Source organism: Strongylocentrotus purpuratus, unplaced genomic scaffold (assembly GCF_000002235.5).
Source record: "Strongylocentrotus purpuratus isolate Spur 01 unplaced genomic scaffold, Spur_5.0 spur5_scaffold_3, whole genome shotgun sequence".
Taxonomy (NCBI): domain Eukaryota; kingdom Metazoa; phylum Echinodermata; class Echinoidea; order Camarodonta; family Strongylocentrotidae; genus Strongylocentrotus; species Strongylocentrotus purpuratus.
In genome coordinates, this window is record NW_022145609.1 from 19,349,876 (window position 1) to 19,494,054 (window position 144,179).

The following is a 144,179-nucleotide window of genomic DNA, read 5'->3' on the forward strand; positions in this document are numbered from 1 at the left end:
TTTTCTCTCTCTTTATATCCCCTCTCTCAGTCTCTCTATCATCTCATTCCCTCTTTATCTCACTACCCTTCTCTCTCTCTTCATTTCGCATAATTATATTCTCTCACTTATCTCTCATCTATTATCTCTCTCTCCCTCTCTCTCTTTTTTTTATTTATCATCCTCTCCTTCTCTCAATCTCTCTCTCTCTCTCTCTCTCTCTCTTTATTTTTCATCTATTCTCTTTCTTTATCTCTCATCTATTATCTCTCTCTCCCTCTCTCTCAATTTCTAATCTACCATCCTCTCCTTCTCTCAATCTCTCTCTCACCCTCTCTCTCTCCCTCTCTCTCCCTCTCTCTCTCTCTCTATGTTTCTATTGGTACTTCCTGTAGTGTTTATTACATAAGACTTCCTCATTGATTAGTGTAAGTTAAACATGTAAAGAGTTTAAAGACAATTAACCTTGAGCGCTGTATATATGAAGGTAACTTACAAATGTATTTATTAGCTTTTCTGTTATATGCACATTCATGATTATTGAGTATACTTTAACGATAAACTTGGGTCTCCTTTTTCAGGGACACCATGAACAGTGAATTTTATGCTTAAACAAAATTGGTAACAAATATAAGAAGAATAATCTACAATAAAGTACATTTTTCTGAGTAAAATATGGTGATATCAATGTTGATTAAGAATGATATTAGATTAAGAAGCACATAACACTATATACTCATGGAACAACAAGGTAACTTCAAGAACTGCATGTATTTTTTTGTTAATTGACAAAGGTTTAAAGTAAGAAAAAATAATACATTTTGTATCTCCTACAGTTTTTACATTATATCTTATTCACTTATTTTTCGTTTACCACCAAAGGAGTAAATACATTTCCCATATGATTTTCCAAATCTGTCGGTCAATTAAATCTGGTGTCGCCAAAGCCACTGGCCCGTCTCTGGGGTCTAGTGGTTAAGGCACTGGAATTCTCAGCCAGTAACACGGATCGATTCCAGACGGAGACAATTTTTGTTCAACCTTTGCAAAGACATTTTAAAAGAGAACACAGCAATGGGGAACTTTGCTTCAAGCTACACAAATATCATTATCTAATTCCTTTCACATTATGAATATATAGGCCTAGGCTATATACCATGTCATAGCTAAAAATGACTAAAATAAATTGAAAATAAATCATCGTACCATTAGCATCATCATAATACTTTTTCAAAAATGAAAAGACCTCTTCTCTGAGTATATTATACACCACAAAGTATCCCCAAACAAAATCTTCTAATCTAAAACATATATACTTCGATAAGGTACATACAACTTGTACAGATATAATTTCGTCATTGAAATATAATAAAGATGATAACAAATAACATTCACCTGGCTGCCCAAATATGTGAAGACGGAATATATCAATTGATATAATTTACATATATCGGTTTACATATTATACATACCGTCTCAATACATTCTTAATACCTATACTCGATCCTATTATACGCATGCCTGCTCCCGGCTAACATTGAAATGAGATTAGGAAAGCGTCAAAGCAAAATCATTAACATTACAAGTCATGTACTCCAAAAATGTTCGAAATGAATATTTGATCTACGAAGTTGATAGAATATATATAATATCGGTATATATAAACCTATGTAACCTGTTTATGAACCTCGTCACATCACCCCTACATTAATAATAATAATAATAATATTCCACTTTTATTAAGCGCTAAAAACATCTACGACGTCTCTAAGCGCTTTACAAATATGCTATTGCCCCGGTCATTACTAAGCAAGTAATAAAATCATGACAGTTTCTCTTCTTTTCTTCTCGTTCTTCTTCCCCTCTTCCTCCTTCTCCTTTCTTTCATAAACTGTACATCGTTGATAGTAGTTCTCAACCCAACCGCCAGCTAGCTGCATGGTTCAAACAGAATTGATAGCGAAGATTACTGTTTACGATATAATTTTATACAAGGGGGGGTACTTAAATTTGCATGATTATTTAATAAATTCAAAAAATGCATCTCCTTCATATCTTTTGTAACTGTTCTTCGATAAAAAGCTACCAACTAAACTCGAAGATACAACGACCAGAGAATAATTACATATTCTGTCTCCTTTGTATTACATGCATTAATACAATTTGTCTTCTTCGATAAGCTCACAGTCCTGCTCCACAGGTACTCTGTAATAAAAGTCTGGCAGATGTTACTGGGTAAATCGAAGTTGGGCAAATTTTGTCCCATAATTGGGTTATATTCTCCCAACCATTTACTATATGAAGTTACCTATTAAAGGTAAAAATAGGTTGGGTAGATGTTACTTGGCAAATAGATGTTGGGCGAATGTCGTCTAATAATTGGGTTATGTCCTACCAACCATGAAATAATGTTATTGGGCAAATTCAAGTTGGGCCATTTTTGTCCAACATTTGGGTTATTTTCTCCCGAACATTTACTACAATAATTGTATACACTGTCGCTCATAACGTTGGAATATTAGTTTTTTACCCCAATTTATGAAATTATTTTGACAATGACTTATTCCTAATAGATCTAGATAATAGTACACATTCTCAGATTTTATTGAATATGAATTTGCCAGTATTTGTTCAGTGTGACTGCTAAAGCATGTGTATGCTAATATGCTTATCAACTAGGGGACCTACGCCCTTAAGTCATAAATGACAGTAATGAGGATTAATGCCCCACAAAAGGGCACTAATATAGCTCATCGACACGGTTTTGATCCTGGGGCCTCACAGTTACGAGGCCATTGCTTTGTCACTGAACCACGACTGTACGCAGCGGGGGCTAGGGTAGGGGGCAGTTCCCACAAATAAAAAAAAGAAAAAGAAAATGCAATCAATTATCAATAATAATAATAATTCATTGCATTTTACCCTGGTCCCCAACAGAAAAAAATCTTCTATGTGCCCATGCCTTGAGCCATAATGCATGGTCGTACAGAGGATTTTTTTTTGAAAAAGTATGTAAAACTATAGAACAATGGAAATCACTACAAATATTGCCAATTTGGTTATCAGTTTGTGACGCCATGTCCTCACTATATTGCTTTATATAGTTTAATCCCATTAATTTATCTTTTTATCCCCCAAAACTTGATTTCGCCCATTCCTTTGCCCAGGTTATATGATTTGTATCATAATGCGTGCATGACATTGTACAAAATCTTTTATAAACTTTGAAGAATTAATGCTATTTTCTGAATATTGTATATTCATATTTATTGATTTTTATCTAAGTAGTTTATCAAAAGTCACATTTTTCATGATTTAACTGAAAAAAATTACTCTACATTAGTGCATCCACACAAAAACATGTTAATATTACTCTAACTTGGATGCTGGTGTGAAGAAATAAGATTCTCAGGGGGGAAATAGGAATTTTATATTATCAATATAAATAAAATAATTAGTGGATAGTGAGGACATGACGTCACAGACTCATGAGTGAATTTCTAATTTGTCTTGTGATTTTCATTGTTCCATGGTTTTACAGACTTATTCTTAAATTCATATCTTTCTTATTAGTTATCCGATTTTGCTCAAACTTTTTTTGATTGGTTTGTCTGATTTTTCTGCTTCTATTGAAAGTAAGTTATTTTTGGAGTGGACTCCCTTGGCGACTTTAACAACTCGCTTTCTCGCCTTCTTGGCCCCAACAAGGCGCCTTGGCGAGTTAAACAAGTCGGCTTCTCTCTGCACGTTGAAGCTTCCGTATAATGCAGATATTTAAATCACTATAGATATTTTTAAAAAGATTATAATTAAGAAGTACTTTATTATTAAAATGAAGGGCCAACAGAAACTGCTTAAATAGTGGACATTGTGTATCGTCATGTAACATGCTTGTCGTATTGTCTCAAACCAAATCCATATCACCAAGTGAATTGCCAATACACTTACACTTTAGCCGGGCTATTGGGGACAATCATGACGATGTATTTATTATGTTCGATCCAAATAAGGGAAATGGAGTATAATCACACACTTACCTGATAGGTTGATGGAAATGAACTCAACATCAATTGTTGTAGTTCTAGGCCTGGTGTAAGCCTTCGACCCTATAACAGCAAACCACATCTCATTGGTATCTAAATAGAAAGCACCACCGTCATCCCTATATCCGTAGATATTTGCGATGACAGACTGCAGGTCAGACGGGTCGTTACCTATCCCTATTTGGACTTTATCATTATGATGGTTATACCAATCTCGGAAAACAACTCGAAATCCCAGCATAGCGTTTGTTTGTAGCAAGATTGCATTGTACAGCCGGCTGGTGGGGAAGGACGTTTTATTAATGAAATATGATTCGTCCTCCTCCAGATATGTTGATGAAAAATCTATAAGAAAAGATTTTGAAAAGACAACAAAAAGATAAATTAATTTAAAAAAACCCAGAAAAGAACAGGAAAACAAGTGATTTTCACATCCGTATACAGATGATTCACATCGGTTCTTCAACTGAGATTGGTAGGATAAGCTTCATCACCTTGCACTGACGCCACATCGCCACAACTATAGGCGTTATGGCGTGCGCCTGTAATCAAGCTAACAGTGGAAGTTACAAACTGATTCAGCCGAGGACGTAAGTTCGAAACTGAGTCACGTCTTTCGGATGGTGACGTTTAAAAGAAAAGTCCACTCGAAAAACAACTCACTTTCAGTAAAAGCAGAAAAATCAAACAAACCAATCAAAAAAAGTTTGGGCAAAATCGGATAACTAATCAAAAAGTTATGAATTTTTGAAAAAGTATGTACAACTATGGAACAATGAGAATCACAACACAAATTGCCAGGATGGTTATCAGTTTGTGACGCCATGTCCTCACTATTTATCAATTGCTCTAAATGGTTTAATCCCATTAATTTCCCTTTTTATTCCCCAAAACTTGTTTCCCCATGCTTTTGCCCAGGTTATATGATTCGTATCATATTGCGTGCATGACATTTCATAAAATCTTTTATGAACTTTGAAGAATTTATTCATTTTTTAAATATTGTATATTCATAATTATTGATTTTTATATAAATACTTTATCAAAATTCACATTTTTCATGATTTAACTTTAAAAAAATTACTTTATATTAGTGCATCCACACAAAACATATTACTATTAATCTAACTTGGATTCTGGTGTGAAGAATTAAGATTCTTAAGGAGAAAATAGGAAATTTATATCATCAATATAATTTTAAAAATCAGTGGAAAATGTGGACATGACGTCACAGACTCATGAGTGAGTTGCCAATTTGTCTAGTGATGTAGTGAATCACAGTGATGTAATTACTTATTCCTCTAAAAGATTTGTATCAATACATGTTGTGTGCATCCTCTTACACAGGTAGTCATACTGCGAGAGTATTTTGATATTTTGGTTTACACAACAAATGCTTTTAACCCTAATAAGGCTGGGGTCCATTATGCCCCCCCCCCCCCACGATTTCTCTGATTGTTCGTGAACGCATCCGGATGGCGCCCCGCCGATCGCAGACTTTTTTCTTTCCAGTCTTGTGCATCTTTTAAAACAATTTTTTTGAAAATCGTACCTACGGTTACAAAGTCACGTGACCTTTTGTCTCTGCATGTCAGCCCGAAAATCGCTCATTTTCGTGATTTGTGTACAAAACATATGGAAATGTCATTTTTTTCCTAAAAAAAAAATAAAACATTGGTTATTGGGTCTTGTTTAAAGTTTAGGTGTTTGTTTTGGGATTCAAAACAGTTAAGTTGTAGTTAGAAATGAATTAAAACAACAAAAACAACAAAAACAATGAAATACATAAGTTAAAAAACAATGAAATACATAAGAAATTATCAAAACAAGAGATAACATAAGGAATAACCTAACTCTTCCAATTTTTGTTGTATTATTGTTTCAAATGGTCTAACGAATACGTGTAGTGGAAACGAATGCTTGAATATAAAGAATATATGAATTATGGGTAAGAAGATGAATTTTATGACCTTATTTGCATAAATTACCATAAATATGAAAATTAGTGAATTTTTCTAAAAATAAATTTATCATAGTATTTTATAAACTTCACTTGACATGCGTGCAAATTTTCGCGGCGATCGGCCGTTTAACGGCCGAGATCTTAAGGCCCCCCCCCCCCCCGGCCATGTTAAGACCTCAAATACCCTGGCCTTTATAGGTTTAAAGAAAATGCAACCCCATATTACAAATGAATGCAGTTAAGTTCAGGCTAATTATATTACATAATGAATGTAGCAATATTATTAATTTCAATACATTTACTTAATATTCAACATCTATTAAAAAAAATATTACATTACTTTATACATTATATATGCAATATATGTCCTTTCCCCTATCCTTGTATTAGTTGAAATTATCATTATTTTAAAAGATCAAGTTAGGCCAGGCATATTCTATGATACATGATAAACCATGAACATTTTTTAATAGTGGACCCCTTTTAGTTGTTTTGGTTAAAGTCATTTAAAAGTATTACATTGTACATAAGAATTGCTCCTCAATTCTTACTTTTTATCGAAATTTTCCATACTAAACAGATAAAGTTATGTCAGGCATACATTATCATTTCCTGTGGTTCATGATGTTGTCTAATAAATAGTTACCCCCCCCCCCCCACCCTCTTTACTTTATTTATATTGTTTCATACTCATGTAAAAGTCACAAAATGCAATTTTTTAATAACGAAATTTTAACGGATAGGATTTCCGGTTGTTTAGGTTTGGGAAGCTGTAATTCATTTAGGCAACCAAGCTGGACCCTTGTGACATTTTAATTAATGTTAAAGGATATGTCATATAATTATGTTCGCTGTTAATTTTAGTATATGATTCGATGTAATCAATTTAAGCTAATTTTAATAGGGGCATTTCCCCCCTTGGATGGATGAAAAAATGGACAAAGTTTGTATAGAAAACTGGCCTTTCCCGATACATATTATACAGACATGTTTATACGACTACATAATAATTACAAAATCTACCCCTGGAATTACCCCCCCCCCCCCCTCCCTAAAGGGGACAAAAAACACCCCTGTTCGTTAAAGGGGAATTCTACCCTAATAATAAGTTGGTTTTAATCAAGAATATTTTTTTACGGGGGGTAATCGTCCTCGAGGGGGGGGGGTTATTGTACAAGGGGTTAATATTCAAGGGAGGGGGGGGTAATTGTCCTCGAAGGGTAAATGTGTCATAGGAGGGTATAATAGGGGGAGATTGACCTGGGGGTGCTTGTCCTCGGGGGGGGGGATAATTTTCCGGAGGTAATTTTCCGGGAGGTTATTGTCTTGGGGGTAATTTTCCCGCTGGTAATTGGCCGGGGGTGATCGCCCAGGGAGTAATTGTCCTAGAACCATAAATATCAGTTGTTCTTTGACTTACTGCATGCTGATTCATCCTCGTAATGATCGCATTGGTAATATCCATCGCAAATGACAGTCGGTGACACGCTCATGTTGGAGCTTGAACATGCAAATAAGGCTGGTAGAAGATAGAAGATGGGGAGAATAAATAACATATGTGTAGCTCGTAATGCTTGGACATTTTACAATTTAATTTATTAGGTTTTCTTTGATTATTATTAGTAATTAGGCTCGTTTAGAAATTACCTTCTTTATATTATTATTTCCGATAAATCTGGAAACATGTTTTATCTTCATCAGTCGACCGGTGTTGAATGATTCTCGTTTTACAACTAGTAAGATACCAGTTATCATTGCTTCTTTACACCGAGCTTTAGATTTCCCCGATATATTAAAAGAAAATTAATTCAACACTCACTTGATAGGTCAATGGAAATGATTGTAACGTTCATTTCAAGCTTGGAGTATCTCGTCCCTCCTATGACAGCTAACCACATCACATCGGAATCTACATAGACATCATCTGGACTATGGTAAATGTCTCTATCGATAGTTTTGATAACAGACTGTATGTCAGACGGATCGTAACCTGTTCCTATTTGGACTCCAAAATCATGATCGCCATCATCATATTGAAACACAACTCGAAATCCATTTGATGCGTTTGTTTGTAGAATGCTTGCGTTATACAATCGTACTGCGGTGGTTCGTGAAAAGGAGATGAAATGTGATTCGCCTTCCTCAAGATATGTTGCTGAATAATCTGCAAGGCAAAACGAGACAAGAAAGAAAGAAATTGATTCTAAAAATCAAGAAAAGAAAAGAAAAACAAGTAACTTTTGCATCTGAAGATGATTCTTATCAGTTCTTCATTTAGAGATTGGTAGATAAGCTTCATCATCTTGCACTGACTACGGTAGGGGAGTTTCTCCCAAAATAAAATCCACTGTATTGTCCATACGATTTGACCCCTCTAAGTTACTCAAAACATCTGGGTCATTACTCAAAAAAAGTTGCCGATCTGACTGTATGTGTCAGAGCTCCCAAAACAGAGTTTCCTCCCATCTACCTCATTCACGAAAATTTGTTGGACAAAGAATGCACAAAGAAGACGAAAGACTTGATGAATGGCTGGTCGTCAACGAAACGGAGTTAAGTCTTTTGTCAACTGTTTGTTGCTACGGCCGGCAGCCAGTGAAAACGAATTTGTTTAATCAAATTGTGGAAATGCAAGCATTACTTTAAACAAGCAGAACTTTGTTTTTCCTGGCTCATTTTTCCGGATTGAGGTGTCATATAAAAGGGCAGAAAATGAACGTTCTAGAAATGTGATTTTCACTTTGAAGTTCAGATACCGCTCGCCAAATGACTGTCTGATACCCTCTTCTCAAAATGTTTTTAATCACTCATGAAATATGCATTATATGAGTTACATCAAATGAAAGAGGAGGATCTAACCTTTGCAGATATGTGTCATTTATTAGTTATAATTTGATTAAGTTATGAAAAACATCGATTATTCTCGGTTTCGTTTTTTCTGGGACGCACTTTATATGGCTTCATAGATCAACACCCTCTTTCCAACAATTCCTTGTTCGTGAACCTGTGACCTGTTTCATAAAACCTGTTATCAATAACAAGTTACAACAACTGTTATAAGCTATTGTAATCGTGGCATTTGATTGGCTGAGAGCAAATTTGTTATCAATAACATGTTTTATGAAACAAGCTAGCCCCTGTTGTAACTATTTATTAAAGGGGATTCGTTAAGTGGGATTTCTGCAAATTTGCCTAAGTTGTTGTCTATTTCAATATGGTAGTAGGCAGCGCAACATAATGCGTCAGAACCCGGGGATGTAGCCAAAGAGAATATAAGTTTAAAAACTAAGGAGGTATTATGTTACTTACTACATGATGATTCATCCTTATAATTGTCACAATTGTAAAATCCATCACAAACCAACGTCACTGACACGCTCATGTTCGATCCCGGACAAGGATATAAATCTAAAATAGAAAAGGACGATGCATATATGTTTTAGGGGTATTTACTTAGTTCTGATTATAAACATAATCTCTAAAACAATAAGACCATTGTAACACCATAATCTGTGTTCCTTTATAATGACCATTGATATCAACTGATTCATCTTCTGTTGTATTTGATCTTAAACATAGACTATTGCATAATAATTATTATGCTCTTTTGTATTAATAGCTTTAATACTTGTTAATGGAAGGGAGCCCGACTTAATAGTTATGTTACAAAAGGATGTTAATATTGGTGAGAGGTAGGACACCCATGTTTATTAGAGATTCATGTCCGCAAATCTTGAATCGTAGTTTTTTAACCTACGACGGAGTACAGGCACTTCTTCAGCTTGTTGGGTAGTTTTTGTCAAAAGTTGGTGGAAAATCGGACAGCCTCCCCACGTCATATTTTACATCTAGTGATATAACTGTATAACAATAAAGCCAAAATCTAAATGAATACAGTTTGATCATTTATACGTCACTTCTGTTACCTCGAGTAATAATTGTATTATCACAAGGAATTGAACAGTAAATCCGATTGATGCAATTATACTCACTCAGCAAATCAATGGCAGTAACACTAATACCCATACGGATAAGACTGTCTGGCCACCCTCCTATGGCAGCAAACCACATCTCATTGGTATCTACATAGATATCATCAGGAAGGTAGGGTGGATATCCATGGAAAGTTGTGATGACAGACTGTGAGTCAGACGGATCGTTACCTGTGCCTATCAGAAGTTCATCATTATCCCGACGGAGCTCCATATCTTGAAACCCAACTCGAAATCCTTTGGTAGCGTTTGTTTGTAGCAAGGTTGCGTTATACAATCGAATGATAGCGGCGTATGCAGGGCGATGTCTCATCTCCCTGATGTATGGTACAGAGATGAAATGTGATTCGCCTTCCGGAAGATAAGTTGCTGAATAATCTGTTAGAAATTTGTGTTCAATAAATTTGAAATAATCAAGAAATGAAAATTTTAAAAAAAGTAATTTTCGCATCTGTAGATGATTCTTATCAGTTCTTCAACTAGAGATGAATAGATAAGCTTCATCATGTAGCACTGACTAGTTTTGGAGCCTCTCCCGGAAAACCTATATTATACATACGATTTGACTCACTTAAAGCCACACTTGTAGCTACTTGCTCCCTCTACCGTGTGAGTCAAAAAAAGGTTTACACTTAGAAAATTGCTAATTATTAAAAAAATCATCTATGAACAGTAGATTATTATGCATCTCATGAAAGAGTGTGTTATCCCAAATCACTTGGTACCATTTTTGTGTGGTATGTGTTCACGCTTGGATGAACAGGTGGCATTGTTTGCGAGAGTGCAAAAATCGACTTGCGCCAAAGTGATGCCTTCAGTATGTATTATGTTGGGATTAGCGGGAGAGAATGGATTGAATGTATCAAATGAAATGCATTGCATTTTTTTTTTTTGCAAAGGGCAAAGTCACACACACCCACACACACGCGCACACATGTTCGTTGATATTTGATATTCGATATGTGTGGCATGATTAATTTTGTTAGGGGTGTTATTTGGATCTGCAAAGACCGAATTAAAACCCAAATCCCAATTGTTTTATTCAAACATCACATAGGCAACTTTGGCGCAAGTCGATTTTTGCACTCTCGCAAACAATGTCTCCTGTTCATCCAAGCGTGAACACATACCACACAAAAATGGTACCAAATGATTTGGGATAAAACACTCTTTCATAAGACATATAACAGTTTAATGTAATAATTAGCAATCTTCTAAGTGTAAACTTTTTTTTGACTCACACTGTATATAGAAAACAATAGCTAAGCGGTGCCTATTGGTCTCCTTGTCCATGACCCCCTTTTTCTTATGTTAATTGCGAGCTGAGTTGATGAGATAACCACCTGTTAGTGACCTCGCTCGGTGGTCTAATCCCTCATAGCCAAACTAGTCCAGGTGGCCTTTAAAGTTAACTAGACTAATAGTTGGTGACCTGAACGTATCTGTCAGAGCTCAGTGCCAAAACCGAGCATGAAATCGAGTCGATTTCAACCCATCTACCTTACGCACGAAATTTCGTTGGTAGAAATTATGACTGGATATTACGAACACGAGAAAGATCAAAAATTATACAGGGACTGGTTTGTATCGGACGCACCTTAAAGAATGAGAGCATTTCTCTCTAAAAATCATATTGACATAATTTATATAGGAAACATTCTCTTTTCATTACAATATATAAATCCTGGTATGCAGACATACGACTTCAGTTTGACAAATTTGTTTGCTTAGACCCGACTTCATGAGGTCTGTTGAGGTACTTTAGTGGGGGGGGGGGGGGGGTTACCCGACAGCTTCACAAAGTCTGCCACATATTTTATCAATGACTTAGATGATCTAAATAACGTTGAGGGGTCGAATAATTATTGTGAAATGATTGACTATTCAGTCTTTGGCTTAATTCCACCAAGTCGTGAAAAGTCGTTGGAACAAAATGATTGGGTACCCTAATAGGCCGCGGGAGCACAAAAGTCCCCGAGACAGACGAACAAGTTTGTTTTTAAAAGAATTAAGAGCATTTACCGTAAAAATGCAAGACACTGACGAATTTCACAATTTCATAAAATTGTAGAATGTGAAAGAATGCGAAATAAACGGCTCCATATTTCCGCGCCCGCATTTCAACCGTATTCGGACACCTACCCCCTGGACATCCACCCCCGGATAACCACCCCAGATAACTAACCCCTAGGACAACTACCCCCTATATATAAGACAACTTCCCCTAGGGCAACCACCCTCTAGGACGACTACCCCCAGGACAACTACCCCCGGACGACTACCCTCAGACAACCATTTCAACAATTACGTATTTCTGTACATGGGCCATGTTGCATACAACTTGTTAGGGGTTTCAGGTTACTTGTATAGCTACTAAAATCGTTGCATTTGATTTGCTGAGAAACAATCAGCCTTTTCACACACAGCTAAAATTCATCGTTTCTAGAGATGATTAGAATCACTCAACAGTTTTAAACATGTTTATAGACAAAATTTCCCAGTGTGAACATCGTTTATACGATGTTGGGATAGATACGAAGTCGCGATCCTAAAAGCAGGCTGCAGATACGAAGTTCGTATCTAGAGAGCTTGACATTTTGTGTGTGAAAGGAAATTCGTGTTTAAACGTGTTTAAACTGGATGGAGCGTGCGCTTTGATTGATATGACATGACCTTCAATGCGCAATGGCACTACTGCGCATTTTACGAGCAGTAGTTAATCACGAAACTATTAACGATCGCAACGAAATTTCTGTGTGTGAAAGGCTCGTGATTAGTTTAAACACGTTTCAAACACGTTTATACTAATCATGTTTATAGAATTTTAGCTGTGTGTGAAAAGGCTGATTGTTTCATAAAACGTTAGAATTAGATATTACAGACCCTGATGTAACTAATAAGGTATATGCTAATTGGGATTTCTGCAAATTTGCCTGAGTTGTAGTCTATATCATGTATAAGTTATTGGACAATGGAACATAATGCGCCAGCACACAGGGATGTAGCCAAAAAGAATATCAGTATAAAAAACTAAAGAGGTATTCCGTTACTTACTACATATTGATTCATCCTTATAATTGTCACAGTTGTAAGATCCATCGCAAACCAACGTCACTGACACGCTCATGTTCGATCCCGGACAAGGATATAAATCTAAAACAGAAAAGGACGATGTGTGTTTTAGTAGTATTCACTTAGTTCTGATTATAAACATAATCTCTAACATAATAAGACCACAGTTTGCGCTCCTTTATAATGACCATTGATATCAATTGATCCATTTTTTGTTATAATTGATCTTACACATAGACTATTGCATAATGCTCTTTTGTGTTAATAGTCTTAATACTTTTAAATGGAAGGGAGCCCGACTAATAGTAACGTTACAAAAGGCTGTTAATATTGGGGGAGGTAAGACACCCGTTTTTATTAGAGATTGATGTCCGCAAATCTTAAATTGTAGTTTTAACATACAGCGGAGTATGGGCTTTTGTTAAGCTTGGTGGGAAATTTCTTTTCGGGCAGCATCCCCACGTCATATTCTACATCTAGTGATGTCACTGTCTAACAATATAGCCAGAATCGAAATAAATACAGTTTTATCACCGCATTTATGTCACTTCTGTTACATCGAGTAATTTTATTTGGAAAAAAGCCACAAGAAATTGAACAGTAAATCCGATAGATGCAATTATACTCACTCAGCAAATCAATCGCAGTAACACTAATACCCATAAGGATACGACTGTTTTGACGCCCTCCTATGACAGCAACCCACATCTCATTGGTATCTAGTACATAGATATCATCACGATTGTCGTATGTATCTCCAGGGATAGTTGTGATGACAGACTGTATGTCAGATGGGTCGTTGCCTGTCCCTATTAGGACTTCATCATCATGATTAAAGAGCAACATATGATAAAACTGAACTCGAAATCCACTCGTAGCGTTTGTTTGTAGCAAGGTTGCGTTATACAATCGTATTTTTGTGGAGTCTGGTAAGAAGATGAGATGTGATTCGCCGTCCGGAAGATAAGTTGCTGAATAACCTGTCAGACAATTTTTTTTTCAACGAATTAAAAAAAAAATAGAAATGAAAATAAAATCAAGTCGATTTCAACCCATCTACCTTACGCACGAAATTTCGTTGGTAGAAAGTATCACTGGACATTATACAAACACGAGAAAGTTCAACAATTAAACAGGGATTGATTAATATCGGGTGCACCTTACAGAATGAAAGCAATTACCCCTAAAAATCATATTGACACAACTCATATCGGAAACATATTCTCTTTTCATTACAAAATATAAGTCTTGCATATGCAGACATATGGCTTCATAATTATTAACAAAAATGTTTGCTAAGAACCGACTTCACGAGGTTAAGTACGGTAATTTAAATCGATGGTTACACTCAGACTGCCACATGTTGTATCAATGACTTACACGTTGAGGAGAAGAACTGGATGAGTGAAATGATTGACTATCCAGGTCTTTGGCTTAATTTTACCAAGTTGTGAAAAGTCGTTGGAACAAAATAATGGGATACCCTAATAGGCCGGGAGCACAAAAGTCCCCGAGACAGACAAAACAACTATGTCTTCAACAATAAAACTTGTTATCAGTAACAAGTTACAATATCTTTTATGATATACTGAAATAGCGACATTTGATTGGGTGATAGCAAATCTTTTTTAAAAAAACCGTTAGAATTAGTTTTAATTAACAAATTGTTCTGAAACAGACACCTGATGTAACTAATGAGGGGTATGCTAATTGGGATTTCTGCAAATTTCTGCAATGTAGTCCTTATCACGTTTATGGTAGAACATAATGCGTTGTAACACGGGGATGTAGCCGAAAAGAGTATCAGTATAAAAACTAAGGGGATATTCTGTTACTTACGACATGTTGATTCATCCTCGTAGTTGTCGCAGTTGTAAAATCCATCGCAAACCTTCGTTATTGGCACCGTCATATTTGATCTCGAACAAGGAAAGACATCTAAAACCATAAAGAATTATGAAATTAGACGTCCAACACTCTTTCTACTTTAAAATTGGGCTCAAAGATAAAGGTGAGTTTTGGTAATGCGATTGTATTGTGAAGGAAAAGGTGTGGAATGGATCAGAAAAAGTTGATCATGTAGCATGTAAGTATTTGTGTGCGCTGTAAGGTTCTGGAGTCAGCAAAATCATAATAAATTTGGCCCAGTCTTGGTAAAGTAACAAGCACTGTACAAAGAAAGATGTTTATGGGACTGTCGGGGATAGTACTACCCAGGCGCGGATCCAGGGGGGGCCGAGCGGGCCTTGGCCCCCCCCCCCCCCGCAAAAAAAAAAAAAAAAAAAAAAGAGAGAAAAAAGGAAAAGAAGGGAAAGGGAAAGAAAGAAGAGGAAGAAGAAAAGAAAAGGGGGAAGAAGGAGATCGGGGGGCCGAAAGGGCCTTGCCTCCAAAGCTGTTGACCCCCCCCCCCCCCTCCCCCAATCAAAAAAAATAAGAGAGAAGGAAGGAAAGGGAAAGAAAAATGGAAAAGAGGAGATACTGGCGTACTGATACTGATTGCTCATCTGACCGTGATTAAATGCCTAAAACCCCAAAGCTTTCGGGGGCTCTGCCCCCTGGATTCCACCTGGGGCCCTACGGCGGGCCCTTAGATACTCATCTGACGGTAATTCAATGCCTAAAACCCCTCTTTTGGAGGGCTCCGCCCCCTGGACCCTACGCCAAATAGTGACCTTCCAGTGTAACAAAATTATTTTCGAGAACGGTACAACGAATCGTCTTCTTTCTCTAATGATTTAATGAAAATTAAAAGCTTCCGAGCTTCGCGCGGGAGGGGGAAACCTGAATTCAGACGAGGATTTAGAGTCGAGAACTGTACAGCCAACCGTCTTATTTCTCTCATAATCTTATGAAACTTAAAAACTTCCGCGCTTCGCGCGGGAGGGGGGGGGGAGACCTGAATTCAGACGAGGATTAAGAGTCGAGAACTGTACAGCCAATCGTCTTCTTTCTCTCATAATCTTATGAAACTTAAAAGCTTCCGCGCTTCGCGTGGGAGGGGGGGGGGGACCTGAATTCAGACGAGGATTAAGAGTCGAGAACTGTACAGCCAATCGTCTTCTTTCTCTCATAATCTTATGAAACTTAAAAGCTTCCGCCCTTCGCGTGGGAGGGGGGGACCTGAATTCAGACGAGGATTAAGAGTCGAGAACTGTACAGCCAATCGTCTTCTTTCTCTCACAATCTTATGAAACTTAAAAGCTTCCGCGCTTCGCACGGGAGGAGAGGGGGGGGACCTGAATTCAGACAAGGATTAAGAGTCGAGAACTCTACAACGAATCGTCTTCTTTCTTTAATAGTTTAATGAAACGTCAAAGCTTCCGCGCTTCGCGCAGGAGGGAGAGGGGGTGACTGAATTTAGACGAGGATTAAGAGTCGAGAACTTTACAACGAATCGTCTTCTTTCTCTAATAATTTAATAAATCGTAAAATTTTCCGCGCTTCGCCCTGGAGGGGAAAAACTAAATTCATACGAGGATTAAGAGTCGAGAACGGTACAACGAATCGTCTTCTTTCTTCAATAGTTTAATGAAACGTCAAAGCTTCCGTGCTTCAAGCAGGAGGGGGAGGGGGGGGCTGAATTTAGACAGGGATTAAGAGTCACCATTACGTACCAATATTTGGCTCGCATAATTTGAAATTTGGGCCCCCCCCCCCCTAAGAAATCCTGGATCCGCGCCTGGTACTACCTGATTTTCTTATCTTTCTATGCTCATTACTCAGCCAATATACATTTCTTCCAAAATTGTTTGGCACATGACATTTATTTGTAATCTTTTTTTTACAAATCATGCCAAACAAATAATCAAACTGTGCCACATTATAATGTACCATGGCACCATGAAATTGTGTGATCTAATGTAAGTTAACATTTAATATTTATTTAATCTTAAGTATGTTTAAGTACTTTATCTATAGATGGATATGTTGTGCTTTATAAATATTGTTATTATTATCGATATGTTATTATTATTTACTCGCTTCTATTTATAACTATACACTTTTTCTTCATATTATATTAGTGGATTATATAGTAGACAGTGATAGATGAACAGTTATATCTCCCTCCCAAAACAAAAAATTAATAAAAAAATCTAGGCCTAGAAACATTGATCAACAAATAAATTCGTAACCGGTATACATTTGTTCAATGTTACTTACCCCCAACTGCAATGTGGATGAGGGATGTCATCCAAAGAATGAGGAGAAGCTGGACAACTGAGTGGGTTTTTCCGAAACACTTCTTCATTTTCATTCCGTTCATGCCACTGGGATTAAAATAGAAGACTGATATTGTAATACGATGCAAATATATCTAATAGAATAGTGATAATGACAATAAAAATAGTATTAATAATTATAATGATAATGATATAATGATAATGATGATAACAATTAGATTTATAAATATACCCGGGGGTCTCAGTCATGTAGAAACACTGTAAGCATGCGTGACCACAGGTTTTCCACACACCGCCTAAACGAGGATCTTTTATGAAGCCAAAGTGCACCCTAAATGAGGATGTGTCAAAATGTAATAATGTAATGTAAACTAATTTGATGGAGAAATTTGTAAACATAAATGTTTGTCAAGTACCTAAAAAGCTCTTTGTTCGATTCAGTATATAAACTTCACTCACTATATTTACAATGCCATACCCATTAATCATAATGAGAAATTAAATGGCAAGATAATAACACTAAACCAAATTAATTATTTCTTATGCTCCTTATTTTAGTCTGGAGAAAATTGTTTACATGTAAGACTATACATAACTTTTGTAGTTGAATACTGCCGATTAATTAATGGGCAAAAATTAAGTGGGAAGAAAAATTGTAAGCATGCTATGTTCAATTTGGAATGAAATGTCACAAAGCAGTTTCCTAGAAGAAAATAAATCGGTATGGACGACAAAAAAAAAAAACTCCTCAAAATGTTTAAAGATAAAGTTGAGTTCTGGTCATGTGATTGCATTGCGAAAGAAACGGTGTGGAATCTATCAGAAAAGGTTGATCATCAGTATTCGTGTGAATTGCAAGGTTCTGGAATCATCAAAATGATAAGAAATTTGGCCAAATCTTGGCAAAGTTACAAGCACTGTACGCAAAATGATGTATATGGGACTACACGAATACATGGCGAAAAAAATCCTACCCGGAATTTTACGATGTTTCATGTCATATTTAGAATATGAAGGCATTTGAAGAGCCATGCTTTTCAGGGAACATGTTTAATCTGATGTTCTTCCACCCTTGCATAATAACAATGATAACGCTCACAAATTATTTGTTACCTCTTCCCAGAACTCAACTTTCTCTTTAAGAGGGGATAGCACACAAATCGAAATTAAACTAAACTAGAGGGTTGCATGAGCGGCGCGGGACTTGAGGTCGGGTATCTGATATAAAGCACGCATGAATAAAAGGAACGGAACTAGAGGTTACATGAGCGGAATTATACAAGTAGGTCAGGTCTGTGATATAAATCATGCACACATAGCATAAATAAAAGGAGCTGAACTAGGGGTTGCATGAGCGGAAATAGAGGTCGGGTACCTGATATAAAGCACACATAAAATTAATGAAAGGAGCGGAACTGTAGGTTGCATGAGCGGAGCTATATAGGTCAGGTCTATGATATAAAGCATGCACACACAGCCTAAATAAAAGGAGCGGAACTTGAAGTTGCATGAGCGGAAATAGAGGTCGGGTATCTGATATAAAACACACATAAATTAAAAGAGCGGAACTAGAGGTTGCATGAGCGGAACTATAGTCGGGTTTGAAATATGAAGCACACATAAATCAGGCCCCGTGGAGTTTTTTTTTTAAGTGGGGGGGGGGGGCTAAAGTATTTTCGATCAAGTACAGCGTAGCGGCATGAGGCTCCGCCCGGCGCCCCCTGAACCTCAGGGGTTTGGGGCATTTAATTACGGTCAGATGAGCATATTTTGTTACCTTATTTATGACACTGACGAATCAGTCTATTAATGTCTTAATGTCAAATGGAATTGTAAGAAAATATTGGCAAGATCGAGTTAAACAGATATGAAAAGGAAAACCCATTTCTTCTTGTTTCCCCTTTCATTCTATTTCTTTTCTTTCTTTCCTATCTTTTTTTCGGGTCTTTCTTTTCATTCTCTTTCTTTTTTTTCTCTCCACTTTTGGGCGTGTAACTTTCCCCAACCCTCCCCCTTATCCCCACCACCACTGGTACGCCAGTGGGTCCCCCCCCCCAACTCCGGGGTCGAAAGGACCGCATGCGTGTTCCCTAAATCTCCGGTAAAGGGGTACTTTTTCGCGCGAAAAAGTCCGGCCCGCCATTGACTTTCACACCGGAGATAGGGGAGTGCTTTCAAATAGAGGGAACATGCATACGCGTACCCTAAATGGGGGGGGGGGTACAATGACATTCGGTTTTGGGTCTGTGAAACAGTGCAACGGTACCTTTTGGGCGGATGTTGCCCTCCCATCGACGGAAATGTTTATGTCAGCCATCGCTCATGTGACGAGAAAATGTTGGCCTTTGAAATAAATTCATTGCCCTATATTAACATTTTTTAAAGCGCAGGGTCACATTTTGTCATTGAACTTAATCCATTTACGCCTAAGCCTTCTTAACACTGAGAAACTTTAATTAAATTATATTCTATACTTTTTTTTATTAAGTGTGTGTGTGTGTGGGGGGTGAGGGGGGGGGGGGCTCGAGTTAGAATCTGTAGTGTTACTTAAGAAACTCTTAGAGTTATAGGCTACTAGATTCATGTCTCCCTTATTCGGTCTTGGGTATTATTATTTGAGGTAGACATTCTAGACATCAATGTTTCTCCTAGTAATCTTTTTTTTTTTTTTTTAATCCTTTTTTGTTTCAAATTACTCTTTTTGGCCATCTGGGTTCCCCTTTTCTGTATTGCTAGGTTGCCCCCCGCACCTTACCATGGGGCCCTAAAGAGAACCTCTGGATGCTCAGCTGACCGTTATAAAATGCCTAAAACCCCTGAGCTTCACGGGGATCAGCCCCTGGACCCCACGCCAATAAGTGACCTGCCAGTGTCACAAATAAGGTTTCTCAATATGCCTATATGACAGTAATTTAATGCCTAAAGTCCCTAAGCTTCCAGAGGCTCCCCCCCCCCCTTGACCCCCGCCGGGGCAAAGCCCATGTACCCCCACGCCAATAAATGCTCCACTTGCTTCGCTCGCCTACGCTCTACCTGATCGTTAATACTCTACTTTGAAAAACGTTCCGCGGGGCTTGCATGTAACATCTAAGAGTGGTGGTGATGCAGATTTTTCCTCCCCCCCCCCCAAAGTTTTTGCTCATTACGCCACTGCCACTGAATTTGAGCCCCCTGAAATTTTCTCCCCCCCCCCCCCCCCATCTCAAACTGCTTTCGGCGCGTCTGGTAATAATAAATCATAATATCAATAATGATGATAATAATAATAATATTGATAATGATGATAATAATAACAATTTTGATACTGATAACAATAATGTTAATATCAATAACAATAATAATAGTAGCTACGTTAATAGTTTCACACGAGATTCGTCCTGATGGTAAAGCTTGGAAGACCAAAGTGGCTGTTGTTACTTTCATACAGTAACTTGAAATCCATTGTTTTTTCACAAAAACATCAACATTGATTATGGCAAGGAAACTTGTCAATGAAAACAGTATCATATCATGTTAATTTTCAATGTCCGATCTTCAACTAACCTTAAGTATTACATTATTTCTTATATACATTTCAAATAAACTTGGAGCATTGGATTCTCTAAGTATATGATTATAAAACAATGAAAACATCAGTGGTTGTTTCATAACATAAGAATATATTTTGAAATACTAGAAGTGATCATTTTGCAGTAAAATGAATGAAATGATAATATAACTAATTTAAATCTGACGACATACCTTAATACCTTTGGTCTGCAAGTGGATTTGTAACGAATCGTAAAGATGAGTTCCCCTTTCAACACCACAGCTTGTGACTGGCAGGTGCAGTAGCAAGAGATGCAATATATTATGAATATTGGGAAATTGCTGAATGCGTACTGCATGAACGGACCTTTACTTTTGCACAACTACCGGTACAGCAACGCTTAGCTGTTTAAGATGGCAGTGGCGTACCCGTGGAAGAGGTGGCCGGGGGAGTGGGGGGGGGGGGGGGCAGCTCCCATTACAAGCAACGTTGGGGAAACTCAGAAAGAAAGGGGGTATTTGAGAAAAAAAAGTGACAAACCTGACAAAATGGGAACACAAATTTGGCAAAATCAAGAAGGAAATAAAAAGAATCACGAAGGGACATTAAACAAAAAGGAATTCCGTGGCATGCCCGGCTAAAAGGTAGGGTTGCCTACTTATGGTACGCCATTGGATAATGGGCAGCGCGGTATGAAAACTCTAACCCATACCTTGCAATATTTGTTTTCCCCTTTTCTCTGTCTTTTTCTTTATTTTCTCTTTTTCCCTTTTTTGTTGGTAGCCGCCAAGGGGGGGGGGGCACGGGCCCGCTGTGCCCCCCCCCCCCCGCAAGAATCCGCACCTGGGCTTCCATTACCTTTTCTATTTCATCCGACACACACACACACTCTCTCTCTCTCTTTCTCTCTTCTCTCTTCTCTCTCTTTCTCCCGACCCCACTCTTTTCTCTCTCTTCCCTCTCTCTAGCTATCTAAATTTCTCTTCCCCCCCCCCCTCCCTCTCTCTCACACTCCCCCTTCGCTCCTCTCATTTATTCCTCTCTTTCTTCCTGATGACTCATATAAAAGGGAGCATACTAAACAAAGATTATCCTTGCTTTTATAATAACAAAATGTTATTTTTGGGACAATTAACACAATAATGACAATAAAGTTTTGACTGTAGTACAGACAAAATAGTCATAAAATGACTTGTTTTAATAAAAAAGTATCAAACTTTCAATTTCTTCAATAATATGTGCATCAAAGGATACATGTACTTCCAACTATGGTGTGCTAAAAGAAAGTCATTCATATGTTTAAACCTGTTCCATAAGTAATTTGATGTCTTAAAGCAGTTGGTCTGCACGTTGCTCCAAATGTTTTGGCAGCATCACAGTCTAAAAAGAACAAATCATTTTGAATGACAACCATTTGATGGCATAAAGTTTTATTTATACATGTTTATTTCTGTTTGCAATTTACTTGCAATTACATTAAAATCATGAGTACATAACTGCATCAGAGCAAATATATCAAGACAACAGAGTTTATTATAAGACTCTACAAAGAAATGTATGTTGATATCGTAGTCTAGTGGATAAGTCACTAGGCTTTTGATCACATGGTTTGTGTTTTGAGTCCCGCCACAGTATAAGCCTCAGATTACTGGCATGTATGCTATGTATAAAATAATACCAAAGGATATGAAAGACTTTTAAAAGAAGGGCACTAGTCACACAAAAAAAATATTCGCCCCGAGCCCCCGTGTATTTTTATCCCTATATTGCACACATAAACATAATTTGGTAGCAAAAATGGAATGCTAGAGATGTACCAGTATTATATCAACAAAATAGGATACTAAAAATATATACTTTGTCCAAATAAAGCACTGAAAACAACTTTAAAATCTTGAGAATCTACACAATTCCCTAATCTAGCATAGATTCTAGAATGAATGTTTTCTTCCTCCCAACATATATAGGCAGTTTTTGTAGAAAGTTTTGCTATTTCTGCTCATGTATCATGGTTTATCTTTATGACTATGAATCAAAGGGTATTGAGCCAAAACAGAAAATATTGATTTTTTTCCCCTCTCCTCAATGAAAAATGAGAACAAGGAAATTCATTCAGCCTTTAACCTTAGCTAGCCCTAAACAAGGGGGGAGGGGGGGGGGGGTTAAATACCTATTTTCAAGAGAATCTGTGTACATCACAGGACAATTCACATACCGGTATGCTCAAAATGTTATCAAACTTGGGAGACCGTATTTTTATTCCTGAGTGGAAAAGAAGGCAACATTTGAACGTGATAGCAATCTGAATAAGTATGACAAGACTGCTGTATGTGAAAGGTATGGATTAATACCCTGCCCCCCCCCCCACTCAGTGTTATTAGGGTACGCATATGTGTGTTCCCAGCGACCCCCCCCCCCCCCCCCCTTTTCAGCAAAAGTCCGGTGTGTAAAGTCAATACGGCTAGATATTTTTCTTTTGTTACGAGCCGGAGAGTTTGGGATCACGCATGGTATCCCTCCGTTCGGAGTGGGGGGGGGGGGGAGGGGGGAGGGGGGGATTAATACTAACACACATATGATACTATGGACCCCCATATTAAAGCCCACTGCACTTCTTATAGGTACTTGCGCCCTCTATATAGCAAATAATGCCTAACAGTGACCATTGGTCCCCCATTTCTTATGTGAATTGAGAGCTGATTTGATGAGATAACCACCTGACAGTGACCATGCAGGGAGGTCTTATCCTTCTGGTCAAACTAGTGCAGATAGGCTTTTAAAGCATATAAAAAAATACATATATTTCTTTTACTTTACAACAGAACGCCCACGCATACAGACCCAACACATTTAAATCCGTACCCCTCTGAACAAAAATTTAGTGTAAGGCCCTTTTTAAGGGTTGATATATCTATCACAAGACTGCCACAATAACGAGTAATTAACATGATCCATAGATTGGCACTTTGGTATAGATAAGAAGCATTAATTTTGTAAACAGTTTACAAAATACCTCTTATGACAGTACAAAACTATTAAGATTCTTTCAAACTGTATCAAAGTTAATCTCTAAGTATTACATCATTCCGTGATCCACTTATTGGCACTCTAATAAGACAGATATATTAGGTAGAATTGATTGCATTGATTTTTCATTACAAAAATATCTCATTAGAAAATATAAAACTATGGTATACTCTTATAAATGATAATATCATCAATCTCAATCAAGATCTCAATTTAAAACATCAATAATTCATCACATATTTTCTTTATACTATAGATCATATCTCACATATTTTCTTTATAATATACATCATATTCTTCATGATATACATCATATATCACATAAATTCTGTATAATATACATCATTTATCACATATATTCTTTATAATATACATCATATATCACATAAATTCTGTATAATATACATCATTTATCACATATATTCTTCATAATATACATCATATATCACATATATTCTTCATAATATACATCATTTATCACATATATTCTTTATAATATACATCATATATCACATAAATTCTGTATAATATACATCATTTATCACATATATTCTTGATAATATACATCATATATCACATATATTCTTTATAATATACATCATTTATCACATACATTCTGTATAATATACATCATATATCACATATATTCTTTATAATATACATCATATATCACATACATTCTTTATAATATACATCATTTTTCACATATATTCTTTATAATATACATCATTTATCACATTCTTTATAACATACATTTTTTTATAATATACATCATTTATCACATATATTCTATATAACATACATCAAATATTTCATATATTCTTTATAATATAGATACAAACAATGAAAGTATATGTACATCATTCTGATCACATTGCTTCCTTTTTTGCTCCCTCACTCTACCTGCATAAATATAATTCAAATTTCCTGTTTTTAGTAACCATATCTGTCTCTTTTCACTTATAATAACCTCTTGAGACCTGAGAAATCTTTCAAGGCCACCCACCCTTTCTAACAAGCTGAACTGGGTGAATGTCTTCAAAATGACTGAGAAGCAGACTGGTTATCGTTCTTGTTTTTAGTAACCATATCTGTCTCTTTTCACTTATGATTACCTCTTGATCGAGACCCGAGATATCTTTCAAGGCAACCCACCCTTTCTAACGAGCTGAACCGGGTGAATGTCTTCAAAATGACTGAGAAGCAGACTGGTTATCGTTCTTGTTTTTAGTAACCATATCTGTCTCTTTTCACTTATGATTACCTCTTGATCGAGACCCGAGATATCTTTCAAGGCAACCCACCCTTTCTAACGAGCTGAACCGGGTGAATGTCTTCAAAATGACTGAAAAGCAGACTGGTTATCATTCTTGTTTTCAGTAACCATATCCGTCTCTTTTCACTTATGATTACCTCTTGAGACCTGAGATATCTTTCAAGGCAGCCAACCCTTTCTAACAAGCTGAACTGGGTGAATGTCTTCAAAATAACTGAGAAGCAGACTGGTTAAATTTATAATCACAGTACCAATGATCGATTCACTAGTCTTGTAATAATTCCATTACCGGTATTCTATATTGTACAAGTGTCGTAGTCGAGTGGTTTAAGCACTTGACTTGAAATTCAAAGGTCGTGGTTCGATCCCTGACATGGCATTAATGTTCTTTGGCAAGGCGTTAATCTTCATTTGCCACACTCGACCCAGATGAGGTAAATGGGTAACTGGCTGGAATTAATTCCTTGAAATGCTGGAGCACTGTAATGGCAGCTAGGCTAAAGCCGGGGTAATAATCAGTGCGCCTAGATAGACGGCGCTGTAGAAATGCCTATTATGATTATTAAATATTATTATTAGACAAGTTTCTCGGTCAGCCTATTGCTCCCTATCATTTTCTCCTTCATTCATGCAAATTAAATTCATATTATTTCACACAAGGATGACTTCTTAAACATTGGGTTCCGTAGCTTTCCTGCAGATTGGCCATCCCAGTCAAGCGCCGATTCCTCTTCTCCTAGATCTGGTTTTGCTTCCCTCCAGGTAGATGGGATATCGGCTGGATTCACCTCCAAGAGGATCTGCAGAGAGACAGAAGGCAGAAAGAATACTGTCACAGGCATTATAGTGATGCATTTCCATGAAAAAGTATGACAATTGTTTTTTAATTTATCATGTGGGCACTGAGAATGAACATCCTGTATTGTAGTTTGATAGATTCCCCAGGGAGTGGAGATGGTGCACATTTTGAGTGAATCAATCTGAAGACCGGGGTAATATTTCATGTAAAGCACTTAGAAAGAGTATTTTGAATTAAGTGCTATTTAAATTCAGATTGTTATTAAGAAAAATCATTCTTATATATATCCAGGAGTTGGGGAGGGGGGGGGGGTTCATGATCCCAATGAGGGTTATTTATGATGTTTAGGGTGTAATTGACCATTATTAATGGGGGGAGGGAATCCTTTTTGATTCAATGAACAGTCTTGTTTAATACTAAAAGTAAGGACATGATATAGAACAAGAATTGCATTGGGAGGGAGGGGGGGGGGGGTGGTAAGGATTCAATCGCTTCTATTGGTAAATCAATAATGATAAATTAAAAAAAAGGCTCTACACTCACCAATTGAGATGCATCTGTGTAATCTGGTTCCGTGAGTTGCTTGATCTGCTCTTTGAGTTTCATCACATTGAACAGGGCTGGCCCGGGAGGAGTATCTCCTGATACATTCCTGTAAATTTAAAAAAAACAGTATCATTCACATTGTGTAATTTTCCTTCTGTAGCTTGGAGATATGTCAAGTGTGTGTAAAATTGTTGGTAATGTCCGTACATCTAGAAAAGTATTCTGAATTCTGCTTCAGTATTATTCACATAAATTGCAGAAATGGGTGTGTATATATATATATATATATATATAAACTCTACATCCTAACACATGGTTCTACCTAGATGCAAAATAATCTAATTTGCAACAAAATGCCGTTGTGGTTCCAGGCATATCTTTACATGCTATTATATTTTGTGAAGCTACCTATTAAAGTTTCTTTACAGCATTATAACAAATTTTACCAAGTTTGAATTTGGCATGTCAAAGACCTTAACATTACATTGTAGTTTTCTTGAAATTCATGCTATCTGAGGTTGAGATAACTCACATGACTTTAGCGAATCTTTGTAGAATCCTGTAGACGGCAATCACCAGTGCCAGGGAATCAGAGCGTGACACCTGTGAGGAGCCATCTCCAACTCTCAGATGTTCAACATCATCAGGCAGAGTCACTTTATGCTGACCAATCAGTTGCGCCCAAACATCATCCGTTGTATTGACCACACTGTCCACCAGATGAAAGTAAGTGGGCTTCTGAGGCAGGCTGTGGACTTGGACAGGCAGCATGAGAGGAGCGTCGGGATCGGAAACCCTCTGGCGCCAGATAGCGACGTGAAACTCCTCGACGCACTCTGGGCTCTCGATGTAGCTCGGAGACAGGATGGGAACAATACAGCTGGCCTGATCGAGAGACGTCAGATTGTCCTGCTTGTCGCCTGCTACGGCCTTCACAACGAGATCAGAGGCATTACTCTCCAGGAGCTTGCAGATGAAGTCTACAAACTTCTGATCATCACTGTGGTAACTGATCACGACATCGTCGTTGGTTATAGACCCGGCTTCACTCTCTTTGATCTTGGTGTCTGATTTGGAATGGTTTAAGACCCTGCTCAGTACGGGTGGGAATGGTACATCAGAGTTCAGTAATTTGTCAGCAGTACCAAACTCCTTCTGGATAGAAGCATGATGGAATGATGCCATCTCATCGTTGGGAGATGCACAAGGAATCTGGGAAGGAAACAATATATTCGTTTAATAATCATGTTTATATTGCACCAAAAATATTCACATTTTGCAATGATTGTTGTACAACAATTAAGCAAAATTATTCAGTGTAAATTCAAGGAAATTTACGAGGAGTTGCATATGTAATGTACAATTGTGTCATATCATCAAGATTCTTTTCTTTTCAGTACATCTCGTCTCCTGTCTCCAATAAGAATATATACAAATTATATGTTTTGACATTTGGCTAATCGTCTTTCCACAGAGCCCACTGTCCACTCTATCAAAAATGTAGAAATTGAAATGCATGCACCGCCTGTAATCTTGCAAATGATAACTATTTATCATGCTAGCTACAATGTTTATTGTTAATTTGTGATTACTCGAGAAACTATACCACTTGTTGATTTTCTTGCTTATATAATTGTTTTATATATGTATTGTGAAACAAAATGTTCATGTGTATGAATGAAGTTTACTAATACAATTCAAATTCAAATTCATGCATATGAGAGGCCCAAGTGAGGAAAAATGAAAACTTTGTTGGAAAAACAGAACTTACATTGTCCTCATCAAACATTTTGGTGAGAGCTTCACTTGTGTCCACCTTGCCTCCTGTTAGCCAGTGGACAACTGCTGGACATATGGTGTTGACAGTATCTTCAAAGACATCAGGTGTTCCCTTGACCATTGGGATGTGAGTGAACTCAGGTTGGATGGTGTCCAGATCTTCAAGAGAGATGGGGACCAGCTGTAGGTGCTGTTTGCCCTGTGGTGGAATGAAATTAAGATATGGCTTTGGTTAATTCTTTCTTGAACAAACGTGCCCTGAGATTCCCTGTGTACTCCATCTTCACTCCTTTGAGCCAATATATAAATGACATACGGTCTTCGAAGACATTTTATTCTCTTGAATATTACAATGGAAAATGAGTGAACTCAGGTTGGATGGTGTCCAGATCTTCAAGCCAGATATCAGTGCTATTTGTCATGCAAGTGGTATGAAATGGAGAGTTCTTTGATGAATTCTTTCCCCTCCCTTTTTTGTTTACTTGTACAAATGGCATGGTGACATCCTCAATGACATCGGTGTTCCCTTGACCACTGGGATGTACGTGAACTCAGGTTGGTGTCCCGGTTTACGAGACAAATGGGGTTAAGCTGTAGATGCTGTATACCCTGTAATGGTATGAAATCATGATACATGTACTTCTCTGCTTAAATCTTTCCTACATGTTGTTAGAGTTTCCGTCTCGTCCACAAACTCTTTCAGTTGCTAATCAACAGTTTTTCAGACATACGATCTTGACATTATCCTCACAGACATCAGGAGTTTCCTTGACCATTGGCATGTGAGAGAATGCAGATTCGGGGTTAATGGAACCCACCTCATCAACATCATTTCTTCTTTCTTTTGAACCACTTAACATCTAAGCTGATGGCCTTGACCACATCCTTAACAACATAATAAGTTTGTTTTACCAGTTGGTCGCAAGTGAACTAAGGATGGACGGAATCCACGTCTTCAGACGTATGGAATCAATTGGACATGCTGTTTGCCGTGAAAGATAATTTGTCTTAAAGTCAAACTGAATATAGAGCCCACTCAAGACCAACAACTCAGTCATCTTTATAGGCAAGTGAAAATGGTAAAACACCTCGACCTTACAGAGACCTCAATGGACACAAATCCTCTACAATTTAAAGACCAACCTGGCTTCAGGTCCTGCCTGCGTGCTTACCTTTTGAAAGTGCTTGGCCTGAGCAAGGGCAAATTCTTCCTGACACACAGCTGACTTGAGGTATGGTTCTGATATGAGAGCTAGCATGCAACGAGAGCCATCAATAGAGTGATAGAGGGTACGCTGCCAGGATTTCCCTATCAAAGACAAAACAACAGGGGGTGTTTCACAAAGATCCTAAGTCGAATTTATCTCTAAGTTGGACTTAACAATTATGGAAAGCCGTTAGCATCCTTGAAAATATTTTGTAAAAGTTATTTTAAAAGACATGACAAGTTGATTCAAATCATTCATATTTTCTACTATCACGGGAGATTTCATGTTCTTGATGGGGAATTTATCAAAAATCTAAAATACTTGAATTTTCGCTTTTAAATATATCTAATTTTAAGGCTACAAATGGCTTTCCATAATTTCTTTGTCCAACTTAGAGTTAAGTTTGACTTAGGATCTTTGTGAAACAACCCCCAGGACAGAGCATTACTAACTCACTGTGTTATGGATTGGTGAAATATGCACAAGTTTCTCCTATAAGATAAGCAATCAAATGGAGATCCTAGATAGAAAATTCCGCTCAGAACACATGCATTACATGAACAAATTACAAAAAACTATATAGATAACTGGCATTTTTATAGTTCAGAAGAAAACAGGAACGGAATGTGTAATCCTATGCCTATTGAAAGCATAATTCCAAACTTTTTAATGGTTGAAGAAAAAAAAAAATGAAATGAAAGATAATAAGGTAGAATTCACATGTGCACTGACCTGCTTTCAGTTCCTGTACGTCAAAGAAAATCTTCAAATTCGGAGCCAGTTTCTGCAGCATGTCCACAAAGCAATTGGCCTTCTCCGTGTCACGGTGAGAGTATGAGAGAAAGACATCATAGCGAAGGGGATCAAACTCAGCGACGGTGAGCTCGGTGTGGAGGGTGATCGAGAGGGAGACAGACAGCGACGAACAAGCGTCTTGGATCTTGGATGGATCATGGGGTCTGGGCGAAACACAACCAGGATTACAGATGGTATAACCATCTATGGTATAACTCTATTATCAAATTAACATTTACTTTTACTTTTTATTAATTTACCATTTAATTTGAGAATCATAACTTCCTTAGAGACCTTTAAATCCAAGCTGAAATCTTTTCTTTTTTAACAATACCTGTACTTGGCACTATAATACTCATCCGAACTTTCTCGCCCAAACTTTCTCATTCTTTCTATTTTTCTTGTGTGCCTCGGAATAGCATTGTCTAGATAGACGGCGCTATACAAATGCCTATTATTATTATTATTATTACTTTACTTGGAGGGTGTGTGCGCTCTATAATTATATACTATTATTATTATTATTATTACAGAGGGTTCTTTCATATACTCTAAGGTGTCCTGGACATACTCGTGTTTCCATTCAACATTTAAAAACACTAAAAGTCTGATGGGTAGCAAGACGATAAAGAAAACAAAGAAAAGTTTTTCAAAAAGATGACATTTCAAAGCAACAGTTTCTAACAGTTCTAAAATTGCCAATAATTAAGTAAATGAAAAAAAATATATCATGTGACTCTATTCCCTACATCCGTCAAAGCCATTTAATTGAAATCTTTCATCTTTCCAGATTTAATGAATCGTCTCTACTCTGCTTTCTATATTACCACGTATTCGTCTGATTTATCATGAAGTTCAAGAAAGAAAACAATTGTTCATGGCAGCCAGTTCAATGTCAGAGCAATCAAGCAATTATTTCTCGTTTAATACAAACCTGCAGTCTACATACTGCACCAGCCCCATATAAGTTGGCATCATCTCCACAGAGTCCACGTAGAATGGAGCAAGCATGTCCCGTAGAGCCCTGCGGTTACAACAGAGGGCGATGTTGTACTGCTCTATGCAGGCATTGTTTTTGAGGTAGTTTGGACTGAGAACTGGTGGCGAGAATATGAAATAACGTCATGAGCAACTGATGAAAAGTAGTCTTGTAGCTACTTATGACATTGCATTAGTGGTCGTTTTATGAAATACAGATCTCAACCATCATTATCTTAAGTCAGACAATTATAATTATCATCATTAGTAAGACTCCAGATTCAGCCCAGCTATCTCCATCATTTTTACAAGAAGAACATTTCACCACGACATTAATTAACCTCTATGCCCTCTTCTTCATTACAGTATTCAAACATAACCTTCCGTCTTCATTATCATCACATCAACATCATTAAAGTGCTCCTAATACTCATAAACCTCAAGAACAATATCATGCTCATCACCATCACTACTATCTTCCTCCTCACTATCATCATCATCACCATTATCATAATCATCATCACAGTCATCATCAACATCCTCCTCATCATCATCCTCATCCTCATCATCATCATCATCATCCTCATCCTCCTCCTCATCATCCTCATCCTCACCATCATCCATCTCTGTCTTTAATTCCCCATCTTCATCAGAAGTATCCAGGCCGAGTCCTTCCAAGACATCTCACCTGTAACTATCCTGGCACATTTCATCTTCCGTCTCACTATCATCATCATTATCATCATCACCTTTATCATCATCATCACTACCATCAAACTCATCATCACTGCATCATTGACATCCTCCTCCTCCTCATTATCAGTTTCACATTAGAAGTCTCACATTTATCCTCATCATTATCCTCCTCGTCATCCTCATCCTCACCATCATCTTACATTCTCCATCTTCATCAGAAGTATCCGGGCCAAGTCCTTCCAGGACATCTCACCTGTAACTATCCTGGCACTTTTCATCATGACAGAGTACATGTCCTGTTGAAACACATTGTCTGTATTCATTGCCTGCTGGGAGCTGTCGTAGATGACGACGCCCTCCTTAGCACTGCTCAGCTTCTCCTTAATCACCTTGGCAACCTCTTCATCCTCTTTGCTGAATGACAGGTACACGTCAAACTCCAATGGCACTGCCTACACAGGTCATTACAAATTGGTTATAAAGAGGTGCAGACTACACATTACCAGGACAATAGTCTCACTATAGCAATCGTGTCAAAATCACACCATATCTAAGTATCTCAAACAAAGGCTCATCTTTTGCAGATCCGGCCATAATTAGTTTATCAAGTTTTAAGCCCATTCAAAATAAAAAAAGGAAGCATTTTGAATTTGGTAAAAAATATATATATATATATATATATATATTTAACATTGATTGTATAGAAACTCTCCTATTATACATGTAGTGGAAAAGAGCTCTCTGCATGCAAGTAGACCAAAGAAAGCAATTGATGACATGTTTCTCAAATAGATAGGTATTTCAGCCAAGAAAAAGCTGGAAAACAAAAGTATGTTACAATGAAAGGCTTTTCCGCTTAAACTTTCAAAATATAATACATGTACTTATCACAAGCCTATACCTTGGGAAGGAGCAACTGCATTTCATAGCGTTCTTTGAGGTCATCAAAAGTCTTTGTCACATCCTCAAATCGTTTGAGGGAGTGACCCTGGACCTCACCATCTTTGAGCTGTACGTAGAGGACTAGTTTCATCCGTCTTAGGGGAAGACCCGCTTTCATCCAGTTTACCGCTGCTTCTACCATACCTTTTAACATTGCTACCTCATCAGCTCCCTGCAAAAAATAAAGATAGAATATATAGGGTGTCTGAATACAGCAAATATGTAGGATTTTCCAGCCACACAGTAACTACTAGCTTTCATAATGTAATTTAACTGTGCATCCCTACTGAACAATGAAAGTCACACTTGCCCAAATACACCACAGATAAATGTGGTGTCAGTGTCCAGTACTCCTCAGTAGTACTATAATAGAATTATAATAGCATGCTGATAATTTCAACATCTGCCAAACCCTCTAGTTTTTTTTATAGGTATCCCAATGATAAATTTGATGCTTTTATGATGACAATTAATGTTCTATAAGCATCATCTTCTATTTCTTAGCAGCATTTATGCTAACATGATCTGAACTTTATAAAAACCTAAGACAAATCTGTACTGCATATGGAGTTTCTCTTTCCAGCAGATCCCTGTTTGTTCTGCTTGGTACAATATGACAATTAACCTAGATTAATTTCTTCCTCAGACTTGTACATACATGCAATGGTAGGATTTTGAACCTAGAATTATAATACAGCATGCCATAAAATGGAATACATGTGGGCTACAATGAGAAAGATATTTTTAAACACTGAAACTCAATGCAATGCTTACACTATGAATATGACTGACAAAGAAAGCGGACAAAATATACAGTTCCTCAGGTAGACAAAGGAACATCCCTTCACTGCTATTATGTAAAAAGTGAATACATGTGACACCTGTTCTACACATTTTTACATAATAGCAGTGAAGGGATGTTCCTTTATCTACCTGAGGAACTGTATATTTTGTCCGCTTTCTTTGTCAGTCATGTTCATAGTGTTAATACCTGTTGGGCGTTGAGCAGTGGAGTAATGACTGTTCCATCTTCATTGTTTAGTATAGGAACCAGGCAACGGAAAACATTTGCAACCAACTCTTGGGGACGTCCATCCATAACCCTGCAAATAATTCATGACAGTCAAAATTAAGGAAAAACAATAAGGATTAAAAACACATTTTGCAAATTTGAATATATACTGTACATAGGGCTGCACACAAACTTTTTTTGGAAGAGGGATCAGACTGAACTTTTTAGTATACAATGTAGTATGCATACGTATTATAAAATAAAGAATTGGGGGGGGGGGGTCCAAATTATGATTTTGGGTGCCCAAGTCTCCCTGGCGCCTGTTAGTTGCTATTGGGTTTTTGGTTAGTTTCTGGGTTAGAATATGGTGTAATAGTAGGAGACCAGCCTGTAGGTCCCGTGACCAATCTCGGGGAACAAAGGTTTGAAAGTGCTTTTGTGTTCCCTGATGAATACCGAACAATTTTGACTTGGGCTGCCCCTTGAAAATCCCAGGCATTTTCGTGAGGGCCGGGTCAACAAAGGTCACACAGGGATAGAAATTCAAATAGTTTCTATGTCAATATGCATATCAAACTACTTGTCTGGTCATGCGGATTCCGAAAATGTATAGTTTGCTATACCTCCGACCTTAAATGAGGGCCCTATGGTCAAAAACGTTGAAAGGTCAACACATTTTGACTGGTGGTCAAATTCACCAACACAGTGAACCTTTTTAAATTGCATATCAAATTACTTGTCTGGTCATAAGGATTCCAAAAATGTTTAGGTTGTTATACCTCCCACCTTAAATGAGGGCACTATGGTCAAGAAGGTCAATGCACTTTAGAAATTCACACAGTTAACATCGTCTGATTCTAATGATTTTAGTGTCTAATAATATGTTTTCTGACATGGCAAATTCAACTAGGCAACTTTTAAAATCAAAAGTGGTTGCCATAACCTTGAAATTTCCCCCAAACCCATGGATAAGAAGTTGTTAGATGTTTGTCACCGAAACGGCAGCCATTTTGAATGTACATGGTCAAGGTAAGCACTTTTACTTTTGAAAGTTGTATAGTTGAATTTGCCATGTCAGAAAACATATTATTAGACACTAATCTTATATTAGACATCAGGGAACACAAAAACACTTTCAAACCTTTGTTCCCAGAGATTGGTCACGGGACCTACAGGCTGGTCTCCTACTATAATGTTCGGTCCAAGGTTCGAATTAGGAATTCAGGTGATAAATTGACCACAGAGCAGTTTCACTGTTTGTACCTGCGAGTCTCAAAGCATAGCAACCTCCTGTAAGGAAGCCTGCTGGGTAGGGGCTTAGACCACCAGCAGGAGTAGAGCTTGCGGAGATCTTCCTCCTTGTCCTTGGCTACATCTTCCACGCTGAGATTAAAGGTGCGCTGGAGGGCACCGATCACTGACTGAGGAGAGGGAGAGTAGTCACCTAGAAAGGGTTTTGGAGAGGGTGGGGGGAATAAATTGGTGATGAAGTTAACAAACAAGAAAGGACAGGAAGAGAAGAAAGTATAATTTTTAAGAGTAGAATGAATAAAATATTAAACTCTGTTAAAAATAAGCTCTAACAATTTTGTGGTTTACACTTTACAGACTTGGTTTCTTTGTAAAAGAATGTGAATTACCAAGGGACATAGAGACAAACTAACAGCTTGAACTATTCGCGATAAATGACATAAGACTGATCACCACCACCTTAACATCACCCTGTGTAATTTCATAAAGGCCTAATGATATCATTGAGAATAATTTATTGCAACAAGACAAGTAAATATTTGCTAAACAGCATAAAGCGACTGAAATTGAATTCATAAGTAGATAAATTTATTGATGAAAATGGTCTGGGACAAGTCATCCCCATTGGAACCAGTATGGCAGTAATTATGCAGTCAAAATCTCAGGTAGTGAGACCAAGGCTAAGAAGAGTAATATCTTTAGATCATTAACTCTCTTGGTTGAGTCTGATGGATATTAAGAACATAAAATCATTCATCTTGATTACCTCTGAAAGCCGAGATGACGATGACGTCCATTTTATCCTCCATCGGCAGTCTTGTGATGTCACCAAGACAGAGGTCGACCCGACACTCTCCATTCTGGGTCAACACTTTGATGGAGTTTGCGACAATCAGCTCAGCTTCCGACATAGTGTCAATCCTCTTTCAATCCCGATGCCACTGAAAAAAGAAAGAAATAATAAAAATTAAAATGATAATATTATTAATAATAATAAAAATAATAATACTTATACTAAGAAGGAGGAGGAGGAGGCAGAGGAGGAGGAGGCAGAGGAGGAGAAGGAGAAGGAGGAGGAGAAGGAGAAGGAGGAGGAGAAGGAGAAGGAGGAGGAGGAGGAGAAGGGGAGGGAGAAGGAGAAGAAGAAGGAGAAGAAGGAAGGAGAATTAAAAGGAGAAGAAGAATAGCTACAACTTACAATAATTAAAATAATAATACTTATACTAAGAAGGAGGAGGCGGAGGAGGAAAAGGAGGAGGAGAAGGAGGAGGAGAAGGAGAAGGAGAAGAAAAAGGAGGAGAAGAAGAGAAGGAGGAGGAGAAGGAGGAGAAGGAGATGGAGAAGGAGAAGGAGAAGGAGGAAGGAGAAGAAGAAGAATAGCTACAACTTACAATAAATAAAATAATGATAATAATGGTGATAATAATAATAATATTAATAACAATAAATAATTTCTATAATAACAATAACCGTTGTCATCATCATCATCATTAAACAATAACATGTTTTGTTATTTAACACTCTACAGTAACATGAAGTATCCATCTCAGCTCACCTTATCAGAAATTTATATGTGCCAAGTCTAGAGAGCCAAGACCAGTACAGTGCAGTGGCATGAAGACTATATCGACTCGAGTCAACTCAAGAGTCAAGATTCACTCAAGCTGTCAGTTTCACTTGTAAGGCGCCTCTTTCATTACAAATACTAGCGTGCTGTCCATCTGACTTTTCCTTTTGATTTTGCACAAATAAAAGATTGCTGCAAACGTCTCCACGCAGCTCAGTTATGGTCCGTTTCCTGTAAGAAATCGCTGAAAACCTAGCGGATATCCTCGGTTCGCTGCCCCGCAGGTGTTGGGGGACCATGCCGCTGTACAGCCGCTGAGCTGGAGCTAGCTGAATGAGCTTCCGGTTTCCTTGAAAACCATGTACTGTACGGTATGCAAAACAATCCGTGGCCTCAGTTCAGACTTTTTTCTTTAAAAATTCCGAAACACCCATAATACCGCCACCCCTTTTAAAACAGGGCTTGATTTAGTTGTTTAAATATCAAAAGCTAAGACTCAAACATATGCAGTCTTTCTGATGGCATAACACCAAGATTTCTTAGTCTTATATAATCAAGGTCAATTTACAACATATTTGACAAGAAACTTTGCTGCTTTTACTATTTTGGTTTTTCGGAAACTTATTTATCTATTCAAGGGCCCTTAACTTGTTTTAAACTGAAGAGGCAACCCTGTTTAAATTAAAGTAAAATAAATAAAATAAATGTCATCAATCACTTACAAGAGTTCATGCAACCTAATGGGAACCAAATGTGAAAGAATTGAAACTGCACACATCTCAACCAACATACACACAAACTTCTTGGTCAGATTTTTTCTGTTTTTCTCTTATTAATTCATCATTTTCAGAAAACTCTCTCACACATAAATGAAATATACCGGTAGAAAAAAACTTATTATCTGACAAGAAGGATAGAAGTATGTTTGTTTAACTTTATTACAATATATTTTTCATCTTACTAAGATGTAAAAGGACTGCAGTATCATATGAACACAGTCAATAATTTTCAGAACATTTACAAACACAATATTTTTCCACTCCCTTGATCACTAATTCACTATGATGAAAACCAGTAACCACTCTGAAAACAACATACATGTAATCATTCGCTTTTCTTAAAGGTAATACAAAGTTTTGGGAATTTTGAAAATTGGGTGGATAGTGATTCTTTACAATTTTGATATATTTGGATGCTCCTGTGGATGTATTAAATGCACTAGAAAATTTAGCCCCTGAAACACTTCTGCTTTCGAGAAAAATTGAATATAAAAATTCACCGGTGCTCCCGGTAAATTTTGATGAATTTCGAAAAGCGACTACGGCCCTACAATAGTAGCTGTGACCGTGAAAATCTCAGAATATGTAATTGTGATATAATTTCCGAACGGGAATAGCTAATCGGTTGATTTTAGCCAAGAAACATTGTTTTAAAGCTTAATTAATATCTTGACCTTGAGAGGGAGCTATACAACATAACAACAATAATAATAATAATAAAAACGTTACTTATAAAGCGCTTACCACCGAAGTCTCTAAGCGCAAGTGTATTATCAAAACTTTCACAACTTAGACTCTATTTCAACTGCGACAGCGATCACTGAATATTGAAGGATCGCATGTTTCCAATATGTTCATTTGAACCAAATTCATGACCCCATACCAAAACTTTGTATTACCTTTAACCATATTAGAACTTGTTACATAATACCTTAGCTGATGTACAATTCTGGCAATCCACCTCTAAAACAAGTATCAAAATAATAGCAGAAAAACAGTTTGGCCACAGTTAAAATAAAATTTATTTCATAGAAATATCACTTTCAAAGTTGATTTCACTGCCTTAAAAGTCCAAATTGATGTTATGATGATTTTATGCGAGGACATTTTTCCAATACACATTTAGTTCTCTATGTATTACACAAAATGACTAATACACGACCCTCACTGTTCATACAACTCCCCTCCAAAGGAGGTAGGAATATAGTACCTGGGGCAGGCTGGGCAAACACTTGGGGGGGGGGGGCTTTCAAACAAGGGAGGGGGAGGGGGTAGTTTGCAGACACAACTATTGCCAGTCATTGCGTATAACAGTGCACTAGTATGAGGCTGCAATAGGTTCTTGTACTTTAGCCGACAGTTAGAGACCGATAAATCTTGGCTCTGCTCAAGGTATTAAGACTTGTGGTAAGGTATCGCATTAGCCTCTGTGCTCGCAGACTGTAGGGGGGGGGGGGCACATCCGTCTGACTACAAATTATAGTTGTACAAATAATATAGCCATATAAATACCTTTCTACTGCTTATTCTGCATGTATATCATTACAGGGTATCGGCCTGGCAACTCTCTAGTTTTATATTCTCAAAAGGAGTTGATCCATATGAGCGAGCTGTAATTGAATGCTTTAAAATTATTATCAATAGTACTGGCCCGTCATCCTGAAATACATCTGATAAAAGAGATAGCTTTTTAAGATGTGAAAATACATACTTGTATAGGATAAGGCTGCAACGAGTACAAAAGTATATTTTACCGATCATTATTCATTTTTACAGATTTATTTTTCTTAAATCCTTCAGTTTCAGATGATTCAAAATGCACATCAATATATATGTATATGTACTCTTAATTCCTTTTGATCCGGAGTCAATGAACATGAGTTAGTAGAATTTCACAATACATTCACCAGATGCTGATGATACAGTATAATTCTTGGTGTTCCAAATACAGATTTTAATGAAAGATTTGATATTCTCTTATAGTTCAAGAAAACAGTCAATAATAACAATTTCTATATAGGTAATGGATATAGTTTTGCTCCCCGAACAAAAGAGTCTGTATAGCTTATTTTTATATACATGTATTACACTAACTGTCCAGATGATGCATTTTGAAATTCAAGTTCATTGATGTCATAGTCCTCCATTGCTTTTGACAAGTAATGCCAACGTCCCATGAACCCCACGTCTCGTATCCTGTCCGGAAACTCCCTCCACGACACGGTAAGATAGTCACATTTGGCATCGTACAATGCAACCCGCTTGTCAAAGTGATCCTCCCAGATCAGCGAGCACACGCCAAGGCTCATGTATCGAAGAACACCAGCATTCTGCAGAGCCATCATTTTCTGGACGTGAAGGTCCGAGCCTTGATTCCTGGTCAGGTTGCTCAGTAGGAGTAGGTCATTGCTGGCTTCAACCAGTTCTTTCTCAAAGTTCTCTTCGTCAGGGGCCTGGCTCCCCATGTATCCTATGGCGCTCAAACTTGCGATGTAAAAAGCTGCCTTGAAAGGGCGCTCTTTCATGTCCGTGAAGACGTCCACTGTAGCGGCTTTGTAATCACGGTGCATGTTGCTGAGATACTCGCCTGACAGAAAAAAAGGCAGTTGAATAACAACAATCAAATCAAAGCTCAGGTACACTAGTGGTTACCAATTTCAATATGAATAGAAATTAAAGAATATACATGTAGGTATATAATTTGAGGCAGGATAAACAAAACAGAGTAAAGATATGTTCAGAAAGTTTGTTGCAAATACAATTACAAGTTAAATGTAGAGTCTATTTCATTTCTTTCTTTTCAAAATCCATTTATCATTGTTTTTATTCTTCTTTTTATTCATGTAAATTATTTTAACTATTATTTGTTAACAATATTGTAACTAAATTTTAGACTAATTTAGATCCACAGTACATAGAGCTCAATGGCAATGGGCATTGGGTGCCCAGGCCCCAGTGACCTGATTTTGAGTGATTGAGCATCATCTGATCCTCATGTATGTAGCACTTGCCAACATAATTTGACAGGCTCGGCATGAGCCATGAGTCATGACAATAGAGATGAGGATCAGCGACCACACCCACACCCACGCCCACAGAGATAGAGGCAGAGCCCTACTCGGCCTCGGGCTATGCCCAGGCCTGCGCCCATGGCCATGCCATGTCACACTCCGCCAGCGCACCACGCCGCGGCCAGGCGAGGAGACTCAGGTTGAGGCCGAATCTCCTCGCGTGGCCGTGGCCGTGGCCGTGGCGCGCTGGCAGACTGTAGCATGGCGCTGGCATGGCCACGGGCGCGGCGCAGGCTGTGCCACGGGCGCGGCGCAGGCTGTGCCACGGGCGCGGCGCAGGCTGTGCCACTGGCGCTGGCTGTCTGTGTGTCTGTAGCTGTGCGAGTACTATGAGTGCAGAGTGTAGTAACCCTGTCTCTGTATCTGAGCAAGTGGAACTAGGAAAACAACCAAGATAAAAAGAAACAAAATTTAATTATATTATTTGTTCTTACCGATCTTTTTGGGGAGACCCGTTTTAAGGCGTTCAGGCATCTTCACACTTGAAAGTCGCGAAAGCATTTGCCTCATGGACGCAGCCATCTTGAATGAAAATAGTCTCTAGCTTTGTACATAAAGATATAAATCAAAAATTGTAAAGATAATGATCTACAAAAAATTGTGTAATCACATAAAACTTTTATTTTAGAAATAAAATTATTTATAAAGAATAATATTATTCTTTCATTTTTTAAGCAACATCTTTAAATTTATATAATAAGTAGAAGATGGCATATTGAAAAAAAATAGCCAACGTTAACTGATAATATTGTACACCAATTTGACAGATGGCAAGTAAAAAATGATTTCAACAATGCAATAATAAACGAGCAGTTTTTAATGACCTTCCGTGGCTAATTCTGTTGTTTTTTTAAACGGTCCTTCCAAAAAAAAAGATATATCACTAGAGCGCTATTTCATAGCTGGTCTAAGGGGAATACGTCAAATGCTCTGGACTGCAAATAGCCACTAATAAACCACGATCGCTAATTATGTATGACTCAGTAAGAGCCCCGTGATCTACTGCAGTCGGGACTCCCGCGGGAAGAAACATATGGGAAACTTCCCGGCCCCTCCACTCCGAGAACGGACGGACCCCATGCGTGTTACCAAAATTTCCGGTAAAGGGGTACTTTTCGTGCGACAAAGTCCGGCCCACGAATTGTAAAAAAAAAAGGGGTGTATTAACTTTTCACCCGGAGATTTCTTAAAAAATGGGGTGTTTTTTCATTTTTTCTCTCATGATCACTTTGGACTCCTACTGAAAAATTATTCCGAATTTAGGGGGGTACATTGAGCATTTTTCATGATTTAGGGGGGTCTCCAAGGCAGGAAAAGGCCGCGAAAAGCCTGCGAAAGGGGGGTTCGGAAATGTTGGCAGTCCTCAGATAGGGGGTGCTTTCAAAAAGAGGGAACGAGCATATGCGTACCCTAAATAACACTGAGTGGGGGGGGGGGAGGAAACTTATATATGATACATAATTATTTGGAGCTGCCAGAACTAGACCCGGAACTAGGCCGCTCGTTTCGTGCGGAATCGCCCTTCCTGTCAGGAGGACCAGGTGATCGGAATAAAAATAAAAATAAATAAAAAGGGGGAGGGGGCGGCAGTTCGAGCGTCTGTGAGGTGCAACAGCAAAAGGACCTTTCTGGAAGAAAAGAAAAGAATTAAGGGGGGGAGAAGGGGCATCTATTATAAGGGTATACTTCAAAGCAAAAAATTACAATATATTTAGCCAGTGTTCATATGTCATTGGCATCACTATTTGTAAAGAAAGCAATAAGCGAGCAAAATAAAGGGGGATTTCCCTTTGAATGTTTTTTTTATTTTTTATAAAGGTACTTTTACCTACAAAGTAACCAACGTAATAAATTAAAAATGAAGATGAATTGTGTCAAATTGATTTCAATCATCTTAGACAAGAATGTTTTGAAACACCGTCCTCACTGTTGACCTCAGCCAGTGCCTTCTAATTTGAGTCATTATCATAGAGATATATACTACTAATTAAGTATATATCTCTATGGTCATTATGTGTGAACTCCGTTTCCCATTCCCTTTATTTTCTGTATAGTTTGGCTTAATTCATGGCCTAATCAATCACCATTCTTGCAAAGTCACAAAGCGACCGAGCGGAAGCTTTTTGGATTTATGAAAAAAACTTACAGCAATTTGATTATTACCTTGAAAAAAGTTTCCACAATCAACTGAAAAGCCTCCTCTTATTTTTTTATTTTTTTTAATTGTTGGAAGGGGGGGCAATTGCCACCATACCCTTTTTTGCTTCCTTACACTTCCGCTCTAGAGGTAAACAAAATATGTTTTATGATATTATTTTTTTTGGGGGGGGAGAAAAATCCGCATCACCACCATTCTTACATGTTACGCAGGCCCTGGGAACGTTTTTCAAAGTGTGTGGGTGGGGGGGGGGGGCTAAAGTATTAACGATCAGGTAGAGCAAAGCAAAGCAAAGTGGAGCGTAAATTGGCGTGGTGAAGGGGCAAAGCCCCGGCGGGTGTCAAGGGGCAGAGCCCCATGAAGCTCAGGGGTTTTAGGCATTTATTAAGTCATATGAGCAGGCTGGGGGCGGAGCCCCCGACTGCTCAGGGGTTTTAGACATCTAATTACGGTCAGCTTAGCATTTTTTTATACCTTATTTGTGACACTGGCATGCAGGTCACTAAGCCCCAGGACCCTCAGGGGTTTTAAGCATTAAATTACGATCAGATGAGCATCCAGGGGACGCCTTAGGGCAGTTGGTGGGGTCCAGGGGGAAGAGCCCCTGGAAGCTCAGGCGTTTTAGGCATTTAATTACGGTCAGATGAGCAACCAGGGGCCGCCTTAGGGCCCTTGGTGGGGTCCAGGGGGCAGAGCCCCCGGAAGCTCAGGGAAAAATCATGTCATTTCAACAACATTTGTAAATCACTAGTATCGAATTAGAAATAAACCACGTTTTAATTTTATTTGGAGGGAACTGCTCCCATCAGTACTCAAGTGTGAGGGAGCATATGAGAGGGGTGAAAGTGACGGAAGTGACTACCCCTCACAGGTTTTTGAAGTTGTGTTGAATTAAAAAACTTACATTCCTTAGCAAAACTATAGAATACAAACAAGCAATATACTTTTTTAACATTTCAAATTTTTTGGTATATTTACTTGTACATTTCGAAGCTACCGAGTGAGAAGATTTTTGAATTTTTAATTGTCTAAACGCTGCACTCTTGGGCCCTCCAAAGCCTAAAAGTGTGTTGCAGTCTTTAGTCAGTATTTGCTATACATTTTTATTCTTGAGGGGGGGGGGACGTGTCCCCCGTACCCCGGGATCGCCGCCCCTGGCCCCAACATACATATTTTGATCTCTTCTTAGTTTTTGTTCAGAAAAATGTTATCTTTATAAAAACGTGGAACGGGCATCTATTAGAAAGAAAAAGGGGCACTATTTCAAGTAAAAGGGAGCACTTTTTAGGTACTTCAAATAGTTGGGCAGGAGCACCGAGCTCGCTCCTCATGCCCGCTGGCTCCTTTAATATGCCCCAGGCTCTCTCTCGCCAACTCAATCTATCCTTTTCGTCTTCTCTTTCTCTCTCTCTCTCTTTTCTCTCTCTCTCTCTCTCTCTCTCTCTCTCTCTCTCTCTCTCTCTCTCTCTCTCTCTCTCTCTCATTAACGTCTTCTTCAGTTACAATTTTCTCTTTATTTCGATCATTCTCTCCCCTCTCTCTTTCTCTCTCTCTCTTCACATGATCTTTCCTCTATATTTTTCCAATATAACGTGTCTCCTGTTCACAAAAAGGTAAGGCCACGACAGCATGGCTGAAACTCTGTACTTCCATTTTCCTAAACATTTTAATGCTTTTAAACCTTTAATTCACAATGTGAGAGCCTATATGTTTTCTCTTCCGCGTGTGTGTGTGTGTGTGTGTGTGTGTGTGTGACTTTCCTTCTGCAAAAGGTATATGCAATGCGTCTCATTTGATACACTCAATTCATTCTCTCACTACTTGCGTTACTATCATACTAATTTCAATCACTAAAATAATTGTAAAACGGCCATGCCATTATCCTCAGTTTCACATACAAAAACTTCCTCTTTGCATATAGTGTGGCGCGTCAGATCAGGCCTCGAATCTTCGCGGAGTTACAGAAAATACCGTGGGTAAAAAGAGAAAATGGAGGCCGTTCCACAACCTCCAGCAGGTAATATTCATATTGTATTGATCATTTTATTCATATTACTCAGTTGTGCATTCATATTAACTATAATACTTAGTCCAATTGATGGAAAAGCTCACCCAAACAGCGCGGCAAGTCCTCGCACGGTGAGGCGCGGCGCCGGTCTGAGAACGGTCATTGCAGTGCACTTGCACCGGAGGTCGGAGGCAGTCCAGGCGCGGCAGGCTCGGGGCCATGGCCATGGCATGGCGGCCAGTCGCCTGTTCAGACTCGGACTTGGTATTTGAGAACAACTACAAGCTGAGCTGAGCTAGCACGCCAGGCACATGTTGGCCCGAATTCACAAAGCAAGGTTTGAGCTCAAACCTCCTTTTGTTTCGCCAAACCTCCCTTTGTTATTTACAAACCAGGTTTGTAAATAACAAAAGGAGGTTTGGCGAAACAAAAGGAGGTTTGAGGTCAAACCTTGGTCTGAGCTCAAACCTTGCTTTGTGAATTCGGGCCATAATGTCTGAAAATAATGATCATGATTATTGTTTAGTAAATAAATGTCCAAGAGTCCAAAATCTATGAATATGCAGGTCAAGAATAAGACAATTGCTAAGCTCGCACCCAGCACCTGCAAATTACTATTAGTTTTGTGTGTGCTGCCTTGGTCTCACTCTGTAATATTTGGGAAAACAAATGCTGAGCCTAGTAAAATCTAAGAACTTTTAAACTCTTTTTGCTGCTTTAAAAATTGCTGGGAATACATGTAAATGACTGTTTCTCCTTTTTTTCCTCATTACCTTTTCAGACACTGATCTGCAGAACATTATCGACAAGTTGGCCAACTTCGTCGCTCGCAATGGCACCGATTTTGAGATGATGACAAAGGAGAAACAAAAGAATAATCCAAAATTTGGTTTCCTGTTTGGAGGAGAGTACTATAATTACTACCAATACAAAGTAACATCCGAACAACGTAGTAAGTACACTGTTGAAAGAAATGTTTTTGTTTTATAAGTAGGGCTCCTTTTTGTTTTCTTTGTCAGTGGTTTTTTGAGAGACACTTTGTTCAGGATCATGTTTTTTTCCCCAATCTGCTTTATTTTAAGAGCTACATGTATTTATAGCCAAATCACTTATTCTATTTTGTTGTTGTAAATATGTGTAAATCACATTTTTGTTACTTGCCATGGGATTTGGCTTTTCTATTCATGTGTATGGTATTGGTGAGGGTATTAGTCGTGGTATTAATAAAGGCATATTTATACAGTGTGTAAGAATACAATTTTTGTTATTTACCTTTCATCATGTTATCTAAAATTATTGTCAATTTTCATTGTATTTTCACTTTCTCTCCCTAAATGTTATTATTTTTGCTCTTGCCTTTCTTTTTCTTGCTATCTTGATTTGTCCACTTTCTCACTCTTTTCTCGACCCTCCCCATCTCTCTCTCTCTGTCTCACACACTCTCTCTCTCTCTCTCACTCTCTTCTTCACCCTCTCCTTCACTCTCTACCTCGTTCTCTCTATCTCTATCTAACTCTCTCTGTCTCATCCTCCCCTCTCTTGCCCTCCCCTCTCTTGCCCTCCCAATCTCCACCTTTTTACTCTCTCTATCTCTCTCTCTCTCTCTCTCTCTCTCTCTTTCTCTTCATCCCTTCCCATCTTTCTCGTGCTCTCATTCTCTCTTACTCTATCCATCTCTCTGTGTCTATCTCATCCTCCCCCTCTCCCGCCCTCCCAATCTGTTCCCTTTTACTCTCTCTTTCTCTCTTTCTCTCTTTCTCTCTCTATCTCTCTCTCTCTCTCTCTCTCTCTCTACATCCCTCCCAATCTCTCTCTCTACATCCCTCCCAATCTCTCTCTCTCTCCCAATCTCTCTCTCTCTCTCTCTCTACTACCCCCCCCCCCCCCACCCCACACCCTACCGCATCCCCATCTCCCATCTATCCCTACTCCAGGCATCCAGCAGCAGAAGGATAAGCTTGCCCAGCAGCAGGCCATCATCCAGGACGTCATCACCCAGCAATCCATCCAGTCTGCGCCATGGCAACCCCAGATCCAGCAGCAGCAGCAGCTGGAGGAGCAGATCGCTCAGATCGAGGAGCAGATCAGTCAGAGTGAGGAGAACCTCGGCAAGCAGAAGGAGGTCCTCCTGCAACAGCAAAACGTAATAGAATATAATTTTTGTTTACACATGTATCTTTGTATGTCAGGCCTGATAATTTAAATCGGTTTCCTGATTATTTTTTTTTCCCGATTTTATCCTGATTTTTGCAGATTTTTCCCTTATTTTCTATATTCTTCCCTATTTTCCCCATTCTTCCCTATTTTCCCCAATTTTCTTACTCAAAGGGGGGGGGGGGGGGGGGGGAATGTTGTTCGATGCCATTTTTCCCCCCTGAATCCTCTTCTTTTTTTTATGTGTTCTAGAGGACCGAAGTTAGCTGCCAGTTTTCTGATTGCAAGAAGAGTATTTCTTCTTCAGATTTTTGCATTCAAATTATGAAATTAAACTAGGTTCTAAGTGAATTAGGGGTGAAAATGTTAAAGGTATTATAAAATTGGATATCCCCCCCCCCCCCTCACAATTCAGAAGTTAATTGTTTGGGAAATTTGTGCCATATACAGATATTAACAAAATATTCATGGAACTATCGTGTTTCTATCAGAGACGAAGGTGTTACTTTTATCCAGCATTAGTCTGAATATTAAAATGGTTAGATAGTCAGTTAGGGGACCTACAAGTGACATTATTTTGCCCTTGTCCGTCTCTGCTACTTGTCATCAGTATTTGCCTTATTTTAAAAATCTAAAAAAGGGATGGGGGTATACATCTTATTTTTTCACCAATCAGTACATATATTTGCCTTGTGCTTGTGCATTTGTAACTTTCTGAGCCACCAGAGGGGCCCTTTGAGCCCTGTCTTCTTTTTATTTTGGACTGAAGTTGAAGTCAGTACCGTAAAACCCCGTGTATAAGGCGCACCTGTGTCTAAGGCGCACCCCTATTTTTTTTATTTATTTTTTTTTTGGGGGGGGGGGATTGAAGGCACCGATTTGTGCTTGTTAACTTGTCACAAATAATAGTAACAATGTCGTTTTTAGAAGAATGTGTAAGATCATTAATGTAAATTAAAAACAGAGTACATGCACATAGGATAGAACCTTGTAGTACGCCATGAATTATTATTATAAACTACATATTGAGATCTATTAGAAAGATTACTTTCAAACCAAGATGACAGACAAATTTGAGTGTTGTTGTAGTTTCCGAGTGGTGAGTCAACACACAGATTACTGAGCTGGGAGATATTGCCGGGCATAAAAAAAATTGTACCTGTGTATAAGACGCACCCCCGACTTTCAATTTTTTTCATCGGCAAAAAATTGTGCCTTATACACGGAGATTTACGGTATGCATCATCCAAATAGGAACCGTAAACAGTTTGCAAAAGTCTTGACCAATGGCCCATGCTTTCTTTTTCATCCATGTCTTTTCTACCACTGTAACAGGATCAGATAGAATCTGTCCTGGCGAATAGCAGAGAGAAAGCTGTGATTGGGATAGCCACTGAGCTCGACGTCAATCTGTCAGAACTAGACAGCAGACTCCAAGCCATCATCGATGCCTGTACCAAGGATGCTATATCAGTGAGTTCTTACGCAAGGATTTTCTCCCGTGATTGGGTATCCTTCATTCCAGCTCTGTTTATGTATCACTGTAGTTTGGCGTTGCTGATTTGTAATCACTGCCCCTATGTGAAGATTATGTGAAAATAGCTTTAAATAGCTTCTATTTTTCTTTTTTCACTGCTTGAATGCTTTTTATTATGGAAAGGATTATTGTATGATGGCTGAATTATTGTGAAAGTTAAACTTCTAAGCAAGTTCAAAATTGCACTACTAAAGGACAAGCCTTCTGACACCCGAGTTATGATCCCTGGGCCCTGTCTAACAAAGAGTTTATATCAATCGCAACTATGTACATAAGAGATAGCAGACTGCAAGGTTGCGATTGATTAGAGAACTCTTTGTAAGACAGGGCCCATATCTAGCAAACTGGTTCAGTACGACCGATGTATGGTTCTATCTGCAATTTGGAACTCGCTTAGAAGTGCAGGGAATAATTTTCCTGGTATCGCATCGCAATTTGCTATGCATTTTTGCATGACTGCTATACAAAATATTGTTTGTGTAGCAGTTTTCTTCCATAGAAATGTACAGAATTTCATTTGAAATATTTATCCATCAGCTGAAATTGGTAATCAAAATATTTGAGGAAAATTATTCCCTGAAGTGTAACCGTCTCATCAAGTTCAATAACATTGGGCTTGTCTCAAAAACATGAATTTACTACTGGAACTCACTGACCACAAGACTTTCTTCTTTCTTGGAAATTATGCTGCGGATCACACACGCCCTCTATTGATCAAATAAAGATAACATCTTGTCAAAGCGAGTCGGATTCTATTATACATCTTACAAAATATGTGCAATGTGAAGACTAAAGTACTGAAAGAACTTACTTGAAATGTCAGCACAAATGCCTGCATTTCCATGTTTCTCTTTCTTATAGCGAAACCTGTCTATAAAGACCGTTCAAGGGAAACATGAAAAGTGGTCTTTACAGGCAGGTGGTCTCTAAGTACCGATTCCTTTTGAATGAGAAGCCAGATTCAAGGGAAACAAGAAATGTGGTCTTTAAAGACAGGTGGTCTTTTTATACAGGTGGTCGCTATTAAAAGCAGGTTTGAATGTACCATCAAACCTGCTTTAGTGACCACCTGGCTACAAAGACCACATTTTTGTGTCCCTTGATAATGGTTTCTCATTGAAACATGTAAAAAAGGGACCTGTCTACAACGACCACCTGTCTAGAACAACCACTTTTTATGTTTCCCTTGGGCGGTTGCTATAGACAGGTTTGACTGTATCACAAAACTGAAGAAACTGTCAAAACGTTGCTAGTCGTGCTTCATCGTGGACTATCCCTTTCCTTTTCCTTTCCTTTTCCTTGCACTCCCCAGAACGGTAAACAGTGGATATTCTCCACAGCTCGTTCCCCCAAGCACTGTGTGCTGATTGCCAAGTATCTCCTGCATCAGATCCTGGCCAAGGCGGCACCATTCACAGCCAAGCTGCATCTCATCTACCTCATCAATGATGTCCTGTATCACTGGTAATGTACTTACTAACATTTTGAGTAGATGTTTACAAATACAGTCAAACCTGTCTATAGTAACCACCCAAGGGAAACACAGAAAGTGGTCTTTGTAGACAGGTGGTCTTTTTAGACAGATGGTCACTAAAGCAGGTTTAACTGTACATATCCCACTGCTGCCACCATGTTTTGGTAGCTGTTGGCCGAGCATTGATTCACTACAAGTCCAACTAAACTAGCACAATACAAGACACGGATGACCTCCTGTTCATGTGTCTAAACCAAAAAATTATGAGTCTTAAAACTCTTTATTACGTCACAATCATCCGTGCGCGCTTACAGTGTAGCTGCTCCAGCTCACATAGATGATGAATATTTATACATATTCTTACATTGATATTCATTTGTGCTTCTTTGTGAGCCCTGTTAGGTTGTTGGTACATCACTTTATTGATACTTTCAGCAATAAAGGGGCTGAGACATTATGACAAAGATTTACAAAGAAAAGGAGAACAATGTTTTTTAAAGAAAAGCCCAGGACTTGACCTAATTTATTGTCCATGCAGGGCAGGTAATGTAAAAAAGGTATTGCATTCACCTGTTATACAGTATATTATTTCAATATACAGAATGCAGACCTGTAGCTGCTATGTCCGGCAAGCTATTGGGTTGTCACTTGGAACCATTAGTAGATGCATGCATGCAAATTGATATATTTGGGAACGTGAACTGATCTATTGAAACAAATCCAAAAATATACATATTTTAGTAATACAATCAAAATAGTGCACGTTTCTTTTCATCTTCAAGTGATTACATGTTGTTACAAGCTATTCTGTCATCTGATTCTTGTTATTCTTCCTAAGAATTCAATATTTCAATAATTGAGTGTTGCTAGTTCGGACAAATTTCCAACAAGCCTGTGAGGTTGCCAACAGCGCATTTTAGTCCAGAGCGCAAGAATGAATTTAGAATTAAATTGAATATATAATGATGGCATAGTTGGTGCCTTAGACACAAATTCTTTACTTCTGCATTTATAATATAAAGAAGAACAATATAGTCTGTCACAAACTGGGTCTACATTGCATACCAACAACACACAATTTGAAATTCCAAGTGGCTGCTTGTCAAATATGCATGTATGTTTCACTGAAGAAAACAATGCATAGCTTGCATGCACTTATATTAACACCTGGGAAAAAGGGCTGTAGCAGTGCTTGCATTGTCCATTGTAATCACACATGAGAGATGATTCTGAGCTCACATCAGTAAGTGTTGATGAGCTAAAATATGAGGGCTAGACTGCAGCATTGACTGGAAGTAAGCATTGCAATACAATTACAGCTTTAAAAGATATTTCACCAAATTGTGAAATACACGGAGACAAAATACTGGATACGTGCTCATGAAAGTTATGTAATCATTCATTTATGCACAAGCAGTGCACTGTATGATACACAGGTGGAAGTTTTCTTTGAAAAGAGGAAACAAAGGCTGTTTATGTAGCACCTCCATCACTGTAGGAGTAATTATTTCAAAATGTACAAAGTGGGACCTCTTCATGTTTTGAAGATCTGTGGATATTCAGGGTCATGTGCTAACGGCGAACTGGTCTAGTTGAACCATCGGAGAGACTTTCTCATTTGATTCTTCGATTGTTTCTGCTTGAATTGCAGCACAAGACGGAATGCTCATGATCTCCAGCATGCCCTAGAAGACACAGTGGCCCCTATCTTCTGCTCGACGCATGCAGTGGCAGATGAAGATCAGAAAGGAAAACTTGAAAAGGTATGCACTTTTGTTTTTACATTTGTATCTCTAAGTATTAAAACCAATGTCGATAGTACACGTAGAAGAATCTGGGAATTATTGTCATTGTTAGTTCTGTTTATTTGCTCTTCTTTGTTCAATGTAATTATTAAGCCTGAGTCATTACGGTTTTTGTGCTAAACGGTTAACCGTTAAAAGTATACGGGCGGTTTCGTTTAACCGTTTAATAATAATCTGAAAAAGTGAAAATACAGTATTTGTAATAGTGCTATAGCTCGGAACCCTGCTGGTCTTCAGACTGTCGGGCTGAGCATTCCCAGCCCCGGACTATGGCACAAATTGGGTCATCCTGATAAACAGAGACCAGTAATAAACAACATAAAACATGTCTTATTATTCCTCATCTGAATTTGATATCATGATTAACCTTGCAAAGTTACTCTGTGAAGACGTGTTTATATATGCCTTTGCAATGCAATGTTTGCACATGGTCAGGGAGAGAGCTCCCTGCATGTATCATTGCCATATGAAATTATGTGGAAGTGTGTATCACATACACCCAAGACACACCCTGCAATGAGCTGATCCAAGTTAGTGACCAATCAGGAAGGTTCTCTAGCTATGTGGGTGGAGTTTGATACCAGCATAAATTACAGGTTGGTGACCGCGCGTGCTTTCACCGTACCCAGTTCAGTGGGAGGTCAAGAAGCCACGCCCACATGTGTGCATGTGACAAGCATGAGCTCTCCATCTGTGTGTATGTACAGTGTATTTGGGCGCCGGAGGTTTGTGTGTACATGTGTGTGTGACTGAGAGAGCATGCATGGGCTAGCATGTCCCTGCACGTCCCTGCATGGACGAGGCAGGGACATGAGTGAAGATAGAAAGGGTGGCTGTGTTAATCGGCTGAATTGAAGAATGATCAAAAACTTAAATTACTCACAATATCCAAGACTTTGTTGATTGATATTTCTAAAAATTCAATTATTATTGTTATCAATATTTTTGTATTTTATTTATATATGAACATTATTTTAGGGGGCGAGTCGGCAAGGGATGGATATTGATATTGAGTGAGAGAGAGAGAGAGAGAGAGAGACTCGGGGGAGAAGGGATGTGAGAGGAACTGACCATCGAATGTGTAAACATTTAGAAAGTTGTGAGCTGAGAGTGCAGTAATAAGAAAAGGTACATGAGCGATGAACACATTGCAGAGAGAAGGGAATAAAGAGGGTGAGAAAAGAGAGAAGGGGGCTGGTTGTTTTATTGTTTACAAATTCATTCATGGCGATTACTGCTGCCAGAAAGCTGGCGCGCAGCGGCCAGGGTGTAACATTACACTGCGGTTTCTTTGATTATCTTTATCATCGGCTATTAGCACATTCCAAAATGTATGCAAATAACGGTTAACCGGAGCGAGAAATGCTAAACGGTTTTGATGAATGCGGTCGGATAACCGTCGGTTAAACGGTTTGACTCAGGCCTAGTAATTATTGAAATAAACCTGTTATAAGATATGTTTAAATGTTTGGATGATTCTCCCTTCAAGAACCTTGTACACTTTTTCACTCACCTGCTCAGATTTTTTGTTGTGGGTCCCCCTTCCAACAGGGGCCAGTTTCCTCGAACCGTCCTAAGTCTAAGTTCGTGGACATCCTATAGAAATGCGTATTAATTTCAATTGGATGTCCAAGAAATTAGACTTAGGACGGTTTTGAGGAACAACCCCCTGTTGTGCAGCATCTTTTGCACACATATCACAGAAACATGTTGAGAGTTATCTTTCTTTTTAATATGAACAAAAAAGTAAATGTCCTGTAAAGTAAGCATCATTTAGGCATGTAGTGTTCATTAAGATTATGTAAAATTCTGTTAAAGGGATCCGGTAACTTTGTCTCAGATTCTGAAACAAAATTCTGGATTTAGCTCATGATGCAATGATAATTATTAACCTTTAGGTCAGTCAGGAACCCCATGACTTTTACAAGCCGATCGCCTGCCTGATTATCAAGATATTTATGATTGGAATTAAAAATTTTGAAAACCGTTCGCCTGACGGTTTTCACAACACTACAGTCTATTGGGGAAAATTAGTATGGAAAAACCGGTCACTCAAAGATTTTTACTTTTTTGAGGCACTTCTTGATCATTTTGAAGCGCAATTTTTTTAGGGCTTCAATATTTCACCATATCACAGACACTGATAACACGTAGGGCCGTGTATCTCAGATTTAACATTGTTACACGATCCCTTTAAGTATTGTTTTGATGTGCATTTTGCATTCAGGTATTAAAACTTTGGGGGACAAACAACTATTTTGACAGCAGTGTAATGGAAAGGCTGAAGAACCCCGCAGAATCATTGGCACTCTATCAGGTAAGAAATGATTATGAAACCTGGGCAGCGTCTCACAAAACCGTCATAAGTACAAGTCCAACAACATCCCATTGAATATGTGTATTAAGTTTAACACATTTCAATGGGATGTCGGTGAACTTTTACTTGTGACGGTTTCGTGAGATGCTGCCCCGATATCTCAGTAGATGGATATTAGAAAATGCTGGTTGTAAACAAAAAGAAAACTCTTTGGATTGTTAATCGCTTAAATGTTTTAATTATATCAAACTGAAGTTTACATATATAACCAGTTCAAGAAATTTATTAAATCACATTTATTTTTTTAGAACAGAGTGGATGGAGATTGGATTGTATTTGGTCTTTGTTTGAAGGGGTACGTAAATTGTTTAAATGGCACAAGCATTTGGAGCAATGTATGCAGTATTTTATTACTGCAAGGAAAAGGCGCTGCAACAAATACCTTTGGATATAACAAGCTTGAATGATGAGTTACTAACAATCAAAGTGTCAAAATTGTTTATACTTAGTAGAACACACCCTGCTGCTGAAGAGAGAAAAGGATATTGATTCTGATAATGTATCTTGAATTTTTACTATCGTATGAAATGATGGAAATAATATCAGCAGCATGGAATTGATTCCTTCCCCTCCCCCCCCCCCCCTTCTTGTGTGATTTTAAAGATGCATGGTTTATGACATACATGAAGTCATCAGGTTTTGAAGCTGCTATTACCAATCACTTGTCATTAAGGTCAGTCCATCAAAAGTGACATTAAATTAATTCTACCTTGATTATTGCAACCCTCTTCCCGGACAGGGCACAAGAATCACTGAAAACGGTGAGGCCATTCAGCAACTCCATATAGCATCCCAATCCCAGTTGGCAGTCCTTCAGAAGCAACACAACGACTATGTGGTACACATGCGGCAACAACAGGCACAGTATCAGCAGCAACAGCAACAACAACAGCAACAACAAGTTCAGCAGCAGCTTGCGGCGGTGGCCGTGTCCACCCCTCTGCCCCAGGTGCCGACACCATTCTCCATGGCCCAGCAGATGCCGCCACAAGTGACGCAACAAGTGACACAATCGATGCAGCCACAGGTACATAGTCAAATCTTCTATTTGCATGTATGAGCTCCTCTTTAAAATGTTAAAAGTTTATGAGAGTAGGCATTGAACTTTTGAACTAGCGCTCAAGCATATCAGGTACCCATTTACACCTTGGTGGAGAGTGGCAAATGTAGATTAACGTCTTGCCAAAGGACATTAGTGCCGCGGTGGGACTTGAACCCTGTCCCTTGTGATCTGCAGTCGGGTGACTTATCCACTAGACCACAACACCTCTCAATTCTTTTCTTTTTTTCAGTCAGTTTAGTTTTGCTCTTTTAAAATTAGGGTATCAATTGCAGAACATGCTCATGGCACATAGTTATCTTACCATATTGATGGCTTCTTATATCGTAACTGAAAAATGGTAGAAAAGTCATAGAATCTACTTTAACGTTACATATTTCATAATTATCCAGGTAGTACCTCAGGTTGCTATCTCAACCGTCTCAGGCGGCTTCCCTCCAGCCACATCAGAAGCCCAGGCTGTAGGGTCAGCAGCACCACCACCAACTGGGCAACAACTAGCCCAGAATGTCAGCTTGCCCCAGGGGATGCTGCCAGGATCCGACCCAATGGTGCAAGCAATGTCATCAATGCCTCCAGGTAAGAGGTCTAGGACTAAGGGAAAAGTAATTGTCCAGTCTGGTTTATATGTGTGCAGTGGGTGGGGGGGGGGGGGGTTCATAAAGCTGTGCATAAAGTTACTAATGACTTTACAAATGATTTAAATATGAAGAGTCAAATGGGATGCCCAAAGTTTTTCCTGACATCTTTAACAAGTGTGACTGTTAAATTGTAGCCAAGATAAACTTTGCATTAAAAAAAAATGTTAATAATGATAAGGTTAATCCACATCTGCATATTTCAACTTTAGCTTATGCAATTAATAATGATTGAGCATCCCATTTGGCTTTTCATATTTAAGTCATTCGTAAAGTCATGCATAACTTTACGCACAGCTTTATGAAACACCCCCCAGGTATCATTAGAGATTGCGATTCTGATGTCATTCGGCATAAGGGAGACAGATTGTACATGTTCAGATGTGCATTGGAGTATTGTGTTACAAATATTTGCCCCCAAATTATGGGCTCTGATCTTTTAGTCTTTGTTTATATATCACATTTAGAAAACTTATGACAACTAAAGCCAAGCAGGGGTAATACAGTCAGACCTGTTTATAGCGACCGCCCAAGGGAAACACAAAAAGTCTTTGAAGACAGGTGGTCACTAAAGCAGGCTTGACTGTATTATGATAGCAGGGCTCTCTGGTAGGACAGTATTAATACTGATAAAGCTACCTTTGGTAAACAAGACATATTACTATTAATAATACAATAAGGAGAGTTTGAGCTATTCACTGGATTTGCAGAGAGAGGGTCATATGCACCAATGCTCGGCATATATATTTACCGGTTATCTAATCTTTCTTTTCATCACTTTCTTCAGGAATGCCACCTCAAATCGGAGGTCAACCACCAACACCACAAATGCCGCCACAATTACCTGGTGAGATCTAAGCTCAATTGTTTTGATAAGGCCTGTTGTCATCAGCTCGAGTTTGCCAAATAACCTGTTATTTTAATTATCCCGATCGCAAATTAACCAGTTAATTTGCGTGTTCATCAGCCCACAGTTGCAATTAGCGAGATATTTGGTCGAGAAAATATCCAGAGAAATCTTGATCTTGTTTCCAAAATATCCCCCTATTTGAGAAATAGCAGGCTAATTTGCGATCGTCTGAGCTAGTTTTGTGATGAGCATATCGGTCTGGTGGAGACGCAATTTAGAGCTTTGGGACAATATCCTGAGTCTGAAAAGAGTGAGCTATTTGCCAAACTCAAGCTGATGACGACAGGCCTTTAGTGATACCATAGTGATGCCCTTGTTGTTGCTGTTGTTATAATCATTTAGAAAAGCTTATATGTACAAATAGACCCTGGTGGACTTTAAAAGTATTTTACAACCAGAGTTTTGGAGACATGAACCTTTCGAAAACTGTGTATGATGGCCCTCTTAGAGGCAAGACACTTTACTGATATAAAAACAATTGTTGAGATTCTTAAACAGGATATCCAAGAGGTTGGGAAAAAATAGACATCAACATAATACAACCCATGAGGTGATTATAGTGCTTAACTTTTTACAAGCTCATGGTTTTACAGTGTATTAGATATCACAGAATGTAAAAATACTGATCTCCTGATCGTTTGTTTGTTTGTTTGTTATGTGTATATTGTGCAATTGTGGATAATGGCCTGTTCAGGTATCAACAGATAATTGTTGACAGCTGGTTACACCAGCAGTCCCTGCAAGGAGCATCCCAAATAGGCTAATACAATTGGTTCCCTGGTGCTTGTATGATAATAATAATAATAATCAGGATTTATATACTTGAGCACTTTATATGAAATACCTTTTCTAAGTGGTTTACAGATATTAATACCCTGGTCCTCAAATTCATTAACGCATGGTGTGCACCCTCTCCACTCCCTGGGGAGTGTTTCTACCACAAGGTCATTTGGAGGGCATATGGCAATTACTAACGCAAAGGCTTTCGTCATCCTACCTGGTCCCCATTTCTCCCATGGGTATGGAGTGGAAAATGTAGATTAATGCCTTGCCAAAGAAAGTTAGTGCCATGTCAGGGTATCACAAATCTCTTTCTCCCTACTCACAGCTGGCTTACCCCCAATGGACCCCTCCCTGTTTCCAGGGGGATTCCCCCCTGTCTTCAACCCTTCGGTGCCTCCACCAAACATCAGACCGCCTTTCCCTTTCCCACCAGGTGGTAAGTAGGCCAATACCCAGGTTTATTTACAGTGACAAAGTAGAGAAAATGCCTTGCTTAAAGGGGCAAGTCACTTGCAAGTTGATTTTGATAGACAGAGAAAAATTAAACTTACAAAACGGTGAAAGTTTGATCAAAATCGGATGAAAAACAAGAAAGTTATAGAGTTTTTAATAATTTCATGAAACAGTGATATGTGTCATATATTAGGCTAAATGCAAATTAGCGAGTTGGTGATGCCATCCCTTCACTTTTCTCTATTCATTTTTAACATAAAGTTAACAAAAATATCTCTCTTCTGTTCTGGGAATGTTCAAAATGGCTTGAATCCTTATGGAATATGTGCAAAATGACCTTTACTGTAACTTAATGTAATATAAAGGAAAAATTCAAATGTGCTAGAGTGAAGATGTAAAAGGAACACAAATCTTCAAGTAAACATTACATGTACACTAGGCCTAAAAAAAGATGTTGTATTGCCCTTTGCAACAGATCCAAAAATCTTGACATTCACGGTCGGCTTTTTAAAAAAGTTTTGTTTTTTTACGGTTTTTAGAGAAAAAAACTGAAAATTATCAGCCTAAAGAGGGAGGGAAAAAAAAAGCTAAAACAGAAGAAAAAAAAAAAAATTACCGACCGACCCATGTTTTGGCTCTTAAAGGGCACTACAACGTCTTTTTTTTAGGCCCTATGTTGACTTGAAACAAATGATGTATACTCTCTCTCCTTCTCTCACAGCTCTGCCTCCAAACTTCACCCTACCTCCTAACTTCGACTTCTCCAAGCCCCCTCCTTGCTTTCTGCCAGGCATGGATTTCCCTCCCATCCCCATGCCCCCCATAGCTGCACCCCCTCCAGCCCAGGACCCCAACGACCCCTCCCTCATGCCCAGAGTGCCCTACTACGACCTCCCTGCCGGTCTCATGGCACCCCTGGTATCAGTAAGTGTATAACGCTTCTAAATCTCTCTACGTTTGCTTTTAGGTATTAGGTATAACTTAACCCTCAAAACACCTAAGACTAAGATCGACTTTAAGTTGGACTTAAATATGGCAGGCCATTCATGCCACATTATTGACAATATTTGTTCCTATATCCAGAGTAATTACTTTAACAATATAATATTGTAATTATTATTTCTATTATCATTATCAATATTAGTATTATTAGTATTATTATTATTTGTATTGTTATTATTATTAGTTTGACTCATTATGATAATAAAATACATAATTATAGGCAAACAATAAACCACAAACAGTTTAACAATAACAAAAAATTATCATAATTATTGTCCATATGGTGGAAAAATAACCATGTATATATTCCAGTAAGTTACATGTAAGTTATAAGTTTAATGTTCATATCTTCTGCGGGAATGCAATACCATATTCTGATAGATCCACAACAATTTATAGTCCCTATAAATGAAACCTAACTATAAGTGCACTAAGTGCAGTGTGTATGCACTATGAATACCTATTGAAACCAGTATGAAATAATTATGATTACCGTAAATAAGCAATATATTATGACATGAGTATTAAATAGAAAAGAGCCTTTTTCATTCTTACTTCCCTCTTAACAAAATTCATGTATCTAGCCAATATATATTTTGCATTACAGCTTGAAGACACGGACTACAATCCTCTTGATCATGATGATATCAGGTTACCCCCTCCTCAGGCCCCTAGCGAGAGACTGCTGGCTGCCGTAGAGGCATTCTATGCCCCACCCTCGAGGGATGCTCCAAGAAATAGGTAAGGTCGATATTCTTACTATTCTAGCCTTGTAAAGTGCATATGTTGTATCATAGCATCTCTACAGGTTCACTTCCAAATTACTTTAGATGTTTGTAGTGATTCAAATTCAATTCTATTCAAATTTAAAAAATGATTTATTAGACAACATGGTTTGCAGCAATAAGCTGAATTGCCCATGTATACAGGATAAAAATCAACATTGAAATTTCAAATTTCTTTCAGTGAGGGCTGGGAGCAGAACGGTCTGTTTGAATTCTTCAAAGCCAAGCAGAAGTATTCCAAACTGAAGAAGGAGAGAGAGAAGGAGAATCCTAAGGAGCACAAACCCCTTTCCCCTCTCAGGGTGCCGGCCAACTCAGACAGATCGCCTTCACCTACTCCCCCTCCAGCAGCCAGGCAGCTCACCCCACCCCCAAAGCAAGAGAGCAGGAGAAGATTCAGGTCAGCGATTTACCATGATAAAGAGCGTTATGATGGTGATGGTGGTTATGATGATGATGATAATGATGATGTTGGTGGTGGTGGTGGTGGTGATGATGTTGTTGGCGACAATGACAATAACTATAATGAGGATGAGGATGGTGATCACGATGACTAATATTTCTGCAATCCTGACAGGGTTCAGTTCTCTTTGAAGCCCCACTGCACTACTTATAAGTTATAGCTACTTGCGCCCTCTATATAGCAAAAAATGCCAAATCGGTGCCTGTCGGTCCGCCATGATCCTCTTATTCTTTTGTTTATTGAGAGCTAATTTGATGATAATCACCTGTCAGTGACCTTGCAGGGCGGTCTAATCCTCTCTAGCCAAACTAGTGCGGATGGGCTTTAATTTAAGGTAATTGTGGTGTTTTTTGTCTTTGTTGTCTATTAGTTTGAATAAAACTGGTGAGTTGATGTTATTTTCAGCTTTATAAATAGTTGACGCCAAAGTCTGCTTTATTTTTTTTTAATTCTCGTTATTAATGAAAGTTATAAATCAAATATACCATGCTCCGTTTTCAAGGCCCCAGTCAAATTATAGATTCTCTTCAGTAACAAGTATAGTAACCATTTTTTCGGGGCTGTCCCTCTCAAAAACAGTGCCAGTCACCTCAGAAAATCTATTATTTCATCTGGAACCTCTCAGTGCATGGTATATTTGATTTAGTATCCAGCTCAAGGCCATTCAATATTACCTAAGTAGCTCTAAAGTAATCCATCCTATTCCTATGTGCATTTTGTGATACTCGTCCAACAGATCAAGATCTCGCTCACTGTCAAGGTCACCTTCACCTTCACCTGCACGTTCCCCTCCAAGGAGAAGCAGGCGCTCAAGGACGCGCTCAAGGTCGCGCTCTCCTCCTCCCTCCAGATTCTTCAGGAGGACATCGAGGTCTAAATCTCGTTCCAAATCTCGATCACCTCCTCCCTCCTACCGAAGAGAATCGAAGAGGGAACCGTCTCCAACAAGAGAGTCGAAAGCGCGTTCTCCCACCAAGCGCAGCCCTAGCCCAACAGAAGACTATGGAGTGTAAGTACTCTCTCATTTGTTTTTTCTCTGTTGAATCTCCGCGTGCAGTTGTATTGATTGTTCCCAGTTACAGAATATCTCCCTACATTTAGAATTCACTACACCTGGGCTTAGAGAAGAGATCTGGAGAGTGTTTCACAAAGACTTGGATCGACTTCAAGTTGGACTTAACTATGGCAGGCCGTTCATGCCACCGTTTGCTCTCACCATTTACTGGTATTGGTCTCTTTAATAAGGGACGTTCAAATTATGTTCACAAATTTTCAGAATTTACCTTTTTTGATAGTTCATTATTGAGAGACCAATGTTGAGATCAACCAGTGGCATGAACAGTTTGCCATAGTCCAGTCCAACTTAAAGTCTATCTTAGTCTTTGTGAAACACTCCCCATGGTTTAGAGAAGAGATCTGAGGCTATAAAGGCTATAGAGGTGTCATGGTCTAGTCGATACATCACCAGACTGTGGATCACATGGTTCGCTACAAAATTCTAGAAAATTTCATATGCATGCATCCAGACGTCTCCGTCATTTACTGAATTCTCCTTTCAGGGTGTACTACAGGTGTATGTAGTAATTATGACATTTCTGTTAGGATATATATCTACATTCTCATAATTTTCTTGTTTGTTTGACATTCCAGCCAACCATTCTATCAAATGCATGTTGATGTGAAGCTGGGTGAAGATAACAAGGGACATCAGCTCATGAAGAAAATGGGTGAGTAATGAGGATAATGACGAAAAACTAATGATGACGACGACGACGATGATGGTGGTGGTGATGACAACGATGATTATGATGATGGTGGTGATGAGGACGATGATCATGAAGATGACCATGATCATGATGATGGTGATAAAGAGAATATTGATATTGGTCTCCTTTACAATGTCTATCACAAGATGACGAAGATGATGATGAGGATGAGAATGATGATAGTGGTAGTGGTGGTGGTGATAATTATGATGATGGTGATAAAGATAATATTGATGTTGGTCTCCTTTACACCGTCTATCACAAGCTAGGCTAGCCTTGCATCCGATTATCACCTTTAGCATTTCAACACTACTCTGGTCCTCAGAAGAAAGTGGATACCTGTGACACTTCTCTAACTTCCTTTCCCAGTAGGCCTTTCCCAGTAGGCCTGTCTTCATCAGCTCGAGATTGCCAAATAACCCGCTATTTTATCAGCCCGCAGTTGCAATTAGCAGGATATTTTGTCGAGATAATCATCCCAAGATATCTTAGGCTAGTTTGCAAAATATCCCGCTATTTGTCCGGTGCGTCTTCACCAGTCCGAAGACTCTCACTATGCGCGAACGCTGAGGAAAATATCTTGAATTTTGAGTCTCGAGCTGATGAAGACACGATTTGTAACTTCTTATATCCCAAATCAGAAATAGCGGGCTATTTGGCAATCTCGAGCTGATGAAGACATACCTAATAATTCAATTTTTTTTTTCTTCATAGGATGGACTGGTCAAGGTCTCGGAGCCAAGGAGCAAGGTATCGTCAACCCCATCGCCAGCGGGGATGTGCGCCACGATCTGGACAAGTTCAAGGGAATTGGCATGGACATCAATGATCCCTTTGAAAGCTTCAGGAAAAGCAAGAGTTACACCTACAACAGGAGGAAATAGGTGGAGTAGGGATTGGTGAGTTCATGAGTGGAAATATAGTTTTTTTCTCAGTTTTTTTAACTTCAAAATATTGGGATAGATCAGTTATAATTAGCCAGTGAATTCTCAAATGACCACTGAATATTCAAGATAGTTTTTTTGTAGGTAGGTTCATATCTGTGCATTTGTATACACGTGTATCAATTCTTGAAATGGGGAAGGCTATTCATGACTTGTAACCTCCATTTTTGAGGGATGTACCTATGTTTAGTGCTGTCATGCACAGTAACTTTGTCAAGAATGGATTTCACAGTAGCTTAATATTAAGGGTTAAACATTACGGTGTCTTAATTGCGATTCTTTTCACACACTCCTATATTCTTTAAATGTCAAAGTCATGTTTCAGCTATCAAATATTTGTGTACACTCATGCATTAGCAGAGATGCCAACCCTCCCGATGATTGACCCCAACTCCCGACCTTATGATCACCATCCTTATCCTCCCAATTTATTTATTTTTTATTTTTTATTTTTTTTGCGCTTATCAGTATATATATCTGTGAATTGAATGAGAAATATCGTCTGTTAACTTTAACATGCAGTAATTCCCCTATGTTAAAAGACAGAATCCAAATGGCGGAAAATCAGCAAAAGAAGACCAAGAAATGGTCTCAAAAGTATAAGACCGAATACAGTATCAAGTACCTGTGTATTCGGAAGTCTGAAAGGAATTCATCATGCATTTTGTACAATTTGTATGTTATTTTAAAAAAAAGTGAGAATTATTTAACTAAATACAGAGCTTCCAGGGGTCTAAGGCAGGCCCTGGACCCCGGCCGCATGGGTCAGGCGCTCCGCGCTCGAGATGTGCGCTATGCGCACATTATTTGGTGTCGTTTCCAAATCCTCCCTATTTCTGATTTCCAAAAGTTGGCATCTCTGCATTAGTCTTAGCTTTATAATTCACATTTGACACTTAACTGCCAATGCTTGTATGTCCATGTATTTCATCATTTATCATTTCTATTTTATAACTGAATGATTAAAAAATATATCTCTTCTCTTTTGCAGATGCACAAACTGTTATCCAAGCTATGGTTTGCATCACAGAGAATCTGATCTCACAAGACGACCTCAAACCTGATGCATGGACTCCATATGCATGCACTTTCAACATCGACTTCATTCCGCAATTTTCTGTTTCTCTTCACTTTTGGTAGCCTCAATCCTCTAAATGTAAATCAGCATAATTTACTGCATCAATAATATCATTTAAATGTGATTTAGGGTTAGCAACATATTTCACATTTTGAAACAAGTTTTTATATTATAACTACAACTTCTGTTATGAATGATCAACTGTTTGAAGGTACTATGTCCCCATTGCAGTCCAAAAAAATGAACAGGTTAAATTCCAACAGCATTTGAAAGATAACACTAATTTAGAACTTCCCTCAAAACGAGGCCATGCATACATCGCAGTGCAGTACCTGTATGGAGCATGATATCAAGCCAGCAAATCCAATTGCCATATCCATGATACACGCAAATGACATATCAGTACCGGCGTGAAGTTGGTTGGATATTCAATATACATATTCAAAGTGTGAAGTTGGTTTGATATTCAACATTCATATTCAAAATTTTGTGGGTCAAGTACGATCAGGGCAACCCCAAATACTTAGCTTGCCCTGGCCCATAGGGTTTAAGGGTGTTCAAACTAAGATTATTCACAGGCAAGTAATTCAAGAATTCTGAAATGTACTCTAAGAATATATAGGGCTATAAAAATAGCCTGAAGGCTTTAGCAGGGCAAGCAGCTAGCCCAAAGGGGCAAGTAAGAATGGGGCAACCAAATTTTTTTTAGCTTGTCCTGGCTATTTGTCTATTATGCAAGTATTCTTTAGTGTCACATTTTCCCTTTGTATTTTGCACTCCCTCCCCAGTGAGGGATGGAATCTTCTTTATGTACTTTGGTGGTAGATGAGAATGTCTTTACTTTTCAATTCAATTCAATTTAATTCAAATTTATTAATCATGCACAAAATAACATGGCATAAAAATCACTTTCTGGCTGTTTCTGCAAATATATATAAAATCAATTAACATACTATCAAATTATACAAAATCAGGAATAAATACAACACACAATTGAACATGAGTACAAAATGATATACATGTAGGCCTAACATAATCATACATGTCATGTGCATGAGAAATTACCTCCTGAACCTGGCATTGTACAGGTGAGGTGAGACCATGGAACCAGACAAGACAGGAGAAGGAGATAATTGGTTTGATGATGTTATCCTGAAGCCCTACTGTTTGGTGACTGGAAGTAGTTCTCGTCATGTTTCGCTTTTTTACTGCAATGTTCTTCTGGATTTAGGGTGTCTTTTTGAGCTTGCATCTTTTTCTTTTGTACACTGTTTCATTCCGAGTTATCCTCTCCTTTCTTCTGATTTGTTCCTGCCTTACTCCTGACATTTTTCCAGTCTCATCTTTTGTCTCATCCCCGGTTACTTGACACCTTTCCTTTGAGGGTGTGGTCAGTTCTCTATGCCTTCCTTTGGTGTCTTCCGTTTCAATCCATCTGAGATTTTACTTTCATCACCTTGTTTCTTTAAGCTTTCTGTCTTTAAGACACACTACATTTAGCTGTTCCTGGATCGGAGCTTACTTTCAAACTCCATTCGCTATGATGTCGCATAATCCAACCAGGCATCATGAAAATGGCAGTTCCCCGGCATTTTGGATTAAACTGACAATAACTCACAACATTGAAATTTTCTGTAAGGCTCTTGGTGATTGTGTTTTTCTTTGCCCTTTACTTTCACCCGTACATTTTGTTTCCTTTTCATTTGACCTTTCATCCATTGCCTGATCTTTCTTCTTTGACGCTTTTGGTCTTGGCATTGCATGTGCAGGTGGCTCAAAGTAGCATCCTGTAGCCTGTCTCTTGTTCTTTGTCCCTTTACTCGCTGATCCCTTCTTTGTTGGTCTTTGCTCCAACTCTCCAAGCCTTCCTACAACATTAGTGTACGCCTTTCTAATGAATTGGGCTGGTCTTAATCAAATACGATTGCCACCACAGAAATCCTGTTTCACGATACCAAACCAGTGCTCGACAGTAGAGTTTGTCACTCTGTTAGGTATCACTTCAGTGCAACAAGGAGGCTGGTCTCTGGCATGTCTCTGGATGTCTCCCAGCATAACTGCGCTCCATAGGGGAAATATATGCATGAATTGGTTCACCGGCATAGCCATAAGCCCTGGTGTGTAGTATATGTTGTCCAGTCGACCGTTGTCATCTACATCACCAAACTGTGCATACCATGGAGCCTGTTTCTTGTTCTTCGTCCCTTTACTCCCTGATCCCTTCTTCATTGGTCTTAGCTCCAACTCTCCGAGCCTTCCTACAACATTAGTGTATGCCTTTCTAAAGAATTGGTCTGGTCTTAATCGGATACAATTGCCACCACAGAAATCCTTCTTGATATTCCGGAACCAGTTCTTGACAATAGAGTTTGTCACTCTGTTAGGTATTACTTCAGTGTAAGACAGAGGCTGGTCGCTGGCATATCTCTGGATGTTTCCCAGCATAACTGCGCTCCATAGGGGAAATATATGCATGAATTGGTTCACCGACATAGCCATAATATGCCCTGGTGTGTAGTATGCGTTCTCCAGTCGACCCTTGTCATCTACATCATCAAACTGCGTACCATGGGGCCTATTTTTTGTTCTTTGTCCTTTTACTCCTCGATCCCTTCTTCATTGGTCTTAGCTCTAACACTCCAAGCCTTCCTACAACATTAGTGTACGCCCTTCTAATGAATTGGGCTGGTCTTAATTGGATACGATTGCCACCACAGAAATCCTGTTTCACGATACCAAACCAGTGCTCGACAGTAGAGTTTGTCACTCTGTTAGGTATCACTTCAGTGCAACAAGGAGGCTGGTCTCTGGCATATCTCTGGATGTCTCCCAGCATAACTGCGCTCCATAGGGGAAATATATGCATGAATTGGTTCACCGGCATAGCCATAAGCCCTGGTGTGTAGTATATGTTGTCCAGTCGACCGTTGTCATCTACATCACCAAACTGTGCGTACCATGGAGCCTGTTTCTTGTTCTTCTTCCCTTTACTCCCTGATCCCTTCTTCATTGGTCTTAGCTCCAACTCTCCGAGCCTTCCTACAACATTAGTGTATGCCTTTCTAATGAATTGGTCTGATCTTAATCGGATACAATTGCCACCACAGAAATCCTTCTTGATATTCCCGAACCAGTTCTCGACAACAGAGTTTGTCACTCTGTTAGTAATTACTTCAGCGTAAGACGGAGACTGGTCTCTGGCATATCTCTGGATGTCTCCCAGCATAACTGCGCTCCATAGGAGAAATATATGCATGAATTGGTTCACCAGCATAGTCATAAGCCCTGGTATGTATTATGCGTTGTCCAGTCGACCCTTGTCATCTACATCATCAAGCTGGGCTTCAGCAGCATCTGCTTTGCGAATCTCATCTCTCATGATGTTCATGAACTTAACATCATTTTGTGAGAATGCTGCTCCTTCATCCTTACTATCCCCAGAAATCGCTCTCCCGACAACCTACACATGACTGACCTTTCAACTCTCTGACTTGATAGCTTTGTGTTGAATGCAGTGTGCATTAACTTGAAGATTCTGCTGGCAGCTTTCACATCACATGCTGTTTGCAAGATGGCAAAGCAATGCCAAATGATTTTTTTTTCCCCTTCTTATCTGGACTAAGGTCTCTCAGACACTTTGACATGGTGTGCAATATATGGGTCGCACACAGGTGGGGGATTGTCTTGCCCCTCGGTCCTTTGGTTGTCCTTTTCCTGTTAACAATGGCCCAACTTTTCTCAAGGTACCCTTTGCAGTCTTCTTCATTAAAGGAAGAAAGCACAGCTTGTATCAATGCCCTGGAGAAATCCGTCACTACTCTGTTCGGTACCACATGTGCTAGTTGATTTTTGAAGAATGTTGGTCCATTGACAACATTTCTAAGAGGGGGAATGTTTAATCTGTTCGGTACAACATGTGCTAGCTGTCTGTTTGTTGTGATTGCATTCACAAATCTGGCAAGGAAATGTTTGATTTCTGAAGAATGTTGGTCTGTTGACAACATTTCGAGGGGGGGGGGTGCTGGTTCTTTCTTTGATGGTATTTGACATGACAAGGACATAATATAATGACTGCTTGTCCTGCCCTAGCATCTTTTAACCACTGAACCTGTGGCATCCGGATGCAATGTCGTCTCCCCCTTCTTTCTCTGTTGAAGGTGCCACTTGACTTGTTCGACCATCAGCAGATGGACTTTGAAGGGGTATATCGAAAGGTATTGAACAAAACCTGTTGTGAAGTTTGAAGAAGGGTGAACTTCACTAACTACCTGTTGTAGGAGATGCACATCTTGAAAAATGTTTGGGTGAAGAGTTTAGAGCTCACTTTCTCAGATAGGACATTCCTTTAAACATCAGGAGTGGCGCAAGCCGTCAAGTTACCTGCCTTTTTTTCTTCTTCTATCATCTGTCCAATAATTCAAAGAAGCACGATGTTGTATTGCCATTAAGGCAAACATGTGCATTAGTGAGAAGGCTGTTAGCGATATTCCATTTCCCACAAGCTGACAGACCTATCTTCTGATTTTTGTTTAAGTCAACAAATTTGAATATGTTGATAATGTCACCAAACAGCCATTCCACACTGACTTGAACTGTACTCGTGCTGTGGTTGTAGGCTGTCTGATCCTCCGTGATATTTCGCTTGAAGGGGCACTGGAGTTGTTGTCGCAGTGGGTATGCAGGGTCCCCATAAATGCACCACACATTACCTTCAGGGTCGTAGGAATGACGGTCCAACTCTGCAAAAAGCCCAGACTCCCTCAGCATGTAGCAATCGTGGCGTCTCCCCTCAATTGGACCAAAGAGGCCGTTAGCTGCTACCACTGACTGGTATTTAAGCGCATGGAGTCTCTTGTGACCATTGTAGGCCACACGCTGGTTCACACTGGGGCGGCATATTGAACGCACTGTCCCATCTACAAATCCCCAACAATTCTGAAGTGCTGCCCCCTTTTCTTGCACAGCAGCGGCATATTGGACACACTGTCCCATCTACGAATCCCCAACAATTCTGGAGTGCTGCCCCCTTTTCTTGCACAGCAGCGGCATATTGGACACATTGTCCCATCTACGAATCCCCAACAATACTGACGAAGATTTTCTGGGGACAACCAGGGCTGTTCAAGAGTCTGCACCAGGTGGCGAAAGTTGTAGATGTGATCTATCATGTAGCTTGTGATCAGGCAGAGCTGCGGGACACTACGTGCAAACATTTGCACCATATCCCCAAACCTGCATGGGTACGCACAACGTGCAAGCATGACGCAAAGGGCCTCCATGCCATCTACTCTGGAGCCATTCTTGCACCGTATCACATCAGGAATATTGAGACACTGCTTGAGGCGACTTTGATGATCCTTCCTGAACCTACACATACAAAATAAAGAAAATAATTGTGAATAACAAATTGACTACGAATTGCTGTATGTCGCAGTCTACTTGTGACCGCATACGCCACAGTCCACTAGTAAACATGCAAATCAAAAAGTCCCTAATATTGTTTGGTAGTACCAAGATGTTGTTCCCTTTCCTTCATATTCCTCTTTATGCCCTTTATCACCTGGATGCGAAATAGTGCCAGTTGTGGTGACTTCCAACGACACTTCTGAGCCTTGCACAGGAGCCTTTCGTACTGTAAATGAGTATCTGCAAAATTGGCTAAACTTGCACACAGCAAGAAGTTTCACTACAGGGGGTGTTTCACAAAGATTCTAAGTTGGACTTAAACATTATGAAGAGCCATTTGTAGCCTTAAAATAAATATATTCAACAGTAAAAATTCAAATATTTTTGACTTTTTATATAATCCACATCAAAACCTTGAAATCTCCTTGATAATAGAAATCATCAAATTCAAATTCAAATTCAAATTCAAATTTATTCATGTTTCCAACAAAACATTACAAATCAATTATAAGCATTTAAAACAAATTTAAGAAATACATGTTGGAAACAGAGGGGTCCACTAAAAAGCAATGCTTGTACAAGTGTGGACACCTCAAATGAAACTTAGGAATAATGAGTAATTAAATTATCTAATATGTAACTACATAAGTGATTTGAATTAAAATGTTATGCCTTTTAAAATATTTTTTACAAAACATTTTTATATATGCTAACAGCTTTCCATAATTGTTAAGTCCAACTATAGAGATAAGTTCAACTTTGTGAAACACCCCCCAGGACAGTTTTTTGTCCTACTCTCTAGAATCTTGCAATAATTGTATTGCTGGAACTTGAACCCAGGTCTAGATCTAGTCTGGTCAAGACTCTCAAGTCTAGGCAAAGATCTAACGCTAAGCTAATTAATTAATTAGGCCAAGGGGGGGGGGGGGGGGGGGTGCAAACTACAATTAGACCTAACTTGCAAAAAGAAGAAACATGACGCTTGCATGATTGGTATTTTCTAACATGATAAACACAAACAAACTGCTTAAATGTTGATGATCTTAAACTTACATTGATCTTCAAAGATAATATAAGCCTCGAATAGCTGCTGAACCGTATTTGTTATTCCGTTGTCACCAATCTCCAGGACGTCATGACTTCTGAACTTTCTCTCCATTGACCTTGTGAAATTTCTTGTAGATGATGTCGGTCCAATTTCCAGACAGTCTGTGTGTGTCCCTCCTTGGCTTTATCATGTCCCATTCTTCAGAAGTGAATTTGAGGAGGAATTCTTTTGGTATCTTCCTCCTAGGCTGTGGTGCTTCCTTATCACTCATCAAGCTGCTGTCCTCAGAGATCATATCAATTCAATCATAAAACCATAAAATATACAAAAGTAACATGAAATAATCATAATCTTACAATTCTGGAAATCATGAAGAAATTGGAGACTAAAAAGGAAGTTTGAAAACTTGTATTAAAGCATTAGTCCCCTGACATAGAAAATAGATAACAAGATTACATGGTTGTACACATTACCAAAAAAAGAAATATATACATACAACACATTATAGATACACACCAATGAAAACACACACAAACAAAGACAAAAAACAAAAAATATACAAACACACATGCATGGTACATTGAAAGGTAAAAGTTACAATTGAGTTAACAATTGAAAGAGTTAAGGGAAATAATCTTAGTTTGGGCACCCTTAAACCCCATGGGTCAGGGCAAGCGAAGTATTTTGGGGTTGCCCTGACCGTACTTGACCCGTTCGGCTGGCTGCTTGTCCTGCCAAAGCTGTCAGGCTATTTCTATAGCCCTTTATTTTCTTGGGAGTACATTTCAGAAATTCTTGAATTACTTGCCTGTGAATAATCTTAGTTTGGACACCCTTAAATCCCATGGGCCAGGGCAAGCTAAGTATTTTGGGGTTGCCCTGACCGTACTTGACCCATTGGGCTTCTCGCTAGCTGCTTGCCCCGCTACATCAGGCTATCTGAATCATGAATACTACATATCCCACAAATTTTTAAATATGAATGTCTAATATCCAACCAACTTCAAATTTTGAATACCAATATCCAACCAACTTCACGCCGGTCATATCAGTTGTGCATGCATTACACAGTGACACTCACTAGCACAAGAAAGTCCTGATGTCACTTACAAAAATCCATCCCAAAGGCAAAATTTTGCTGTCAAAAATGCCACGTGGGGGCTTAGCCCAGTTTTAAGAAACAGCTTTGCCAAAATAGCGCTAAAAATAAAGAAATCTCTGATTTTGTTACAAGTTTTCTCGCTTATCGTCAGTCAGTCAAATTGCTCAATAGTGTCCGACAGTGAAGTCTAGAAGGTAAACAAATTCCCTTGCACAATTTGAATATCAGGGCACTGTTAACGTTCAAATTTCACAGATGGGACATACGTGACATGTTCATAACTCGTGCAAAGTTCTACATAATTTGATGTTGGCTGCAAATGGGAGATATTAACTTTAAGACTGAGGAATTAATTACTGTACAAGACTACATTATTGTAAAGATATAATCAGCTACTATTACCAATTCCTGAAATACAAGAACTACAGTATCTTGAGACTTTGAGTTCTTTGAGTTCTCGAAATGATCTGCATTCCAAGAAACCCTTTCACAAAGAAATATAATTATGCAAATTGTTGGTTATGTAGTAAAAAATTTAATTTAATTCATTGTATAGTGATAACGGTAGCAGATATTATTTTGTTTCTTGATAATGTAAATTTGTATGTCGCTTTTGCCAGAACTTTGGTCCCTCTTTTAACCCAAATACCCACTTACATGTACTCCTGCAGAAGTGACAGCTGTCACTGTCCATTTAAGTTTAGGAATGGCAACTCATTTTCCAACTACAATCTTGAAGAGAAACAAATTACAGAGGCTTCATCATATTTGGATAAGTGTCATATTTATTGCTTCTTTAAATTATACATGACATAGATACAATGGTATTTCTTACAGAATAATATGATGTAAGATAAATGTGAACAGATATCAATGGCAAGTGGCACTTAATTACTATACATAAACATTATATGTACACAAATCTGTAATAAGTGAATATATCATCTGCTAAAGGACCGTCTCTGGCGTTGAGGGTGTGGTATTTTCTTAGCGGATCGGGCAACACTGTCTAGGCAGTGGACTGAATAATCTTGCACTGAAGAAGCAGTTCTATATATTACATAATTAATTCTGTTCAATTCTTTTTAGTTGAATTAGCAATTGAATTTTAATTAAAAATTCCACAGTTTGTCAAATATGAAATGGATCATAACATTGAAGATGAAAATGCATTGTGCTTTTATCATGAACTTGGAGGATGATGCAAGAAAATGTGCAGTTTGCAAAGTGTTTGAAGTTTGTAAATAATTCTTTTCTTTAAAAATAAAGCAATTTTGTATTAAATGTAATTGTGTATACATGTATTTTCTGAAAGCTTTATGAATCAATCACAGGAATTAAAGTCCTACCTGAAGAGGAAAAAAAGAAGAGAGAGGGGCAAAATATCCACAATAATGCAGTTGAATGAGAGTTGAATGAGAGAGAAAGAGAGAGAAATAAGAAGTAACATTCTAAAGATAAAATGATAATGAAAGGAAGAGACTGGATACTGAAAGGAAGAGACTGGATATCTTAAAGACGCATAGTAGTGGTCTCATGGGGGATTCAACACCATATAGGTATTTATCTAATAAGGGCGATATTGATCACCAAGTTCAGCCTTATGACCAACAGGCCTTATGTAATGCCTTGCATTTGCCACCCATTCTCCCCCATATTATAGTAAAGTCAGTTTCTTACTTTTCCCTTATGTAATGCTCTGCGTTTTCCACCAATCGCACCAATGACCGGGGTAAAAGTATATTTGTAAAGCGCTTATAGAAATTTTTATTAAGCTCTATATAAAAACTAAATATTATTATTATTATTATTATTTTTCTTTTCCCTCAACCAAAGACTCGCGGAGAACCCAAAGCAGAGCTGGGTTTTTTTGTTGATGGTGCAATGTATTTGAGACTTTTACACCGATCAATGGTACCGGTATTTCCACCAAATCTGGTGTCAGCGATTTTTATGACCTACTGCACATGGAAACTGACTACCTAGTATATTTGTAAAGCGCTTAGAGCCTACATTTGTATTAAGCACTATATAAAAATTAAATATTATTATTATTATTATTATTACCTATCCCTTGAACAGAATCAAGATAAAGACAGAAAGAGGAAGGGGATGACTGGATGCACAGCTTCAGATATTAAGTTAACTGACTGGAATGAAATAATGATACATGTATAATTATGTACTTATAAAGCAAATAGATGTGGATTTTTTTCCCCTGTATCTACATGTACATGTTATCTTTTTATATTACGTAGCACACATAAAATTGCCAATTTTAAACCATGACCTTGATAAATATTACCAAGTCCCTCAGATAGGACATAAAGCTGTAGATTCTCTGGTAGCTTCTTTATAATCATATTAATAATAATGCGAACCAAGTCTAATGGAAAATAATCTTAATTTTAAACACTGACCAAGAATGTTGAATTTGTGAGACATTGTAGAGCAAGAGCAATGAGCGCCCATCAGAGGCGGATACCGATGCTATACATGAAGCCATGATCATAATCATCTATAAGCATATACAGAGTACATGTACTTTGCTTTCATAGCAGGTATTAAACTAGATGGAATTTTGACTGCGCGCAGTCGAAAATGATGCCTCCGCCATAGAGCAATTTAAACAAGTTTGGAGTTTAAATCTCCAGTGGTTCTTGAGATATCATGATAACAATATCAATGTATAGAATTTCATAAGTTGACCTCTGTGACCCTTGACCTTTGACCTACGTGCTCCAAAATCTAATCAGATTGTCTTCCTATGGTGATACACACTATCATTAAGTTTGAAGTTTAAATCTCCAGTGGTTCTTGGGATATTATGATATGGTGATACATACTATCATTAAGTTTGAAGTGAAAATTCTCCAGTGGTTCTTGAGATATCGCGATAACAATCTCAATGTATGGAATTTCATAAGTTGACCTCTGTGACCCTTGACCTTTGACCTACGTGCTCCAAAATCTAATCAGATTGTCTTCCTATGGTGACACACTATCATTAAGTTTGAAGTTTAAATCTCCAGTGGTTCTTGAGATATTATGATAACAATCTCAATGTATGGAATTTCATAAGTTGACCTCTGTGACCCTTGACCTTTGACCTACGTGCTCCACAATCTAATCAGATCGTCTTCCTATGGTGATACATACTATCCTTAAGTTTGAAGTTTTTACATCTCCAGTGGTTCTTGAGATATCATGATAACAATCTCAATGTATGGAATTTCATAAGTTGACCTCTATGACCCTTGACCTTTGACCTACGTGCTCCAAAATGTAATCAGATTGTTTTCCTATAGTGATACACACTATCACTAAGTTTGAAGTTTAAATCTCCAGTGGTTTTGAGATATCATGATAACAATCTCAATGTATGGAATTTCATAAGTTGACCTCTGTGACCCTTGAACTTTGACATACGTGCTCCAAAATCTAATCAGATCGTCTTCCTATGGTGATACATACTATCCTTAAGTTTGAAGTTTAAATCTCAAATGGTTCTTGAGATATCGCGCTAACAAACTCAATACAAGGAATTTCATAAGTTGACCTCTGTGACCTGTGACCTTTGACCTACGTACTCCAAAATCTAATCAGATCGTCTTCCTATGGTGATAAATACTATTCCCGAGTCTTAAGTTTAAATCTTAAATGGTTCTTGAGATATTGTGATAACGGTCAAACGGGACGGACGTACGGATGTACGGACGGACGTACGGACGGACGTACGGACGTACGGACGTACGGACGTACGGACGGACAACCCGAAAACATGATGCCTCCGGCACCACCTTCGGTGGCGGAGGCATAAAAATATCATTCATCATCAAACATAATGACTAATAATCTTCTACAAAGCAAAAACTGAATCAAACAAATCACCTCACCTCTACACATATAGGATATTGTGCGTATTACATGTATACAACCCTGGCCATTTATTAATGTTTCCTCATAAAAAGAAAATGTTGAGTTCTGAGAAAGGTCGTTTTTTTTTTAAATCATGAGCTTTTTCATTCTTTTATGTTAGTGTGGAAGAGTATCATTGAACAAAATTCCACTGAAAATGATGGCTCTTCAAATGATCTCATATTTAAAATACATGTATGACGAGTAACGGCTAAAGCTTGTGGGCCACAACTGTCATGCCACACGTTTGTGTAGTCCCATGTACACATTTCTGTGTACAGTGCATGTGGCTATTAGCAAGACTGAGCCAATTTCTTATCATTTTGGTAATTTCAAAACCTCACAGTATACATTGATACTTAAGTGCTACATGATCAACTTTTCCAGTCCCTTTCATATCGCTTCTTTAACACTGCAATTGCATGGCCAGGGGCGTTTTTCACAAAGATTCTCAGTGGAACTTAATTCTAAGTTGGACTTAAATATTATGGAGAGCCATCTGTAGCATTATAATGAAATATATTCAAAAGCAAAAATCCAAGTATTTTAGACTTTTCATAAATTCCACATCAAGAACATGAAACCTCCCATGATCATGGAAAATATGAATGATTCAAATCAACATTTTATGCCTTTTAAAATAACATATACAAAATATTTTCAAGGATGCTAACGGCTTTTCATAATGGTTAAGTCCAACTTAGAGATAAGTTCAACTTAGGATCTTTGTGAAACACCCCCCAGAACTCAACTTCATCTTTATAACAGAATGGAATGGAATAGCTGGCAGTATTTCTAGCTATTTTGCATGTATACATTAAAACTTTAGACACAGATTTGTTTCAGAAAGTACATGTCCCAAGTATACAATAATAAAAAAGCAAAATTATTATGAGGTTGTGTAACAAAACCTCAATATGTATTGCACAAATATAACAAAAGTCATACAAAAAAACAAAGTACTGCCAATCAAATCAAATTTTTAAAAACAAATTGCATAGGGGAAATAAAATGTTCAGGCTTGCATTTCATGCATCAGTATTACTCATGTCATGAACTTGGAAACATAAATCAATACAAAAAAATTGAAACAATTACATAAATATACTAATAAAAGCCACCCACCATCAAAAGTATATCAGTCGTGGAAATATTTTGGAATTAGGTAATTTAGAATGAATACACAAAGGAATTTCCCAAGTAAGGCTGGTTCAGATGACGCAGTAAACCATCGCAAAAACAGCAGCTGCTGGTTTTTTAATGTATAAATGAATGGCAACTGCGCCCGAACAGAGTTGGTCCTAAGACAGAATCTTGTGGTACACCACATTTGATATATACTTTATGAATTCTTAACTTCAACCATAAAGCAAGGACTACCTAATCCTAGCCCAGGGCTCCACACTAAGTTGTTTGGAAGCAGGTTTGGATTAAGCTTTTTAGAGTCCTTAGTGTACTCAATGAGCTCTGTGTTATAAAATAAAGAAATATGAAACTTATTCCATTTTACGTCATCATTTAACACGTTTTGGCTGCGTCATATCTGAACGAGTCTCAACTCAAGTCTTCCCTTTTGGAATAATACGAACACAAGATAAAAAACCTTAAAGGGATCGTTTAACAATGTTAAATCTGAGATACACGGCCCTACGTGTTATCAGTGTTTGTGATATGGTGTAATATAGAAGCCCTAAAAAAATTGCGCTTCAAAATGATCAAGAAGTGCCTCAAAAAAGTAAAAATCTTTGAGTGACCGGTTTTACCATACTCGTTTTCCCCAATAGACTGTAGTGTTATGAAAACCGTCAGGCGAACGGTTTTCAAAATTTGTAATTCCAATCATAAATATCTTGATAATCAGACAGGCGATCGGCTTGTAAAATTCATGGGGTTCCTGACTGACCTAAAGGTTTATAATTATCATTGCATCATGAGCTAAATCCAGAATTTTATTTCAGAATCTGAGACAAAGTTACCGGATCCCTTTAATCGAGAATGTATGACAGAGGGATGTATTCATCTATATTTCATCATGCACTTTCAGCGCAGTAGAGTACATGTATATATAGTAACTGCACTATACAAATTGATCTAATAATTATTATTATTCCTCTTTACCTCTACTCACACATTTTCATGAACATTCCATAATAATTTGTTGTTAAAGGGTACTGCACATTATCACATGATCACTGTGTTGCATACAATCAGTGTCACACACAAACAAGTTAATTTGGCAAGTGTAGTTCATCCTTTGACAGAGAAAAATGACAATATAAGTCACATTCAAAATTTTCAAAACACGGATCATTCATTGTGCTCCTTTATAACATACAATTTGGGCTTGCGTACAGTGTACATGTACATGAAAGGTGATTTTCTCCTTTGGCACTATCACTGGTACAAAACTTCACAAATTCATTTAAGAGTTGATGATAGAAAACGATCAACAAGTTATGTTTTATGATTATAAAGGGGACATAATTTACAAGTATGTTTTATAAAGTATCTTTCAAGACTCAATTCAATCCAAATCCAGAATGCAATTTTGGCTCCTTTTCTGCCACATTCCAAAATGACCATTGACATGTGCTTTTCTTTCACGACATGATTGAATGGAAAGTGGTTTACTACACATCACACACACCCACCCACCCACACACACATACTGGAGGGAAACTTCTATCACAATTTTTTCATATAAACAGTGTTATAGTATAATATAGTTTTACAACACATTTTAACATTCCATCTGGTCATGTAACACACAAAAGGGATACATTACATTTATATTTCATAATATAATATGGACATTTAAAGATAACCAAACTTGGGGGTAAACAAAATTTCACAGTAACTTATATTGTTTAACGAGAGCAAGAGAAGGGCTATCTCTGAGTAAATAGATACGAGTCAAATCCTTTTCGGCTCTAACCAGGGGGGTGTTTCACAAAACTTGTCATCAGTGACAAATGACGATTTGTGTTATAAGCTACTGAAATCCTTGCTTCTGATTGGTAATCAGCAGATTTGTCACTGATTTTTGTTATTTGTCATTGAAAAAAGGCTTTGTGAAACGCCCCCTAGACTGTATATTCTGCACTGTGAGTGAACCATCCAACACGATTTCAGTACCGACAATTAGATTATATGAACAAATGTTTGTTTTTTAAGTACATCAATGCCATAATCATGTCACACTACTTAATTCTCCACAAGGACAACTACATACATGTACATGCACATGTATTTACGATTCTTTCCCAATCACATCGATACCGTTTGCCTAAATATGTCTGGGCCCCGATTTACAAAGAGTTGATATCAATCACAACATATTTGCGATTGATATCAATTGCAACTATGGACAAAAGAGATACGAGACTGCAAACTTGCGATTGATTGGAGGACTTGCGATTGATTTGGATCAATCGCAACTCTTTGTAAGATGGTGCCCTGGTCTGCTTGCCTTGTGGAGGCTAGTATACCGCCGAGTGTAATTTGTTGATCAGCCTATTTGGTTTGGTTGAACTTGCTCCAGAAATTTGGAAAAGTGGCTTTGAAGCATCCCAAATAGTATGGGCAGTGATTATCTTTGAATAAATGAATGTACATGTACCAATAAATTAAGACTGACATACATTGAGTTATATATCATCATGATATAAGGTTGGCAGAAACCACTCTGTGCTAGTACAACATATCAAACAATTTCGCAAATAAAGAATGAATATTTGACAGAATATTTAAGGATCTAGATTCAGGATAGAGTGATAGACAAACATGATTGTCAGAAGAATAATGTAGGTATATTGGAACATTTATGAGTAAATAATACCTAATCGCTACACACAAATGACTCGTGTTCCAGTTACAATGATACAATTCGTCCATTGACTTGAGAGTAAGAAAGGTGTTAAGCCTGTGTTAAATGAGAAGAGGTAACGACCTTCTGGCTCTTCGCATACGATTTGTAGCTTTGTGTATGAACTGGGTCACATAGGTCAGGGGTTGAATATAATATCATAGATCATAACAATTGCACAATATTCAGTGGGCCAGGTATGGTGACATTGAAATAGAATGGAGGAGCGTATAAAGGGGGCATATCAAATAAATGTAGGAATCATTGAGGGTTAGGTACATAAGAGGAGGGCTCGGTTACTTCATACAATCAATCCTCCTTCGTAATCGTGTTACGGATGATCAAATCATCCCACCCATAGCCTACTGAGAGATATAGTTGTGACACACGCAAGGGTACATCCTCGAAGGTCAATACATGGAGCTCCAAATAGCTCTCTCCCACATACAATCTCAATGGGAGGGAACCATTTCGATGCTCCACGAGTTTGACTATAACGAACAAGAGCGACTTCCAGTGGTATCCCTGTAACTATTCATATTTTTTACTAGCTATAATATCATCCCTACACCGCCCTCTTCAACCCTGCGCGTCTAAAAGCTGCAGCAACTCGTCGGCCCGCGTGCAGTCCCAGCCGACGAACCGCAACGGCCCCTTCACGACCTCCACGTACCTCTGCAACATGCGCTTCCCGACGCTCCTTCCGTCAAACAGGAGAGTCCCCTCGCAGATGTGAATGGAGTGTCGATTGCCGGGGTGTCTCGCCTGCCAAACGTCATCCCCGGCTATATCCAAGTTGGATGCGGACTTTGTGATGGAGTTAATGTCCTCTTGAGACGTGCGGTTGTGTCCGCCCGCCATGACGGAGAGACTGGCGCCCTCATTCTGTTTCTTCTGCTTGAGGAGCGTGTGATGCCAGTAGCACATCTCGCCGGCATACATTAAAGCAAGGACATGTGTATCGGAGAAGAGCCCTGCGCAAAGAGAGTAATTAACGTGATTTGTCAAAATCAACAACATATATATACTTTGTATGTACATGTAGAAAGCAATCAACAAAGATGACTACAGATTTAGTTATCACACAGTAGTAAGTTTGTAATCCATAATTTATACAGATACATGTATGACAGAAAACAGAAATGAAACATTTATTGTGAAATTCAATTCAGTTCTGTTCAGTTCAATTCAATTCAATGTGGTTTATTGAAAATACAGATTAGAAGTCCAAGGACTAATTGCACAATGCTTACAATGTAAAAATGGTCGAACTAGGATCATCAATTGAAACAAAAATAGAAGTAAAAGATAACTTTACTATCTGTCTGAAAATTAGTTGATGTATCATTATAATGAAGTATAAAAGTCAATTTCTTTTTCATTGATTATTCCAAGATACAGGTACAGTGTACATGATTGTGTGTGAATCAAAGTGCAATGTTGGATTTAAAAGAAATATATTTCAGTAATGTTGTTCCCTACCATTCCTAATATGTGACTGCAGCATTCATAACCAATGCACTACTTTCTTGTCATACTGTATCCAATGAGATCACTGACTTTATGAACCGTGTTTCCAAAATAGGCCTGTCTTCATCAGCTTGAGTTTGCCAAATAACCCGCTATTATCAACCCGAAGCTCGAAATTGGGTTCCCCAGACCGATACGCTCATCACAAGCTACCGGTAGCCAGACGGGCGCAAATTAGCCTGATATTTCCCAAACAGCGGGATATTTCGGAAAAAAGACCAAGAATTTTTCTGGATCTTTTCTCGACCAAATATCCCACTAATTGCAACTGCGGGCTGATGAGGACGCAAACTAGCTGGATAATTTGCGATCGGGATAGTTAAAATAGCGGGTTATTTGGCAAACTCAAGCTGATGAAGCCGGGCCTATTGACAAGAGAAAAAGCGTTTATCTCTTACCTTGTTTGATCAGCGATAGAGTATCTTCAGTCAGCACCTGTGATTCTATCTGTGCCTTGTTAGTTGGTAGTCTGACGGCTAGCATGGATTCAAGATGCCTCACTCCTTCCTCCAAACACTGAAAAATATGAAGAAGTCAAAATTTAAATAACATTTGAACACATTTTTACGAACTTTATACATTTCATGTGAATATTAACTATATGCGCATGGGCAGAATGGGGTGGTGAAGGGAGATTCATTTCAAAAGCAAACCACAGTCATAGTAAAACCTGATTTGTTTGTTTTAATAATGGGACCTGTTTCACAGAGCCTTTTTTCAATGACAAATGACAAATATCACTGACAAATCTGCTGATAACCAATCAGAAGCAAGGATTTCAGTAGCTTTTAACAAAAAATGTCATTTGTCACTGATGACAAGTTCTGTGAAACGTTGCTTTGAGTATGTGTGTGCTGTGAGGTGCAAGGAGGTTTGATTACCTAACCTAAAATCATCTTGTTGTGATAACATGTACATGTGTAAATCCATTTAAATTGATTCAATGCAAAAAAAGGACTTACCCATACATGTACAGTACAGACATTAGTAGCTTTAAACAAGGCTAGCACAGTTTGAACCTCCGCAAAATGCGAAAAAATGAACAGCATCGATTTTTGTTTTCTTCTCTTTTCTGCTTCCATTTATAATTATTAATAAAACTTGAATTCGGCGTAAATATTCATAATTGAATGACACACGCCCTTAAGACTAAAACAACAACAACAACCGGTATGTTTGAACTCTGACGACCTGCCTCCAGACACTGGCAAATTCATTTTTAAATGGACAATTTTGTGTACACTGTAATTCTGTTCTAGTATTAGAGTATTTTATTGCATACTCTAATATATAACGCTTGTATCCACTGTACAAGATGCTCAAGGAGGGAATTCGTCTTGCCACAGGATATTAGCTCTAAGCTATCACCTTTGCATTTTCATTCAAGTGTTCTCTTCAAGCTCTTCGGCTACATCACTTCTTTTTTCTATATTAAATTTGTTCATATTATATGCCACAGTTCATTTTTCTGAAGGCTAGCATGGATTCAAAATACATTGTTGCTGGATTTAGAGTTTAATAGACACTGAAATTTGATATTGCTGATCATATGATCATATCAATGTACATGTATCACAAAAATATATTTATTGAACTAATCCCACACAATTTAATTGGTTCCTCCTTTCAAATAAAGGATACACTTGGAGGGTACTTCAACCTACTAGAATACAGTGCAGAATAATTGCAAAATGTAATTTACATGTACGAGATATTACATCATACAATGTAGCTCTTTCAAATTCAATTTCCTAACAGAATGTGAATTTAGCTTGCATATCTCCCTATCTCCCTATGGTAAGTCTTCATATCAACAATTTGTCCCTTCCCCCCCCCCCCCCCCTCTCTCTCTCTCTCTCTCTCTCTCTCCTTCTAGATTTGAGCTTCATCTTCATGCCATACATGCACCATCCATCTTCACTGATCCATTCACAATATGAGGTCTCTCTCCCCCTACCCCCCCCCCCCCCTCTCTCTCTCTCTCCATTGGGTTTCGCCCATATCACTTGGTATTCCTCATCTCTCTCTCTCTCTCTCTCTCTCTCTCTCTCTGTTCTTGAGCTCCATCTCCATCTCTTCATCATATCCATATAATCTTGTACATACAGTGTATTCATAGAAATACACATATCAATTTTCACTGATCCACATGTATTCTCGCCACCCTCACTCTCTCTCTCTCTCTCTTCCTCCTCCTCCTCTTCTTCTTTACATGTTTCTCTCAATTTCTGACTTTGGTGTCCCTCTCTCTCTGATTTTTGTCCCTTCATCTCATTCTACATGCTTACAAATGCATGTCTACATCTTCACTGATCCACATTCTATTAACCCCCCCCCCCCTCCGCTTCTCTCTCTCTCCCCCCCCCCCCCTCCCCTCTCTCTCCCCTCTCTCTTTCTCTCTCTCTCTCCCTCTCTCTCTCTCTCTCTCTCTCTCTCTCTCTCTCTCGCTCCCCCTCTCTCTCTCTCTCTGTCTCTCTGTCTCTCTTTCTCTGGTCTCACTCTCTCTCCCCTCCCCTTCTCTTTCTCTCTCTCTCTATCTCTCTCTCTCTGTCTTTGCCCTCCCCTGCCTAGCTCTCAATTTTCTACCTTATATAAGTTTAGATACATGTATGGTATTTCTATCTATTTGCCCCCTCCAAATTCCATCTTCATCTCCTCATTTCATCTGCATCATCTCTCTCTACAAAACATAGTCATACATGCACAATCATGTACAACATGCGCATCTCTGTCGTCGTGTCGTCGCTGATCTATCCACAATCTACGGAGGTCATCCCTGGAACCCCAATCAGTCGATAGACGAATGACAACGACACGTGCTCAGGATGCATTTGATTATCTTGACAGACAAGGCTTATGGTGTAGCCCCACTAAGTCATTCTCAAGTCACATGGTAGTACTCGGCTAATTATCCATTCCCTTGTCAAGGAACGTGGGTTCAATTATGAGATGGATTTTTGCAAGAGATCCCTGTACATAGGAGAGCGTTCCATTATTTGCTCAACTTCCAATCATATAACAAAAATACATACATGTCCCATATGAAAACAAGTTTCAATAACTACTTTGTCCTTCATCTACAAATGACAAATATCTGCCTAAACCATGGTGTCTTCTCAACTAATTTAGTTGCCACACACTTTCATTTTAAAGAAAATATAGATCATTTTTTGCTATAAAAGGCCCTGAAGCCCTTTTAACATGTCGAACCTTCATTTTTTGAAACATTTTTGTTTGCCTCTCATTTTTGTATATTGTTGATTTAGCTCTGCATTTCTATTAAACATTTTTTTTAAAGCCAAAAAATGAAAAGGTTAATTCTAATGGCATTTGAAAGATAATTCTAATTTAGAACTTCCCTCAAAATGAAAGGGCTTGAAAATGTCTTTAAGTGGGAAAATAATGATCATTAGTTGTCGAATCGACTTACAGGTGTAAGTGATTGCAATCACTAAAGTAATAGTCTAATATTCATACCCTTGTACCGAATGGTTGTACGTTTTGTGCTGCACAAAGATTCAATCACTTAAATTTTGGCCATTACAGGTAGTGGGTCATTGATGTAAACAAATAATCATGTACCCTTTACAGCTCATTTTATGTACAGTATGTTATTATTTTACCAAAGAAAAAAAAGAAGTCAGTCAGTCACTCAATAGTGGCTGACAATGGAGTCAAGAGAGGCAACGGGTTTCCTAGCATAATTTGAATATTAGGACACTGCTAACGTATAAATTTCACACATAGGACATATGTGACATGTTCATAATTCCTGCATAGTTCCAGAGAGTTCGATGTTGGCTGCAAATGGGACATACTACCTTTAAAGCTTTGTAAGCTCTTGTAACCTGAATGTCACATTTTTATGGGGATTACACTCTTTTTTTTGCAGACATCTTTGATACTGTACTTTGAAATAGCATAACATTTGTCACTCCTCCAACAGTACACCTTTTCTCTAAAAATCACCCTACTCTATTACCCCACATATCCTATCCCCCAGTATTTATTGATCAATTTTATTTTCTAATACAGTCAAACCTGCTTTACTTTAGTGACCACCTGTCTATAAAGACCACATTTTTTGTTTCCCTTGAAAATGGTTTGTTATTGAAACATGTACTAAAGGAACCCGTCTTCAAAGACCACCTGTCTACTAAACAACTTTTTGTGTTTCCCTTGGGCGGTCATTATAGACAGGTTTGACTGTACCACCACCAACCAACCTGCATGAATTGCGTGAGTTCATCTTTGACCCGTTCTGTCTGCTCATAGAGAGTGTTACAGTACATGTACATCAGGGCTCCTTTCCTCCAGTGCAGGCACTCCACAAAGTCCTTGCCAAGGATGTCCATCGGCAGAGAGAAGTCCCCAAAGACCTTCTTAACGAGATCGACCGGTCTGGCGTACAGGTCTGTAGATGGTTGGAATATGAAGGAAAAAATGAAAAGATATGTTGATAAAGATAACCTGACTCAGTTATCAGTATAGTATGAAGCATATAATGACTGAACTTGACAATCCAGAGAGAAATCCCCAAAGACCTTCTTAACGAGATCGACCGGTCTGGTGACAGGTCTGTAGATGGTGGGAATATGAAGGAAAAATGAAAAGATATGATATAATAATAGAGATAATCTGACTCGGTTACAAAATTCAGTTTTTTATCTCAGTATACTGTACATGTAGTATGAAGCAGATAATGACTGTCTGGCATACAGGCCTGTAGATGGTTGGAATATGAATGAAAAAATGAAAATATAATTAAGATACATGTATGATATAAAGATAATCTGACTCTGATACAAATTCAGTTTTAATATCTCAGTATAGTATAAAGCCCAAATTCACAAAGGAGGTTTAACCCATGGTTTAAATCTTCATTTACATATTACCCATGGTCTAAATTTAAAGCAAAATAAGCATGACACTGTCAGAGGTCCAATATTAGGGGAAAAATATTACAAAAACATTACTAATATTAAACAAAACCAAGTCGATGCCCTTGGACACTTCGGTAAGGCATTAATCCTCATTACCAAGTCCTTAGGACAGGTTTTAAAGCCGTTGGTCCCCTGGTTGTTCACTTTAATACAAGCGTATCAAATCATAAATGCTTTCCTAGCTGTGGGGTAAAACAATCATCAACCATCATCATGTCTGTCCCTGGGCAGAGGCATAATAGAAATGTTGTCCATGTTACATGCACTATGAGTATTTTAAATGTTTTTCCACAAGAAAAGTCTGTTCCAGTCACTTCATGACCACACTGCACATGGAAAATTTCCATAATAATCTCAAATAACAAAATATCAAATTGTCTTATTCTTTGTTTGATACTTATGTTAAACTTTCTCTTTGTCTATACATGCACAGTATCATGTGTCTCTCCAGCATACTTGTTATGAATATTTGAAGACAATATTACCCTATAAAGAACATTCAAGGATATCATGTCTCTCCTGTTCCAAACACAGTATGGTCTCTGAGACTCCTCAGCCACATTTATTCCCTAGCTGGAAAAATTCTCATTTTCAGCAAGCCTAATTCAGAGATGCACGGTGAGAAGGGTGCAAAGTCATACAAAATTGAAACACTCGGTGTGGAAAGAATATCATGAATAATAATATCCATTGGCGCCTAGGCTTGAAGGTGATGAATGATGCAGTACACAGACACGCTTCAACACTGGCAGATCAGGGTCTTGGGCCGGTGTACAACAAGACCATGCTTCCCTTTGACACTGACCAAAGTGGTATACATGTAAATTCTAGCACACAAGATTGTTAAAATGTGTCACCCCCCCCCCCCTTCTCCTTGGAGGTGATGACGTTTTTTTAGCTTGTCAAGGAATTGTTGAGCTACACTGCCTACACAGTACATTTAAAATCAAATCACAAATCTTGATGACCCCCCCCCCCCCCATCCCCCCACCCCCACCCCATTGGCTATTTTTGTTTGGAGGGGGGGGGGCAGGGGCTTGACAGTAAATTCTAGCAAGGCCCTCTTGAAATTGACTTTAAGAACCGGTACATTACATCACATGTTGGACTTTTGTGTCAACCTGCATCTAACAAAGACATTTTAATTTGGTATTGAACCCTCTACTGAATATTATGAAAGATATGTGGATTACTGTACATGTACATGCAAGATGCAATTCACTCAAAGCATCCAGAGACAATGCTTTCTGTGTGGGAAGCTCAAATCATTTTTTTAAATTCATCAAATTTTCATTACCGGTATATTTTCTTGTGTACATGTACATGTACATGTATCTCTACTGGTGATAAAGCAGATGCTTTATTCATGTTAAGACATTTTAAATGCCACTTCCCTTGATGAAAAGAAAACCTGTCATTCTTTTTTTCTCCAAAAGAGCCAGTGACACAATACACATGTATATAAATTGTTGTTGACATTTTCTTGCACCCATAATATATGTAAATTGCTTTTTCACAACATGTATAGTGCAAAATACCTTGACATTTCGTAACTTGTTCATGCTAAACCTCTCTCCACTCCTCCATTTCAATTTTTGCTGATGTTTGAATTATTGCTTGCAAATCTCGTCACTTCCAAGCAAAAGCAATTTCTACATACAGTATGATGCCTAGGCATTTGTTGTATAAAGCTATGACATCTCAATCTGGCCCATATGATTTCAGATAGGTGTTCACTTTTGCAAAGGGCCATTTTTAAGCTTGCTCATCATTCTGCAGGAAAGCATTTAATAAGTGGAAAATTACGACAATATGGAAATTTACGACATTGTGACAATTTCAACATTCAGACCAGCATTTTCTTCAACACAAGTTGTTGCTGACCAGTCAGAAAAGCAAACTCCAGCACACAGCCTTTTCCCCTTCACAACTTTCATCTATCCCTTTAAAACAGACACACACAGAAAATAAATTTACAAAATCGATAGAAGAGCTACATGTAAGATGGATAATTTTCATATAATTTAGTCTGAAAACAATATCCCTAATAACATTATAGGTCAAATATTGGAAGTACTGTAATCAAAATAACCTTGTCCTTCTCACCAATATAGTGCATTTACACTGTAAGCAAAAATCATGGATTTTTCTCACAATAAGTCACATTCAGGCTGTTGCTCAGCAACCACCAGCAAATCAAAATCAAAATATCCACCTCTGGAGTGTTTTTTTTTTTTAAATACATGTATGTACCTGCAGAAAGTTAAAACATCACAATTTTTTAGTGTAATAAAAGGCCTGCCCTCAAAACATCAGTAAATGATTCAAGTTTCTAGACACAAGACTTCTGTGCAATTGCATGGATGCAGAGCAGCAAAATGACGAGCAGTGTAAATGACAGTCTACAAAATTGAAAATTTTGAAAATGGTGTTTGGGCTGTGTGAATACATTCATGAATACATTCATGTATGGTACTGTGCATGACCTTCACACAGTTTTAAAACCAATCTTCAAAAATGATTAATTATGAAACATCACTTGATGGAAGTTTCATTATGAAAACAAGCAGTTATGAAAGAAAAAAATAAAGCAAATGGTACCTACATGTATAGGTGTTCAACATGTAGTGGATAAATATCCATGAAGCATGTACTGTATATAATATTTCATAATAGCTTTTCTAGTTAATATGCATTAAGCCATCAGAAATGTCAACCACCAAACCACTTTAATCCATCCCTGACAATCATACAATATCACTCACCTAGATTCTACGCAGGGTTCATAAAACAAAATATTCAGACAACAATCGGCTACGTGTGTTGGCATGTCGACGGGCTACAAATACGAGAACATTTGACAATATCTTCTGGCCCAATCACAATCAATGAGAAAATGTTTTTGGATAAACATTAAGGACCAACAAATGGAAATGATTTTCAATTGTCATTTACAGTAAGAGGGATTCATCATTTTTTTAATTAATGCCTTGACAAAAAGGCAGTCAAAGGGCCATAGAGATAAAAATTGAGTATGATACACGTAATCTATCGTATTCATATTTTGGTGCTCTGACTTTTGCTCCAGCTACATGTATAATTCATTAGGGCTAGGGTTGCGATTGGAATTTAGATTACATTTATGGTTAGCATTAGGATTATGGTCCGTCCAGAAAGTTGGGGCAAATTTTTTGACATACCAGAAGTGAGAAACTATGCCTCCTATCAACTGTAACAATGTTTGCTCAAATTGAGTTTTGCATAAAAAGCATTGCCAACTATCTTCAGAAGTACCCAAGCGTCATGGTGAATTAATATTATGGACCCAAAGTTTACACTGTATGTAATGTTACATGTATATGAATATGGTGTCCATGTAACGCTAGTTACAACAAGAAATGGGTATGAAGCAAAGATTTTGAAGAAAAGCAACTGAAACAGGAACGATTCTGGCAGGGCACTACTATATTCAATGCATTCAAATCTTCAACAAATAATGTCATCTTCCATGTGCAGTAGAAGATGTCATACCTACGTTACATGGACACCATCATATTTTTTACCCCAACTTTATGGAATGACCCTTACAGATGTACAAGTTTGGGTTCAGGGGAGGGTTAAGTATTCTCTTGCCAACTGGTAATTTTCTGTCATCCTACTTACCAACATGGAAAAAAAATACATGGGGGCTCGGGGCGAATTAGCCCCCAAAATGCCAAAAAGAGCCCCCAAAATTCATAAAAGAGCCCCCAAAATTTGCATAGAGTTCAATGCAAAACAAATTAATGAGTGTTATTTTCATGCAAGCAAGCTTGAAAAGTAGCCTCCAAAATTTGTTCAATAATTTTTTTCCTGCTTACCCATTAGTTTGGTCATCCTGGCCCTTCCATCAGCCAATGGGAATTCATCTTCTACCAGCTGATTTTCTTCCAAGAAAGTCACGTCTAGCAGGATCTGCAATAGAGAATTATAACAGTCAAAGGTAAAGACCAGTTTTGGAAACGCCCCCCTCTCAAAAAATGAAATGGAAGCTCTTATCACCAATCACATGAAAGAATGTTTTGACTAATACATGTACATGTACATGATGATAACAAATTTACTGGGAAATTGCCTACTAATTGATATATTTGGTAAATTAGTTTATCTATTGGGACCAAATATATAATACGCATGTGTCGCACACGTGTGCGTAGTCCCATATACATCTTTCTGTGTACAGTGCTTGTAACTTTACGAAGACTGGGCCAAATTTCTTATAATTTTGATGATTCCAGAACCTTGCAGTACGCACCAATACTTACAATGTACATGTGCTAGATGATCAACCTTTTCTGATCGAATCCACAACGTTTCTTTCACAATGCAATCGCATGACCAGAACTGGTCTTTATCTTTATTATTAAAGCAATAATTTTAAAAGGAGATATAAAACCTTATTACTCAGTAAATACATTACCAATATTTCGTCAGGTTTTTTTTTGTCTTGGTCTTTGTAATGTAAGTAAAAAGTTGTTCTTTCTTTCACAATGCAATCGCATGACCAAAACTGGTCTTTATCTTTATTATTAAAGCAATAATTTTAAAAGGAGATATAAAACCTTAATACTTAGTAAATATATTACCAATGTTTGATCAGGGTTTTTTTTTTGTCTTTGTCTTTGTCTTTGTAATGTAAGTAAAAAGTTGTTCTTGTTTTTGTTTTGTGTCAATCTTATGAATATCTATGCTTATACATGTACTTATGCTGTAAATTTCCAATCTGGTCCTATACTCTCATCTTATCCTAATTTCAAATTTTCAGTTTCAGATTTTGTGTAGGTGGCAGCACTAATGAGGCATTTCCTTTCTAGCTGTCTCCTCATTCTCATAAATGCTCACTTTTCCCTATATTTTGTCCAGACTACCTTTATGATGTATATCTTTGTAATGTACAGTGTATGTTATTTTGTCTTTGTATGTATGCGATATTTGTATGTTATTTTATCTAAATGTATTTATGATGAATGAAATAAATTGGACTATCTATCTATATATCTATCTATCAATAAGTCGTAAAAGTAATAATGATATTTATAATTAAAACAAAATGATGATTTAGGAGGAGAGGGAGTGCACGACAATAGTTGTGAGGTGGGGGAGGGGGAGGGGAAAAATCTTGTACGGCTCACATCAGGGCTCCACAGCCTCCACACTAACTTTTTTTGAAGGGGGACCGGATAATTTTGATGTTTTCAACTGTTTGTATGCACGACCCTTATGTTAAAAAAAGAATCTGCCATTTTCAGACTTAGATTTTGGGCACCCATGCATCCCAGCTACATGTACATTAGGTGCCTTTTAGTGTTGAGCCCTGCTTACATGTACAGATTGGCGACTTTTTTTAAAAGTTACAAAAAAATTAGCACTGATAAAAATGTTCTTCTGAACTTCATGTAATATGTGTACAGGTGCATGTACATGTACATTATGGTCAAATGTGTGCTATGATAGAGATCAAGCTATCATTTGAAACATGATTATGAACAGTTTTTGAGCGTCAAGTACATTGTAACGCCTGGCTGGAATGCTCCCTAGGGAGTTGAGATTATGCACACAATGTGTGCGGGCAAGCACTGAATCCAACGGCCAGGTAATATCTGTAAAGCGCTTTATAGGGACAGTCATTGTATTAAGCGATATATAAAAGCGGAATATTATTATCATTAATGAAATAACATTTTAAAGGTCAAACTAAAACTAATCTTCATTTTTGTTTGTACATGTATTTTAAAATTGCTCAAATTGATTCTTGAACATTCGATCAGTGAAAGTTTTATTTAAAGCCCACCAATACTAGTGAACAGGAGGGATTATACCACCCTGCAAGGTCACTTGGTAGGTGGTTATCTCATCAAATCAGCTCTCAACATAAGAAAAAGAGGATCATGATGTATCAATGGTCACCGATCATGCATTGTGTGTTATATATGTATAGAGGGAGCAAGTAGCTATAAGTAGTGCAGTGTGGCTTTAATAAACAAGAAACTTCAGAACATACATGTATGCAAACTTATTTTCCAAGGTAATTCGACCAAACCAAGAAGTTATGATTTCTTTTGGGGGACATACTTATCAGATTGTTAACATTTATGCCAACTTGATGCAATTAATATAAATCTACATCATGTACAATGTAGGCATACAGGCCTACAATACATACATGTACTACTGTACAGTATCTAGAAAGGCTGCAATTGGGTGTATAAACTGCCTCATGTAACATTATAATTTTCAGAAATCCTTCAAACAGATGCCTTTCATCTTGTTCCCTACCAGGAGTGACTCAGCATGACAAATACCACGTACTCTCTTGGATATGTCAAGGAGTCAAGGAGCAGACCAGCTATGGGACGTCGTCCCAACTCTCCCAGTTCATTATACATGCAGTGCATGCGTGACACACCAAAACCCACTACAATTTCATCGGCGTCCTGTATTACTTTACATTTAAATGTATTCTCATATTTGTCCCAGACATGTACAGCAGATTATCCTCGTAAAATTCAATATAGATGTTCATGTACACATGTATATAAATACTTAAACAGACTTCTTTATTTTGTAATGTATCATATATACTCAGTATATAATCTTTGTATTCTTTTGTTTCCAAGGTGCGATTTAAAATCACTGTTGTGTTTATCAAATAATAATTAGAAAAAGAAGAAGAGGAAGACAACAAATAATGATAAGAATGATTATGATGAGTACTACAACATGTACTTCTAAAGTTCTAATACTGCTACTAAGTACCGGTACTAATAAAAATAACAATTTTTTTTTTTACCTAAATCGCTATAAATACCTCTTCTCTCTCTCTCTCTTGATATGTCAAGGAGTCAAGGAGCAGACCAGCTATGGGACGTCGTCCCAACTCTCCCAGTTCATTATGCAGTGCATGTGTGACACACCAAAACCCACTACAATTTCATCAGCGTCCTGTATTACTTTACATTTAAATGTACATGTACATGTATTCTCATATTTGTCCCAGATATACCGGTACTACATGTACACTGTACATGTACAGCAGAAAATGATTATTGTGTTGAATTAAACATACGGTACAGATATATGTAGACCTCCAAATTTTTCGATATTATAGTACTCAGTAAGTGATCTTTGTATTCTTTTGTTTCCAAGGTGTCATTTTAATTCACTGTTTATTTGATAAGTAGTACTACTACTCCCATTGATAATAATAATAACAAAAACAACAACAAATATTTTTTTAAATAATAATGATAATGAAAAAGAGATGTGAATATTATCATTAATGGGGGCCAATTTTTTTAGACATACATGTACTCTAGTGATTAAAATTAAAAAAAATTTAAAAAATTGACCAAGGAAATCAATGACATTATTTTCTTAAATCATTATTTCAATCACTGCTGGTGTTTAAAAAAAGAGTTACATGTACTTTACATGCATCATCATTCATCAGTGACACATGATGTGTATGTTTATGTAAAAGGTTTTATGAAACCAATGTGAGTACATGTACATGTACATACATTAGTGAGCAGAATAGCTTTTAGTGATTTTCCATAACATTTTAATGACAAGCTTTAGTTAATTCTAAATCAATATTGATACTACACGTGTACATTAGAGTGGACTTACCCTTTCAGAATTACATTAATATTAAAGATACAACCGTATCTCCCTTTTGCAGCCAACATAAAATTCTGTAGAACTTTGCAGGGATTATGAATACCGGTATGTCATAGGAGTCATTCAATGTTGAATCATCCAATGGTTTTAACCTGACCGTTTTTTTATTTCGATGAAACTTAGTGTGATCTCACAGCACCAAATAAACCAAATTTTAGGTCAATTGGGTGAGGGGTTTGGGAGATATATACGTAGCCCATCCAAATTTGAGATTTTTGGCAAAAATGGGGGTTGCCGTCTGCCTTTGAACCCTTGTATCTCAGGAACTAATGGGTCAATCTTCAAAAAATTGGTATTGTTGGAAAGGGAAATATTCATAATTCCTGCAAATTTGATGTTGGCTGCAAAAGGGACATACAGTGTACATGTAGTTTCTTTAAAAGCAAACATTTATAAGAACAGTAATCAAATGAGCCTGGGCTACTATCTCTGTGTATTATAACTTAAATATATTGGTAAATTCAATATGGCAGCTTTCATGAATCGTATTAGACAACAACATTCGTCAAATCTCGACAAATAATCATATATTGTCAAATTGCAAACAAAACACGATTATAGACGGAAATACTGTATGAATGTAAGTACTACTTTTCTACACATATAGTTACGTTTAAAGCAGTTTTGAATGTGAAATGTGTCTTTTTCATCGGAAATTTTCATAAGACAAAATCAAGAGGATTGAGGATTCTCCATGTACAGTAGTACTTGTAGAAAATGCACCTCTTTCACTGGCTTACCGGTGACTATTATATCTCATACATGTACATAAATTGTCATTCACCGATTGGTCAAAACTATATCACATGACAAGGAGCATCTCGATCTATCATTGCAACGTTCTATCAAACCCTGTGATAGTAATCCTAACCTCTCTGCGTCTTTGCGCACACACACACATAGAGCGTAAAAGATTTCAAATGCCCTCCAGCGCGCACCTCACAAGCCATGCAATTTACGCTGAGCCGCAGTAACTGCATTATCTTTAATACTGCAGTACATGTACATGTACAGTATAGATTGAATTTCCGTATGTTGGTTTTCTTTTAGCGTTAGATATTTGAAACTATTTTGAACTTTAAAAGACTGTAAATAACTAAAATATTACTGTGAGGAGCAGACTCTTGATATTGGATTTCTTTTCTAGACCTATTCATGAATCAATGAAAAGGACAAGGTATGTACGTGTATAAAACAAATATGGACTGCTCTGTAATGGTGGAGGAAATTATCACTCCCTCATTGGTGTTCATACCGGCCCTTCTATCAACCAAGAGGCGAAGCCGAAGCCGAGGGGGTGACAGAAGGGCCGATATGAACACCATCGAGGGAGTGATAATTCCCACCATCATCCTCATGAGCAGTCCATATTTGTATACTAGCACTGGATACCACACAATTTTGTCACTTTATTTCTATATTTTTTGTTACGTTCCCTTCTTTAAAGACCGTCACCACTACTGGGCCAGAAGGGATTAGACCACACAGCGAGGTCACTGACACTTGGCTATCTCATTAACTCAGCTCTCAACTAACATAAGAAAAAGAGAATTATGGGGGTCCAACAGGCACTGATTGGGGAAGTTTTTATATAGAGGGAGCAAGTAGCTACAAGTAGGACAGTGGGGCTTTAAATCTTTCTCATTGTCCTTCTTTCTTTCTTTCTTTCAAGTTCTTGTTTCTTTCTATTCCTTGTTGTAACTTGTGTATTTAATAACATCTACATGTACAGTACATGTATTGTCTGAAAAGAGATTTTTGCTCGTAAAGTGTTTGTTCCTTCGTGTATTCAATTCATTTTCATAAAAAACACAGCAAAAGCAAATAAACATACAAGTAAAGTATACTAAAGCAGAGAATGTTCAGTTTAAATGTATATATGGTAACTTCAAATGAAATACATGTAGGAGAACAAAGGACAAGCCATGGTGGCCTTGTTTAAAAAAGTTCCTCTGAATATTATAATACTGAGTAATAATATAAGTTAAAGATACAGTCAAACCTGCTTTAGTGACCACCTGTCTACAAAGACCACCTGTCTACAAGGACCCCATTTTTACTTTCCCTTGAAAATGGTATCTCATTGAAACATGTACTAAAGGAACCTGTCTACAAAGACCACTTTTTGTGTTTCCCTTGGGCGGTTGATATACATGTAGACAGGTTTGACTGTATCACAAAAGACTGATAAACACAATATCAAGCAAACAATTACAAAAACGTGTGAAATAATGTAAAATTGTAATACATACTTTAATTTTATACAAGTGTAAATTCACTAACTAATCTAAGAAACAAATATGGAAAACATGTCATCTCACCTGAGTGAATTCTTTAAGAGCTTTTTTCACAATTCCTTCTGTGTCAGGGCTCCTGAAGATCGAAATTGAGAGAAATAAAAACATGAAAGCACAAGAAGGTTATTCTTTTATCAGGAGATAAACACTCCTCCTCCCCCTCCCCCTCCCCCTCCCCCTCCTCCCCCTCCTCCTCCCCCTCCCCCTCCTCCCCCTCCTCCTCCTCCTCCTCCTCCTCCTCTTCTTCTTCTTCGTCGTCATCTTATTATAATTCTTCTTCTTCTTATCCTCCTTCTTCTCGTCCTTCTTCTTCTTCTCCTTCTAATTAAATTTCTTGTAAAAATAAAAAGTACTAAGAGTACACTGCAACATTCACCTGCACTCGCGAGAATTGCAGTGCAGCATGCAGCATGCAGTACACAGCTCAGTGCATGATATGCCAGCCTGCAGGGCGCGGCGGCTTACGCCAGGCAGCGGCCGTGTACTGCTGCTGCGCTCATGATCTGTGAGTTTGAATTCAACTTACTGTAAATCAGCCATGTATTTTTCAGCTACTGCTTGAGACTTAAGAATAACCATCTGATCTTTCGGAAACCGTCTGCACATATCTCGACAAAGTAATGATATCGATGAAAATGCCGATATCAGTTCGGCGACATCGAAAGAAGTCATTTTGCTGTTGTTTCCAAGTCTTTGCTCCGCTGACTTAGCCGGTTTTGTGAGAAGTACCCGAACCTGTGTACTGTATAGAAATAAAGAGAAAATCGTTTCCGGTAATAACACACAAGTCTCTTTGCATGATGCATCGTAAATTAATTTTACGAGTAACTTTCTTCCCTCTCAAATGATTTCGTAATATCATTGATATGGTTTTGAATCTAAAGTTTATCATAATCAAGATAACAATCGAAACAAATAATTAATTCCGATCAATCTAGAATCTGCATAAAAATTTTCAAATAATATTTTTTCGGTCGACGAAGGAGCATGCTATAAATTAGCCTTGAAAACAGACCACGGCATTTCGGTGGACGGACCATTTCAGTTCATGATTATACAAATAATAATTATACAATAATTCTGACTATTTTTCAAATAAAACCAAACGAATAAAAAGAAAATGGTGGGAAGGCGAGGGGAAGGGAGGTGAGGGGGCCAACAAAAAATGGCACTTCCTGCCTCCTGGAAGAAAAAGGGGGACAAAGGAAAACCTCCTACACTACAGCGCGACAACACTCTTTAGACATTGGTATATCAGGGATTTTTTCAATATTATTTTGTTTCTCTCTTTACATGGTCCAAGATACTGCTTAGGAACATCTTTCGCAGTTGAGTGTGATGGTCGAAATACTAATTTGCGAGCGAGCGACAGGCGCGGATCCAGGGGGGCGAGCGGGCCTTGCCCCCCCCCCCCCCCCCCCCCCCGGCAAAAAAAAAAGAGAGCGAGAGAAAGAAGGAAACGGAAGGAAAAGGGAAAGAAAGAAGAGGAAGAAGAAAATAAAAATCGGTAAAAGAAGGAGATCGGGCGGAAGGTCCTTGACTCCTCCCCCCCCCCCCCCCCCCCCGCCCCGTCAAAAAAAAAGAGGGGAAGGAAGGATAGGGAAAGAAAATAGGAAAAAAAGGAAGAAGAAAAGAAAAGAATTAAGGGGGATATCAGTTGCAATCATGGATCGGGGAGAGGAGGGGGGGGGGGGCAAAAGGGCCTTGCCTCTCCACCGACCTCGACCCCGCCAAAGAAAAGAGAGAAGGAAGGGAAAGGGAACGAGGAGAGCTAAAAACGAACAAGAAAGAGGAAGAAGAAAAGAAAATGGTGGAAAGAAGGGGAAATCAGTTGACATTACGCCAACAACGTGTGGATCGGGGTGCCGAAAGGACCGTTGCCCCTCCCCCCCCCCCCCCATCAAACCTAAAAGAGAGAGGAGGAAGGGAAGTGAAAGGAAAAGAAGAGACAAAGGGAAGGGAAAAAAGACAAAGAAGTAAGGTAAGGCGAGGTCAGTTGCGATTTAGTCGCCAACAAGGTGTAGTTCGAGGCGGGGGATGGGGGGGGGGGAGATGGGGGGATGCTCTGGCGTACGGATGGGAGTGGGGTGTCCACCCCCCCCCCCCACAACAAAAATACCCCCCCCCCCCCCAAAAAAAAAAAAAAAAAAAAAAATATATATATATATATATATATATATAAATAAATTAACAAAAATAAAATAAAATAAAATGTTGTTTTTTTCTAATTTGATACCGGTAATTTACAAATGTTGCTGAAATGACATAATTTTCCGAGATTTTTCCTCACTTTTTAGTTGATTATACTTTTATATTTTACAAATTCCTAAAATTACCTTTCAGGCGAGAAATGTGCTTATTTAGAGGCTTACATGTCAGGGCCCGCGGAACGGCGGGGCTCGGGGATCTAGAGCTTCCCTCCCACTTTTTTGAAAAAAAATAAAATGGGTACTTATCAGAAGAAGAAAAAAGGCCCCTCCTCCTTCTCCCCTTTTCTCCTCCTATATATTCCTCCTCCCCCTTCTCCCCAAGCTTTGCTCCGCCTATTTAGCTCCTCCTTGTTCGATCTTCTCCAAGCGCGTAGCCAGGATTTCATTTTAGGGGGGGCGGTAGCTGAGCACGCAAAGCGTGCGAATCACTTAAAGAGCGCGCACCCTATGGGGGTGGGTGCAGGGAGGGGGAGGAAGCTTTGAAAGAAGACGATTCGTTGTACCTTTCTCGACTCATAATCCTTGTCTGAATTCAGTCCCTCCCCTCTCTCGCGCGAAGCTTTGACGTTTCATTAAATTATTAGAGAAAGAAGACGATTCGTTGTACCTCTCTCGACTCTTAATCCTTATCTGTATTCAGTCCCTCCCCTCTCTCACGCGAAGCTTTGACGTTTCATTAAATTATTAGAGAAAGAAGACGATTCGTTGTACCTTTCTCGACTCTTAATCCTTGTCTGAATTCTGTTCCCCCCCCCCCCCCCCCTCTCTCGCGCGAAGCTTTGACGTTTCATTAAATTATTAGAGAAAGAAGACGATTCGTTGTACCTCTCTCGACTCTTAATCCTTATCTGTATTCAGTCCCTCCCCTCTCTCGCGAAGCGTTGACGTTTCATTAAATTATTAGAGAAAGAAGACGATTCGTTGTACCTTTCCCGACTAATATTTCTTAATTTAAACTCAGTTTCCCCCTTCCCGCGCGAAGCGCGGAAGCTTTGACGATTCATTGTACCGCTCTCGACTCCTTTTCTCTTTTTCTTCCTACGTCCTCTTTCTTTTTTTTTCTTCTCTTTCTCTCTCTCTTTTTTTTGGCCGGCTCTTTGGGGGGCGACCGCCCCCACCGCCCCCCCCCCCCCTGGCTACGCGCCTGATCTTCTCCTCCTTTTTTTCGTCCTCTTCTCCCTCTTTTTCTTGTTCTTGTTCTTTTTTTACCTGTATTCTATTCAAGATTTATTAATAGAGGATAACATGAGCATTTTTCCTAAAGTGCAATCATATTTTCTGTTATGCATTTTATTATGAACACAACGTTTATTGAGTCCGGTAAATTTTCGATTTCCCCAAAGATTTACTCAAATCTCATCTATTAGTAGGTGGCGCTGTTCATAACTTTTGAATGCCCCGATCAACATGTTATAGTTCCGCGGGGTGAAGCGCGGCCGAAAATTTAACTTCGAGTCAGACAACCTCGATCAGCAAATAGCACCGGAAATAGCATTGTTCTTAAATGATTTATATGATCATTACAATCGCATAATAACTTATAATTGCTATGGGTAGTATACAATAATTTTATTGTTAGGTATTTATGGAAAGTCTCTTTGCAATCGTATCGTTACAGTTGTAACTGTTTATATTTTTCAATAATTTTTATATATTACTTTCAATAATGTTCTATTGAAGAAAATACAACAAAATGTTTCCCCTCATAAGCAGTGGCGGATCCAGGGGGGGGGGCCGAAACGGCCGCGGCCCCCCTATTGGCGGCGCAAAAAAAAAAGAGAAAAAAAAAGAAAGGAGAAGAGAAGAAAAAAAGGAGAAGAGAAAAGAAAAGAGAAGAGAAAAGAAAAGAGAAGAGAAAAGAAAAGAGAAGAGAAAAGAAAGAAGAGAGAGAGAGAAAGAAAAAAGAAGAAGATACCCCCCCCCCCCCCCCACCTCACTCCCACTCCGGGGTCGGAGGGACCGATTTTGTGTTCCCAAATTTCCGATAAAGGGTTACTTTTCACGCAACAAAGTCCGGCCCGTAATAGTACACACAAATCCGGCCCGCACTGACATTACACACCGAAGATAAAGGGGTGCTTGAGAGAGGGAACATACATGCGCGTACCCTAGATAACACTGAGTGGGTGGGGGGGGGGGTAGGGGGGAGGTGGGAAGGGGAAGAAAAAAGTCGGGTGAGAAAGGGGGAAAGACAAGGAAATGGCGCTAAGTGACAGTAACGACGAATATTAGGGAAAACTGTAATCGGGAGATTTGGGGTCATTCCAGAAGGCTTGGAAAACGTTATTGAATAGAGGGGCCGGGCCGCGTTATTTTTTTATGCGGCACAGATTGGGGCATGGCGCGTGTTAAACCTATGGGAAGTACGTTCTTTCCCTTCTGAATAGTGTCTGCACGTACGTGAGACTAGTCATGTTAGCTAGCGCATTAGCGCTGCGAAGAAGTTTGTATATCCATCGCGAACTATGTGTTTAGATAACATTCCTCTTCGTTTAAGTTAGTTAAGTTTTATTGACTAATTATTGTGAAATTCTCCTTATTGACGTGCTGCCTCCACTTCAGATTTCCAATTTGATTGTAATTGTTGATGTAATGATTTTCCATGCGGTAGTGGATTAAATGTAACACTATTAAAAACAGACCTCTACTACTTATACTGTGTAGTACGCACACGACCAGTATTAGTCTGTAAATCAAGACCCCTTTTTAAAAAAAGCCCCAATCTGTGCCGCATAAAAAAATAACGCGGCCGGGCCGGCCGCATAAAATCTCGAGCCACGGATTCAAAGTTAAACGTTACAAACAGCCCCTGCTTTTTGAAAAAAATTAAAAAGGGCAAAATATTTTGGATGTCTTTCAAATAGAAGCTATATACTAAACAGTCAATGTTATAAATTAACGGTAGGGCCGCTTCACTACTCTTATTTTGCCCTTCATTTGGATTCAGCTCATACCAACTCGCTTGTGCTTATATTTTGAACTCATGTTGGTAGTGATAATGGACAGCAGCGGCGATCCTGGGCCCGATAGAGGGACACGTCCCCCCGGAAATTTAGATATTTAGCTAGAAAGAAATATACATGTAGCGGAAAGAACGAACAAGGATTAAGAATCGAGAATGGGACAACGAATCATCTTCTTTCTCTAATAATTTAATGAAGCGTCAGAAGCTTACGCGCTACGCGCGGGAGGAGGAAAACTGAATTCAGACAAGGATTTAGAGTCGAGAATGGAACAACGAATCATCTTCTTTCTCTAATAATTCAATGAAACGTCAAAGCTTCCGCGCTTCGCGCGGAAGGGGGGAAACTGAATTCAGACAATGATTAACAACCGAGAACGGTACAACGAATCGTCTTCTTTCTCTAATAAATTAATGAAATGTAAAAGCTTCCGCGCTTCGCGCTGGAGGGGGTATGGAAACTGAATTCAGACAATGATTAAGAATCGAGAACGGTACAACGAATCCGTCTTCTTTCTCTAATAATTTAATGAAACGTTAAGCTTCTGCGCTTTGCGCTGGAGGGGGGAATCTGAATTCAGAGAAAGATTGAGGGTCGAGAATGGAACGACGAATTATCTTCTTTCTCTAATAATTTCATTAAACTATGAAAGGTCAATGCTTCGCGCGGGAGGGGGAAAACTGAATTCAGACAAGGAATAGGAGTCGAGAATGGTACAACAAATCGTCTTCTTTCTCTAATATCAATTAATGAAAGGTCAAAACTTCCGCGCTTCGCGCGTAATGGGGGGGGGGGAGGGGAACAGCGAGCTGTCCGAATATGAATTTGTTATATCTTTTCTCGCATAAAAAATTGTTTTGCTTATAAATAACACATTCACAAAATATTATCCTCAAATTTTTGCTCGCTCACTAGCCGAATTGTGAAACCAGAAATTACTTTTCGGGCGAGAGGCTTCAGCCCCCCCCCCCCCCGATGAAAATGTCAAAAAAAAAATTACATATGGTGCTTCTAATATGACATTGTCAGTTTTGGTATGTTGAAAAACGGTCTGCGCAATTTTCAAATTTCCGGCCCCCCCTATTGGAAAATCCTGGATCCGCGCCTGATAAGGTGTTGTTTTACCCCTTTAATGCTAGAACAACGTGGCATTAGAAACTCAAGGTCACTTGTACGTTGCATCATATTTTGAATCTGAATCAAAGTGTTAATAAAACTAACATCACGAAAGACAGTAATCGGAAAAACAATTGATTTTTATTTTCAAAAGGGTTGGTAGGAAATGTCAAAATGGAGTCATCAAACGTTGAAGAAAATTTAGTTACGTGTATTCTTATATTCCTAGACTCAGGGGCGGCGTTCCCGGGGGAGTAGGGGACATGTCCCCCTCCCCTCAATTTTTTTAGGGGGGATCGTCCCCCCCCCCTCAAAATTTAAAAAAGTGCCCCCAAAAAAATGTATAGCAAATACTGACTAAAGACTGCAACACACTTTTAGGCTCTGGAGGGCCCAAGAGTGCAGCGTTTAGACAAATAAAAATGCAAAACTCTTCTCACTCGGTAGCTACCGAGAAAATTGAAGTGTGAAAAAAGTATAGTGCTTGTTTTTTATACTATAGTTTTGCTAAGGAATGTAATTTTGTAATACAACAAAACTTCAAAAACCTGTGAGGGGGTAGTCACTTCCATCACCTTCACCCTTCTCATTCACTATGCTCCCTCACACTTGCGTACTGATGGGGGGGGGGGGGGGCATTGGGGGCAGTTGTCCCCCAAATGAAATTCAAACATGGTTTATTTCTAATTCGATACCAGTGATTTACAAATGTTGTTGAAATGGCATGATTTTTCCCTGGGCTTCCGGGGGCTCTGCCCCCTGGACCCCACCAAGGGCCCTAAGGCGGGCCCCTGGTTGCTCATCTCTGACCGTAATTAATGCCTAAAACGCCTGAGCTTCCAGGGGCTCTGCCGCCTGAACCCCACCAAGGGCCCTAAGGTGACCCCTAAGGCGGCTCATCATTCTGTTCGTAATTTAATGCCTAAAACTCCTGAGGTTCTTTGGGCTCCGCCCCCTGGACCCCACTCCAAGTGACCTGCATGCCGGTGTCACAAATAAGGTATCAAAATATGCTCGTCTGACCGCAATTAAATGCCTAAAACCCCTGAGCTTCATGAGGCTCCGTCCCTTGACACCCGACGGGGCTTTGCCCCTAGACCCCATGCCGGCTCCACTTTGTTTTGCTTTGCTCTACCTGATCGTAAATACTTTAGCCCCCCCCCCCCCCCCCCCCCCCCACTTTGAAACACGAAAAAAAAAATGCATTTGCTCATTACGCCAATGCTCCGGCGTCCCTCGCATTTCGTCCCACCGGTCATGAAAAGAAATCGCCGCCCCTTGGGTTGTTATATGTTGACTGTTGTTGTTTTAGTTTATATGCGGTCCTCATTCAGAAGTGACTTTTACGTTAGTCTGACTATCTAGCGGGAGAGTACTTTCTTAATGCTAAAAACACGAACACTCTCAACAAAATAAAAACATTTCTTACGTATTATCTATTTATATTTAAAAATAGAAGGGAATTAGTCTATACCTGTAAAAATTTGATGAAAATCTATTAATTAAGAAAAATATTTCTCTTTTCGCATGAAATACAGGCTATATTTAAAGGTCATAAAAACAACCTCGAAGGTCAAACACGTGCAGACTACACGTGGGCAACATGGAAGCTCTACTGACAACCGACACGTCTGGACAGCTATGGACAGCATCTCTCTTCGATCCTTTGACTGGTTCTTCTCTAGCCACTTTCAAGTCAGGGTATAGTTGTCATAGAAGCCTCTGTTCAACCAAAGAAAGACTCATCGTCGCTTCCAAAGACAGACCGATTCTGAGTGTGTGGGACTTCCGCGGATCAAGGAAGGTAATGTCTTGTCGGCGGCACTTCCGGGTTTTAGTACGCCGGACCTCCGGGGGAAAGGAGTGGTGGAGATCGAGGGAATGCAATGCATTCGCGGGGCCTGCTAGCGCTAGTGCAGTGTTGTCGTGTCTGGCCTGGCCTAGATAACTCCAGCTCCAGAGAACTCTCCGACGCCGGTGCCGAAGGCGTCGGAGCTCCCGAGTTCGTACGGGAAAACGATTCAAACAGCAGGTTGGGTCACACTTCGAAATGTAAAGAGGAAGTTATTTCAATTTTGACTTGCAATGTTCTTCGACCATGTCGACTCCTAGACCTAGATCTACTAACTAGTTGAATAGTTCTATGCCTCAGTCTGGGCATCCGTCCAAATACATCTTCGATCACGTTGATGGGAAAAAACAAGGGTGATTCTTCGTCCTAATCTGATGATCTCATCCATGTTGTATTATCAATTCTACATGGAGAAGAGAATTAAAGTATGCATTGCCATCATGGCCATGTGTGGTTTACAACGACGCAGCAAATACGAATATTCATGATAAAGAGTGCCGTTCACTCAAAATTGCTGATTATGCATGAATTTTGAAACTTGCTTTAACAATTTAGTAGTGAAGTACATGCATGGAGTTCGCTGAATTTAGCAAACTACCTGCCCGCGAGCCTTTTAAATTTACACTACTCGTTACTAACTTGTATTATCGTAAAGTAAGTATCAAATTGGCAATGCAAAAACGGTTAAATTCTTTTATCACAAATTAACTCCGAAAAAATTACAAGCTTTCCTTTATTTGATTTATTAGGAACTAGCAATTAGAGCAGATGATATTTCCAGTTTCAATTAGAGACAAAGGTCAAAATCATTTTTGAAGACGATGAATCCCTGCTGATATTTTTCGCTGTCATGTTATTTCTTCCCCCAGCGATATAAAGTCTTGGTACTCTCGGCAATCAACACGGCCAATAAGAATTTAGCCACAAAAACTCGGTCTATATTGCGCACACACAAAATCTAGGACTTTCTGTTAGTTTGTAAGAAGCACCAATTTTTGGGTGGCATTTTGTGGGGTTTTGGGGGTCTAGTATCCGACTTGAGTTACCTCAGAGATTAAGCGCTGAATCTGTTGTCTGATTTTATTGATTTTGTTTTTAAAATGTTTGCAACCCTTTTATGAATGATATCTCTTTTTGCAGGATGGGCAACCTCAACGTCAGATGTGCCCTGGAATCGTTACGGCTCTGGCGACCTCTGCAGATCACCATTACATCGCAGCGGGTATTGCAGAGAAAGTCCACATATGGCAGGTCAGTTCAATGTTTTCAATCCTTCTTGAATTCATGTCCAACTATTCTTATGCCTCCGTTACATAAGTATCCAGAGGCATTATCTATTTGGGTTGTCTGTCCGTACGTCTGTACGTCCCATTCTCGTGATCGTGTTATCTCAAGAACCAATTGATGGATTCCTTCCAAACTTGGGTCATGTATGTATCTTGCAGAGCTGATGAATTGATTAGATGGTGATGATAATGATGATGATTTAATCCTTGTTTCAATTATTTCATCCTGTATTGACACAGCTCACAGATGGAATGCTTGTTGCTGTCTTGACCACCCACTACCAGACAGTGACCAAGGTCTGTTTTACTGATGACGGCAGCCATCTTGTTACTGCTAGCAAGGACAACATGATCCTAATATGGGAAATGTCTGAGTAAGTATGTATGCAGGCAACATGGTTTTAGCAGCAACAGAAATCTGTTTCTTAAAATTTTTAAAGGATATTAAAAAAAAACATACCTATCTTCATAGTATATTTGTAAAGCGCTCAGTCAGTAGAGCGTCCACCTCACAACCGGGAGGTCGTGGGTTCGAACCCCAGCCACGTCATACCAAAAGACATCTAAAGACGGGAGTTGCTGCTACCTTGTTTGGCGTTCAACAATAAGGAGATAGAGCTACGTCGATCTGGCGCTGCTCAGTAGCTGCCGGGCTCACCATCAATTGGGCAAAAAGAATTTCCATTTTCGGTTAAACAAAATTTGGTGTGAACTAAAAGATTATTATTATTATTATCATTACATTTGTATTAAGCGCTATTTAAAAGCTAAATATTATTATTATTATAAATACATGTGTATGGAGAGCCTTAGATATCCTCAAAAGTAATGGATTTCAGTCATACCTGTACATACCAATATTTGTGAGTATTCTTAAAGGTAGTAAATATTATAAAAACCTATCCCATCCTCTCAAAATCTATGTCAGGTCAGGCTTTCTCTGACAGGGACCTGGGACCCGTTTCACAAAGCCTTTCTTCAATGACAAATGACAAAAATCAGTGACAAATCTGCTGATAACCAATCAGAAGCAAGGATTTCAGTTGAATATAACAAAAACTGTCATTTGTCGCCAGTGGCGTAGACAGGTTCGTACACCTGGGGGGGATGACTCAGGGGCGGATCTAGCTTTTTGCTAGGGGGGGGGGTTGACCAATAATGACGATGCGGAGCATCGTCCACGAGCCGCGAAGCGGCGAACCGATTTTTTTTGGGATGTTTATTTGAACCCCGTAAGTGATGTTTTCCTGGCATCTATTAACACAATGGAGACCATAAAAAGCAGTGCATGATAACGTCTTTTTAAATCAAGTAACAGTTAAATACACAGTTATATCCAGAGTTATCATGTGTTTGGTTTATTACCAGATGAGTTGAATATCTTCTCACAATATTTGCACTTGAAAGGGTTTCTCTCCAGCGTGCGTTCTTTTTTCTTTCTTTTTTTTTTTTTTTTTTTTTTTTTTTTTTTTTTCTTTTTTTTTCTTTTTTTGTTTGTTTGTGTTTTTTGGGCCGCCCAAGGGGGGGTTTAAACCCCCTAACCCCCCCCCCCCCCGTATATCCGCGCCTGTTTAATCTTGTGGTTATCTTGTGGTTTCCAAACCACAAGACAACCACAAAATACTTGTAAGATTTTCTTTTTTTTACCGTCTGAATTGGCTTTCACCGTGTGAATGCGGCTAATAACAATAAACACAATTACAATAATGATGAGGATTATTATTATCATCATTATAATTATTATTATTATTAATATTATAATTGTTATCATTATTATTATTACTATTATTATCATCATTATGACTTATAAAGTAAGCAAATATCATTCCCCAAAACCTGGGGGGGGATGATTGTACATGCCATCCCCCCCACCTTGTGAGCTGGGGGGATGCATCCCCCTCATCCCCCCCGTTGTCTACGCCCCTGTTTGTCGCTGATGACAAGTTTTGTGAAACGCCCCCCTGGTGCTCATTGGCTCCCATGTTTTAATTCCAGGCTGCCAGAGTTTATAAATTTAACCCCTTTTTAAGCTCTAAAATTATGCCAGATGCATTGTAGAACGAGCAAAATTTCTGCACACACTGCATCCATTTTTGTTTCGTGACTACTGTACTTTGTGTTTGATGCCAGGAATTCTAAAAATGAAAATAAACCCTAAAATTCTTAAATTGGCAACACTTCAAGAGATTCTAAATCGTTGTATTTCATTCAAAATTTGCAATTGTTCAACTTTTTAACATTCTTATCCAGGTACATGTATATTGTCTTCAGAGACCTCTCATTTTATTTTAAGAATGTTGCCAATAAAAGAAAAATATCGTTGCCAATTTGAGGAAAATATGTGATCAAAGGATTTCATAGTGAATCCCCTTGCAAAAGAGGTAATGTGGACTGTGGAGTCCTTCCTTTTAAGTAAGACAGTTGTTGGAAAGTAAATTGAGAAGGATTGCTTTTTAAAGGGTCTCATATTTCATGCTGCATATAATAGGAAAAAAACACATGGCATATTTCTATTTTTCATTGTTTAGTCCTGTGTGTGCACATCTGTGCAAAGTGGTTAACTGAAATATGTGAATGCCTCTTGTTATAACACAGGATAGTGCATCAGTGCACCCTGGGTAAATCCTGTAGCCCGCTCCATGTGATATCCGGCCACACCCTCCCAGTGACGGACGTGTTCGTCGGTGCTGGAGGCCCTATGGCTCATGTCATTTCAGCCTCACAGGATCATTCATGCAAGGCAAGTATATACATCTAAGGATTTGTATTAAGGCTGTGCATAACCGTTACTGAGGTACTACAAATGCCATAAATAAGAACAAGAGCAATAACCATGCACTTTGAAGGCATTTGCAGTCTTAAACAAGAACTCAACTATCCCTTTAATATTAGTATCTTGTGTTTTTTCCCCATTTAGGTGTGGGAGTTGTGCTCTGGCCAGCAGCTCTGTAATCTTCTCTTTGACGTTCCTGTAGAGTGCATCACAGCTGATGCTGCTGAGACCTCTATGTTTGCTGGTTGCTCTGACGGTGCCATATATCTTGTCCATCTTTTTCATGAGGTAAGACTTCTATCTAGGGTTCTTGAAAGTGCAATTTCATTGTTACTATAGTTACAGGAAATGTAGTCGCCCCCAAAACCCCAAAGATTAGGGCCTCGTTGCACAACACTTATGCAATGGTCCCAGAGTTCCTTCTTGTTTTTGTTCCCTCCAAATGTAGGAACCCCCCCCCCCCCCTTCTAAGGTCAATGCCCGTATCAATCAACCTCTGGCCCTCATTAAGTCTTACATGTTGGGATTCCTGTTTGCTGGAAATTGTTTGTTTTTATTCCTTCTTGCTTGTGGCTTTGGTATGCTGTTGATATATTGTGACAGATATACATGTACATACATTTGTATTTATATCACCAATTCAAATGTAGGAACCCCCCCCCCCCCCCTTCTAAGGTCAATGCCCGTATCAATCAACCTCTTGCCCTCATTAAGTCTTACATGTTGGGATTCCTGTTTGCTGGAAATTGTTTGTTTTTATTCCTTCTTGCTTGTGGCTTTGGTATGCTGTTGATACATTGTGACAGATATACATGTACATACATTTGTATTTATATCACCAATTCATGAAAGCTTGTTTTTTCCCCTATCATCTTATTTCAGAAATAATTTTTACCAGTTAAAAAAACCAACAAAAAAGAAGAGGAAACATCCTGTTATTGCATTTACTTTAAAATACAAACAAATCTTTAGACTACATATATATTTATTTCATCGATTCATGGAAGCTTGCTTTTTTCCTATCTTTGTTTCAGAAATGATTTTTACCAGGTGAACAAAAATATGCATTTTGTTATTGCATTTACTATTTGTTAAAAATTTCTTTTGACTTCTGTGTGTTAATTTTTCATTATCTATGCCACATCTCAGGGTTCCAGTCAAGAAAGACACATCAGTAAATCAGACCGATCAGCTGTCACCATTTTTCAAGGACACAGGTATGTATGCAAATAAAATGCCTTCTGTTCATCTAATTTTTTAATTTTTTAATTTTTTTTTAGATTGAGAATTTTGTTGTTTGATGGTTAATTTTCATGTAGTTTATTTGCTATTAGATTCTAAGTAACTGGATACATTATTCATTGTAATTGATTTTCCTTTCCTTTTTGGATTCTGCAGCAATATTGGAACCCTATGAAATATGAGTAAACAGTCGAGAGCAAAATCTCAAGAACTTTTCATGACAGAAAGAGATAATCATGAAATGCAGTAATTACCAACATTGTGTTGTTATTTATCTTGGGAATGTGACATATTAAAGGTACTGTGTCCCTTTTGCAGCCAACCTCAAATTCTGTAGAACTTTGCAGGAATAATGAATATGTCATGTATGTCCTATCTGTGAAATTTGAACGTTAGCAGTGTCCTCATATTCAAATTATGCAAGGAAACCCGTTTACTTGCTAGACTTCACTGTCAGACACTATTGAGTGACTGACTGGCTTTTTTCTTCTTTGGTAATAACATACATGAAAAGAGTTGTAAAGGGTACATGAGCATTTGTCTACATCAATAACCCACTTCTTGTGATGGCCAAGATTAAACTGATTGAATCTTTGCGCAGCATAAAACGTATGACCATTCGGTACAATTGTCTGAAAATCAAGACTATTACTTTTGGGCTCTATAGCCCTAAAGTCGATTTGACAACTAATAGTCATTATTTTCCCACTTGAAGACATTTTCAAGCCCCACCTTTTTTAGGGGAGTTCTAAATAAGTATTATCTTTCAAATGCAGTTGGAATATAACTTTTTCATTTTTTTGGCCTGCAAATGGGACATAGTACCTTTAAAGCCTACATATAACAGTCTGTATTCTCTGCTAAGAACTCGGTAAAGGTGTGGGCCTGGACTGGATTCTGGTACGTATATCCAAGTTCCAGGCTGTGTCGTTTCTCCCGGAATACCGAGGATGGTTAGTAGGAAAACGGAAGCTCATGCTTCGCTAGGTGGTAGCAGATTCTGATGAAGAGCTTCACCATCTTGCTGTGAGCTTTCTCATCCGTTGCTATCACAGCCTTGAGGATCGTTTTAGTAGCCTTGGTCTCGGTAGTATTGATTCAAACTTTGTCTCAGATTCTGAAACAAAATCCTGGATTTAGCTCATGCTGCAATGATAATTATAAACCTTTAGGTCAGTCAGGAACCCCCATGACTTTTAAAAGCTGATCGCCCGTATGATTGGAAATCGAATCTAAATTTTGCGTTTGCCTAACGGTTTTCATAACACTACAATCTATTGGGGATAACGAGTATGGTAAGATCGGTCACTCAAAGATTTTTACTTTTTGTAGGCACTTCTTGATCACTTTGAAGCTCGATTTTGTTAGGGCTTCAATATTACACCATATCACAGACACGGATAACACGTAGGGCCGTGTATCTCAGATTTAACAACGTTAAACGGTTAAACGATGCCTTTAAGCTACCATTGTTTTTTTCTGTCCGTAGTTCCTCTGTCACATGTCTTTCTGTCAGTATGGATGGGACCATGCTAGCTTCAGGGAGTACAGATAAAACTGCAAGGATATGGGATGTAGGAAGTGGGCAGTGCCTCAGAGTGATACAACACAAAGGTATGTATTAAAGCATTAACCTTTTCAGGACAGGATTTTTTTATTTTTTTTTTTTTTTTTGGGGGGGGGGGGCGGGGGGCTAAATTGATCGCATTTTGTTCTTAAAATTGGCAACAATAGTATTTTTATTTTATTGCTACATCGGAAAAATTATATGCAACGTCTCCGAAGACAATATACATGGGCAAGAAGGTTGTTGAAAATTTGTAAAAGTGGCCCATTTTGATACAAATGATGATTTTGAATTTCTCAATGTATTGCCAATTCAGGGATTTTAAAGTTTATTTTCCTTTTTAAGATTTGCGGCACCAAATGCAATTTAATCATGAAAAAAAAATGGATGCCGTGTGTTTGCAGTATTTTTTTTGCCTTTTCCACTCGTGCATTTAGCATATTTTTCAGGTCTCTGAATCATAAGTTATTGAGCAAAACCACAAAATGTGGAATGATTGTCATGAAAGTGTCTCACGGATTGTGTCTTTAAATGGAGCATGTACAGGTAATAACTAAATTATTCATAGCCTTACCTGATCTTGTAATTTTTGAAGTTTGTGAACATTTGATTTATCCCGATTTACATTATGTTTTTTGAGAATGCCAGTGACAAATTAAAACTTACATGTATCTTTAAAAGCATTAAACAACAAAGGCCCTAATTCAACCAATCCAGCTTTTATTTGTGAGTTACAAACAAAGACATCACTAAATACATCACATTTACAAGATGAATGAATAATGTATTTGTTAACTGTTGAACTAAAAACATAAATGTTAGTCCACATACTGTATAATGGATTTTCATTATAATCTCTCTGTAATTACGATTAATTTCATAACCTACTCAACTGTTCTTATATTTTAGCATTTATCAATCTCCCTCTCTCCTTATCTCTCTCTCTCTCTCTCCCTCTGTCTCTCCCCCTCTCTTTTCTGTCTCTCTCTCTCTCTGTCTCTCCCCCGCTCTCTCTCCCCCTCTCTCTCTGTCTCTCCCCCTCTCTCTCTCTCTCTCTCTCTCTCCCCCCTCTCTGTCTCTCTCTCTCTCTCCCTCTCCCTCTCTCTATCTCTGTTTCTCTCTCTCTCTCTCTCTCTCTCTCTCTTTCCCTTGATTTTTCCTTGCCCTTGATTTTTCCTTGCCCTGCCATATAGCATCAGTAGGGGCTGTACGGTTTGCCTTGAGACCTCTACCCCCTCCCACCAACGCACCCCCTCCCAAGGCTTTACCCCCTCTCCCTACACTTCAAAGGAATTTCTCTTGGTCCGGGGCAGGTGACGCGATTGTTCAAGGAGGATTCAGGGGTGGTTATGCAGTCAAGATTTCAAGGCCTGTAGAGGTAATTAATTTTTTCTTTCTTTTTCCATTTACATATTAAAGCCCCACTGTACTACTTGTAGCTACTTTTCCCTCTATATAGAAAACTTCCCCAATTGGTGCCTATTGGTCCCCCATGATCCTCTTTTTGTAATGTTAATTGAGAGCTGAGTTGATGAGATGGCCACCTGTCAGTGACCTCGCTGGGTGATATTATCCCTCCTGGCTGAACTAGTACAGACGGCCTTAAAACAAAACAAAAAATTACAAATAAACCTGCAAATTACAATACATATTATAACATCAATGTGAACAGAGTAAATTGATCATCAAAATATTGCATGCTATAAGTAGGGACACTGATTTTCTGTTTCAAAAAATGGCCTTTTCCGTTTCAGAAAATCTTGAATTCCGTTTCAGATGGGCTGAAAAACGGAAATTCCGTTTTGCCATAGACTTTGTACACATGAAAAAACTAAAATTCCGTTTACATAAGATTTTTATTAAAACATGAACTTGTAGGGTACAAAAGTTCTATTAAAGCCGCCACCTTGACAAGCCACTGATAACCACTCAAAAACATACGGACGGGACTGGATAAACTTGATGCAAAATACTAGTGAAAATATAGACCCCTACGGGCCCTAGAGTCTAGGCTAGACCTACGAAAAATTATCAAATGTTTAGATTTACCAACTTCAAATTCGAACTTAGACTAGCAGACTAAAGTCAGCTGAATGTATCAGAACACGACATATTCTTGACGAAAATGCTGAGTAGAACCGACGTCAACGAAAACATTTTCAGTCTTGGCTGTCATGTTCGCGATCGATCGATTTTAGGCACACATGCCAGCCCCTTTTTCGAACTGTACAACTGCGCGTGTACAATCTCGCCGCACGTAGCGCCCGCTACTGGCGTGTGTGTGCCTAGTATTACGTCTACGTAATACTAGGCGCCTAGCTGGCATAATCGGATCGTTTCGTTGCTATTTGTACCGTGTTTTACGTCATGATCCCTTTCGGTCCAGCGAAACAAAATGGCAGCGCCCGGTCTCCTAAGAATCTGACGAATATCGCTAAATATTAGGAATTATTAACCATGATTTGAGGCCCAATATTTTTTAACTGCATAACGAGTCACAAAAATAGTGTAAGTTTTACGATTTTCTTCTTAAAAAATGAAAAGTTTTGGGGTAAAAGGGGTTTTCCGCGATTTTCCGTTCGAAATTGCATTTTCCGTTTCAAATGGTCAATTCCGTGAATTCCGTCCGTTTTCCGTGATCGCGAAAAAATTAGTGTCCCTATATAAGGGGATAACTTGATCAAGAGTTACCCAAGGATAACATAAGAATATAAGAGAGAGGTCGAAGAGATGGAATTTTTTAACCATATGTTCTTTAAAGGTAATACAAAGTTTTGAGAAATTTTGAAAATTGGCTGGATAGCGATTCTTTACAATTTTGATATATTTGGATGCCCTTGTGGATGTATCATAAGCACTAGAAAATGTAGCCCCTAAAACACTTCTGCTTTCAAGAAGAAGTTGAATATTAAAATTTACCTGAAAGACCTGATAAAAACCTGATTTAAATCCCAATTTTTTTTAATTTTTTTTTTCTTTCCTGATTTTTCCCTTATTTTCTGTATTCTTCCCTATTTTTCCCTTTTATTTCCCAATTTTTCTTTCTCAAAAGGGCGGAAATGTTGTTTTTTTCTCCCACGAATACTCTTCTTCTTTTTTTTTTACTCAAGGGGGGCGTGGTTGAGGGGAAGGAAAAAAATTTTTTTTTTTAGTGCTCACTATCACCTCTGACCGGTGCTTTTGATAAATTTCAAATAGCGCTTACGGCCATACAATGGTAGCTGCGACCATATAAATCTCAGAATATGTAGTTGTGATATGTAATTTCCAAACGGGAATAGCCAATCGATCGATTTTAGTCAAGAAACATTGTTTCATGGCTTAATTAATATCTTGACCTTCAGAGGGAGCTATACAACATAAAGAGTTTATTATTTACAATTTCATAACTTTAGACTCGATTTCAACCGCGAAAACAATCACTGAATATTGTAGGATCGCACATGCTTGCAATATGTTAATTTGAACCAAATTCATGACCCCATACCAAAACTTTGAATTACCTTTACCGTGTTCATATTGTTTATGGTGTGAGTATCAATTTTTAAATGGAATTGGAATTAGAATTTTACTGTCTAGATTCCCAAAATTAATGCATTTAAGGAGTTGCTTCATGATTTCAACAAGTACAACATTATCAACAGCAACAACAACAACAACAAATTAATGATACAAGACTTGGCAAGACTTAGCATCAACTCCACATGTTGATACGAGTACCTGATACAAACAGCATATGTTGTCGTTGTTGTTGGTAAATGTTTAATGGCGTTCATTCAGTAATGAATATATATGCCATAAATATTATCTTCAATTTTATAAGAAAATCAGTTATAGTCTTCATAAGAAAACTGAGAATAAAGATTTGTAATGAAATAATTAATTAATAAGTAACGCAATTTATTCAGAGTCTCTGGATGGTTTGCAACTTTGTGTTTCTGCTTTTTTAAAGTTTAATCTGGTCAGCCCGGTTTCGATTGCATGAAAACTAGCTTTGCCCGATTTGAAACAGGCTTCTCGGCTACTCGGCGTGCTTGCGCATTGATCTTTTTATTTTGTAACGCACGGTGCCTAGACCACTCAGAAACACAGAAACACTAAATTGAGACACATCGTACAGAGGCGCTCCTGTAACCGAATTTCCAATCCATTCAAGTAAATTGTTATACAAATCTTATCACAAAGTCATTATCATTATTTGTAAGCAAACATTAAAGTGGGCTTTTTGTTAGTAAAAATAGAACAAATTGAAATATGAACGTCTTTCTTTCATCATATTATATAAGGCCTATATAGGCCTATATATTACATACATACAAACATTATATTTCTTTATTATTTATTCCTCCTTTTATTTTCTTTAGGAGAATCTCCTAAAGAAGCGAGAGTAGAAAGAAGTACTTTGGCTTATTTTACTTTACTTGTAGGTAAACTTATTAATGAGGTCTCTTGTTTTATTTGAAGCGACCTGTTCTATGGATGTATAGTAGGATGGCATATTGAGCCTTCTGTGAAAACTTGAAAAGTATTCTTTTGTTTCTTCTATTGTTTTGGTGTCTAAATCTGAGAAAAGCATCGCTCGTTCGATGATATACTTATTACAATAAAATATAAAATGTTCTTCTGTTTCACTGATGTTACAATAATCACAACATTCTGTTTCACTTAAACCCACTTTAGCCTTTTGTTGATTCAGTTGAAGAACACCCATTCTCAATCTATGTAATATTACTTCACTGTATCTGTTTACCTTGATTGATATACATGAATAATTCTCAAATCGTTTTAGAGGTGATTCTATCGTTTTCCATCTTTCTTCCCCAATTTCTCGTACTCTTTTACTCAGTACATTAAGATCATTGTTAATTTCTATGTTTTTCTTTAATGCTCTCTTTGCAAAACTATCTACTACTTCATTCCCTACTAGTCCACAGTGAGATGGGATCCATTCTAGCGTTATGTTTATACCTCTATAATGAAGATGAGTAATTTTTATCAGTATTTCTACTGCGAAATTTTCTTTTATCTGAGATTCTATTGCATTTAGAGTACTCAGAGAGTCTGAAAGAATAACAATACCAACATAAATATTCAAGTTTTCAATCCAATCTAATGCCATAATAATGGCTACTTGTTCTGCCCTGTATGATGATGTGTCATTGTGTAATCTCTTCTGTTCATGAATTTTCATCGCTGGAACGTAGAAGCCTGCTGCCGCATTGCCTCCCTTAGGGTCTTTAGATCCGTCTGTGTATATATGTAGGAGTGTTTTATATCTAGTGTTTATTACTTCTAAAGATTTGGCTTTTTGATAGTGTGGGTTGTCATTCTTGCTGATTAAAGTATGTAATTCAGTGGAGATGGTGGGTGGTATGTAATGCCATGGTGGAAATGGTATTAGTCTATTTTCTTCAACCTCATCCGATTCTTGAACTATTTTCTCATTTAGAATTCTAAAACCAAAGGGCTTTTTTACTTTTTTTGTTGTTGAGATTTTCATAATGCCAACAGTTGATTGTACATTTTTGGACCGGGTGTTGGGGAGTAGATTTCACTTTAAAATAATATCTATTCGTCAGCATTTTTCTCCTTATGTCTAGTGGTTCTTCTCCTGTTTCTTTAAGCAGGGATTGTAATGAAGTTCCAATAGGGCCACCAGTTATAATTTTTAAAGCCTGATATTGTTCTGAGTTCAACGTATTCTTCACTAAGTTTGAAGCCGAATCATATGCTTCACATCCATAGTCAAACAGTGAACGTATTAATGCTTTATATACAATAAGCATAGAGTGGGAGTCATCTCCCCATGATATACCAGTTATTTTCTTCAATATATTCAATTTTATTTTACATCTTTTTACTATATCCTGAATATGTGGTCTCCAACTTAATTTTTTATCAAACATTAAGCCTAGGAATTTGTGCTCCTGTACAGAAGGTAAGGGTACTCCTTCAAGTTTCAGTTCACATTTTTTATTACTGTTTGTAAATAGAAGCGAAACTGTTTTTTCATTAGATATTGAAATTCCCCAGTATTTAAACCATTCATTTAACCGATTTAAGTATGTTTGTACTTTGTTTTGCACAAACTTTTCATTTTTACCTGATTTCCATATAGCACAGTCATCTGCAAATAATGATATATTCACTTCCTTTTCCAGTGGTATATCATGCATCATAATGTTGAATAAAATTGGACTAAGGGCACTTCCTTGTGGTAATCCATTGACTAGGGTAGATATTTTAGATATTGTCTGTCCATTCCTCACTTGGAAGGTTCTTTTCTGTAGTAAGTTCTGAATAAATGTATACATATTTCCTTTCACTCCTAGTTTGAGTAATTTATATAATGAACCATTGTACCACAACTTATGATATGCCTTGGTTACATCTAAAAAGCAGACTAATGTATGTTCATGATTCCCTAAGCTTTGCTGAATACTATTTTCAAGTAGTATAATATTATCTGTAGAGCTTCTTCCTTTTCTGAATCCGCTCTGTATGCTCGGAAAAATACTTTTATTTTCTAAATACCAATCTAGTCTTCTATAAACCATCTTTTCCAATATCTTTATAAAGATGGGAGTTAATGTTATTGGTCTATACGATGATGGTTTTTGTGGATCTTTACCTGCTTTTAGTATCGGTATCAAGATTCCGTGTTTACACTGTTGGGGGATGTTTCCACTTTCCCAAATCTTATTCATAATTTTTAACATTTTATTTTTAATCTGTACTGGTAACTTCTTGTAGATTTCATATCCAATTTTATCTTTTCCTGGTGCTGTATCTTTTTGATTTTTCAGGACTTGGTTGAATTCTTGCAAAGTAAATGTTTGATTCAAAGACTGATTTCTACGTAGTTCCTGATCATCATTTACATTTTCTTGCAAATGTTCTTTAACTATATTTTCGGCTTGCTTGTTCATTATTGTACTCTCACTAATATTTTCAAAATGATTAGCCATCACATCTACAACCTCTTGAGGATTTATTATTTCTTTCTCTTCATATATTAACGATTTAATATTTTTATTTTTATTATTAGTCTTTTTTTTCTTCTATTTTACGTATCATATTCCAAATATCTGTCATTGATGTGAAACGAGTCATTTCCTTACAATATAATAATAATAATAATAATAACAATAGGTGATCCAATAGTCTCGTTTTGCTTGTCTTTTGATCTTTTGTGCTTCTGCTTTCTTTTTCCAGGTAATCTTCTACATACTCTCCAGTTTTTCTTTTTTCTGCTAAATATCCTAGGTGATTTCTTTCTTTTATACTTTGTGAACATTCCTTGTTCCACCAGGGAACAGGATTTTGTCTTCTTTTTGCTTTCACTTTTCCTAGACGTATCATTATTTTATTCAAAGTTTCTACAAATATAATGTAAGCTTCTTCTACATTATGTTCGTCTATATTTATCATCTCTTCTTCACATGCTTGTTGGAATGTTTCCCAATTAATATTAGCAAGTGACCAATTTATTTCTTCCGGATCAATCTTTGGAAGATTATTTTGATTTCCTATTTCTATCAATATAGGAAAATGATCACTTCCTAAAGTGGTAGATTCTACGCTCCAAGAAATCTTATGGGAAATATTTGGAGATGAAAAGCATAAATCTAATGCTGAACGCTTTGTCGTTCTGTGGTCAATTCGTGTACCTTCCCCAAGATTACAAATCGTAAAATCATGTTTTAACATGTATTTTTCGATAATTTTTCCATTTCCGTCGGTCTTGTCACTACCCCATAAAGTATTACATGTATGTGCGTTAAAGTCTCCTAATATAATTGTTCTTTTAGCTTCTTTTGCATTTTTTGTTATATTATCCAATATCTGTGGTGTAATCTTTTTACATGGGTTATAAAATTCACCACTGTGTATATACATTGATTGAAATATATATTCACCGTTTGGCATTCTATGTCTTCATGTTCTGTAACTTTGCTATGTCCTAACGAATTATGGAAGTATATAGCACATCCACCTCGTATGCCTGTTTTTCTATTTCTATAAACTCCTTCATAATTATTTATATCAAAACGTTCGTTTTCTAATAGCCAAGTTTCTTGCACACAAATTAAAAAAGAATTATTTCTTGTCTATTATTAATGTGAAGTCTCAGTTCGTCTCCGTGACCATTTATGCCCTGCGCATTCCATTGCAGTATATTTAGGGTCACGGAGGCGAACAGACTAAAATACCAGGCCAATAACATTTTGTGCATTTAACATTTCTTTAGTGAGATTGAAAAATTTGAGAGCTGCTCCTACAATCAGGCTTATTGGATTATCTTTCTCTTGATTAAAGTTTGCAAGAATATATACAATAAATGAAATTATTTCTTCATTACTGGCATTGACAATGAAGTTTTTCTCATTTTTACTAACTTCTCCTCCTTCATGAACATACTGCGTGGTTCCAGAATAATCTTTGTGTAAAGTATTTTCTTTCGTATTTCTGTTTTGTTGTCTGCCTTCTTATTGTTTTATTTGTTTGGGATAAGTTTTCATTTTCTTCTCGGATTCTTTTATCTGGGGTGTTTGTTTGTTTATCTGTACCGGAAAGTCTACCGCTTGTCTTTCTTGTGAAAGAGGTGCGTTTTGGATTTGGTTTGTATCCATTGCTTGATCTTGATCATTCATCCAAACTTTGGCAGCTTGAGCATAGCTTACTTTTTGTTCTATTTTGATTCTCTGCACTTCTTTTGCTTTTTGAGCTTCTTGGCATCCCAAATATGCCGCAGAGTGTTCGCCTCCACAATTAATACATTTTGGCGTTTCTTTGTGGGGACATTCGTCGAAGGAGTGCGTCTCCCCACAGCGAACACATCTGGGCTTGGCTTGACATTGTGCTATTCCATGGCCGAAACGTTGGCATTTGAAACATCTGAGAGTAGGTGGAATAAATTGTTTAACCTTAAATAATTGGTAACAAAACGTTATTTTAGAGGGGAGGTTGCTGTGGTCAAATGATAGAATGATATTCCTAGTGGGAATTGGTTCTTTTATTTTGTCTTCTCTTTCTTGAAAACCATTTTCCTTTTTGTCCTTTCTTCTACTCATCATTCTTTTAACCCCTACGACTTTCTGTTTAGTCAGTTCATTTTGAATTTCTCGTTTTGTCATTTCGATGGGGATACCATATATCACTCCTTTCACCCAATTTCTCATCTCTTCCGCCTTCACGGGGATATTTCTGATGTTTTCAATTTCTTTCACACTTCTCAGTTGCTTAGTGTTTTTACACTTTACCATGATTCCATTCCTTACATGTTTGACGAATTCCACTGGATTATTACCCACCACTGCATGTATGGCTTTTGCTATTACTAGGAGATTCAGATTGTTTAGATTTTTGGTTTTGTCTATTTGAACTAGAAAGCATTTTAAGTCAGATGGTTTTGGGGTTGCAAAAGTATGGTTTTCATTATCCGAGTTCGAAGTGTCGTGCATTTTAAGTGTTTCCACTTCTCTACTTTCTTTTCTTCGTCTTTTTGCTGCTTGTTTTTTCCCTGGACTAACAGTCATAAAATCATCTTCCGTTTCGTTGCCTTGCTCCGGAGCGGAGGCCGCCATGGTTGCAGTGACGTGGCGCCACTACAGAAAGGCGGGAATTTCAAAAAGATTTGATAGTTTTTAACAGTATTAGTATAAACAATTTGCCCACAAAATGTCTGCTTACCTTTGTGATTCCTTCTTGCGATGTGGGTGTTCACGATATATTCCAAATAATATGTGGTATAAAGGAGATTTTCTATTGTAAATCCAGATATTTCCTAAGCGTAACAAAATTGATACAAACAGCATAAAAACACCTGGGTGCCTCTTTTATGATTGTGTTTAAATGCTTTTCCTTCAATTTTAATTTTCAGGATACAGATGAGAGGTATGAAGATGAGGTTGGTCTTCCAAGGAGCATCAGGGATGCAAACGCAAAGGTAAATGATATTTCAACTGTTTGGAGTCCAGTTTGTGAAAGTTTTGATGTTAGTTTTGAAGGGGCAAATATTGTAAAAATTTGAATTATCACAACTTTCGGGCCGAAATGGTAAGGGCCGGGGTGGTTCAGCATTTTGGAGGAAAATATTATATTTTTTTAATAGGCTAGTTTCCCCACAATGATTGTACCTACATGCAATTAAATCGATTCTGACCCCCATATCCCTTTGAAAGGGGCGTAGTGGCAAATATTGTAAAAATTTGAATTATCACAACTTTCGGGCCGAAATTGTAAGGGCCGGGGTGGTTCAGCATTTTGAAGGAAAAAATTATGTTTTTTGATTAGGCTAGTTACCCCACAATGAATGTACATACATGCCATTAGATGAATCCTGACCCTCATATCCCTTTGAAAGGGGCGTAGGGGCAAATATTGTGATAATTTGAATAAACACCAATTTCAGGCTGAAATGGTAAGGGCCGGGGTGGTTCAGCATTTTGGAGGAAAATATTATATTTTTTCAATAGGCTAGTTTCCCCACAATGAATGTACATACATGCCATTAGATGAATCCTGACCCCCATATCCCTTTGAAAGGGGCAAAGGGGAAAATATTGTAAAAATTTGAATTATCACAACTTTTGGGCCGAAATTGTAAGGGCCGGGGTGGTTCAGCATTTTGGAGGAAAATATAATTTTTTTTAAATAGGCTAGTTTCCCCACAATGAATGTCCATACATGCCATTAGATGGATCCTGACCCCCATATCCCTTTGAAATGGGCGTAGGGGCAAATATTGTAAAAATTTGAATTATCACAACTTTCGGGCCGAAATTGTAAGGGCCGGGGTGGTTCAGCATTTTGGAGGAAAATATATATTTTTTTTAATAGGCTAGTTTCCCCACAATGAATGTACATACATGCCATTAGATGGATCCTGACCCCCATATCCCTTTGAAAGGGGCGTAGGGGCAAATATTGTGATAATTTGAATAAACACCAATTTCAGGCCGAAATGGTAAGGGCCGATGTGGTTCAGGATTTTGGAGGAAAATATATATTTTTTGATTAGGCTAGTTACCCCACAATGAATGTAGATACATGCCATTAGATGGATCCTGACCCCCATATCCCTTTGAAAGGGGCGAGGGGCAAATATTGTAAAAATTTGAATTATCACAACTTTCGGGCCGAAATTAGAAGGTCCGAGGTGGATCAGCATTTTGGAGGAAAATATATTTTTTTTTTAATAGGTTAGTTTCCCCACAATGAATGTCCATACATGCCATTAGATGGATCTTGACCCCCATATCCCTTTGAAAGGGGCATAGGGCAAATATTGTGATAATTTGAATTATCACAACTTTCGGGCCGAAATTGTAAGGGCCGGGGTGGTTCAGCATTTTGGAGGAAAATATAATTTTTTTTTTAATAGGCTAGTTTCCCCACAATGAATGTACATACATGCCATTAGATGGATCCTGACCCCCATATCCCTTTGAAAGGGGCGTAGGGGCAAATATTGTGATAATTTGAATAAACACCAATTTCAGGCCGAAATGGTAAGGGCCGGGGTGGTTCAGGATTTTGGAGGAAAATATATATTTTTTGATTAGGCTAGTTACATGCCATTAGATGGATCCTGACCCCCATATCCCTTTGAAAGGGGCGTAGGGGCAAATATTGTAAAAATTTGAATTATCACAACTTTCGGGCCGAAATTAGAAGGTCCGAGGTGGATCAGCATTTTGGAGGAAAATATATATTTTTTTTAATAGGTTAGTTTCCCCACAATGAATGTCCATACATGCCATTAGATGGATCTTGACCCCCATATCCCTTTGAAAGGGGCGTAGGGCAAATATTGTGATAATTTGAATTATCACAACTTTCGGGCCGAAATTGTAAGGGCCGGGGTGGTTCAGCATTTTGGAGGAAAATATATTTTTTTTTTAATAGGCTAGTTTCCCCACAATGAATGTCCATACATGCCATTAGATGGATCTTGACCCCCATATCCCTTTGAAAGGGGCATAGGGGCAAATATTGTGATAATTTGAATAAACACCAATTTCAGGCCAAAATGGTAAGGGCCGGGGTGGTTCAGCATTTTGGAGGAAAATATTATATTTTGTGAATAGGCTAGTTTCCCCACAATGAATGTACATACATGCCATTAGGTTTATCCTGACTCCCATATCCCTTTGAAAGGGGCGAAGATGCAAATATTGTAAAAATTTGAATTATCACAACTTTCGGGCCGAAATGGTAAGGGTTCAGCATTTGGGAGGAAAATATTATTTTTTTTGAATAGGTTAGTTTTCCCACAATGAATGTCCATACATGCCATTAGATGGATCCTGACGCCTAATCCCTTTGAAAGGGGCGTAGGGGCAAATATTGTGATAATTTGAATAAACACCAATTTCAGGCCGAAATGGTAAGGGCCGGGGTGGTTCAGCATTTTGGAGGAAAATATTATATTTTTTTAATAGGCTAGTTTCCCCACAATGAATGTACATAAATGCCATTAGATGGATCCTGACCCCCATATTCCTTTGAAAGGGGCGTAGGGGCAAATATTGTAATAATTTGAATTATCACAACTTTCGGGCCGAAATTAGAAGGTCCGGGGTGGTTCAGCATTTTGGAGGAAAATATTATATTTTTTTAATAGGTTAGTTTCCCCACAATGAATGTCCATACGTGCCATTAGATGGATCTTGACCCCCATATCCCTTTGAAAGGGGCGTAGGGCAAATATTGTGATAATTTGAATTATCACAACTTTCGGGCCGAAATTGTAAGGGACGGGTGGTTCAGCATTTTGGAGGAAAATATTTTTTTTTTTAATAGGCTAGTTTCCCCACAATGAATGTACATACATGCCATTAGATGGATCCTGACCTCCATTTCCTTTTGAAAGGGGCGTAGGGGCAAATATTGTAAAAATTTGAATTATCACAACTTTCGGGCCGAAATTAGAAGGTCCGGGGTGGTTCAGCATTTTGGAGGAAAATATAATTTTTTTTGAATAGGTTAGTTTCCCCACAATGAATGTCCATACATGCCATTAGATGGATCTTGACCCCCATATCCCTTTGAAAGGGGCGTAGGGGCAAATATTGTGATAATTTGAATAAACACCAATTTCACGCCGAAATGGTAAGGGCCGGGGTGGTTCAGGATTTTGGAGGAAAATATATATTTTTTTAATAGGCTAGTTTCTCCACAATGAATGTACCTACATGCCATTAGATGGATCTTGAACCCATATCCCTTTGAAAGGGGCATAGGGGCAAATATTGTGATAATTTGAATAAACACCAATTTCAGGTCAAAATGGTAAGGGCCGGGGTGGTTCAGCATTTTGGAGGAAAATATTATATTTTGTGAATAGGCTAGTTTCCCCACAATGAATGTACATACATGCCATTAGGTTGATCCTGACTCCCATATCCCTTTGAAAGGGGCGAAGATGCAAATATTGTAAAAATTTGAATTATCACAACTTTCGGGCCGAAATGGTAAGGGTTCAGCATTTGGGAGGAAAATATAATTTTTTTTGAATAGGTTAGTTTTCCCACAATGAATGTCCATACATGCCATTAGATGGATCCTGACGCCTAATCACTTTGAAAGGGGCGTAGGGGCAAATATTGTGATAATTTGAATAAACACCAATTTCAGGCCGAAATGGTAAGGGCCGGGGTGGTTCAGCATTTTGGAGGAAAATATTATATTTTTTTAATAGGCTAGTTTCCCCACAATGAATGAACATAAATGCCATTAGATGGATCCTGACCCCCATATTCCTTTGAAAGGGGCGTAGGGGCAAATATTGTAATAATTTGAATTATCACAACTTTCGGGCCGAAATTAGAAGGTCCGGGGTGGTTCAGCATTTTGGAGGAAAATATTATATTTTTTTAATAGGTTAGTTTCCCCACAATGAATGTCCATACGTGCCATTAGATGGATCTTGACCCCCATATCCCTTTGAAAGGGGCGTAGGGGCAAATAATGTGATAATTTGAATTATCACAACTTTCGGGCCGAAATTAGAAGGGCCGGGGTGGTTCAGCATTTTGGAGGAAAATATTATTTTTTTGAATAGGTTAGTTTCCCCACAATGAATGTCCATGCATGCCATTAGATGGATCCTGACCCCTAATCCCTTTGAAAGGGGCGTAGGGGCAAATATTGTGATAATTTGAATAAACACCAATTTCAGGCCGAAATGGTAAGGGCCGGGGTGGTTCAGCATTTTGGAGGAAAATATTTTTTTGTTTTAATAGGCTAGTTTCCCCACAATGATTGTACCTACATGTACATGCAATTAAATCGATTCTGACCCCCATATCCCTTTGAAAGGGGCGTAGTGGCAAATATTGTAAAAATTTGAATTATCACAACTTTCGGGCCGAAATTGGCCGGGGTGGTTCAGCATTTTGAAGGAAAAAATTATATTTTTTTAATAGGCTAGTTTCCCCACAATGAATGTACCTACATGCCATTAGATGGATCCTGACCCCCATATCCCTTTGAAAGGGGCGTAGGGGCAAATATTGTAATAATTTGAATTATCACAACTTTCGGGCCGAAATTAGAAGGTCCGGGGTGGTTCAGCATTTTGGAGGAAAATATTATTTTTTTTAATAGGTTAGTTTCCCGACAATGAATGTCCATACATGCCATGAGATGGATCCTGACCCCTAATCCCTTTGAAAGGGGCGTAGGGGCAAATATTGTGATAATTTGAATAAACACCAATTTCAGGCCGAAATGGTAAGGGCCGGGGTGGTTCAGCATTTTGGAGGAAAATATAATTTTTTTTTAAATAGGCTAGTTTCCCCACAATGAATGAAGATACATGCCATTAGATGGATTCTGACCCCCATATCCCTTTGAAAGGGGCGTAGGGGCAAATATTGTGATAATTTGAATAAACACCAATTTCAGGCCGAAATGGTAAGGGCCGGGGTGGTTCAGGATTTTGGAGGAAAATATATATTTTTTTTAATAGGCTAGTTTCCCAACAATGATTGTACCTTCATGCAATTAAATCGATTCTGACCCTCATATCCCTTTGAAAGGGGCGTAGTGGCAAATATTGTAAAAATTTGAATTATCACAACTTTCGGGCCGAAATTGTAAGGGCCGGGGTGGTTCAGCATTTTGAAGGAAAAAATTATATTTTTTGATTAGGCTAGTTACCCCACAATGAATGTATATACATGCCATTAGATGAATCCTGACCCCCATATCCCTTTGAAAGGGGCGTAGGGGCAAATATTGTGATAATTTGAATTATCACAACTTTCGTGCCGAAATGGTAAGGGCCGGGGTGGTTCAGCATTTTGGAGGAAAATATTATATTTTTTTAATAGGTAGGTTCCCCACAATGAATGTCCATACATGCCATTAGATGGATCTTGACTCCCATATCCCTTTGAAAGGGGCGTAGGGGCAAATATTGTGATAATTTGAATTATCACAACTTTCGTGCCGAAATTGTAAGGGCCGGGGTGGTTCATCATTTTGGAGGAAAATATTATATTTTTTTAATAGGCTAGTTTCCCCACAATGAATGTCCATACATGCCATTAGATGGATCCTGACCCCTAATCCCTTTGAAAGGGGCGTAGGGGCAAATATTGCGATAATTTGAATAATCACCAATTTCAGGCTGAAATGGTAAGGGCCGGGGTGGTTCAGCATTTTGGAGGAAAATATTATATTTTTTTAATAGGCTAGTTTCCCCACAATGAATGTACATAAATGCCATTAGATGGATCCTGACCCCCATATCCCTTTGAAAGGGGCGAAGGGGCAAATATTGTGATAATTTGAATAAACACCAATTTCAGGCCGAAATGGTAAGGGCCGGGGTGGTTCAGGATTTTGGAGGAAAATATATATTTTTTTAATAGGCTAGTTTCCCCACAATGATTGTACCTACATGCAGTTAAATCGATTCTGACCCCCCTATCCCTTTGAAAGGGGCGTAGGGGCAAATATTGTAAAAATTTGAATTATCACAACTTTCGTGCCGAAATTGTAAGGGCCGGGGTGGTTCAGCATTTTGGAGGAAAATATAATTTTTTTTGAATAGGTTAGTTTCCCCACAATGAATGTCCATACATGCCATTAGATGGATCCTGACCCCTTATCCCTTTGAAAGGGGCGTAGGGGCAAATATTGTGATAATTTGAATAAACACCAATTTTAGGCCGAAATGGTAAGGGCCGGGGTGATTCAGGATTTTGGAGGAAAATATATATTTTTTTTAATAGGCTAGTTTCCCCACAATGATTGTACCTACATGCAATTAAATCGATTCTGACCCCCATATCCCTTTGAAAGGGGCGTGGTGGCAAATATTGTAAAAATTTGAATTATCACAACTTTCGGGCCGAAATTGTAAGGGCCGGGGTGGTTCAGCATTTTGAAGGAAAAAATCATATTTTTTTATTAGGCTAGTTACCCCACAATGAATGTACATACATGCCATTAGATGAATCCTGACCCCCATATCCCTTTGAAAGGGGCGTAGGGGCAAATATTGTGATAATTTGAATAAACACCAATTTCAGGCCGAAATGGTCAGGGCCGGGGCGGTTCAGCATTTTGGAAGAAAATATTATATTTTTTTAATAGGCTAGTTTCCCAACAATGAATGTATATAAATGCCATTGATGGATCCTGACCCCCATTTCCCTTTGAAAGGGGCGAAGGGGCAAATATTGTAAAAATTTGAATTATCACAACTTTCGTGCCGAAATTGTAAGGGCCGGGGTGGTTCAGCATTTTGCAGGAAAGTATATTTTTTTTTAATAGCCTAGTTTCTCCACAATGAATGTACCTACATGCCATTAGATGGATCTTGACCCCCATATCCCTTTGAAAGGGGCGTAGGGGCAAATATTGTGATAATTTGAATAAACACCAATTTCAGGCCGAAATTGTAAGGGCCAGGGTGGTTCAGCATTTTGGAGGAAAATATATATTTTTTTTAATAGGCTAGTTTCCCCACAATGAATGTACCTACATGCCATTAGATTGATCTGACCCCCATATCCCTTTGAAAGGGGCGTAGGGGCAAATATTGTGATAATTTGAATAAACACCAATTTCAGGCCGAAATGGTCAGGGCCGGGGTGGTTCAGCATTTTGGAAGAAAATATTATATTTTTTTAATAGGCTAGTTTCCCAACAATGAATGTATATAAATGCCATTTGATGGATCCTGACCCCCATATCCCTTTGAAAGGGGCGAAGGGGCAAATATTGTAAAAATTTGAATTATCACAACTTTCGTGCCGAAATTGTAAGGGCCGGGGTGGTTCAGCATTTTGGAGGAAAAGTATATTTTTTTTAATAGCCTAGTTTCTCCACAATGAATGTACCTACATGCCATTAGATGGATCTTGACCCCCATATCCCTTTGAAAGGGGCGTAGGGGCAAATATTGTGATAATTTGAATAAACACCAATTTCAGGCCGAAATTGTAAGGGCCAGGGTGGTTCAGCATTTTGGAGGAAAATATATATTTTTTTTAATAGGCTAGTTTCCCCACAATGAATGTACCTACATGCCATTAGATGATCTTGACCCCCATATCCCTTTGAAAGGGGCATAGGGGCAAATATTGTGATAATTTGAATTATCACAGCTTTCGTGCCGAAATTGTAAGGGCCGGGGTGGTTCAGCATTTTGTAGGAAAATATTTTTTTTTTTAATAGGTTAGTTTCCCCACAATGAATGTCCATACATGCCATTAGATGGATCTTGACCCCCATATCCCTTTGAAAGGGGCGTAGGGGCAAATATTGTGATAATTTGAATAAACACCAATTTCAGGCCGAAATGGTAAGGGCCGGGGTGGTTCAGGATTTTGGAGGAAAATTTTTTTTTTTTTTTAATAGGCTAGTTTCCCCACAATGATTGTACCTACATGCAATTAAATTGATTCTGACCCCCATATCCCTTTGAAAGGGGCGTAGTGGCAAATATTGTAAAAATTTGAATTATCACAACTTTCGCGCCGAAATTGTAAGGTCCGGGGTGGTTCAGCATTTTGAAGGAAAATATTTTTTTTTTTAATAGGCTAGTTTCCCCACAATGAATGTAGATACATGCCATTAGATGGATCCTGACCCCCATATCCCTTTGAAAGGGGCGTAGGGGCAAATATTGTAAAAATTTGAATTATCACAACTTTCGGGCCGAAATGGTAAGGGCCGGGGTGGTTCAGGATTTTGGAGGAAAATATATTTTTTTTTTAATAGGCTAGTTTCCCAACAATGATTGTACCTACATGCCATTAAATCGATTCTGACCCCCATATCCCTTTGAAAGGGGCGTAGTGGCAAATATTGTAAAAATTTGAATTATCACAACTTTCGGGCCGAAATTGTAAGGGCCGGGGTGGTTCAGCATTTTGAAGGAAAAAATCATATTTTTTTATTAGGCTAGTTTCCCCACAATGAATGTACCTACATGCAATTAAATGGATTCTGACCCCCATATCCCTTTGAAAGGGGCGTAGTGGCAAATATTGTAAAAATTTGAATTATCACAACTTTCGGGCCGAAATTGTAAGGGCCGGGGTGGTTCAGCATTTTGGAGGAAAATATTATATTTTTTTAATAGGCTAGTTTCCCCACAATGAATGTACCTACATGCAATTAAATCGATTCTGACCCCCATATCCCTTTGAAAGGGGCGTAGTGGCAAATATTGTAAAAATTTGAATTATCACAACTTTCGGGCCGAAATTGTAAGGGCCGGGGTGGTTCAGCATTTTGAAGGAAAAAATTATATTTTTTGATTAGGCTAGTTACCCCACAATGAATGTAGATACATGCCATTAGATGGATCCTGACCCCCATATCCCTTTGAAAGGGGCGTAGGGGCAAATATTGTGATAATTTGAATAAACACCAATTTCAGGCCGAAATGGTAAGGGCCGGGGTGGTTCAGGATTTTGGAGGAAAATATATTTTTTTTTTAATAGGCTAGTTTCCCCACAATGATTGTACCTACATGCAATTAAATCGATTCTGACCCCCATATCCCTTTGAAAGGGGCGTAGTGGCAAATATTGTAAAAATTTGAATTATCACAACTTTCGGGCCGAAATTGTAAGGGCCGGGGTGGTTCAGCATTTTGAAGGAAAAAATTATATTTTTTGATTAGGCTAGTTCCCCACAATGAATGTATATACATGCCATTAGATGAATCCTGACCCCCATATCCCTTTGAAAGGGGCGTAGGGGCAAATATTGTGATAATTTGAATTATCACAACTTTCGTGCCGAAATGGTAAGGGCCGGGGTGGTTCAGCATTTTGGAGGAAAATATTATATTTTTTTAATAGGTAGTTTCCCCACAATGAATGTCCATACATGCCATTAGATGGATCTTGACCCCCATATCCCTTTGAAAGGGGCGTAGGGGCAAATATTGTGATAATTTGAATTATCACAACTTTCGTGCCGAAATTGTAAGGGCCGGGGTGGTTCAGCATTTTGGAGGAAAATATTATATTTTTTTAATAGGCTAGTTTCCCCACAATGAATGTCCATACATGCCATTAGATGGATCCTGACCCCTAATCCCTTTGAAAGGGGCGTAGGGGCAAATATTGTGATAATTTGAATAAACACCAATTTCAGGCCGAAATGGTAAGGGCCGGGGTGGTTCAGCATTTTGGAGGAAAATATTATATTTTTTTAATAGGCTAGTTTCCCCACAATGAATGTACATAAATGCCATTAGATGGATCCTGACCCCCATATCCCTTTGAAAGGGGCGAAGGGGCAAATATTGTGATAATTTGAATAAACACCAATTTCAGGCCGAAATGGTAAGGGCCGGGGTGGTTCAGCATTTTGGAGGAAAATATATATTTTTTTTAATAGGCTAGTTTCCCCACAATGATTGTACCTACATGCATTAGATGGATTCTGACCCCCTATCCCTTTGAAAGGGGCGTAGGGGCAAATATTGTAAAAATTTGAATTATCACAACTTTCGTGCCGAAATTGTAAGGGCCGGGGTGGTTCAGCATTTTGGAGGAAAATATAATTTTTTTGAATAGGTTAGTTTCCCCACAATGAATGTCCATACATGCCATTAGATGGATCCTGACCCCATATCCCTTTGAAAGGGGCGTAGGGGCAAATATTGTGATAATTTGAATAAACACCAATTTTAGGCCGAAATGGTAAGGGCCGGGGTGGTTCAGGATTTTGGAGGAAAATATATATTTTTTTTAATAGGCTAGTTTCCCCACAATGATTGTACCTACATGCAATTAAATCGATTCTGACCCCCATATCCCTTTGAAAGGGGCGTGGTGGCAAATATTGTAAAAATTTGAATTATCACAACTTTCGGGCCGAAATTGTAAGGGCCGGGGTGGTTCAGCATTTTGAAGGAAAAAAATCATATTTTTTTATTAGGCTAGTTTCCCCACAATGAATGTACATACATGCCATTAGATGAATCCTGACCCCCATATCCCTTTGAAAGGGGCGTAGGGGCAAATATTGTGATAATTTGAATAAACACCAATTTCAGGCCGAAATGGTAAGGGCCGGGGTGGTTCAGCATTTTGGAGGAAAATATTATATTTTTTTAATAGGCTAGTTTCCCAACAATGAATGTACATACATGCCATTAGATGGATCCTGACCCCCATATCCCTTTGAAAGGGGCGAAGGGGCAAATATTGTAAAAATTTGAATTATCACAACTTTCGTGCCGAAATTGTAAGGGCCGGGGTGGTTCAGCATTTTGGAGGAAAATATATTTTTTTTTAATAGGCTAGTTTCCCCACAATGAATGTACCTACATGCCATTAGATGGATCTTGACCCCCATATCCCTTTGAAAGGGGCGTAGGGGCAAATATTGTGATAATTTGAATTATCACAGCTTTCGGCCGAAATTGTAAGGGCCGGGGTGGTTCAGCATTTTGGAGGAAAATATTTTTTTTTTTTAATAGGTTAGTTTCCCCACAATGAATGTCCATACATGCCATTAGATGGATCTTGACCCCCATATCCCTTTGAAAGGGGCGTAGGGGCAAATATTGTGATAATTTGAATAAACACCAATTTCAGGCCGAAATGGTAAGGGCCGGGGTGGTTCAGCATTTTGGAGGAAAATATATATTTTTTTAATAGGCTAGTTTCCCCACAATGATGTACCTACATGCATTAGATGGATTCTGACCCCCATATCCCTTTGAAAGGGGCGTAGGGGCAAATATTGTAAAAATTTGAATTATCACAACTTTCGTGCCGAAATTGTAAGGGCCGGGGTGGTTCAGCATTTTGGAGGAAAATATAATTTTTTTGAATAGGTTAGTTTCCCCACAATGAATGTCCATACATGCCATTAGATGGATCCTGACCCCATATCCCTTTGAAAGGGGCGTAGGGGCAAATATTGTGATAATTTGAATAAACACCAATTTAGGCCGAAATGGTAAGGGCCGGGGTGGTTCAGCATTTTGGAGGAAAATATATATTTTTTTTAATAGGCTAGTTTCCCCACAATGAATGTACCTACATGCAATTAAATCGATTCTGACCCCCATATCCCTTTGAAAGGGGCGTGGTGGCAAATATTGTAAAAATTTGAATTATCACAACTTTCGGGCCGAAATTGTAAGGGTCGGGGTGGTTCAGCATTTTGGAGGAAAAAATATATTTTTTTATTAGGCTAGTTTCCCCACAATGAATGTACATACATGCCATTAGATGGATCCTGACCCCCATATCCCTTTGAAAGGGGCGTAGGGGCAAATATTGTGATAATTTGAATAAACACCAATTTCAGGCCGAAATGGTAAGGGCCGGGGTGGTTCAGCATTTTGGAGGAAAATATTATATTTTTTAATAGGCTAGTTTCCCCACAATGAATGTACATACATGCCATTAGATGGATCCTGACCCCCATATCCCTTTGAAAGGGGCGTAGGGGCAAATATTGTAAAAATTTGAATTATCACAACTTTCGTGCCGAAATTGTAAGGGCCGGGGTGGTTCAGCATTTTGGAGGAAAATATATTTTTTTTTAATAGGCTAGTTTCCCCACAATGAATGTACATACATGCCATTAGATGGATCTTGACCCCCATATCCCTTTGAAAGGGGCGTAGGGGCAAATATTGTGATAATTTGAATAAACACCAATTTCAGGCCGAAATTGTAAGGGCCGGGGTGGTTCAGCATTTTGGAGGAAAATATATATTTTTTTTAATAGGCTAGTTTCCCCACAATGAATGTACCTACATGCCATTAGATTGATCTTGACCCCCATATCCCTTTGAAAGGGGCGTAGGGGCAAATATTGTGATAATTTGAATTATCACAACTTTCGTGCCGAAATTGTAAGGGCCGGGGTGGTTCAGCATTTTGGAGGAAAATATTTTTTTTTTTTAATAGGTTAGTTTCCCCACAATGAATGTCCATACATGCCATTAGATGGATCTTGACCCCCATATCCCTTTGAAAGGGGCGTAGGGGCAAATATTGTGATAATTTGAATAAACACCAATTTCAGGCCGAAATGGTAAGGGCCGGGGTGGTTCAGCATTTTGGAGGAAAATTTTTTTTTTTTTAATAGGCTAGTTTCCCCACAATGAATGTACCTACATGCCATTAAATGGATTCTGACCCCCATATCCCTTTGAAAGGGGCGTAGGGGCAAATATTGTAAAAATTTGAATTATCACAACTTTCGGCCGAAATTGTAAGGGCCGGGGTGGTTCAGCATTTTGAAGGAAAATATTTTTTTTTTTTAATAGGCTAGTTTCCCCACAATGAATGTACATACATGCCATTAGATGGATTCTGACCCCCATATCCCTTTGAAAGGGGCGTAGGGGCAAATATTGTAAAAATTTGAATTATCACAACTTTCGTGCCGAAATTGTAAGGGCCGGGGTGGTTCAGCATTTTGGAGGAAAATATAATTTTTTTTGAATAGGTTAGTTTCCCCACAATGAATGTCCATACATGCCATTAGATGGATCCTGACCCCTTATCCCTTTGAAAGGGGCGTAGGGGCAAATATTGTGATAATTTGAATAAACACCAATTTAGGCCGAAATGGTAAGGGCCGGGGTGGTTCAGGATTTTGGAGGAAAATATATATTTTTTTTTATAGGCTAGTTTCCCCACAATGAATGTACCTACATGCAATTAATGGATTCTGACCCCCATATCCCTTTGAAAGGGGCGTAGGTGGCAAATATTGTAAAAATTTGAATTATCACAACTTTCGGGCCGAAATTGTAAGGGCCGGGGTGGTTCAGCATTTTGAAGGAAAAAATATTTTTTTTTAATAGGCTAGTTTCCCCACAATGAATGTACATACATGCCATTAGATGGATCCTGACCCCCATATCCCTTTGAAAGGGGCGTAGGGGCAAATATTGTGATAATTTGAATAAACACCAATTTCAGGCCGAAATGGTAAGGGCCGGGGTGGTTCAGCATTTTGGAAGAAAATATTATATTTTTTTAATAGGCTAGTTTCCCCACAATGAATGTATATACATGCCATTAGATGGATCCTGACCCCCATATCCCTTTGAAAGGGGCGAAGGGGCAAATATTGTAAAAATTTGAATTATCACAACTTTCGTGCCGAAATTGTAAGGGCCGGGGTGGTTCAGCATTTTGGAGGAAAATATATTTTTTTTTAATAGGCTAGTTTCCCCACAATGAATGTACCTACATGCCATTAGATGGATCTTGACCCCCATATCCCTTTGAAAGGGGCGTAGGGGCAAATATTGTGATAATTTGAATAAACACCAATTTCAGGCCGAAATTGTAAGGGCCGGGGTGGTTCAGCATTTTGGAGGAAAATATATATTTTTTTAATAGGCTAGTTTCCCCACAATGAATGTACCTACATGCCGTTAGATTGATCTTGACCCCCATATCCCTTTGAAAGGGGCGTAGGGGCAAATATTGTGATAATTTGAATTATCACAGCTTTTGTGCCGAAATTGTAAGGGCCGGGGTGGTTCAGCATTTTGTAGGAAAATATATTTTTTTTTTTAATAGGTAGTTTCCCCACAATGAATGTCCATACATGCCATTAGATGGATCTTGACCCCCATATCCCTTTGAAAGGGGCGTAGGGGCAAATATTGTGATAATTTGAATAAACACCAATTTCAGGCCGAAATGGTAAGGGCCGGGGTGGTTCAGCATTTTGGAGGAAAATTTCTTCTTTTTTTTAATAGGCTAGTTTCCCCACAATGAATGTACCTACATGCAATTAAATTGATTCTGACCCCCATATCCCTTTGAAAGGGGCGTAGTGGCAAATATTGTAAAAATTTGAATTATCACAACTTTCGCGCCGAAATTGTAAGGTCCGGGGTGGTTCAGCATTTTGAAGGAAAAATTTTTTTTTTTTAATAGGCTAGTTTCCCCACAATGAATGTACATACATGCCATTAGATGGATCCTGACCCCCATATCCCTTTGAAAGGGGCGTAGGGGCAAATATTGTAAAAATTTGAATTATCACAACTTTCGGGCCGAAATGGTAAGGGCCGGGGTGGTTCAGCATTTTGGAGGAAAATATATATTTTTTTTAATAGGCTAGTTTCCCCACAATGATTGTACCTACATGCAATTAAATCGATTCTGACCCCCATATCCCTTTGAAAGGGGCGTAGTGGCAAATATTGTAAAAATTTGAATTATCACAACTTTCGGGCCGAAATGTAAGGGCCGGGGTGGTTCAGCATTTTGGAGGAAAAATATTATATTTTTGAATAGGCTAGTTACCCCACAATGAATGTACATACATGCCATTAGATGGATCCTGACCCCCATATCCCTTTGAAAGGGGCGTAGGGGCAAATATTGTAAAAATTTGAATTATCACAACTTTCGCGCCGAAATTGTAAGGTCCGGGGTGGTTCAGCATTTTGGAGGAAAATATTTTTTTTTTTTAATAGGCTAGTTTCCCCACAATGAATGTACATACATGCCATTAGATGGATCCTGACCCCCATATCCCTTTGAAAGGGGCGTAAGGGCAAATATTGTAAAAATTTGAATTATCACAATTTTCGGGCCGAAATAGAAGGTCCGGGGTGGTTCAGCATTTTGGAGGAAAATATTATTTTTTTTGAATAGGTTAGTTTTCCCACAATGAATGTCCATACATGCCATTAGATGGATCCTGACCCCCATATCCCTTTGAAAGGGGCGTAGGGGCAAATATTGTGATAATTTGAATAAACACCAATTTCAGGCCGAAATGTAAGGGCCGGGGTGGTTCAGCATTTTGGAGAAAAATATATATTTTTTTAATAGGCTAGTTTCCCCACAATGAATGTACCTACATGCCATTAGATGGATCTTGACCCCCATATCCCTTTGAAAGGGGCGTAGGGGCAAATATTGTGATAATTTGAAATAAACACCAATTTTGGGCCGAAATGGAAGGTCGGGGTGGTTCAGCATTTTTAAGGAAAAAATATATATTTTTTGATTAGGCTAGTTTCCCCACAATGAATGTACATACATGCCATTAGATGGATCCTGACCCCCATATCCCTTTGAAAGGGGCGTAGGGGCAAATATTGTGATAATTTGAATAAACACCAATTTCAGGCCGAAATGGTAAGGGCCGGGGTGGTTCAGCATTTTGGAGGAAAATATTATATTTTTTTAATAGGCTAGTTTCCCCACAATGAATGTACATACATGCCATTAGATGGATCCTGACCCCATATCCCTTTGAAAGGGGCGTAGGGGCAAATATTGTAAAAATTTGAATTATCACAACTTTCGTGCCGAAATGTAAGGGCCGGGGTGGTTCAGCATTTTGGAGGAAAATATTTTTTTTTTTTAATAGGCTAGTTTCCCCACAATGAATGTACATACATGCCATTAGATGGATCCTGACCCCCATATCCCTTTGAAAGGGGCGTAGGGGCAAATATTGTAAAAATTTGAAATAAACACCAATTTCAGGCCGAAATGGTAAGGGCCGGGGTGGTTCAGGATTTTGGAGGAAAATATATATTTTTTTAATAGGCTAGTTTCCCCACAATGAATGTACCTACATGCCATTAGATGGATTCTGACCCCCATATCCCTTTGAAAGGGGGCGTAGGGGCAAATATTGTAAAAATTTGAATTATCACAACTTCAGGCCGAAATTGTAAGGGCCGGGGTGGTTCAGCATTTTGGAGGAAAATATATATTTTTTTTAATAGGCTAGTTTCCCCACAATGAATGTCCATACATGCCATTAGATGGATCTTGACCCCCATATCCCTTTGAAAGGGGCGTAGGGGCAAATATTGTGATAATTTGAATTATCACAACTTTCGGCCGAAATTGTAAGGGCCGGTGGTTCAGTTCAGCATTTTGGAGGAAAATATATATTTTTTTTTAATAGGTTAGTTTCCCCACAATGAATGTCCATACATGCCATTAGATGGATCCTGACCCCCATATCCCTTTGAAAGGGGCGTAGGGGCAAATATTGTGATAATTTGAATAAACACCAATTTCAGGCCGAAATGGTAAGGGCCGGGGTGGTTCAGCATTTTGGAGGAAATTTTTTTTTTTTTTTAATAGGCTAGTTTCCCCACAATGAATGTACCTACATGCAATTAGATGGATTCTGACCCCCATATCCCTTTGAAAGGGGCGTAGGGGCAAATATTGTAAAAATTTGAATTATCACAACTTTCGGGCCGAAATTGTAAGGGCCGGGGTGGTTCAGCATTTTGAAGGAAAAAATTATATTTTTTAATAGGCTAGTTTCCCCACAATGAATGTACATACATGCCATTAGATGGATCCTGACCCCCATATCCCTTTGAAAGGGGCGTAGGGGCAAATATTGTAAAAATTTGAATTATCACAACTTTCGGCCGAAATTGTAAGGTCCGGGGTGGTTCAGCATTTTGGAGGAAAATATATTTTTTTTTTAATAGGCTAGTTTCCCCACAATGAATGTACATACATGCCATTAGATGGATCCTGACCCCCATATCCCTTTGAAAGGGGCGTAAGGGCAAATATTGTAAAAATTTGAATTATCACAATTTCGTGCCGAAATTGTAAGGGCCGGGGTGGTTCAGCATTTTGGAGGAAAATATATATTTTTTTTAATAGGTTAGTTTCCCCACAATGAATGTCCATACATGCCATTAGATGGATCCTGACCCCCAATCCCTTTGAAAGGGGCGTAGGGGCAAATATTGTGATAATTTGAATAAACACCAATTTCAGGCCGAAATGGTAAGGGCCGGTCGGGGTGGTTCAGCATTTGGAGGAAAATTTTTTTTTTTTTTAATAGGCTAGTTTCCCCACAATGAATGTACCTACATGCAATTAGATTGATTCTGACCCCCATATCCCTTTGAAAGGGGCGTAGTGGCAAATATTGTAAAAATTTGAATTATCACAACTTTCGGGCCGAAATTGTAAGGGCCGGGGTGGTTCAGCATTTTGAAGGAAAAAATTATATTTTTTGAATAGGCTAGTTACCCCACAATGAATGTACATACATGCCATTAGATGGATCCTGACCCCCATATCCCTTTGAAAGGGGCGTAGGGGCAAATATTGTAAAAATTTGAATTATCACAACTTTCGCGCCGAAATTGTAAGGTCCGGGGTGGTTCAGCATTTTGGAGGAAAATATATTTTTTTTTTAATAGGCTAGTTTCCCCACAATGAATGTACAGTACATACATGCCATTAGATGGATCCTGACCCCCATATCCCTTTGAAAGGGGCGTAGGGGCAAATATTGTAAAAATTTGAATTATCACAACTTTCGGCCGAAATTGTAAGGGCCGGGGTGGTTCAGCATTTTGGAGGAAAATATATTTTTTTTTAATAGGCTAGTTTCCCCACAATGAATGTACATACATGCCATTAGATGGATCCTGACCCCCATATCCCTTTGAAAGGGGCGTAAGGGCAAATATTGTAAAAATTTGAATTATCACAATTTTCGTGCCGAAATTGTAAGGGCCGGGGTGGTTCAGCATTTTGGAGGGAAAATATATTTTTTTTAATAGGCTAGTTTCCCCACAATGAATGTCCATACATGCCATTAGATGGATCCTGACCCCATATCCCTTTGAAAGGGGCGTAGGGGCAAATATTTGTAATAAATTGAATAAACACCAATTTCAGGCCGAAATGGTAAGGCCGGGGTGGTTCAGCATTTTGGAGGAAAAAATTATTTTTTTTGAATAGGCTAGTTTCCCCACAATGAATGTACATACATGCCATTAGATGGATCCTGACCCCCATATCCCTTTGAAAGGGGCGTAGGGGCAAATATTGTGATAATTTGAATTATCACAACTTTCGGCCGAAATTGTAAGGGCCGGGGTGGTTCAGCATTTTGGAGGAAAATATATATTTTTTTAATAGGTTAGTTTCCCCACAATGAATGTCCATACATGCCATTAGATGGATCCTGACCCCTAATCCCTTTGAAAGGGCGTAGGGGCAAATATTGTGATAATTTGAATAAACACCAATTTCAGGCCGAAATGGTAAGGGCCGGGGTGGTTCAGCATTTTGGAGGAAAATTTTTTTTTTTTTTAATAGGCTAGTTTCCCCACAATGAATGTACCTACATGCCATTAGATGGATCTGACCCCCATATCCCTTTGAAAGGGGCGTAGTGGCAAATATTGTAAAAATTTGAATTATCACAACTTTCGGGCCGAAATTGTAAGGGCCGGGGTGGTTCAGCATTTTGAAGGAAAAAATTATATTTTTGATTAGGCTAGTTTCCCCACAATGAATGTACATACATGCCATTAGATGGATCTGACCCCATATCCCTTTGAAAGGGGCGTAGGGGCAAATATTGTAAAAATTTGAATTATCACAACTTTCGGCCGAAATTGTAAGGGCCGGGGTGGTTCAGCATTTTGGAGGAAAATATATTTTTTTTTAATAGGCTAGTTTCCCCACAATGAATGTACATACATGCCATTAGATGGATCCTGACCCCCATATCCCTTTGAAAGGGGCGTAGGGGCAAATATTGTAAAAATTTGAATTATCACAATTTCGGCCGAAATGTAAGGGCCGGGGTGGTTCAGCATTTTGGAGGAAAATATATATTTTTTTAATAGGCTAGTTTCCCCACAATGAATGTACATACATGCCATTAGATGGATCCTGACCCATATCCCTTTGAAAGGGGCGTAGGGGCAAATATTGTGATAATTTGAATAAAACACCAATTTCAGGCCGAAATGGTAAGGGCCGGGGTGGTTCAGCATTTTGGAGGAAAAAATATTATATTTTTTGAATAGGCTAGTTCCCCACAATGAATGTACATACATGCCATTAGATGGATCCTGACCCCCATATCCCTTTGAAAGGGGCGTAGGGGCAAATATTGTAAAAATTTGAATTATCACAACTTTCGGGCCGAAATTGTAAGGGCCGGGGTGGTTCAGCATTTTGGAGGAAAATATTTTTTTTTTTAATAGGCTAGTTTCCCCACAATGAATGTACATACATGCCATTAGATGGATCCTGACCCCCATATCCCTTTGAAAGGGGCGTAGGGGCAAATATTGTAAAAATTTGAATTATCACAACTTTCGGGCCGAAATTAGTAAGGGCCGGGGTGGTTCAGCATTTTGGAGGAAAATATTATTTTTTTTGAATAGGCTAGTTTCCCCACAATGAATGTCCATACATGCCATTAGATGGATCCTGACCCCCATATCCCTTTGAAAGGGGCGTAGGGGCAAATATTGTGAAATTTGAATAATCACAATTTCAGGCCGAAATTGTAAGGGCCGGGGTGGTTCAGCATTTTGGAGGAAAATATATATTTTTTTTTAATAGGCTAGTTTCCCCACAATGAATGTACATACATGCCATTAGATGGATCTTGACCCCCATATCCCTTTGAAAGGGGCGTAGGGGCAAATATTGTGATAATTTGAATAAACACCAATTTTGGGCGAAATTAGAAGGGCCGGGGTGGTTCAGCATTTTGGAGGAAAAAATATTATTTTTTGAATAGGCTAGTTTCCCCACAATGAATGTACATACATGCCATTAGATGGATCCTGACCCCCATATCCCTTTGAAAGGGGCGTAGGGGCAAATATTGTGATAATTTGAATAAACACAATTTCAGGCCGAAATGGTAAGGGCCGGGGTGGTTCAGCATTTTGGAGGAAAATATTATATTTTTTTAATAGGCTAGTTTCCCCACAATGAATGTACATACATGCCATTAGATGGATCCTGACCCCCAATCCCTTTGAAAGGGGCGTAGGGGCAAATATTGTGATAATTTGAATAAACACAATTTCAGGCCGAAATGGTAAGGGCCGGGGTGGTTCAGCATTTTGGAGGAAAATATTATATTTTTTTAATAGGTTAGTTTCCCCACAATGAATGTCCATACATGCCATTAGATGGATCCTGACCCCCAATCCCTTTGAAAGGGGCGTAGGGGCAAATATTGTGATAATTTGAATAAACACCAATTTCAGGCCGAAATGGTAAGGGCCGGGGTGGTTCAGCATTTTGGAGGAAAATATATATTTTTTTTAATAGGCTAGTTTCCCCACAATGAATGTACCTACATGCAATTAGATGGATTTGACCCCCATATCCCTTTGAAAGGGGCGTAGGTGGCAAATATTGTAAAAATTTGAATTATCACAACTTTCGTGCCGAAATTGTAAGGGCCGGGGTGGTTCAGCATTTTGGAGGAAAAAATTATATTTTTTGATTAGGCTAGTTTCCCCACAATGAATGTACATACATGCCATTAGATGGATCCTGACCCCCATATCCCTTTGAAAGGGGCGTAGGGGCAAATATTGTGATAATTTGAATAAACACCAATTTCAGGCCGAAATGGTAAGGGCCGGGGTGGTTCAGCATTTTGGAGGAAAATATTATATTTTTTTTTAATAGGCTAGTTTCCCCACAATGAATGTACCTACATGCCATTAGATGGATCCTGACCCCCATATCCCTTTGAAAGGGGCGTAGGGGCAAATATTGTGATAATTTGAATTATCACAACTTTCGGCCGAAATTGTAAGGGCCGGGGTGGTTCAGCATTTTGGAGGAAAATATTTTTTTTTTTTAATAGGCTAGTTTCCCCACAATGAATGTACATACATGCCATTAGATGGATCCTGACCCCCATATCCCTTTGAAAGGGGCGTAGGGGCAAATATTGTGATAATTTGAATTATCACAACTTTCGTGCCGAAATGGTAAGGGCCGGGGTGGTTCAGCATTTTGGAGGAAAATATTATATTTTTTTAATAGGTTAGTTTCCCCACAATGAATGTCCATACATGCCATTAGATGGATCTTGACCCCATATCCCTTTGAAAGGGGCGTAGGGGCAAATATTGTGATAATTTGAATTATCACAACTTTCGTGCCGAAATTGTAAGGGCCGGGGTGGTTCAGCATTTTGGAGGAAAATATATTTTTTTTAATAGGCTAGTTTCCCCACAATGAATGTCCATACATGCCATTAGATGGATCTTGACCCCCATATCCCTTTGAAAGGGGCGTAGGGGCAAATATTGTGATAATTTGAATTATCACAACTTTCGTGCCGAAATTGTAAGGGCCGGGGTGGTTCAGCATTTGGAGAGGAAAATATATATTTTTTTTAATAGGCTAGTTTCCCCACAATGAATGTCCATACATGCCATTAGATGGATCCTGACCCCCAATCCCTTTGAAAGGGGCGTAGGGGCAAATATTGTGATAATTTGAATAAACACAATTTCAGGCCGAAATGGTAAGGGCCGGGGTGGTTCAGCATTTTGGAGGAAAATATTTTTTTTTTTTAATAGGCTAGTTTCCCCACAATGAATGTACCTACATGCCATTAGATGGATTCTGACCCCCATATCCCTTTGAAAGGGGCGTAGGGGCAAATATTGTAAAAATTTGAATTATCACAACTTTCGGGCCGAAATTGTAAGGGCCGGGGTGGTTCAGCATTTTGGAGGAAAAAATTATATTTTTTAATAGGCTAGTTTCCCCACAATGAATGTACATACATGCCATTAGATGGATCCTGACCCCCATATCCCTTTGAAAGGGGCGTAGGGGCAAATATTGTGATAATTTGAATAAACACCAATTTCAGGCCGAAATGGTAAGGGCCGGGGTGGTTCAGCATTTTGGAGGAAAATATATATTTTTTTAATAGGCTAGTTTCCCCACAATGAATGTACATACATGCCATTAGATGGATCCTGACCCCCATATCCCTTTGAAAGGGGCGTAGGGGCAAATATTGTGAAAATTTGAATTATCACCACTTTCGGCCGAAATTGTAAGGGCCGGGGTGGTTCAGCATTTTGGAGGAAAATATATTATTTTTTTTAATAGGCTAGTTTCCCCACAATGAATGTACCTACATGCCATTAGATGGATCTTGACCCCCATATCCCTTTGAAAGGGGCGTAGGGGCAAATATTGTGATAATTTGAATAAACACCATTTCAGGCCGAAATGTAAGGCCGGGGTGGTTCAGCATTTTGGAGGAAAATATATTTTTTTTTTAATAGGCTAGTTTCCCCACAATGAATGTACATACATGCCATTAGATGGATCCTGACCCCCATATCCCTTTGAAAGGGGCGTAGGGGCAAATATTGTAAAAATTTGAATTATCACAACTTTCGGCCGAAATTAGAAGGGCCGGGGTGGTTCAGCATTTTGGAGGAAAATATATATTTTTTTTAATAGGTTAGTTTTCCACAATGAATGTACATACATGCCATTAGATGGATCCTGACCCCCATATCCCTTTGAAAGGGGCGTAGGGGCAAATATTGTGAAAAATTGAATAAACACCAATTTCAGGCCGAAATGGTAAGGGCCGGGGTGGTTCAGCATTTTGGAGGAAATAATATTTTTTTTAATAGGCTAGTTTCCCCACAATGAATGTACCTACATGCAATTAGATGGATTCTGACCCCCATATCCCTTTGAAAGGGGCGTAGGGGCAAATATTGTAAAAATTTGAATTATCACAACTTTCGTGCCGAAATTGTAAGGGCCGGGGTGGTTCAGCATTTTGGAGGAAAATATATATTTTTTTTAATAGGCTAGTTTCCCCACAATGAATGTACATACATGCCATTAGATGGATCCTGACCCCCATATCCCTTTGAAAGGGGCGTAGGGGCAAATATTGTAAAAATTTGAATATCACAACTTTCGGGCCGAAATTGGTAAGGTCCGGGGTGGTTCAGCATTTTGGAGGAAAATATATATTTTTTTAATAGGCTAGTTTCCCCACAATGAATGTCATACATGCCATTAGATGGATCCTGACCCCCATATCCCTTTGAAAGGGGCGTAGGGGCAAATATTGTGATAATTTGAATAAACACCAATTTCAGGCCGAAATTGTAAGGGCCGGGGTGGTTCAGCATTTTGGAGGAAATATTTTTTTTTT

At 38.4% G+C, this 144,179-nt stretch overlaps 7 protein-coding genes across 7 annotated transcripts in view; 2 read left to right on the forward strand and 5 right to left on the reverse strand.

Annotated features, from left to right (window-relative positions):
• Positions 1-372: 372 nt before the first annotated feature.
• LOC105438983 lies at positions 373-21,065 on the reverse strand. The gene is made up of 11 exons (XM_030996982.1): positions 20,972-21,065; positions 17,211-17,317; positions 14,889-14,987; positions 13,679-14,029; positions 13,032-13,130; positions 9,978-10,355; positions 9,295-9,393; positions 7,805-8,149; positions 7,406-7,504; positions 4,017-4,367; positions 373-1,913 (listed from the first exon to the last, which is right to left on the reverse strand). The coding sequence occupies exons 2-11, from the start codon at positions 17,311-17,313 to the stop codon at positions 1,894-1,896; spliced, it is 1,944 nt and encodes a 647-aa protein (XP_030852842.1). The 5' UTR covers positions 17,314-17,317; positions 20,972-21,065; the 3' UTR covers positions 373-1,893.
• Positions 21,066-25,574: 4,509 nt separating this feature from the next.
• LOC105439598 lies at positions 25,575-27,613 on the reverse strand. Its single transcript, XM_030996740.1, has 3 exons — positions 26,940-27,613; positions 26,405-26,513; positions 25,575-25,862 (listed from the first exon to the last, which is right to left on the reverse strand). Exons 1-3 carry the CDS (start codon positions 27,590-27,592, stop codon positions 25,704-25,706), a joined length of 921 nt encoding a protein of 306 aa, XP_030852600.1. The 5' UTR covers positions 27,593-27,613; the 3' UTR covers positions 25,575-25,703.
• A 367-nt stretch (positions 27,614-27,980) lies between these two features.
• Positions 27,981-36,929, reverse strand: LOC100890762. The gene is made up of 10 exons (XM_030996741.1): positions 36,624-36,929; positions 35,835-36,009; positions 35,081-35,261; positions 33,797-33,908; positions 32,765-32,977; positions 32,117-32,315; positions 31,124-31,286; positions 30,127-30,353; positions 29,359-29,495; positions 27,981-28,385 (listed from the first exon to the last, which is right to left on the reverse strand). Exons 2-10 carry the CDS (start codon positions 35,977-35,979, stop codon positions 28,095-28,097), a joined length of 1,668 nt encoding a protein of 555 aa, XP_030852601.1. The 5' UTR covers positions 35,980-36,009; positions 36,624-36,929; the 3' UTR covers positions 27,981-28,094.
• A 1,214-nt stretch (positions 36,930-38,143) lies between these two features.
• LOC591534 (mitochondrial import inner membrane translocase subunit Tim29) lies at positions 38,144-41,023 on the reverse strand. Its single transcript, XM_791093.5, has 2 exons — positions 40,920-41,023; positions 38,144-40,001 (listed from the first exon to the last, which is right to left on the reverse strand). The coding sequence occupies exons 1-2, from the start codon at positions 41,005-41,007 to the stop codon at positions 39,499-39,501; spliced, it is 591 nt and encodes a 196-aa protein (XP_796186.1). The 5' UTR covers positions 41,008-41,023; the 3' UTR covers positions 38,144-39,498.
• A 3,518-nt stretch (positions 41,024-44,541) lies between these two features.
• Positions 44,542-63,093, forward strand: LOC586958 (calcium homeostasis endoplasmic reticulum protein). Its single transcript, XM_030996285.1, has 17 exons — positions 44,542-44,660; positions 45,433-45,603; positions 46,586-46,794; positions 48,141-48,278; positions 49,655-49,806; positions 51,468-51,579; positions 53,849-53,938; positions 54,738-55,025; positions 55,451-55,637; positions 56,484-56,543; positions 57,715-57,825; positions 58,564-58,766; positions 59,452-59,585; positions 59,811-60,029; positions 60,829-61,101; positions 61,743-61,819; positions 62,573-63,093. The coding sequence occupies exons 1-17, from the start codon at positions 44,633-44,635 to the stop codon at positions 62,740-62,742; spliced, it is 2,622 nt and encodes an 873-aa protein (XP_030852145.1). The 5' UTR covers positions 44,542-44,632; the 3' UTR covers positions 62,743-63,093.
• A 14,251-nt stretch (positions 63,094-77,344) lies between these two features.
• On the reverse strand, positions 77,345-96,459 carry LOC105438981 (UPF0600 protein C5orf51 homolog). Its single transcript, XM_030996497.1, has 6 exons — positions 96,235-96,459; positions 95,733-95,784; positions 89,553-89,646; positions 84,976-85,163; positions 81,148-81,265; positions 77,345-80,193 (listed from the first exon to the last, which is right to left on the reverse strand). The coding sequence occupies exons 1-6, from the start codon at positions 96,378-96,380 to the stop codon at positions 79,799-79,801; spliced, it is 993 nt and encodes a 330-aa protein (XP_030852357.1). The 5' UTR covers positions 96,381-96,459; the 3' UTR covers positions 77,345-79,798.
• A 7,102-nt stretch (positions 96,460-103,561) lies between these two features.
• The window catches only part of LOC100891639 (WD repeat-containing protein 18), an 80,012-nt gene continuing 39,394 nt past the window's right edge, over positions 103,562-144,179 (forward strand). Inside the window, exons 1-9 of the mRNA XM_030995791.1 lie at positions 103,562-103,801; positions 104,990-105,100; positions 105,376-105,509; positions 107,731-107,875; positions 108,053-108,196; positions 109,058-109,125; positions 110,640-110,764; positions 111,911-112,095; positions 120,601-120,714. Of these exons, the coding sequence (XP_030851651.1) occupies positions 103,601-103,801; positions 104,990-105,100; positions 105,376-105,509; positions 107,731-107,875; positions 108,053-108,196; positions 109,058-109,125; positions 110,640-110,764; positions 111,911-112,095; positions 120,601-120,714 (1,227 nt within the window). The 5' untranslated portion in view covers positions 103,562-103,600. The remainder of the gene's footprint in view (positions 103,802-104,989; positions 105,101-105,375; positions 105,510-107,730; positions 107,876-108,052; positions 108,197-109,057; positions 109,126-110,639; positions 110,765-111,910; positions 112,096-120,600; positions 120,715-144,179) is intronic.

Excerpts from the sequence above, each read along its gene's own strand:
- LOC591534 (XM_791093.5), bottom strand. The coding sequence starts at position 41,007 with ATGGCTGCGTCCATGAGGCAAATGCTTTCGCGACTTTCAAGTGTGAAG. Across the intron at positions 40,002-40,919 it reads GGGTCTCCCCAAAAAGATCG|GCGAGTATCTCAGCAACATG; the intron begins GTAAGAACAAAT and ends TTTTTCTGTCAG.
- LOC105438983 (XM_030996982.1), bottom strand. The coding sequence starts at position 17,313 with ATGAACGGAATGAAAATGAAGAAGTGTTTCGGAAAAACCCACTCAGTT. Across the intron at positions 7,505-7,804 it reads CATTTCCATTGACCTATCAA|CCTTATTTGCATGTTCAAGC; the intron begins GTGAGTGTTGAA and ends ATCTTCTACCAG. Across the intron at positions 1,914-4,016 it reads CATTTCCATCAACCTATCAG|CTAGCTGGCGGTTGGGTTGA; the intron begins GTAAGTGTGTGA and ends TGAACCATGCAG.
- LOC105438981 (XM_030996497.1), bottom strand. The coding sequence starts at position 96,380 with ATGACTTCTTTCGATGTCGCCGAACTGATATCGGCATTTTCATCGATA. Across the intron at positions 95,785-96,234 it reads AAATACATGGCTGATTTACA|GAGCCCTGACACAGAAGGAA; the intron begins GTAAGTTGAATT and ends TTCGATCTTCAG. Across the intron at positions 85,164-89,552 it reads CAGGATGACCAAACTAATGG|ACCTGTACGCCAGACCGGTC; the intron begins GTAAGCAGGAAA and ends AACCATCTACAG.
- LOC105439598 (XM_030996740.1), bottom strand. The coding sequence starts at position 27,592 with ATGGCATCATTCCATCATGCTTCTATCCAGAAGGAGTTTGGTACTGCT. Across the intron at positions 26,514-26,939 it reads CAAAGATTCGCTAAAGTCAT|GAATGTATCAGGAGATACTC; the intron begins GTGAGTTATCTC and ends TTAAATTTACAG. Across the intron at positions 25,863-26,404 it reads ACACAGATGCATCTCAATTG|ATCCTCTTGGAGGTGAATCC; the intron begins GTGAGTGTAGAG and ends GTCTCTCTGCAG.
- LOC100890762 (XM_030996741.1), bottom strand. The coding sequence starts at position 35,979 with ATGTCGGAAGCTGAGCTGATTGTCGCAAACTCCATCAAAGTGTTGACC. Across the intron at positions 35,262-35,834 it reads CGTCATCTCGGCTTTCAGAG|GTGACTACTCTCCCTCTCCT; the intron begins GTAATCAAGATG and ends AACCCTTTCTAG. Across the intron at positions 31,287-32,116 it reads AAGTGCCAGGATAGTTACAG|TTCTCAGTCCAAACTACCTC; the intron begins GTGAGATGTCCT and ends TCTCGCCACCAG.
- LOC586958 (XM_030996285.1), top strand. The coding sequence starts at position 44,633 with ATGGAGGCCGTTCCACAACCTCCAGCAG. Across the intron at positions 57,826-58,563 it reads TTTCCCTTTCCCACCAGGTG|CTCTGCCTCCAAACTTCACC; the intron begins GTAAGTAGGCCA and ends CTTCTCTCACAG. Across the intron at positions 60,030-60,828 it reads GAGAGCAGGAGAAGATTCAG|ATCAAGATCTCGCTCACTGT; the intron begins GTCAGCGATTTA and ends CTCGTCCAACAG.